Raw genomic sequence first — 144,179 nt, forward strand, 5'->3', positions numbered from 1 at the left:
GTTCACAGGACCCATACACTTAATAGATTCATCAAGACGTGTTCAATTGATTCCGTTCCAGTTTGTAGAAACATAGTTATGACTAAAGACCTCATGATTTAATGAACTACATTGTTAGTGTTTACCACCAAGTTATATTAAAGTTATTACTTCAATTTAAAATTATCAATTTATTAGTATTTTTAATTTTTACATAGGTACCCATCTGACGTGTAGGAATGTCAATTTATAGAAATATAAATTTATAGAAATATCAATTTATATAAAAAATATTTTCAGAATTGCCAGCTTACGTGTAACACAAGAGGTATTCTGTCTGGAGTTGGTGGGTCAATGGAGACTCCTTTTGGGAATGATTAGGAGGTAAAAGGAAATAGTAGGAATAATAAGGCGAAGATAAATAACTGAACACCTGGCTATATCTGACCACATACTTAACATTCAAATATGGGTTATTTCGGTCAATGATTCCATTTGTAATGACGAATTGATCTATATCTATATCCACGTACGCTAGTAATGCTTTATTCCTCACTAGTCAGAAGTACACTGGAATATGCATCGCCTGTCTGGAATCCCAAATACACTTACTATGTCAATAATATAGAGCGCATACAAAATAAATTCATTAAGTACCTAGGTTATAAATACAACAATAATTATATCTGCACTCTCCAATCCCTGAAATCCAGGCGAACGGTAGCTGACATGACATTTCTCCATAAAATAATACACAACGAAATAGACTGCTCAGAACTTCTATCCCAAATAAATTTTAACACCCCATCTAAAAGAACTCGACACACCAACCTTTTTTACACAACTAGTAATAATACAAACGCTGCAGCCAATTCCCCTATTTCTCGCATCCTTCAAACATTCAACTCAATTCAAACAAGCACAAATACCGATATATTTTTTGATTCTCTCCCTCTATTTAAGAAAAACTTTTTTAGCACACTGAATTCGCCCACATAACACATACAACCACACACAGACACACATGCACACGTACACACACACAAACACTCACACACACCTCTCTCCTTCCCCAGCACACTAATTTAACTTAACTTAAAAATGTAACTTAACCGTAAAATGTATAATATACCTCATATGCATATATGTCAGCGACATGTCATTGGTACCAATTATTGTACTAACTTTTACAATTTTGTAACTATTGTCATCTATGTAATTATGTACTGTTTGTTTCTGCAATAAACAAAAATATAATTATAAATATATAAGATTTATAATATGATTGCTACGTGGGTCTTGCAAAGGGGCGATCCCTGCTTTTATTGCAAGTATTTTGATCTTTATGATTTTTTTAAAATGCTATTCAGTCAATTTGGGAGCCGGTTTAGGGTAGGTACCGCCATAGGTCACCCCAAATAATAAGCCACGTTTGTTGGCGTGCCAGATCGGGAGAGTTTGATTTGGTAGCTCCAACTGGTCTCTCGACCCATCGCTTCTTAAAAAAGACCCTCCACACAGTATCCCAAAAGACGACATAGGCCCCGAAAGAAATTATTTTCCTCATGGCCTCCTGTTAAATGTAAAAAAAAGTTCATCTTGTAAAATTGTTCCCACATAATTTGATTTGAGTAAGGTTGATTAAATAATCGTAATGTGTCTATATTGATCGATTATTTATAAATATACGATTTGAATAATCTTAATCGCAAACATTAAATAAGATTCAATCGCCAATGAATTATAATGATAAATAATGATGTGTCAGTTTCGCAGAGTGCAATGTAAATAGTTATTTGCTCAAATCGTCAGTGCGTCTTAGAATTTTGACTTCACAAGAACCAAGATGCATTTGGATACGATGTCGAATTGTAAAATCAAATATTTATCTTTCCCAGTAAGCCTGGTGATTGCGGACGTCAATGATATTCGATACAGTTAGAAATTACTGCAAGTATCATCTCTTTGACCTTGGAATTCCTTAGAAAGGTTATGTGGTATTAGGAACTATTTATTACCTACTGGGTTCGGGTTGGTTCGTTAGAAATCAACCCACTTAGGATGAAAATTTTGAAAACATTGTGTAATTGATCTAGATTCTAGGTTTGACAAATTTGATGGTTACTTAATTTTATTGGTTTTCTATTTTATTAATCTTTTAAGGTTTCGTTTAAGTCCCATTGATTACTAACTTCACGGCTTTTGGCCAATGGTAGGCAGATAAGATGGAATGTGGAAAGTATTTATTGAGACGTACCTACTCCTATGTATATTTTATCCACATTTAAGCACCGTTTTATACCTGGCCCTTTTACCACGGGATACCCAATTGTCACACACTCAACGATTCGAGTATCTCGGTGACTTCTGTCATAAATGTGTCTGTCGGCGACGTCAGTCGCCGGGGACCAGCCGGACGGGGATGTTTCGACGTAGTCAAGACGTTAAATACATTTTGTAGAATACGTGTATTTTAGATCAATATTATGAAAAAACAGTACCTAAGCAAGGATTCACAGGATTTATAAAATGACTGTAACTGTTTGGTTATAAGTCAAGTTGTGAAAGTATTCTAGTTTAAACGATTCAAGATTTCACCGATGGTTGTTGGCGAAACAGTTATCTCGTGATTTCAGTTACGAAATGTAAGGACTGTGCGCGACAAGTTGTTTGCGACGTGAGTACACAACAAGTGTATCCTTGTAGACGAAGTGCCTTATAATAAGGCACAACTCAAGAATTTAATTTACTTAATCCTACCATCTCTTCCTCTGTTCTGTCCATTCATTCATTCTATGTGTCCATAATATCTAAATATCCGTTTTGAAATCTTATTCATTTCTTGCATCGTCCTCCAAATATTATCGTATCTTCTTGCCTCACGCATATTCCTACTCCGTTCTTCAGCCTACTTTTGTCCTTCATCTGCCAGTATCTTGCCTTACTTCCTTAAACACAATCTTTGACCTACTTATCCAGAAACATTTATTTTGTAAATAAGCGCTTGCGAACGGAGCTGATTGAATGACTAACCAAGCAGGAGTTGTAATTATGATCTATGCAACATGTCACACATTGTGAGATAATATAAGAAGCCGGTTAAGCTTCCGGGGATAAGGCACGTTGGCATAAGAAAGGACCCATCTCTCAAATTAACACCACTGGCAAAAGACCAAGAAATAACCTTGACCGATCAGTTCGTGGATAACGTGAAGCCTGTGCAATAAACTTCAAAGTTGCATTTGATTGCACTCATCTCCTTGTCTATGAATGGCACCCGTCAAGCTCCGTTATTCCAACTATTCATCGACGATAGGGATAATATGCGTACGTACTTTACTGTCAGGTGTTTGGTTTAGTCTGTTCAAAGTGTAGAACCAACCGGATTCCGTAGGAGAATGAAGATGAATCGTGTTTAATTAAAGGGTCAAAACATATCCAAATTGGGAATGCCATAGTTCCACTAACCCCGTACAGCTGGAAAGAATTCATGTGCGGTATTCACATGATTTTTATTTTTTTTGCAAGAAGAAAAATAATAAAAAATTTTAGTAAAATTTTCAGATTCTGTCACAAATTCAACCACAAATCATTAACCAATTGGAGCTTCCACTAACAAAAGATTACACTTATCATCTACAAATAGCCAAATTATTCGGCTTATTAATTAATCATTCAAGATAAATCGGAGATTTTCCAAACATTTCTATTGAAGAAGTGAACTAATAATTTTATCAAACTTGAATTATTCGCAGCATTGACCTTTGTTTTGTAATATATCGATGAATCTCAATCATAAAAGCAATAAATCCAATGTTTTTGTACCGTTAATTGAGGGTCATTAAGGACGGGTTGTTTCAGAGAATTTTAACAATTCATCAAATTTCAAACTTATTGTCAAGCTCTGTAAAAGTTCTTTTCAAGTTCCGTTATTATTTCAGTTCTGTCAAGTAACTAGCCTATAGTGATACATTAATAGAACTTGAATCAGACTTTCACAGAACCTGTAAATGAACGTTGAAATTTAATGAATTGTTCAAATTCTATGAACGAACCCATCCTAAGGACGGGTTGTTTCAGAAAATTTGAACAATTCATAAAATTTTTATTTTCTGTGAAAGTCCTATTTAAATAAAGTCCGAAAGCCAGTTGCTTCACAGAACTGAAATAATAATAGAACTTGAATAGAGCTTTCACAGTCCTTGAAAATCAACTGTGAAAATTGATGAATTCTTCAAATTCTGTAATAACCCGTCCTTATTCTCGCACCTGGGGAATTTGCAGTATTAGTAAAACGATTCATTGAGTAACAGAGTGCCTACATAGATTCGTGATTTAAACTGTCTTTCAAAAACTTATCTTTCCCTCCCTAAACATGAGTTATTCTTAATTAGGGAGGTATTAATTAACAGCATGGAACATATATTTTATACTTACCCTTATGCAGATTATTTGCAATAACATACTGTGGTACACCGTTTCTGGACGACTGGTATACATACTTCGATAGTACTTTGTACTTTTCTTAATAGTAACCCTCTGTCTGCTGCACACTTACTTGCTGATGTTCTTACTTACTTCTATCAATAGGTATTATTTGTTTTCGATGATAAAAAAATAATGAATTATAAAACTTGTGTTTCTTTTCTCATATCTGATAACATTACGCAAAATTTACGAACAGTTATTGAGGTTTCGCTTTTCTTTTTGCTGACTATCTTTTAGCTAATCTACATCCTGGTTTTAGAAGAACTAACTAGCTATGAGTATCTTTAAAAGTAGTCCCTGAGATAATCCTCTTCCTTTGTCACACGTCTTGTATGAAAATAAACTATTCAAAAAGTCAGAAGATACTAGAACGATAACACCACTTACGACCTCTCTCTGGGACTACTATACAACCCCTTTGTCCGCAGGGCATGCAGAGAGAGATGACAAATTAAATCAAAAACAATTTTTCATTCAATTATTTGCGTTATATACGTTCATATAAGGAATTTCTACGTCATCGGCCAATAAAAAAAAATAAAATATGGTTAATATTATTAAAATTGTAATTATAACTTTCAATTTTCTAATAAAAGAACTGCATTAAATAAAGGACATGTCGGAATCCTTCATGTTTTGATTTTAATTAAATTATTCGCATGTTTTTCTGATCGAATCCCCGACACCAGCATTTGCGAGCGTCCGGCTAATATGGAATAAGTCGTTAAACCTTGTTGTTCTGGGTGGTAATTTAAAGTTTATTATTTTACGTATTATCGACATAGATATATAAAATCACCATCAATTATTATCCTTCGATGGGCACCTCCATACCCGCTCTTGGTGATTTTACACAAAAACCGCGCAAGTTGGATCTGGAGGACAAGTTAAGAAATATCTTTTTACCTCTGCAGCAGGACTCTCTCGACCCATAGTCTTGAACCACTGTGGGAGAGATGAATTTAAACGTCCGTCACTCCTGTACACACTGATCCCCAGATTGCTACCTACCCCTCATACCTTTTTCCTTCCCAGATCTTCCTCTCCTGCTTTTCATTGAAAAAACACACAGCATATCCAAATATTAGCGTTCAACTCGCTCTTGTGTCCTGTTCAGGGTTGATCAAAGCAAAACGAAATCTAAGCAGAATTCTTGCCTGAACAGACTATGCAATAATTACAATAGCGTATCATCCAAGGTTGATATTTTCAGTTGCGAACTTACCTTAAGAGGTCCATAAAAGAATATTTCTCTGATGATTTGTGAATAATGTTTATGTCTCTATTGTTTATATCTCTAGTATGATTTGATTTACATCTACAACCTCTCTCCATGGCTATACATGTATTGTATTTTTTTTGTTTTATATAATCTTTTGTTTTGTATAAATTTTTTAATTCATATTCCTTTCTCACAAATTTAAATTACTTATTCCATATTATGCTGTCTCAGTTAAAGTCACAAAGAGGAAATCCATAATTGGTTTTATTTTACTATATAATACTTATGTACAAACTGATTAAATGTAAACTGTCGAATTCCCTAAAATGAATAAATTACATATGCCTTGCGGAAATTATTTTTTCCACGGACCTCCTGGAGTTAAACAAAAATAATATATTCCAATTATCATTGGGTTAGTTAAGAATGGTTTGGTCATTATTGGAGCTTACTACAACTAATAATCCGCTATTTATTTCATTTATCCATATAACGCATCATTTCATTAAAGACCTTGAATTTGAAAGAATCAGTTTATTTATTTGGTAAGCCATTAAAACTTATGCGTCTTGTTGTGTTTTGTGTTGGGGAGATGGTCTATTTTAGTACCGAACCCCGACTGCCCTCCACTGCACAGACTTGTCCTAGTCTATTTCCCAAACCATCCACCCGGGACTGCTTGAAATACTAACCTTGAAAATATCCTAATATAATTCACCTCCTGTGATGGGGTATGTTGATAATTAATTTAAATTTAAAAAGATGTCAGGTAATATAACAAAATAGAAAAATGTTTTTAAATTTTAGTTTACCACTCCTGGTCACGTGGTGCTATATATGTCACTAAATGCTTTCTTATAAAACTCGTTCTAGTTATGTTTAAGAAAAAGAAAAAAAGTGAAATTACAAAATCCTTGTCGGTCTAACAATAGTGTTGATTAGTTTCATGTAAAGTGCGAAATAAAGTATACAAGATAAAAAAAACAACTCGTAAAATACAAAGTAAACAAATAAATCTATTTGAAAAAAAAAAGATTTAATTGGGATTTTTAGGATTGAATCTTCCTTCACTTAAGCTAAATCCTTATTGGATGATATCCAGATTTCAGATGTCATCCTAGAGAAATAAAAAAAAATATGTGTGTATGTGCCACCAAAAGTTGACAGAATGCATTGTCATCGACAGTAAGTCTGCTGCTGTGATATCGGGAAATAGGTTAATTTCCACTTCCAAGATTCAACTTCCATTAATTATTTTGTTTAAGAAAACAAAGTCTAAATTCGAATAGATGTTTTTATTTATGCTTCGGTAACCGATTTTTTTAGAACGCGAAAGTTCTAGAGCTCATCTATAAAATTATGCCAGAGCGGCGGTACCACACGCCATTCCAGGCCGCGCAGAAATATCCGGAAGTAAGGTAACCGTTTAAAGCGCAGTCCATTATGCGATTTTTCTGCGCAGTGTACGCGTGGCAGAGTCTAATATAAAATTTTGAAAGAAACCAGTGTGTGCGAAGGCAGTGCTGTGTTCCATCCTATTTTGATAATTTCAGTTTCGGTTACTTCAAGTAAGTATGTTTTTACATAATAATAATAACATGGCATTTATATAGCGCAGTTTAGTGTCATTTCACTTCAAGAGCTTCAAGTTCATAATAAGATAAAGCCTAGTAAGTGAAATTTGTGCAGCCCCATTGAGGTGATTTTCAACAAAAATGGCGGTATAAAATGTGTTATCAAATTATTAAATATCTACTCTCAGGCTAGTTTGTAATGTTAATTAACGGTAATTGTTTGATTTCGGTTGCCTCCTTATTGTACCCCTTTTAAATGTCTGTTCAGAATATTCTCATTTCTGAGTACAAACTGCCTCCTACTTTATATTATGTTTTAGTTTTAATGTTCTTGTTTTGTCCTGTCCTGGTGTTATTTTTATTCTAAGTTTTGTCGTTACTTTGTATAAACACTTTATTTAGTGTAATAATATTAGATCTGTATTGGCTAAGGCAAACTGTAGAAATAACTTTAAGAACATGACCGTTAATACTAAATTACCGTTTTTAAGTTTGTTATAGTAAAGCACACTTGAAAAGGTAAAATGACACAACTTCAAACACTCAATAATTTACCATGCTGAATACGCTGAAGCAAGGAGTGTGTGCCAAGACAGTGCTGTGAGACGTTCGGTCTTCTATTGGTTTTCGATATTTTTTGAAATCTCTCCGAAGTCTCTCTACAACCTCCTCAAGCAGCCTGCAGTTTCGGCCACAATTCGGATGCAACGTTACACATATGCACATCGGGAGATGACTATTTATGGACCCCCTCCACCGCTTCCCTCCCAGCCTCCCATCCACTCCGGTCCGAGTTTTTTCGTCACCACGTCCCAACACACATATTATAGGCCTCCTATCCCAACAGACAGGGGAAATAACAGATTTACAGTCTCGTGTCTCAAAATGCGAAGAATCTCAAGTGGTCTCCTTCGAAAACTTTATTGCATTAAATTTTGCCTTGTTTGGTCTTAGGACCCAAAAACTATTTAGGTACCTAGAAATAATGCATAAATTTTTGTAAAGTGTCGTCTTTGTGAAAAATCACTTCATCATCTCAAGAGCGCTATGCAAATATTACCTTTTTTATGTTAATAATGTACAAGAGTCCCAACTGCTTCCAATTGAGGTAAGTTGTAAGCTGAAGGTAGTAAAGGGGGAGGAGACAGTGTAGAGGAAGGTTAGGAAGCTATCAGATCTAGTCATCAAAGTGATTTAAGGCAACGTTTCAATTTTGAATGATTGTCTTTCGCCAGGGTGATACCTGCTGAGGATATCTTCCACTCTGTGCCGCCAATTCTACATGTGTATTATTTCTAATGAATTCATTGTGAAACAAAACAAATTAATTTTGAATCCTGAAATCCTAGTTGCGACTGTCACCTTTTTATCTTCTTTAGAGTCTTTGTCTGTTGTATGTTTTCATGGAGAGTTATTGATATTTTATTCTTTGATGATTAAATATTAGGCACCAAGTTTCTTTTATAAGCTCCTATGAGTTTCCCCTAATAAAATTCCGCACAAATTTATTTACTTTCGCGCCCCGATATTTTAACCTACGGCCTCCATCATATCTATTGGTTCTATTCGCAAAATTGATGTAGCTCCAAAGTCTTGTCGTTCTGTTATAACCATCATTGTGCAATTTTCTGTACATGAGTTATTAATAGTAATATAATATAAGTAGCTACTTTCTTGGTCCTGTGTAGGAGAGTATAGAATTACCTAATTTATTATTACTCTACATACTTACATCAGGGACACATACATTTACTACACACACCTTAAAAAAGCACCTCCTCTTAGGACCCCTAAAATTCTCTCGTAATAAGATTAAGATCTCCAAAATTTGAACTGTAAAATATTTCTTTATTTAAGCAGACTTCCTATAATTAAATGTCCCTGAGCAGGACCTTCGGCGCTAGGGATAAATAAACATCGTCCCATCTTCTGCCTCTCCCAGGAAGAAATTCACTTCGAGCTAAAAATAAACCACCCTCAAATTCAATCTGTTGTCCGGACACGATTTACCAACAAAGTTGTGGCTATGGATTCTACAGGCCACAGAATATAATAATATTATGTTTGTAACATAAGTTCTATTGACAAGAATCCAAAAATATGAACATAAACCTCCAACAAATGAAAAATAAAATAAGTAACTATTTATACAACTCTATTTAATCAAAATAATCGACATCTTTCAAAACCAATGGTTTCTTCGTCAGGATAATACAAAACTATTAAGTAAAATAAATGAAATTAAGAAAATAGGTCAAATAGTTTTATAATTAAACATATTTATGTAGGTGTATATCAAAAACTTTTATATATAATGAACACAATGAAATCAAGGAGTTACTAAGATGTGTAATATATCAAAATATAAATAAAACTATTTCGATGTTGGTATTAATGTGAAAATAAATATTAACGATGATGGCATTAATTTGAGGCCTCAGCCCGGTAAGCCACCCAGTGAGGCCAACATTACTAAATTGTACTAAAAAATGTAAAATATTGGACCAAAATAAAAATGTTAAAATAACGTGAGAATAATAAATGTGAAAATAAATATTATGTGAAAATTAATTTAAGAGATGGCTTTTTAAAAAATTGTTATTAATAATATTTAATTAAATATTAACACTTTTCGATATCTAAAATTTCAAAGTTATCGAATTATAAATACCTATTGTTTGTAAATTTTGTGACCCTTTATTTATGTCAAATAAATGATTTGTTTCCAAAATGTGGCTAATTTAATATAATTATTATTATTCGGGCACCTCACTTAGGTGCTCCATAACTCTAATACTAAAATTTCTAAAAGTCTCACTTGTACAAAAAAAACATAGTGTTTGCTTCAATTCAATTACGTATTATTTATTTCAAGCTGAAGTCCACAGCATTGCCTGAACTTTATGCCTATTTTTATTTTAATTTTGATGTGTGTGTTATTTATTTTTCTCTTATTTTGAAAGTCAAAATTTTGCGCAACAACATGTGTGCAAAATTTCATCAAGAAGCATCAAAAAAATTTTGAAGGAGAAAAAAACGAAAAAAACCTTTCTCTTGTTTTGAATGTCAAGGGTGCAAAATATCATTAATCTAGGAATAAGACTTTAGATTGGTATAAAACGAAGCCACATCGTGACGCTCTTTATAGATTATATCAATTCATCAAAGTTATATTTTTTAGATAGAGATAAACTATGCGTCCTGGAAAACAATGGTCTGAGGCAGTCAACTCTCAGATCAGAACATCATCAGCTGTAGGCAGACTGATAGAACGCGAAAGCCAAATACTAAGTTCGGTGATCGCGCTTTCGGAGATCTGGGCCGAAGGCTTGGAATAAACTCCCTCTGGAACTAAGATCCATAACAAGTCCAACAGAATTCATGTCTAAACTAAAAACTTACCTTTTTAAGCTGTCGAACCCTTAAATTAAATATACCATTTTTAAGAGAAAGTCCAGTTATATTCAATTTTCCAATTTTGTCCTAAATCCTGTATCTAAATTTCGCTAATAAACAATTAGATAATGTTAATTAAGTGTTAATCTCAAGTGACCTACGAGGTAAGTATTGTACTGTATATTATCTCCATAAATAGTTAGTTATAACATAGATCACTGTAGAATTGTATTATAAGTTTGTACAGCGCCCTTGATGTGATTTTTCACAAAAACGGCGCTATACAAGTCATCCAATTATTATTATTATTATTAGAGGTCAAATATGACTTTGCGTACTTAACTCCAATATAGATTTTTCAACTCATTCCACCCTTTTTTCGCAAAACATCTCTTTTCCTGGATCTCATTTTCCTATTAGGTAACTGTATCTACAAAAACCGTTTTTGAAATAACAGAATCGAATCAACAAATGAAACTACACATGCGTTTCAAATATTTCTTTCGTGTCATAGAAGTGATTTGTCTCATCCTGCAATTTGCTTCAAAACAACCAAGAAACCGCTATCCTCAAAAAATCGCAGCAAATCTCCGATAAATGTGGTTCAGTCACGCCATCCCTTTTCCATCGGCACAGCATCCCTTGCGCCCGGGTTCATTGCCCCGCAACCCCCTGAAATGTAACTGTAAAGCAGGATGCTGCGAAGGAGCAAAAAATGTCGGTCCAGATTTTGAGATGGCGGCGTCACGTGACGCAAACGTCTCTCACACGACAGGATGCGATTATTATTCCCTTGCTGGATCTAGTTTGTCCCGTTAGAAAAAGCAAAAAAAATGGGTACCTACCCATTACTGAAATAAATGGAATATTATGAAAAAAATGTGCACGAGGGATTTGTGGATTGTGACTGAGTTGCAGAAAACTAAGACGAGTGTATATTGGAAATTAGTTTCTTTGGAACGTACAAGAAATAGTGTAAGTTTTGTAGTTACTTACATACCTTTATTTACACCAATTGCTAACTTGTGTCGGTAAAGTGGTGCCTTTGCCAGGGTTGCATTTAATGTCAGCGCTAATGATTGCGTTGAAACTGTATTGGGCATATATTAGAAACCTTTCTTTAATGGGTAACCCATATACATTTTTTTATCAGCTGGCATTGAAGCAACGATGAAAGCATTTTTTACACATTAAATATTTGCGGTACAAAGCTGAAGTCTTTATAAATTTGTCTGTTCAAATTAAATGGTCTAACATGATACGAAATTCAAACCATACTTAGATCTCATGACTTACCACATAAACATTCGAGAAGCGATAACTTATGACGATATATTAATTAAAAATTATTATTTCTAATGATCTTGTTTTACATCACGGCTTTGCACGAAATTTTTCTTTAAATTGAACAGTATTTTGAAAAACGATTTTGTTTATTTTTTATTTTTTAATTTTATAAACAAGATAAATATATTGAAAGCCTACCTACCTACAAAATAGTAACTCTAACCTCTCAATTCATTTAGTTCGTTAATTAAATACCTACCTTGTCGAGTTTTTCTTTCATAAAAGTTTTATAACCTACACTTTTTACCTTGACCCTATTCCATTTTTTTTGTTTTATTCCGCCACTAGCTATCCGCTCCAAGGTCTATTCTCGATTTCCCGGTTTGCGTCTTCGCTAAAGAGGCGTCGCGACGCCCAATCCTTTAAAAGACGTCGAAAATCAACCTACAGCGCATTCTAGCGGCAGGTAGGTAAAACACTGATCATAGCCTTTTTCTTTGGCTTTGAACTAATTTAAGACAAACTTTTTCAACTTTATCATGCGGCTCGAAACTTTTTAGAGAAAGTTATCTGTTATGTGCGATTTATAGTCTACAGTGTTTCTTTATTCTTAGGTGTATTCAAGGCATCAAAATTAACCCAAGTTATAAACTACTATTTCTCTTCATATTCAAAATGCTACAATAATTTGAAAAAATTTTAAAATAACGTCCTAGTATTTTGTGGAATTTTGTATTTCGACACGTAAGTAAAAGGAAGAAATTGAGGATGTTCTAGGAATATAGTGCCCCACCAAGCGTTTTAGAAGAGCATTTCAATCTTCGGAACAATAAACGAGTTTTATAAACTTAGATTTTTACCAACGTCGATGAAGGATATACCTTTCTTTCCACCCTGCATGTAATGCTATTAGTTTTTTAGTGATTCAGATACTTAGGTATTGTTTTTTAGGGATTGGAGAGTTAAATTTTAGTACTTTCCTAAATTTATTTAAAAAATATTGTGTAGTGGCTATACTGTAGGTTTAGTGATCCCAAAAAATAGACCTTTCTTTTATGGAGACGCTTATTATAATTAATCTTGTAGGTACTTTTACAGTGCAGGCAATCTTTTAAATTTACACGCTGATTCAATGATTGCACGTTGAAATAGTAACAATAATTGGATCATTTGTACAAAATGGTTTTTGTGAAAAACCACATCTGCTCTGGGCCCTGTACAATGATGATTTCTAGGCTCTATATGACTTTATTATTTACAAACACACTCACCTGGCAGGTCACTTCAGATAAGCACAAGACCAATAAAGTCAGATTAAAATTTGTACCTTTATACACAATATATACGGTTGTATGTTTGAATAAAATATATATCATTTTAAATTATGACTATTAGCTGCTGTATTAATGACATGCTACGTTTTATTCTAGCGGACTTCAATATTATTTTTTTTCTTAATCTTATAGCTTGGAATGGGCTTTGGCAGATTTATTGTATATTTATTAATATTTACATGCAAAACAAACAGAAAATTAGCACAGAAAGCTATGAGAGAATCCTCTTAAAACATCAGATAAAGAAAGCGTAGTAAGGCATCAACGGGGAGTTTCATTGATGCCTCGCTCGTAGTAAAAGCTCTTCGCTCTTATTCCTTATAACTTAGTATTTCATGGCGTTTACTTTTTCCGTATTTAACAAACGGGGCTGGGTGGTACGTCTCCCTGAAGTGGGTTGGGGAGGGAATGGGGAGGCTGTAACGACGACGTTACCAGTAGCTCTGAAAGAAGAGAAGTGTTTTCCCTTTTAATTAACCTCACTTAGTCGACGAGATGGCGCGGTGAACTTAATAGATTTTTATTCTTTAACGGTCTCTCGGCTTGAATTTTTATAAGATTTGAGCTTTTAATTTTATCGGCGGCGCGATATTTTGGCTGGAAAGTTTTACAGCGAGATGTTTTGACGGCTGGATTTCTCGCTTTTTGTAAACGAAGCAATTTGGGCTTTGAAAAGTTGGCCCGTAATAAATAATTTACAAACTGACATTTAGCGCGATTTGCTGATGTTATTAGGAATTTATTTTTAGCATCGAAACGGGTGATTTATTTATCAAAACATTCAGGCCAATATTAAAGTTAACAACGTGTTGATTTAGCTTTAAAGCTTATTTGGTTACTTTTCGGCATTTGTGATCTCAAATACCGCTTTTAGGGTTAATATAAAAACGTTATTTCGTTTCCCACCATCATATTGGTTTCATTCATTTTCTTTATCTTTTATCCACTTTAATACAATGTTTTTTATAAATATTTAAAAATACCATTGTAGTTGTTATTTATGAAATTTCACCTGCAGTAAATGCGCTACAATATTTCTTTATGTTCTTATGATTCTCGGTTGGTTATAAGATGTTGCCTCCAATAATAAGTTTTTTTTCGTTTTTTATATAATTTATCATTCTTTAGATTAATTTAAGTTGGGGTTAATTTAAATGAATATTTTAAGCTTTGAATTAAAGTTTCATTTTAAAAAATTGGAACAGATTATGTGAAAAATACAGACCCATATATTTTTTTTCAAAAAGTTAACTAATTTGTCAAGAATTCTGAATATCCCGTGATTTCAAGTGTTTGATCTAGTTGAAGACTATTTCTTAAAGATATTATAAGATAGCCGATAAGTTTAAAATTAGTTAAAAAAAGAGGTAACAACTTATCACGTAAAATAAGAATCTAACATTAAAAATTGAACAGTTATAAAAAAAAACTTTTATTCGAATCATTCTATTATCTTGCCACTTAAAAATAGAACTAATTATGTTTTCTTAAATCAATCTTTTCCATTTCATAAAAAAATAAATGATGTTTTGATTTATTTAAACACTGGCTCAAGTGCCCGGGAAGAATCCAGTACAAATTGTGCTGCATGATGTTTAAATTCATCAATGGCATTTCATTGATCATCATCATCACCCTACATCTTTGAACTATGCATCCCAGAAAACACTGGTATGAGGCAGTCAACTCTTAGATCAGCAACATCATCAGCTGTAGGCAGACTGATGGAACCTAAGCGCAAGCCAAATACTAAGTTTGGTGATCGCGCTTTCGGAGCATCTGGGCCGAAGGCTTGGAATAAACTCCCTCCGGAAACAATATCCATAACAAGTCTAACAGAATTCAGGTCTAAACTAAAAACTTACCTTTTTAAACTGTTACCTTTAAATTAAATGTACCATTTCTAAGAGAAAGTCCAATTATATCCAATTTTTGTCATGAATCCTGTATCTAAGTTTCGCCAGTAAACAATTAGTTACTGTTAATTAATTGTTTATCCAAGTGACCTACCATGTAAGTATTGTACTGAATAGTATCTCCATACATGGTTAGTAATAACTTAGACCATTGTAGAAATGTATTATAAATTTGTACAGCGCCCTTAAGGTGATTTTACAAATCATCCAAATATTATTATTATTAACAATCAAATTTTTAAAATCGAAAGTAATACTTTGATTTAATCTTTAACATCAGCAGGAATTCCTTAATACTTTAAGACAAGCTATACAAGTTTCCTAAATACAGTTTCCTCGAAAATCTCAAGTTTCATTCAGGCCATAAATCCTCCCGCGAATTTGCAGCCAAGTTTTTCTTCTTCCTTTTCCGTCCCACATCTTGTCACTCCGCCGTTTAAGTCTCACCACTTTTAATTTAACGCTAAGCGAAGTAAAGAGGGGGTAATTCCATTAGGGTAGGTACTGGAGGCTGTAGGTGGAGGGGTAGGTGTCTCAACGATCATAAATCTCATCTTCAACACCTGCTTGTATTATTTTAGTTTGCACTTTCTTTCGGAGTAACCGGATTTGTGCGATGTTTTATTTGGTTATTTCTCTACCCTGTTGTTAACCATCTGCTTAATAACTAATTTTATAGATATTATATCATTATTTATAGGTATGGTTACTATAAAAGAGTAAGGCAGTTGATGTGATCTATTCAAAACTTTCAAACAGAAGGCTGTGGCATCAATTTGCACAATTTTTTTTCTCGCACTAATTTTTAGACAAATGAAACCATTTTTATTTTGCAACTTTCAATGTCATCATTTGCAATGTAGTAATAAAATATTGAAAAATGTTTCTTTTTTGAATTATACTAATACCTATACGAGATTAGAGCGTCTAGCGATAGCAGAGGTTAACGAAATTGTGGCATATCTATCGTAAAAGTCAATATATTGATTCATCGTTTTTCACCCAAATAAATAGATAAATAATCTTAATTTCTAAACGAATCGTAAATTTGACATACGCACTTCTAGCATTACGCCCCAGATATGATATTACACACAGAAAAATGTGTATTGCGAATTTATTACGACTATCGTCCAATTATTGGTAATCCGGTTAAAAACAGGATAGTAATTTAATTATGTAAGCGAAAAGTTATTTTGTTTTGATCCACATTATTACAATTTATTCATTGTGTTTAGTAGTTTCATGATTTTTAACGGGAAGTTTATGTCATTAGCGGACTCTCGGAAAAAACGGTGGTCAAGAAATGTGCTTTTTTCTTAAATCTGCCTAACTTCTCTTCATAAATCTGACTACTTGTTAAGAAACTGAACTTAACTGTTCACTGTGAATAAGGTTACATTCTGGCTGACTTACATTCCTCTATGCACCCGATCATTTTTAGTAGGCCAACTTTCTGCCGCGTTGTAAAAACTTTTATCAATTTTTGTTCTAGAGGAAACTCACTTCATTCTTGCCAGCGTTTTCTTCAATGAATACTACAGTTCAAAGGCTTCTCCGTCAGGCTTTCATTCTCTCTTTTCCACCCTCCCTCCCCCTGGGGGATGGGTTCGGAATAATTAATGTATAAAAACTTTGAGTTAATAAAGACTCCAAACATCTTTAGAGAGCGCTGTTTCCGCGTTTAACTGGAATCCTTATGGTATATATTATTTTCGCGGATTAATTGCGACCATTTGTTGAATGTCGCGTGGTTTGAAGTTTTGTTTGCTTGTTTTTTTCTAAATTGTTGGTTGAATTATAAAATAGTGAATGATTGTACGTGCAATGTAAAGTTAGTTATCATTATATCCTTGTCGCTTAACTCTGCAGTAAAATGACATCATTTGGTTAGATAGTTAATACTTATTAGTTACTTAATAGTTTTACGACCTTTTTTGTAAAAATGAACATCTAGGGAACTTTATGAATAAGTTAAATTACGATTTTTTATCTATAAAGCCATTGATGAGAGTTGAATCAATTTTGAAATTAGCATTTAAATAACCAGACTAACTTGTTAAAAAAAAAATAGTATGTTTCGCTACCATATTCGTCAAACATAAAATATTTTTCTTGTGATATATTAATAAAATTAATGATCTCTAAGAACAGCTGGGCAACAATATTTTCAAAAGGTTAACAACTATTACCTGCAAAACTTAAATAAAAAAACACAGAACTTTGAAAAATCATATTTCACATAATGTTTGAAATTTTGAGTTTTGGATATGTTTGTATTAAACGCTTATTAATTTTGCAGTAGGTATTCTAATTTATTGATTGGTACTCATAATAATGTACGCCCGAGGAAGCCATGGTACGATCAACAGATACTTGATTCGGGCCATTACAAAAGTTAAAATAATGAAGTATTTATGAGACGATGTATGAATGTGATTGAGGCAAGAAGTGTGTGCCAAGTTGTTTGGCGGTCTGTTCTCTCTGCCTATCCCTGCGGTGAAACGGCTTGATGGTTAGTTAGTTAGTAATGTAAGGAAGTCCTCAAATATGTAAATGCATTTATTATGTTAATTGTTTTGCGTGGCCCAAAAAGGGTAGCATACTAATTTACGGATTAAAATAATATTTTCTTTTAATGTTTGGATGTCCAATCGTAAAAAAACTTTTATCCTGATAAAAGGTTACTAATCTATTCAAGTATTGAACAAACAGTTTGCCAATACTTTTGATAATGATTGTAGGGTGATTTTAATTTGTAGTTTTTTGAATATTTTTATTTTATTCTAAGGGTTGGTACACTATCTCTTCACCACCTACTCACCCACATGTTCTCCTGGTAGAGTGAGACAACACATATGTAGGTGTATAGGTGGTCGTCTCAAGAGGAAAATGCTATCCTCCCCTCCCACTCCCTCTTTCCGTCACCCATTGTGCGGGAGGGAGAAGAGGGATCCCATCCCCCGGTCACACGTGCCACACACACACAAATTACACCTACACATGTGGAAAACCAGAGTTGGCGCTTACGACGTTTTGTGTTACCTTTGTTGTCAGCTTAGCTCGTTGCTCTTGTAGGGTTGGATATGCGCGTCTCTCTCTGTTGGGAAAATCGCCGGTGGATGTGCTGAGTGCGGGAGAGGAGTAACCTTTGGCCAGTGTTCGGACGACGCTTCGCCGACGCTTTGTGAGCGACGCCGACGGTCGGCGGAAGCTGCCGAAGCGCGTTCGGACGCCGGGCGGAGGCAGCGAAGGCAGCCGAGCGGCGGGCGAGCGGGACGGAGGCGGCGGCTGCGCACGTGGCCGCGCGCCCGAGCGGGACGCAGCTAGAGCCCGCTCGCGGCTGGACGGACAGTGCCCGTTGGACAGACGGCGCGGTACAGCGGCCGCGAGAGCACGGACGATCCGAAGTTCACCGGACCGACCCGAACTTTACCGGACTTTGCCGAGCCACCCCGCTATCGCATACAACATAACTCCCGCTACCCCTAGTAACCGACAACGTGTTCTCACAATCCAACAAGAATTTTATGCAAATCGCAATCAACTAATTTGCATTCATTCAAAAACAAACAATTTAAAGATAAAAAGTGAAATAATAAATAAATTGTTTTTTTTTTAAATATTATTTAATTTTTGTTTTGTGATCAACAATTCTAAGTGTTAAGTGCTGCGATTTTGACGCTTTGGTGGTTTTTCCGTTTGACGTTTGTAAAAACATGAGTTGATGGAAATGTCAATAACAAAGCTTATCAGCAACGCTCCTTGTGTATTGTTTGCTTCAAGCTGATAAGATTGTGGGTTATACCTTTCTACCGGCCCCGGTCCTTTCAGGATACGCATTAAAAAGGGACACTAACTAATCAAACAAATAATATTCAGATTAAATATTACCGGTCTTAAAAAACGTATAAAATTGACATTATAAACACAACAAAATGAAAAATTTCACAAAGCGCCGAAAAAGAGAAACGTAAGTGATGTGTTAACAAAACCAAAACATTAAAATAATAACAAACTATTCAAAAATGATACAGTTAAAGTTGAACATCTGTAAACTACAGTGGAAAATGAACTGATGGTAGAGTAATCATTTTGAAACATTTGGAGTAAGTTGGAGGTAGTTTTCAGAAGTGGACTGAAACGGAAGGAAGTGTGAAGGAGTGAGTGCATTTCCGTTTGCTGAAAATTAACCGGAAGTGACCGGAACAACCAATCCAAGATGCGAATCAAAATGCCTGCTGTCAGAATTGCGCAAGGTGAGTCTTTACTTTATATTTTCATGACACAAACCGTTTGAAATATTAATTATGACAACTGTCATTTCAGATCATTTGTAATACAAAAATTTGCTACAAAAATGCAAAAATTCATAATACACACTAGTTATATCAATGTTTTAAAAAACTAAAAAATTTTAGTAACTTATTCTCAAATTGTAATTATAATAAATTTTGTAATCATTTTTCAATTTCATGTTCATAAGTAGGTATTATTTTTACTAACTGTTTGAAAAAAAAATCATTAATATCTATGAATTCATTATGAAAACGCTTACTTTTGATTTATTTTAAATTTGTGGTAATTCTGAGCTCTGTGACATTTGTCAGAATTTAATGCATGTTTTTAATGTTTTCTGATAAAATCAATGAACGTTGCATTTACTTACCAAATAGTTACATTATTATGTATGTAAAGATGGATATATTCGTGTTTACTAAAAATGTCAAACATAAAAATAGTTAACCGTTACAACATATTTATATGTAGGTTATTGCATATTGCTAATTTAAAACATTCCGTCAAAACGAGATACGGCAATAACCGTAAGAGATTTCAACAAAATGTATAAGTATTTATTAAAAATTTCGAATTAAGTATTATGCTTCCTATTAGAAATTATTCAAATCTTTATGTTTTGACGGATTTTATTTGATAAAGAATGCTAATGCCAATAACTCACGCGGATTTGACCAAAATTGCAAGAGAACCGTTATTATTATTGGATTCTGTGTAGTTTCTACACTGGGTGACTAAAATCTGCTATATTCTCGTCGTACTTAAAGTTAATTAAGAGAAAAAGTTTTGCCTTTGAACGTATATGAATGAATGGATTAAAAAAAACTAATTTATTCGTATTTTGTGAGATAAAAATGTCATGTTTTGTTAATATCGCAAAAAAATAGGCAATGATTAATTACTTGATTATTTTTGACAACTTTACATATGACAATAAACATTAATCTATATTACACTTTCGATTAATAATTCCTTTTTGTGATTTACATTAAAACTTTTGAATAAAAGTGTTTAATACCTACATTATTTGATTCTGTAACATTCATGCATACAGAATCCTAAAAATGTCCGTCGGTTCAGTTGTTTGGCTTATATCCCAATGGCAAAATTAATGTTTACATTTTGGGATTTTTTTTTTATTTATTCCAAGAATTTTCTTCTCCGATTGAACTATGCTAATTTATTCACGCTGATATAACTGATTCATTGACCATATTCATGTTTTAACTTGAAAAAATTTTAAAAATATTATAATATTTTATTGTTAGATTTGGTGTAGGTACCTATTCATAGTATAACTGGAAAATATTTTTTTAAACTTAACTAAATTGAGTAAAAATATTTCGATTAGCTGTCGAATTTTATCTACATATTTAAAATTACTGTGTTATTAATTTATTTTTTAATTATCTTAAATATTTAACACAAAATGTTACTGCATTTAACAACATAATCATTAAATTGTTGGTATAAATGCCTACTTGATGTAATAATTATTTTTTTATTTATTTACGTCCGTTAAAAAAGGATTTAATGTATAAGTGTACATAATTTATGTAATGTACTCATAAACAATGCAGTAAATAAGTAGATATGTATGTTATGAACATGTCAAAAATATGGTACAAGAAAAAATAAATAAAATTGAATAGGTATATAAAATTAAGCAATATAAAAGTAGCGATACGATTTGACACCTTCAGTCGTAGATCTAACGATCTTTTGCACATCCAGAGTTTAAACAGTTTCACCAAATAAATTTGTTCTACTTAAAAAAAATAGTATTATTGCCAGCTTACATAGTAATATTGATGAACCAAAAATATCAATACCGTCCGAGTATGTTTCCCAAATTTTTATCTCATTAGAGTATAATAATTATATATGAGTATTATTTGTTAGAGTTATAATTGCAGCATTTTGTATAAGTTACGTTTTTATACTACCTTTATTAAATAACTATCTTTGATACTGTTAACTCCTGATAAAATTACTTTGCAACTTTGTTATAATCATTTACCTTGCAGGGTGAAACCGATCCAGTCGTATTTTGTCATATCTGGAGCAAAGTTATAAAGTTTTTTTACTCGTAACTCTTAACCTTTACATTGTGATAAGAAGCTTAGTAAAATACGAATGCGTGTAATGTTTCCATTGGAAATGACTGGCCTATATTAATTATTCTCAATTAATAACTAATCTGAAATCCAGGCTGATGTATTTCCTCTCGCAAATCACCTCCTTTGTCCGCTGTTAGATGTGTCCACGGCAGACGGGCATTACAAATAGCCATTGTGGAATGGTTGGAGGCTTTTTTATACACCTCGAAAGCCTCATTAATTATCTCACTTGTCACAGTGTTTTAGAACCTCGGAAAACGTGAGAATGTTTTCTGGTGACGAACCGAATTAAAGCGATTTGTTATCCACCCACGCTTTTGGGAAGCGAATTCTTCTCCTTGACGTGAAACTTTGTTTAAAAGTTACCGAAATTAAAACTGTACAATTGTATTAATTCAATTATAAAAACAAACAGAAAATTCAAATTTAAAATAAGCTTGGTAAATAATCGTAAAAACATCCAACTACTACATCATCTTTGTATCTATTAGTTTTAACTTTCCTATACCGCTTCACCCATGTTTAAAAGATTTTTTTATCGAAATTGTATTCCAAATTGAATGTTTGGCAGCGACCTGAAACAATTCCAGGAAAATAAGCTGTGCCAATTGCATGACGCCAGAACTCACCGTCACAAAATAAGAGTCTTTGACAAGAGACACAATTTCATATCTGCTTTTGCCGCGAAATGAAACTAACGTTAAAATTTAATTCATCGCTTATTTTACGTATCTAAGAACATTTGTCATCTGTGTACATACCTTGACTACTTGTGTTCCTATGGTTCTTAAATCAAATAGAATATGTGAAAGACCGTCGCATCATTTCTATTAACCGATAAAGCGAACATTTACATTTACAATATCATTTAATTAATACCATTCCTCAAAACATGAATACAAAAACATATGAAACTGTTTACTGAGTTTTAAAGACAACAAATCTATCTAAATTTCACTGCTTGTCCCATATTTTTAGGTTCTACAAATTTGGCACAAAATGGCAAGCGATCGTTGAAAACGTTTTTGCAAGCATGACATAATATGCAAAAAAAATCGCTCGAATGGTACTACTAAAAAGCTAATTATATAAGCTTTATATTTATTGAGACTCTTAAATAAATATTTTATCTAACAGTTAAAATATTGATTTTTTCAGTAAGTACCTATCTGCTCTAAGTCACAGAGTACATCCAAAAAATAATTATTATCTCCATTGGTTATTATTTGTTTATTCCAACAAGTTGTCGATAATTTAATTGCCGATGAAATTTTGATTGGTGCATGTCGGGTGATTTATGTTTATTTGTGCCTTTTGTGTGATTAAATTTAATATTAAATCTTACAGGTCTGGGTTTTATTGCCAATTTTAAGATGCAGTGTGATCAATCATTTACATGTTCTCACTTTTGATATTAAATTTTCATGGTAATAATCAAATCAGAACATTAATTATATATTATTTATTACTCATTAATAAATAATTACTAAAAAATTGTCTTCAAATTACAAAACAGATATTTTCTATTAGCTAATTCAGTAAAATCTCTGAAATGTTTTGCTCTAGCGTATTTAAATTTGTACAGAGATATATTTTTAACATGCCACATAAATTCAATATTTGTTGTAATTGTAACGCTTTTAAATGTTCATATAACCTGATGTTTTAAAAATTACAAGATGTTATATTTTCGAGCAATATTTTTCTCACTGAGAAAAATGACTATGTGAAGTCAAGTAGGAACTTGGTAAAAGTAATGTTTTAAAAAATTTGGATGATTTTTAAAACGCCATTTTTGTGAAAAATCACCTCAAAGGTCCAAGTATTGTTAATATATTTTTAAAATAAGACTAAACGGCTTACTTCAGGTTTTGTTTGAAGAAATGAGCTCTTTAAGAAGTTGTGAATGAGAAAACATAATCAAACAATTCACTCTCCTTAAAATTTGCAATATTAAGCGAGTAAAATAATACAAATTAAGCAAAGAACTAAAAAGCTGAAGAAAAAATATTACAGTTAACTAGAAAAGCTCTGAACGCAAAATTGAAATGTAAAAGTCCGAAGTTAAAAGTCTGAGCATGTGGAAAGCGGGAGGGTTTATTTGCAAACCCTTTAGAATGTAGGTGTCCGGGGTGTAATGGTCAGTGGCCCAAAGCTTATGCAAGTCCGAAATCATTAACAACCCTTCTTTAGGGGTGACTGGTCCATTGAATTCGCGGCAGTGGCGTGACGCTAATATTTCAAATATGACGTTAACTTTTAATGGACCCATTACTTTAAAAATGTCACAGTGTCACAGTGGAAAACATTTTCTCTCTACAACATCTGAACCGATGAAGATTATGGAAGGTTTTAAGAAATTTATTGTTGAGTTAATTAAATATTTAAACCATTATTTGGTCAATTTAAACCAATCTCAATTAGCAATTTATTTATTTTATGCAATATTTATAGTTTATGTGAACCTACTTCGGAAAAGGTTATTGCCATGATTGACATTTTATGTAGGGACTTTTCGCTATCCTGGCATCCGCTTTAACCACTGAATTTCAGCATCAACCTTCCCAACCGCAAATGTATAATTATAAAAACGAAATGTCTTAATCTCTACATCGCCTTTCGTGGTATTGCTTCCAATTTTGACTGTTATACAAAATTTCGCAATATTTGTCGAAATCTAAAAAGCAAAATGGCCGATTTTTGCATTTGTAATAAATATGCTTAATGATTTTTGTCCTCTTCTAAATTAGGTACAGTACTATGGAAATATACAGGTGGAATCTTAGAATAAAGAAGAACTCAAGAGATGCAATGTGAAAAGTCTGCTCGATCGGGCCTTAAATTTCCAATACAAAGCTTTGTTTCATCATCGTTATGACATTCAAATAGGTTAGCGATATAAAAAAATCAGGCAACGGTAAGAGAGAAAATGCGCTTGCTAAATGGACTAGAACCAAAGTGGCGATATTGGTTTCCATTCAAATCACCATGGAAGGCATTTCTAGTATATGTTATCTATTCAGTGAGTAAAACAAATTATTAACACTCTCAAAAATGGAGATTTGTTTTGAGTTTTGAGAGATCTCGAAATATTCTTGACTGAAATTATGTATTATATAAATAACTAACTGACTTGTACCCGGTGTTGCTAGACTTTTCTCTCATTTCTATAAATACAATATGCACGGAAGGAATTCGTTTAGATGAACTAAGTGAGCAAACAGACAGACGCGTATATATATATACGTATATCGACTTTATTTTAGTATAATAGAGATAACAGTAGGTACGACAAATGAACCTTCTGAATTCCTTTCAGGATTTGAAAAATTATCATTATGATTAAAAAATATGAAAAACCGTAATTATCGGTGAACAGCGTTGCCACGCCACTGAGCACCCCACAAAGGCTTATTCACGAATCCGCCCACCGTCGGAATGGTTTGCTTGGTCAATATTATCTACCCCGTCCCATTTGAGTGGCTCATTCAGCCGGCAACCCTAGCCCGGACAGGGCACGACTTTGTATGGACGTACGCCGCAGACGGGGACACAGCCGAGCTTTTTAAAGCGTAGCTTGCGTGGCGAAACAGGGCTGTACCAAACTAACAATTTTATTAATTTATTTTTTGTAAAAAAAGTACTCTTTTGCCAAAAAATTAATATGAACAACACGTTATTTTTACAGATATGCTAACCGGTTTCGGTACATCCGTGTTTTCATAAATATAAGTCGAACACTATTTTACGATAATATGTTTTAACTATTTTGCCTTTTTAACATAACATGATCGCATAGACAAGTCCACAAATAATACGATTTTATCAAGTAATTTGTGTTTTCTTAATAACTATTAAGTAAATTTGATTGTAAATTAGTTCTTTAGAAGAGATTGTATTTAAGAAATCACTGGTTTGCTGCAAACTGTTGGCATCTTCATATAAATAATGCGATGTACAAAATTGTTGATACTGTGTTTATTTTAAATATATCATATTGTGGAATATTATTGCCAATTTTTTAAATATAATATGCATACCTACTGAGAAAAAATAATGTGGTTGCGTGCGTAAAACAAATAAATATTTTATTTATTAAATGTGTTAGTACATATTTGCAATGAAAGTATTTAGCCAAATAAACTTTGATGAAATTAGATAAGTAGGTGGATTTCGTAGGCGCGTGTCGGTTATCATTACAGCGTTTCCCGCAGAGGTAGGCAGAGAGGATATAGCGTAACATATTACTGTCTTTAAAAATACTATTAGGTAATTTTGTTTATTTTCAGCTGGTGCTGATTTAATATAATGATATGGTTTCTTGCAGGTTCCTTACTAGCCCTTTGCTTTGGCATTCAAATTATTTTTAAAGTTGTAGGAATTCTCGGGTCCTCTAAGACCGAATCCATTAATTTGATAAATTCAGACGGACTCTCTCAAACCATCGCGTTGCACCGTTGTGAAAGGAATGGATTCATACGTCTGACACTCCTGGGTATACTTATCCTTAGATTCAAACATACCCCTCATTCCCTTTTCCTTCTCAAAACGTCCTCTCCTTTCTTTTCTTAAAAATTCTCTCCATGCAGAATCTCTAAACACTGTATGAAGTTAATATTTATTAACGACACTAGTTTTCTGTGCTTTGTGTTAGTTAGTCCAGCGTTAAAAATGGTTCACATTTACCTGGAATCCGTATGTGAATTCATGCGATAGACTACATACTTAAAATAATCTTTTATTGTTTAAAAAATTAGAACAGTTTGTCAAGAATTCAATTCAGTCAAACCATTGATTTTTCACGGGTCTGCGCCAGTACTTATATTCCCTTGTTGACAGCCCTGCATTATTTCAACTGATTTCATTTCATGTTCCTAATAGAGTCACACGAACTAAAATTATCCTTCACTGCAGCAATAATGTCAATAACAATTCATTAGGTTACCAATATGCAGAAGTGGCGGATATTTTTAATAGCACCGAAAATATTTCACAATTTTTTTAAATAGTACGTAGTTTGCATTGGGGTTTCTGTAGCCTGATTGTAATTGTTTGAAACCCTTTTTTGGTAAAGAAAAATATTTATTTTGTATTTAAAAGTACTGTACCGTAATAAAATATTAACAAAAATAACGTAATTTTTGCATTGCTCTCCCTAAAAACACAAAAATAATATCCCAGCCACCGTTATTTAATTTCAACATGGAAATCAATAAAAATGTGGTTATGTGCGGTTGTATTATGTTAATTATTTATTTATATATATTATACGCCCATATGGACTTTTACAAACATGTACATAATAATTCTGTGGAACAGTAATAAAAGTAAAATTTTCTTTTAAAATTATATAGAACCCATGCAGAAGAAAAGTATAATGCTAACGTTAATTGTAATTATGACTAAGATATATTATTATAGCCTTCTTGTAACTATATTTCTTGTTAATTATTACTAACTGCATGTAATCTAGGTACAAGTGAGTATCTAAATGACTCAGTCCCGATTTTTGTTGTAATTAAAAATATTTTTTTATCGACTAGTTCTAGTTGGTGTGTTGAAGGTGATTTGACTCAATAAATCAGGGCTGTCTATAATTATGAAAATCATAATACTTTTAATAGAATTTTTTCGCTAGTGTGAGGGGCAACTTATATTGATAAAAGTGCCGGAACAGCGCGAAAAAAATTATAATCGTTTATAATCAAACTGTTACTGAGTTTGATTATGGCATTGATGGTGTTGGTAAAACAGATATTGACGCACCTTAAGACGTATCACTGATTTGATTATCGGCTTGTTTATTATTTATCTTTACTCCGCCTTTGTCGGCGTGGCTTTATTGCAGAAGTAATAAATGCTATATCCACTGTGCGTTGCAGAATGGATAAGAATGACGTTCGGTTCGTTTCGCAAATAACTGCAACCGATAGTGCCAAAGTTGATTTGAATGAATCAAATTCATGGCTTAGTTTTACCGGTGAAATTGATTAGATTTGTATGGAGATCATAACAAAATGATCGTGGTTATTGGATTACCAGAATTAGATGAATCACTTTGACAGCAATATTCAGCAGATCAAAAAATCGATTAATAAATACAAGGTGTCCGGGGTAAAGTGCACACCCTTCGGGATGTGATTCTGCATGATAGTACGAGTAAAAAAGATATTTTAGAAATTTCAACGATTTAAGGTAGGTTTCATGAGTAAAATAATTTTTTTTTTATGTGGAGAAAATAAGTCAAAATATTTTTGTAGGGAAAAAAAAACAAATTAATCTTTTTTACTTCTACCATATTATAGAATCATCCTCCGAAGATTGTGAACTTTACTCACGGACACCCTGTATAATAATGTTTAAAATAAGCATTATATGAATCACTTTAACCAAGTAACTTATTTAAACACCTTTGTCTCTTATCTACTTACTTAGTTCATTATTTCCTCCGAAATCATAAGATTTGTTAGAGGGTAAGTACTTAAATACCTGTCCACTTCTTTATAAACCTTATTTTTTATGTACCATTTTCTTATTTTTCAAATAAGGAATATACATTTTTTTCAAAGAAACGTATCCATCTTAATGACACTTCCTTTTTTAAACTTTCTTCTGGCAAGTAGGTAGGTAGGTACCATAATATTGAAAAAATGCTAATAAGAAAGTCCAAATTTCACATTTGAAAAATAATCATTTCTGAACCATTAAAACGGCTACCATCTTGGAACCGAAATGGTAATCATAAAAAAATTACAGACAGACGAAATACAAAATGGTCGAGTTAAAACAGGACTTCACAAAACATAGTCAATTATTTGGTGAAAAACGAATAATTGTCGGTAAACAATTATTGGTTTTCTATGTAACAAAATGTTTTAAAACCCTACCACAATCACCTGATGTCAACTTGAAGTCATGGTGAAATACAAGTTTTCTGTAAAAACCTTTAGTGTTAGATAGTTTTGATATATTTTCTTTGCCTTCGACAAGATAGCATACTAAAAACACTGCTTTCCGGCATCACATCTTTCATTTATTTATTTATAAGTATCTGTACCCCCAATGCGTCGCTATGCCTCAGTCTATCTGTGCAAATAGAGAAACAATAGCGCGTGTTGTTTTTATGTCCAACAGATGGCGCTGTTTTTCAAAAAGGCATGTTTTTACCACCGGTGACATCTTTATAATATAGGTATATAACAATTCAACGATGTGTCAAAATTTCAAAGCAATCGGTGATGAACTTTTGGAGATTTAAGATTTTGAACAAACGAAAATTTACATTATTTAATTATGTATACGATGGATAAACATTGAAATCATCTAAAAGGGGCATTATAATAATTGAATTTAATTTACTATATTGTAAGGTTTTAAGGTTCGCCAAAAATAATAACTAATTTCCGACGCAAAACGATAAGTAACTATATAATTTTTATAATTTTTAATATATAATTTTTGTACAAATTGTCGAAAAGATAAACTGTCCTTATCGCGGGCATAATAATTGTGATTCAATTTGGGCACGTACAGGAGATAAACGTATCTATAATATCCGCCATGGTCACTTATCGATAATCGGGGGATCAGAATAACCTAACCTTTGAAGAACTTGCACCGTAATGTACAATACACGATGACAATTATTTTTTTGCCGCGTACTGTTAAAAATAATGAAATAATTTAAGCGTTTTAAGCCCTAAGTAAACGGTAGATAACCGCATAGCAATCTTACCTCCTTGAGTTGTTTCCCAAACAACAGTTAATGATTATGTACTAGTAATAATTAATTATTGAGATACGTAGTATACCGGGAGCATGGCATCCTCAATTGGGTAGTGATTTGCGTGAAGTGGAAGATTAGAAAGGACCTACCTGGTTATTCAGAAGTTGTTACCAAAAACGGCTAAAGTCATATTAAGTAATTTATAAACGGATAGTAAATACCACTCGATATAGTATACTATCTGCGTAACATCTCCAGAGATAATAAAAACACCAAATCTTCAACTTATTATGATGATGATTTGGCTTACGAACTTAAGAAACTGTAAACTATGTTTTTTTTTAATGTTTGTAAGAATTTAATGAATAAAAACTCAAATTTTAATATTTTAATCATTGAAGACAACATTAGCGAGACTCAAACGAAAATTTAATAAAGAAAAATCGGCAGGATTAAGGTCTGGATTCTATTTCTAGATACAACCAAAATATTTTTTGATTTTTCTGTTTCAAATTTTCATTTGGGAATCGCTAATATTGTCTTCATTGTTTGAAAAATATGTATTTGTAAGTAAGCGCATGATGTTAAAAATGTGTGCAAAAACATGAATGCTATTTTGAGGTCAAAAAGCCGTTAAAAGTTACCAGTTGCTTAAGACAATACCTGTTAAAAGTCAAATTCTAGTTTAGTCGAAAAAAAACTTATAATAAAAATGTCAACTACCAGAATGACCACTTGTCGCGTTACAAAGGGTAAAAGGCAATAGATATACAAGCCCTTCTATCCAGTTCCAGTCAAACATTCATTTGTGAAAAGTTAACTTTGACCCTTGTATACAAAGGGGTCAATTGTGACATAACCCGTTAACCTCGGGACAACAAGATACATGACAAGTTTTATAATAACAATAGAATTAATTCATTTTTAATTCAAGGGATGATCCAAAGGTTGCATCTATTTATTAGACCCGTGCCGTAGTTTTTATGGTTTCCTACATCTTTTAACTTAACCCTTTGAGACGTTTTTTGTTTGAATCCGTAACGATTTTTAAAAGCAAGCTTTAGAAGTAGCACGTGCTGTAGATCCAGGTATATCCTGCTCTAGATATAAAAATTAGGGTCGGCTGCAAAGTCATTTTGAAGTTATGTAAAATTACAACTTAATGGTTGTAGGATTTGAAAAGAGTTGTAGTACATATTAGACGAATTTCCGATTTTTTGTTTTATTTTTGTATTTTTACGACGTTCAACTAAATTTATTATTTCTTAATATATAATTATTGCGAAAAACTATTGATAAACAATGTTTTTATACTGCTAAGTACGTACTCAACACCGGCCATGTGCTGGCGCAATTTGACAAGGAGACAAGGCGCTGGTGATGCCAAACACCTATCACAGCATCCTTGAGGTTTTTACTAGCGCTATTTTATCCAGTGCCGGTCCTGTACATACCTACCCGCATTTCAATTGATAATAAATATTTTTATAATTATAAATACTGAGTAGGTACTAACAATTGCTCTTTGGGAGTATTGATCTACCTTGTTTATGTCAGGGCTTTACCTCATCTTAGAAATGCTTATATCATTTGCAATCGCTTGCAACAGTTTCACTTATATTCATAATAATGTTTGGATTTGAATAATTTATAAAGCACCATTTATGACAAATACCACTTATAGAGATATCGGTAAGATGTAGAGAAAAAATATATAAAAAATAAACACGCAAATTCTAAATAAATTTTGGTTCTTAGAAATAAATAAAATCTTTAATAATTCTACGAAAAATAAATGCTAGCTATTTAAAAATAATTTGATGTAAATCGCGTTTTCGGCAATTATTCATTATTGTACTATACCTAATACATAGTGCAGCAATATGAGGGCCGGTACATACCGTATGGTGGGATTAAGATCCTGGGAGGGGTCTCATTGTGTCGGGAGGGTCGTGCCGTTTTCAGTCGTTACAATGGTTTGGTCTGGACAAGATCAGGGCTTCGCCGTAAGCACGTTTCTTGAAAATAGTCGTTCTTTCGTACCCATCCAGCTACGGCAGCATTTTGCGACATCTTCCTGTGAGACTACCTGAAGGACTAAGTTTTTAAAAATCAGCCTCACTTCTTGAAAGAACTCAAGGATCGAATTGTACCCTTCGAGATTTCTTCATTAAAATCTCCTTCATCGATGTATCCTTGCTAGGGGGGCATCATCATTTTGATGTTATCTTCAGGACTTGATGCATAAAACGGCATAATATACCGAATAAAATAAAATAAACTTCTTTTCTGTAAGTAATGTCATTTTATTAATAGACCTTCAAAACTGCACTGAGTATTTTGGCACTCTCTGTTTTGCCGCACTCTGAATTAGTAAAAAATAATAAATTATTTATTAATGTGCTCTTGAAAGTGCTGATTCGGAAAACATAAAGTGAAGGCATTAACAGAGTACAAAGTCGCGGAAATAGTCCAAAGAATACACAGATAGTAGTGTTTATTATAGTGGATGTCCACGAAGATTCAGTCGATAAGGCCAGGTACAAATATTTACCTGCGATAAGATATGAGATACCACAGAAATGTCACGGGGAATATCACCGCGGTCTGCTTTTATTAATTGGCGACCCCGTCGCACGCAGACCATAATATTATAACGTTTATAAAAATATTGCGAATAAAATCTAGCATTATGATAACATAACGTAACTAATATAGCATTTTAACACACCCAACTAATAATAACTTTAGTTGAATAATTTAACATACATAACACTAACTAATTATATAGCATTTTAACAAAACATAACATATAATAATTTTAGTTGAATAATTTAACATACATAACACTAAGGACTTTTGTATTTTTTTATTTTGACTTTTTTTTTGTTTCGGAGAATTTGAACAATTCTTCAAATTTCAAAGTTCATTTACCAGTTCTGTGAAAGAATTTTCCAAGTTCTGTTATTATTTCAGTTCTTTCATGCAACTAGCCTATGATTATATAATAACAGAACTTGAATAAGACTTTCACAGTACCTACCCAGAAATGAACGTTGAAATATGATGAATTGTTCAAATTCTCGGAAACAACCCGTCCCAACTAATTATATAGCATTTTAACAAAACATAACTTTTAATAACTTTAGTGGAATAATTTAACATACATAACACTTACTAATTATATTGAATTTTAACATAACATAACTTACAACAACTTTTTTTGAATAATTTAACATACAATGTAAATAATTAAAATATTTAACATAACGTAACTATCTAATAAAATCTTGGTTAAATCGTTCATACATTTAACCAAGCGTAACTAATAATACAATATTTTAAGAAGCTTTTATACCTTTGATGTAATAAAAAAAGGTATTAAATTATTTTACCTACAGTAAAACTTGGAATTCTGTAAGAATGGTGTTATAGCATTTTAACATAACATAACTAATACAAACTTTGTTAAATAATTGAAAAATTTAACTTAACGTAACTAATAAAAACTCGGTATCGTTCACATATTTAACTAAGCGTAACTAATAATACAACATTTTAAGAAGCTTTTTGCCTGTGATGTAATAAAAAATAGGTATTAAATTATTTTACCTACAGTAAAACATGGAATTTTGTAAGAATGATGTATTTCACTTCAGAGAATGCTTTCATTATCAAATTTTCAGAAATATTTTGTAGGTCAACATTATGTACCTACTGCTAGATGTTTATAAATATCTACGGTATTTGTTCTTTTATATATTCAAAGTAAATGAAATTTAAAGATGTTTAGTATTATTACGTTCTGCAAGTATTTTAGTTTCTATTATTGTGACAGCTGTTTTGGTGTTCGAGGCAATTGTCAAAATGTGGTTATGCCACATTGAGACTACTTATTTATATGATTCTATTTACCCCTGCCCTGTGCTTATTAAAGACAAATCTAATGCTAGATTAAAAAAAAGTTTTTCACCGCCTTGTATTAACTCAAATTGAAAAACTAACACCGCCGTGAAGGATTAACAACTTTGTTCAGTATCTTTTTTATTTTTAAATAAACTTGCATAGACGTAAAACTTGAATCATTTCCACAATAATTGTGATTCAGACTTTTTATGCGTTTTATTAGATATGGAATTTTTACTTCATAGATTAAAACTGAACGTCACAGAGTAAATACGACGATAACTGATATAATTCACTAGAAATGTGAAATTCTTTGTAAAATGAGTTCAACGATTTATTCAGAAGGAAATTCTGTTTAATGTAAATACTGCACAAGACAACTACCCCAACTGTCCGGAGCAAGTGGAATAATGGCAACCCTGGTTAAGTTGATATTCTGAATGGACTAGGGAAGAAAAGGAGATAGAGTAAATTGTGAAACAATAGAAATTAATCAAATAAAAAATTTCTTGCGTACGCCGGGATTTGAACCCACGACATCAATCTTGCTGGTCGGGAGCCTTACCCTCGAACACGGAGGCCGTCTCATAAAAAATTAACGCAAACTGATTTCCATTATGAGTTGTGGGGCTGTGAAATATTTATTTAAATGCTATAATATACCAGCGTGAAAGTTGTGCTTTAACGTTGTAAACCAAACAAAAAATGTACTTCGAAAAGAGTAATTAAGAGTTGATTTTGTGCAAAGAGTTTTTATTTCTTTTTTATATTGGTATACACTTTTTATTTGTTATTTGTTTTTGGGGTGTTATGCCGTGTTGCGCTAACTCCTTCTTTAGCCAACATTTCGGACAACATTACAGTGTCCATCATCAGGGCAGATGCCATGCGCAACACGGCATAACACCCCAAAAACAAATAATAAATATACTTTTGGCCGTGAAAATCTTAAATCATATTTGGTATCTACTTAGTCAAAGCGACGCTCGTCATGTTTTTTTTTTAAAAGCCGTTACAGTGTTGCATTAAATTTATTAAAAATCCCATCCTCGCAGTGGTAAGTACTTACTTATAGAAAGTTTCAAATATTTACAACACTCAGCAACAAAAGTAGGTTGGCACAACCGCCTGGGTATTGTTATATTCCTTCCTCATGCATTTTGAACCAATCATTTTTCGTCGAGAGGTCACATGATGCCTCGTGAATGCTTTGCATAATAAGCGGGTAGGTACTGCCTACCTCTAAACGCTCTACAAAACGAGTACACACAAGCACACACTCGGCTGATTATAGTATAGGTACAGGGTAGCTTGTAGGTGTGAGTGTTTGCCGCGGTACAAAACTCACACTCACGAGAGCACGACATTATCATAAAAGTGGAGCCGATACGTATTCATCGTCCGTTCGCTGGTGATGTATGAATTTAGCCAGGGTATAATAATCAATGGCCCGCGGACGAAACATTTCTAAAAAGACTTAATAAAAATGTATTAGTCTCGTGATTTGACAAGTGATTCATACATTATCATACAACCCAGTATACGAAGCAAGTTAAGCATTTTATCGTGATTTATTTTTGCGCAACTTTCTTCTTTAGCCACCGTTTCGGACAGCATTACAGTGTCCATCGGCAGGGCAGATGTTAAACACAGTATAGTGGGAAAACGTATAGCTGTATTGGCCACATAAATGAACTAGGTTCTATTTTTTTTATGAAGGCATTTCTCTCGAATAAAAGAAGCGTTTAATAAATTAATGTTTAGTTTTTAGAATACAGCACGGAAAAATATGAAGCTGTTGTTTAAAATGTGTTATAGTTATAAATTTTAATAAATAAAACAACATTAAGTTCATGGAAAACAAAGAAAATAATTCAATTGTAGCAAATATTCATGTATATTTTCTAAAATTTGTAGATTTGAAGGAAGATTTTTAAGGTAAGCTATCCTTACATACCTCTAAAATATTTATAAAATAACACATTTCTTAATTAATGGGTACTTACTTGTAGTTAATTTAATTGGAAAGTGGTTTAATTGAAAAAGACACAGAGAATTTTGCAACAAAAGGTGCGTTGAACACAACAAACTATTTAATGTGCTAACAGATATCTACATACCCGTTTTATAAATAGGACACGATTGAATTATACTAAAATATTCACAAGAGTGGGTACCTACATAAAAATTGTTATTCTTCTTACCTTTGGATTACATGTATATATTTTTTTTAAATTTAGAACATCCAACCCAACCAGCATTGCTAAAATTTATATACTCATCAGCACAAATGGTGAAGGTAGGCATGTAATTTTTTTACAAATCATAACATGCCTAACCATTTTCTTTTAGTATCACCGTTTGCTACACTCTACCTAAAATCATGCATATACTATGTATTTAAATAACATATGGTGATTAAAAAAATGGGCATTTGCCGTTTGCAGGCCTAGCATTTTGCTTCGCTGCCTCACACATACAATTCCATATAATCATACTCGCGTAAGAACGTACCTTCTCATTACCGACACGACTTTTTTAACCGTCGTAATACATACAATACATATACACATATAGGTATGTTGTTCTACGTAATGTGTATGTGTGCTCGCGAATTATGCTCGATTATAAAAGTGTGATGTATCAATAAAACTATGAAAAACATCTTACCGTTGAATATTATTTCACCAAGTTGAAATGGTAAAATTCAGTATCTTCTTCGTATAAGAAATCATTCCAGAGTGCATGGCATTGCTTGAAATAGTTTTGACTGTATTAGACTAAAAGATTCATCTTATTTTTGCAGCATTGTTTTTATTTTTTATTTTTTAACGTTACCAGTTTCACCTTATTATGGCCATTTTCGCACTGCCATATTCGGCTGAAACCGGTAACGGTAAATATAAAACACACGCATTTTAACAGACAAATGTATTATTAACATTATTGTAATCACACATTTTTCACGTTTCATATAAAAATATTTTATGAACCTTTGGTTTAATAAAGGTGCATACTTTAAGTCATCTGTGGTTAACTTATATATTTGTACATAAAACGTGGTGTTTTGATTTTCTAACACATTTTAGATCATATTTCCCGCCATGACAGTAAGGAGAGACACAACAATGTCTATGATACCATATGAGTTATTCTCAAAATAGTGGTAAATATAAATTACATTACTTTTAACATATGCCTACCACCAAGTTCTGCATTGAAAATTAAGGAATATATTTTTTTACAATTTATATTCAACACTTACTTGCTAATTTATTGATCGCTTCGTAACCTTGAGGTAAATTTTATAAAATATCCTCGGCATAAAAATGTAAAAATATTTTTTATGCATTTTTTCTCTGAGCCGGCAGCGATGGATATAACATGAAGTAATTTTTATTTTATTATCACTCACTATAACTACTAAAACAAAACACATCCTCCGTATTTTTTTCATCATCGGAATAATCATTCGAATTTTGTATGTGTCGAAGAGGCCCGCTCGTGTCGAACGTAGTTTTGAAACAAGAGACGCGATTGGTCCAAAAATGTCAGCGGGATCCGCAACCGGCCATTATTGGTCGTTAGCCCGACCAGCACTTTGAGTTATGTGTGCCACCGAGTTCTGGACGTACTCTACTCAACTGTACTGATGTACTCAACTAACTTTACTCATTAATAATCAAACATACTCATTTCGGTTGTCTGTGATGTGCGTTAGTCCTGTGTAATATCTGCTTCAATAATCTGAAATTTGCTTTGAATTTAAGTGTCATTTTAAAAATTCGATCTGACTGTGTGAAGAGTTCTGACAAGCAATAAAGTAGGAACCTACCTCTAATACAATATATTTTCACAGAAAATTATTTAACTGTTTTTTCAAGAATTCAGAATATCCCGTGATTTTTCATATTGCGCCAATAAGAAAAAGGCAAAACAAGAAATAACCAATTATTATTCACTTTTTCCATTTCTTTTAATAAATAATAACCTTTGTTAAAATATAGGAGAATATGCGCATAGGAGCTTTAAAACTGATCTGTCAGTAATAAGAATAAGCCTTTATTCTCCAGTTTACATGTTCAGCTTATCAAAAAACTTATCGTTTTAATGTACCTTGTCAATTATACGACGCAACTAAATACAACAGAGTCATAACTTAGCCTCATCTTCCTTTATGTATTTATGAAAGCCTTGTCTAACCTAACCTAATTGCACATCCTTAGGCAAGTCTAGATTATGTATCAATAATAAATGTAAACATTGTTATCAACAAACAATTAAAATTTTAAGATGTCCATAACCTAGTCTAACTTTCCCTTACTTATGAAAATCTTATCTTGTTTAACCTATTTGTGGGTAGACAATTAAGTAAGTACCTACCTACTATAGATTAGGATTCAAGAATGTAGGAAAAGTGGTAATACAATAATATTAAGTGGATGATTTGTATTGCACTGTTTTGGGTCAAATCAGCGGGGTAATTTTCCTACATTAAAAAAATACATATTTTTGAACAAGTCCAGACATTCCTTAAGGCGATGCACCAAGTCGTGTAACATTTGGAATTGAACCGATAACTAGCACTTCTTATGTAAATAGAGATAAGGCTTACATTTCCGCTTTCAAGTCGCCTGTTTTGATTCACGAAAGAATAAAACATCGCCAAAAAGTGTGTTTTTGGTTAATTTTGTGAAGTTCTGGTACAAATATTTAAATGTTTTATGATCATGTTCTGAGCAACTTTATTTGCAACATTATACAATAAAACCAAAACCGAAAACATGTTCGTAAATAGGATATTTTCTGCTTTAAAGCAGTTTTTATAGACCTGACAAAAAGAAAATTGTTATTGATGTGATTTCTTTTCTTGTGACAAAAAGAAAAGAAATCACATCAACAACGATTAATTGCATCGTTTGTGATGTCGTTAAGTTGACAAAATATTATGACAATTTGTTGTGTTTCAAAATAAGTTATTTTTTCAACAGTTATTAGAAATTAACGTTTATCAATGCGAATGAATCAAGGAGTTTTTACCAATCCTCTCTGCCTACTCCTGCGTGCTGGTTTATAAGTTAGTTAAAAAATGTTTATATGCTGCTATCTACCTAGACTATTTCTCCACTATACTCTATACTTTATTTTTTCTTACTAAAAGACTTCAACCAAAAAAGTGATCTATTATTTCGAAGGCCAATCTACTCGAAGGGGTTCTACTCGAAGAATTTAACTAAAGCATTTAAAAAATTTTCAAACGAACAAATTTCTTAATCAAAAACGCATGATTTTGCGGTACTTCGTATTGTCTCGCTTTAAGTAAACAATAAATTTGTACAGATAATAATCGAGTCAGTTAACTCCACATGCCAAATTTTGCTTAGCTTTTTTGTATTGTTTTTTTATTTGTTTTATTCCAATACTGTTTATTTCCTGGCCGCCTAGTAACTTCCCAAGTTATAACGTTCGCTAAACAACTGAACAGTATCTGCAGTTCCACATTGCATATCTCTGCTGAGATTAACTTAAGGAAGTTGTTAGATAAGATAACGGTTTCCAGATATACTGAATTATTACTAGAATCTGCCATGAAACACTTTCACAGAATTCCCAAAGGCGTGGCTTGAATTTACCCAATTAGCAGTTAATAGCGTATTTATAAACCTTATCAAAAAAAAATTACGCTCTCTAATACAAACTGTATCCTACTACTAAAATTATTAACACTAGCAAAAAACCTAGTAATAATGGGCTAAAATTTCGTTAGCACCGCCCATTTTCATTGAAAAGAAAGGTGAAACTAATCACTCAACCGCCTTTGATTATAATCCACGATCAATCAAAGGTTGAGCATCAAAAATGCATACGTTTTATCAGGAGAGCATCGGATTAAGGTGTGAGCTTCGTTTTAAAATTATGAAAGAGATCAAAACTACAATATCAATTTATTTGAACATCTATAATAATTCATGTCCTAAAACTGAAATTTGTTCTCTGTTCGCCGATTTTAGAGGTGAGCGAAGTTTTGTAACTTTAACTTTAGAAAGGAAATAATATTACTATTGAAGATGTTCCAATCTCAAATATCATAGTGGGAACAGTATGACATTCTGAATACAAATATCATTTCTTCTCGGAACATTAGAGCATCATGACTTGAATATTATTTCAAATGTTTCGTGTTTAGGGTAGGGCAGAAAAATGATTAAAGATTGTAATATTATATTTTCGTAAAGCTCAACTTAAAGACATATAAATTCAGAACTTTCTTGATATTTCCTGTTTTTTTGCAAAATCACCTCAAGGGCGCTGTACAAATATATAATCCATTTCAACAATGATCTATGTTATTAGGTACTAACTTTACTTATTATCTACTCTCACATAAAGTCGTAAGTGGATATGTAAAGATGAAGGTTGGGAGAACCTGATTCTTCTGAGTTGATTTTGCACAAAAACGGCGCTATACAAATCAACAAAATATTATTATTTTCTGATACTAAACGAAGCATCGGCCATTTAACTTATAATACGAGTATATCTGAACGGTCATTCTACACTGAAATTATTTTCGACTCTAGAACTCTAGATGCATCAACGAACTACGTTACTAAGCATTAACTAAGTACCGTAATATGGGGCGTCTTTTAAATCGGGGGGCAACTTTGATCATCGCGGATAACTGATATATTCTCGCTGTCTCTCAGAAACTATTCGTTTCATAATATTTTTTTCAGGCAACGTGGATACAATAACGCTTTGAAAATAAGTATCAAATTTTTTGGTTTCTAATTGTATTTAAATATATTGTCGGTTGACTTGTGAAGCTATTGATATTTTCAGTGACAGGGAGAACACCAAGTACATTAAATTTATAAATTATTCGATGATAATAATAGTTTCGTGTCATTTATACCATAAAATATAGCAGTATCTACCGATATAGTCATCGAATAATAAAATATATTAATGTTTATCGATATAGACTAGGTAAATAATTGCACAAGATGTGCCTTTTGGGCGTGTTTCATGATCCAAATATGTGCCTAATTTATGCATAAATTTAAAAAAAAAAGTGTTCGAAATTGCAGATGAAAATCTACATTTTAGACGAGAAATTTTTTCCATTTAAATTTGTATGGAAGCCACTTCTAGTGTTATATTCTGTATTCTATCGATATTTTATAACTACTTGAATTTTTGAAGTAAACTAATATTTATAAACGGTATTTAAAAGACACCCAACTCCGAAAGGTGACTTGAATCATTGTATTCTTTTTCGACTCCATAATAACTTTACAATTAAAAAAAAACATAAATTTCGATAATTTACACATGTGCAATAAATATGACTTAACCCTTTTTAAAATAAATGTTTTTTGTTTGTATAAAAGGTATTTAGTTCCAAAGTTGAAAATTGATCAAGTCACCCCGTTTTACGGCGCTTAAAGTGGAAACTTACTATTTCACCAATACCTCCTAGATTACAAGGCCGGGACACTCATTCAAAGTAGCCTCCTAACTTTATGGTATTTTACAAAAAAGTTTCGTTAAAAAATATTTTTTCAATTTATTATTATTTATTTAAACATCTTAAAATGTTTTAGTTATTTAAAAAAAAAAATTAAAATACATTATTTGGAGGTTCTTATACAAGTTAGGAGGCTGATTTGATTCAGTGTCCCGGCCTTGTGATCTAGGAGGTTTTGTTTTCACACATCTTTTCAATCTTATATACCTAAAATTATTTACCATTAAACTCATAGTTAATGTGCAACATCGACGCTAAAGCCTTTCTGTCAGTCAGTTAATTGCCAATAAATAAAGTCAGAATCCATCCGACAGCGGTGGTCAATTGGGTAAAGTGGCAGCTAGTAAGTGCCTACAACATCAAGGTCAGGAGTTCGGATCCCAGGAAACTGCGTGTTAATGATGTCCGTAAGAAAGGTGGCTTGCTTCTCACTTTATGATTATTGTAATCCTATGGCCTTTGCAGGTCGGATCTAAAAACTGTAAAAGCGGCTCTCTCATGGAAAAATTATGAAAAATTTTCAGTTTTGTAAAACAGTTTAAGAATTCAAATATGATTTTTGATTTTCACGGCCAAAAGTATTTTTGTTATTTGTTTTTGGGGTGTTATACCGTCTTGCGCTAACTCAGGGCAGATGTGTGATGATGGACACTGTAACGTTGTCCGAAACGTTGGCTAAAAAAGGAGTTAGCGCAACACGGCATAACACCCCAAAAACAAATAACAAAAAAAAGTTTAAGAATTGCCTCAGTAACCGGTGGGACTATGGCATTCCCCTATTGGGTATTTAGGCTGATGGGAGTGGTCAAAGAAAGGAGATGAGAAATAGGAAGGTTGGGAAGGCTGGTGGTCTTTCACCATACCAATACTGATAGTATATACTTCTCTTAAATGTATCAAAAATTAAAATAAAAAAATGGATACATTTTCAAAAATGGTTAGGACGGTGTAATAAAATTTATGAAACTATGTTTTTTTATTGATTTTCTAAGTTCCTTTTCAAATTCTCGTTATTTATTTAATCCTTGGCGTAAGTTTATGACCAACTTGTGCTTACATCCTTGAGATTACATATAGTAAAATTATATTTATGATGTAGAAACCTACTTATTCAGTACCAGCTACTAGCTCGCTACTTGTTAGCTAGTGAAAATTATAATGATATTCGACTGTCAGGTAGGTAGGCAGGTACTATTCAAATGTAGCTAAATTGTTTTTCCTTTTAATAATTAAATAAATGTTAGCTTCTCTTGTAACCTTTTTTAATTCGAAATTAAGGCTCACTCGCATAACATTAAATATTCACTTGCTTTAAATCAACTCAAAACGAAACGTTGTTGGGTACGAAAGGGTTCGACCCTTTACATTTTAAAACGCCAAACTTGTACGTACCTTTCCAAATTTTAAGGGCACAAGTGTTTTTCATGTCACCGTACAAATGTATTGTCAAAGGGACAAAAAGGTCCGGTTTACATCGTCCATTGTCACAAATTAAAAAACGCATCAACTAACTTTGACAAAATCAAGGAGCGCGTGCAAATATGAACCTTATAGTTATTAAGCATTAGGGCGAAAATTGCGTGCTAAAATTTATATAAGTTACTAATAATGTCACGGTTTATTCTAGGAATATTACGAAATACAATGAGTTCTTTGAAAAGTTTGAAAATCGCTTGATAAAATAATATTTTGATACATTGTTGCTACTCCATTATGAACCCTATGATACGATGTTATAAGGGTGTAAATCGCTTGACCAAAACCGTTACTAATTATTTTCTGTTAAGCGTGGCGGTGGAAAATTTGTGCAACAACTTTTAATTGCACTGCGGAACAAAGTTTTGTTTTTGTTAAAGTTTCTACGTGTGGTCACCTCATGTCAAGTTTTATGATATAAATGTGAAGGATGAAGTTGAACTATGAAACAATACGTGTTCACAAATATATATTTTTTTTATTTGTTCATTTTTACGTGCGAGTGCATTTCTATATTGTACAATAAAATTTAACATATCCTATAGGTTGAATTTAACATATCCTTTGTGTTGCACTAATATACCGAGCGTTGAATGCTTTTTATTCGGCGTGGTCATGGAAATTGCACCGCAATAAGAAAAGTGAGACACAAATTGAATATGAGGATAATACTAAGAAATCTAAATGTAACATGAAAAAAAAATATATCAATTTATTTTTTTTATTTTTGATTCGTCTTGTTCTGTATCATAATCGTATTCAATGATGGTTATAACCTTCAAAAGTTAAAGAAAATATGTTCCAATAAAAATTAAAAATATTTTAATTCATAAAATTTATCAACTTTAATATCAATCGAAATATGCAATGCACGCCAAAGTTAATACAATTTTTATTTTTGTCTTTAAAAAAAGTTTAGTTATTATTTTATGGTGATTTTAGGGTTATAATGTCAATAATTTAGCCAACGTTTCTAAAACTGTTTTCTTATCTTACTTGATCACGGAAAGAGTTTTTGGGACATCCCAGAAGTCTCTTTTTAAGATTATAGTGTTGGCATTATTTAACATGTTCGTTTTGATTAAATTTCAACATGACACAAGAGCCGAATATTGAGGAATCTCCCGACCGTGAGAGGAAAACATTGTATTTCTATTTTGAATCAATACAATATGCCCCGTTATACGAGAAAATAATAAAATCACTTAATAATGCACGAGGGTAAAATAATTAACCCCTTTCCATCCCTTAAATTATCGCAAATATATTTGTTTGGCCCCGAGCATAATATATTATTTTTCTCTTCGTCTTTCCGTCCTTTGTGGTTTTTCCGCCTCTCGTCTCGACTCAAAAATCACTCTACGTTTAAAAGTTTCACCGCATGGAGACGGAAGAGGGGTCACTCTGGTTTTATTTAGATTGAAAAAGGAAATTTCAATTTCCCACCCTTTTTGAAATTGAAACCGTGATATCCGACACGTGCTGCCAGCTAAATAAGTGAAATGCTATAATTTTGAATATGCTTGCTTGTTTGGGATAAGACTTTTGAAAATCAGAACTCATACTACTGAAAAATATTCAATAATCTTATTTATTAAAGTTTGTTTTAGAGAATTTGAACAATTCATCAAATTTCATATTTAAAATTCATGTTCGGTGAACGTTCTGTTATTATTTTATCGTTGGCCGAGTAATTCAAATTAATAATAATATTTAAATGATTTATACAGCGACGTTTTCGTTCAAAATCACCTCAAGTGCGCTGTACAATATAATACACTTCTACAACGATCTACTAACTATATATGGAGATGAAATACAGTACCATACTTAACTTGTAAGTCACTAGAGATTAACACGTAATTGATGAATCGGATTTTAACATAATTTGAATAGGACTTTCACAGCATTTAAGTATTGACTTTGAAATTTGATGAATTGTTGGAATTTTGTACCTTACTTACGTAAATTTGAAAAACGACAAATAATTTTTTAATCAATTTAATACTCTAGTAAAAGTGAAGAAAAATTGCTTAAAACAAAGTTTGAAAATATTAGTTTTTAGGCAATTCTCTTAGAAATAAGAGAACTTAAAAATTCTTTCAGAAATTTCATAATGCTTTGCTGTTTTTTGCGTTTGCTAAATCCACGATTTCTTTTGAAATCGAAATCTATAGGATAGGATTTTGTATTTCTGGGAGGTATTTAAATCAATTTTTCAAAAATGACCCTAATTCCCACGCCGCTTTCAAATGAGAACATCTCTGGACCAAAGGATAGCCGCTCCGTGCGTATATTCATTCATTTCATTCCTTTTCTCCGCGGCCACTACAAATCATTCCCCTTGAGTCCTGTTTCTCCATTTGTTTTACCCATCATGTAGGACGGACCGTCTTAATTTGCATGCATCATACTGTGGACGAACCACTGAATAAATAAACCGAAAAAAGCATATTTTGGGCGCGGCTATAAGCAAATATTTTCTTTAATTCTATTGATATACCAGTAAGTTTTCTCCGTGTTGGAGTCGATACAAAGGTGATGGGTGAATATATAGGAGGTCATACGTGAATTGGTGACAGGTTACAGGCGACAAGTAAATTTGAGTGCATGGAATTTAGATACCGGAGGACTAATCCTAACTTATATTATCTAAACTGCGAAAGTGTGTTTGTTTGCTTGTTTCTCCTTCTTTCACAACCGATCGACTTTATTTTTTGCATAGATTTAGTTGAATAACTCGGGAGTGACATGAGCTACTTTTCATCCCAGAAAAACCTTTAGTGTACTGTAAACAAAAGGTACTGTAATATATTTAGAAATATGAGATTGTAAAAATAAATTCTTGATACATTTATCACTTTAAAATCAAGAAGATCAAATTAACATATTTCTAAAATTTGGGCTTTTAACGAAATTCTTTGGAAGTAGTTATTTTAAGATCCTTTAACGAATGGACTGCAGAATATTTCCCATTCTCTTTTGACCGATAGTGATTATCTGGATTTGACATCTCATTTATGTATAGGGTGTTTTAAAAATAAAACTTAAATAAATGGTGTTTTTTATGTGAAATATCAACTTAAAAACGCTGTAAAAATCTAGAAAATGTTTTAAATTATATTTTATTATTAACTACCTGAATTCCTCGGCATTGTCTGGGCTTTACGCAAAGTTTTTTGAAATCAGATGTAAACAGTAATTTTCCTGTTATTTTGAACGTCGAGCATAAATTCGTCAGTAAAAAGGGGATGGGGTGGTTTAATGGTGGTTTAGCGAAATCTTGCGTGGACAGTGACGTTCCTCTTGTTTTGATGGCCAAGAAATGTTCTTGTCTGAAGTCGAATAACAAGTTAAAATCATGCTCTATGCAAGCAGTGCACCTGTGAGCGTAGGTACTATGTTCGCTTCAACATTCCCCGCCATACAAATAACTGTTGTAACGGAGAAAAAAAAACAATTTTAAACACGTGTTATTATTATCAATAACGAAATGACCAAATGGTGCGCAAATGAAAACATTAGATAAAAATATTGATTAATTATCTAGATTAATTAAATAATTAATTTGATTAAGAGATTTAGCACTAGTTTGAACTGGACATTATATATTTTTGTAGGATAACATCAGAAAAACCACCGGGAAACACATCGACTCACGTCGATGGTCATGCATATATTATCTTGTAATAAACGCAATGTAAGCATTATTATTATGAATATTGCGTCAATCAGCTATTTCATATCGATATATGAATCAACTTGCTTAATTACAATTTTCGTATTGCCATTTTTAATAGTCGGCTTTGAAAGAGATTTGAATTTAATAAAACTCAACAAACAGCTGATTTTTATTTTTGTTGTATTAAAATTAAAATGAGTTAAAATACCGCACAAGAGTTCCAACTGCTCCCAAAATTCAGGTGCAAGTAACACTATTAGCATCGCCAATTGTGCTATGTTTTGAGGCTGAAGGTAGTGGGGTAAAACAGGGTAAAGTGGGGTAACAAGGCTACAGCCATCTCAATCAATGTTTAAATTCTGAATGATTGTCTTTCACCAGGGCGATACTAAGAGTATCATCTGCCACTTGTAAGCCTCCGCATTCCGAATTTCTACCATTTTATAACATATTTCTCTTGAACTCTTTATGTTTTAAGCAAAAAAAAATGTGGGTTATTTTTTAAGATAATATCTATACATTTGTAAAGCCGAAACGCTTATTTTAAGAAATTCCCTCGATAGTTAAAAATCGCCAAGTAAGTTCCGAAAATTATTATAAACACGTTTTTTTGGTATTTAATTTATTATAGGTATGAAAAAAATCACAGTGTATCTTTAAATGCAACTAAAGCATTTGTCGAGACCTTTTTGCTCTATTTCAAACGAGTCGTGTTTTATTAAATATTTTCATCATTTTCGCTTAATTATTATCGTTTTTTTTTTTTAATATTACCGCGCTGCCTCTATCATTCGTATTTAAGTATCTTTCTTTCAAACCATATTTGAATGCTTACTACTAATGATATTTTGAGTCAATTTTGTGGTAAAACATTTTTTGATTTGATCTTTCGTTTTCGATTAAATTCAGTCTGAAATTGGAATTTTAAGGTCAATGTCTTTTATAACGCGTCGAATTAACCCTTTAGTTGCCGAAATACTGTTTCAAAACTCAGATTCACAAGAGAGAGAGAGAGAGAGAACTATTATTGTAACAGTATCGTATTGACCAAAGAAACTTGAATATAAAACCTGAAATATAATTACAATGAAAAAATATTATTAAAAAAAAACATCCTGCATACTTTCACATGTTTATCTGCATCCTCATCTCCATACCATCATTTAGCAAACGATCGAATTGAGATGTCCTGTGGCGGGTCCATCCAATCAACGTACGCAGCCTCCAGAGCCTCACAATATACGGTAGCAGTGGCCGCTTTGCCTACCTTATATTGGGCAGATCTCTGCATAGACTGAACAAACAAAAGAGAGTAACTCTCGGAGTTGTAAAAAAATTATTTTTTGATGTATCATATTTTTGGAGTCCTGTTTTAAATCGACTATTTAACATTTCATATTTCTGTAAATTAGTTCGTTACCTTCCGGTTCCGATTCTAGGTGGTAGCCCTGTAGGTTACTACCTTTTTATCCCACTAGATTTCGCATTGTTGCTGTTCCCAAATCGTAATAATCAATATTATGGTACCTACATGCCTACCGGATTGAGAAATGTCAAAAAAAATAATTTTCATTTAGATTGTGTCATTTATTTGGAAAAATTGTATAATTCTTGCGCAAACCCGTGAAAATCACGGGATAGTCTGAAATCTTGACAACTCTTTAATTTTTTTTTTCACACGATGAGTTCCAATATTGAAATTGACACTTGAATTGAAAGAACATTTCAGTTTGTCAAACCGTAAGAGTTACGTAGAACGCACAGACAACCGAAATTAGTTTTGTTTATGGTTTTTTTTTAATCTCTTGTAAGATATCGAATCAGTGGGTTATTCTCTTTTGCCTTCACACAGTGTTCCACAAGTTGAATGTTTTACATTATTTGATTCCGGCCTCCATTCATGTGTGGTCGAATCACCATATCATTAGGGCGAATCACATCTCCGACTCATCCACTATTATGTATTATACGTACGCTTAGTATTTTATATCCGAACTGTAATTAAATTGACAGGATGTAAACGTCAATCGAACCGGAAGGACGGTCATTTAAAATGAACTAGTAAACGGAGATGATCACAGCCCTGAAGAATAAATAATACTTGTAGAAAAGTCATATTAGGTTCGTCTGAAATTGTTGGAGACTCTCATAGGGAATATATCCAATACCAAAGCTATACAATAGAGCTTTCACGACTTTAAAACACCTTTTTAATTGTCTATTTATTAAATCCCGAAGAAGAAAAATGCTTACTGATCAGCTAGATCAGGTTAAGTTGGATTAGAATGAATAATACTTACATAAAACTTAGGTTAGTTTAGTTAGAATTGTTTTACCATCGTAGGAAAAATTTGCAATCCCTAAGCTTTTCAATAGAGCTTTCAATATTTTAAAATACGTTTGCGATGATTGTCTGTCGTATTATTTATTTATTAAAAATGCTTTCGAATAAGTGAAAATAGGTTTTAAAACTCTCAGCTTCTGGTAGTTCTCTCTTTCTTTCATAGTCTAAATCATATTTGCAATTATAAGTATTTTTATTTTTATCGTAATTCTCCTATTTCTTCCAACAAAATAATACAAGGATGTTAAACCGTGTTGCAAATTTTAACAGGAAATAGTTTCAGACAACTTTATTAATCGTTGCTTTAAAATAATGGGCTAAAATTCGACGCTAATGAAGGGGTTGTGTGTAATATACATTAATTTATTGTTTAAAGTCAGTCAGTTCAGTCAGTAAAGTGAATAAACTGGGTGAACGAAATGGAGAAATAGTCATCGATCTTTTATACCAGAGAGCTTTATGTTGACGTCTAAACTCCTGGCCAGTGGTGGTGGAGTTAACTAAAAACTTATCTTTTTTAAACATAATTTTCTTGTTGTGGTTCTTAGCTACATTTTCAAAGCTTTACGTTTAAATTAATATTATGCAAAAAATAATAGTTGGGAAGACAAGTTTTATGAAAATGACATTCTATAATTAAAATAAAATAAATAAATAGAATAAACAAAATTTGACTGCGATAGTAAAGGCTCAACAACTTCGTGGTAGAATCGTTATAAATCATTTTTATCTGCTATTTATTGTAAGGTTAGGTTATAGAATTCTTAAGGAGATATACGAACGAGGGTTTGCTCGGCGCTCACATTTTAATTATTTCTGATGAACATATTACTAAAATCTCAAATATTTCTAGAGGGATTCCTACGGATTTAAGTGATTTATAATTAACACTAATAAAAACAAGACCTTACCATTAAAATATTTGATGTAAAACGGTTTGAAAATTTTCAAAACGTTTTTCAACTATAACATCAGCAGTGAGCACTAGATTTTATTTTTCTAGACGATGAATTACTAACTTTCCGAGGGATACCTCTAGAAACATTTGAGTTATTAGTAATACGTTCATAAGAAATAATTAAAAAAAAAACCCAGCGAAAGTTCGATTTTCTAGGACTGCTGGGGTAAAGTCGACCGTAAGTCCATCAATTACGCCGGGCGGCGCGCTGAATATTCTTTTTACACGACTTCTTCACTTATGTCTTTAAGATTCCCACTTTATTTAAGAGATTTTATAGAGCAAATTCAACCGCAGGTCTATCCAATACACAAGGGCCGCGCATCATATAGTTTTGTGCACGACTGCTTTACTTACGTCGTTAAGATTCTGACTTTATTTTAGGATTAGTCTCGTTTTAAAAATATCATTCTCCTAATTGAGATCACTTATTAATAAGCAAAAAAATATATTCCAGTATGTTAAGAATGTGTTTTTCGTGAGGTATTACTACGGATTATGATTGTATCTACGAGTATGACGTATTTACAAAGGCGTTGGATTATAACGTCGCCTTATAAATAATCAAATTATTTTTTATTTGTACATTACTGGTCAAATTAATCAATCATCAGAATTGAGTACAAACGCACCTAATCATGACACTTCAATCCATCTTCTTTGGCAAATTTGACGAATTGCAATAATTTTTCGCAACCGTTCCAAATATTTTAATTTACTTGTTCAATTCAATTACAATGTTATTCAGTGTAAGGTGAAAAAGCTCTTATTTTAAAATGAAAGAAAATAATAATAAAATACACTGTATTTCTGTTATCCGCTCCTCTTTACTGGTATGGTCTTACTGCCGTATGTTAATGTATTCGGATGCGTCCTTTTATGCGTAATGGTAATGCATTCGGATGCGTCCTTTTACGCGTAATGGTCACTATAAACACTGGTTTAGTCAGCCATCTAAATGGTGACAGGTGACCAGGGACTCGATGCCGATCGTATGTGGTTTATATTTCGCCGGAGACGTGCCCAGGTTATTGGTGCAAAAGATTCCCAGGACTATTACTCACAATATTGTGTACTTATTATTTCGCATTAACATCATCATTAACGGCCTACGTGGTCGATGGGTAATGCTCTCGACTAGCGATTCGGAGGTCACGGGATCAAATCCCGGCGTGCGTAACTAAATTTTATTTCATTGATTTACAGCATGCTTCGGAGTGGAAGAGTCGTCCTGGTAAAAGATCACCATTCATAATATAACCGTTGCTTTAAATGGCTTAAGCTGTGTTTAGTGACCAGACACTTCCCCCACCGTTCTCTTCCCCGTCTCCTTATCCTCCCACTACCTTCAGCTTCACAACATACCCCATTTAGCATGGTGTAGTCTCACTGGCTCCAGGCGGTTGGTAGTGGTTTGAACTCTTGTTAAAAAAATCAAATGTTCTGCTTGTCGCTTTCAATTAGCTGAAAGCACAGTTTTTCACATCACACTTTTAAGTGAAAAATTCCCCTATCAGTGTGATTTGCTCTCGTGAAATTTGCACAGATTTTTCTATATAAAATGCTTAAAGAGTCGCAATTTTTTGCACGTTAAAAATAAATTTTCATCACGAGCTATGAGCTTCGAAATATTGAATTTGTCGGCTACAAAATAATTTATTTTTGTCTTGTTGAAACTGCGTGTTCACATAACGAGTACATTATACGAGTATATTATAAAAAATATTGTCACTTACCAAGATGCTAAATCTCAATAATATTGTCCAGATTTTACTGAAATCATTTGTAGTAATTGTGTGTTAGTTGTTTTTCTATTCCAACCAGACAACAATAAAAGATAAAACTTTTGAAAAACTCTACAATGGCCAGATATTCCGGATAGATTTGACATTTTCTCTCAACTCTTTCCAAGTCTTAGTCAATATTCTATTTGCCACTAGCTTCTCTCTCTCCTTCCATACATCTCCCTGTCCGACATAATAAACTCAGTGTTTGAATAGGCACAATACAACCAGTCCCATTTCCCATTGTGAATGTGCCAGTTCAGTTTCGATTCGAATGACGATAAAGAATTCGGAATCCCGATTCGAAGTAACGATAAAGTGTGTATTGAACTCCATTGATGCGATCCTGGCATATCGCTCTTGGAATCTGGGACATTAAGGTTTATATTGTCGCCGTTTTGACATTGTTTATACACAATAAAAACGTGTGTACAAAATTCAAAGTTTTCTAATACACCCTGTACATCCGAGTGCATGTTTTATCGTGTTTAAAATCGGGTGCAGGTGAAAATATTAACAAATCATTATATTTTGACAGCTCGCATCAAAACATATTTCAACTAGGAATTTAAATTTAATATAATACTGTAATGCATTTATATAGAGTGGTCTCCTATCAGCGGTTGGCTTTTCATGATAACAGAAAAATAAGAAAACAGAACGAAACTTTAAAAAACAAAACCTAACCTAACAAATCATTTTATCATGTTCTCTTATATACTGTAAACGGTGTTTACATAGTTTAAATAGTGTAGATAACCTAAAGATATATTATTCAGATTTAATTATTATTTTACAATATATATTATTTAGATGAAAATAAATAAATAAATAATTTTCTCGGTGTTCAAACAGTAAGATTTTAATGTGTACGAAAAGAGAAAGATAAAAATGCAAACATGTTAGATCGAAACCTCCATCTTTTTCTTTTCTTCTTCTTACTATACTTAGAATAACTTCTATAAGAACACCTACATTGTTTTCTCAGAAACAGAAATCATCCAATGCCTAATCTTTTCACGAGTACCAGACTATAATCTATAATCAGTATTATCGTTATAATCAAAACAATTAAACATTAAAAATAAACACTATTAAAAATGTAATCTTTCTAATTTGAGTCCAGCGTTCTTTATCTTATCACACGTAAAATAAGGACAAACGATCTGAAAATTCACGTGAATATTGCAATCACCTGATAAAGCTGGTAGACGGTTTACGTTAATCTAATTACTAAGAGTACTATTTATATATGTTTTGCAAAATAGTTGATTTGATTTTAATCAAATATTGAAACAATATTTATTATGAAGTATAACGCTACGAAAAATGGGAATATTAAAGTCGAGATTTTAACTTGAATTCTGACTTCGAATCATGGTATTATTTGATAATTATTTGCGTATTTCCTTACAAGAACCACTAGAATTGTGGCGTACTCATTTTAGGAAATATTGCGAAACGATGAATAATATGAGATGTTCAAGATTGAGAAATACCTGGCTATTCAGCTCACGTAAAATCAAAGGCTAATATCGAGTTTATCTCTCTTTGATTATTTTTACGTGATAATTTACAAGAGTTCCAACTACTCTAAACTAGCGAAACATTGACGTAATCATTTTGAGGAATATCGTAACGTACATAATGTGGGGAGAGGAAGTAGAAGGGTAAGAGAAATTTATGGAAGTACCTACCCATTCAGTTCCGGTCACTAAACAAAGCTAGAGTCATATTTAGCTAAATTTTGATTCTGAATGGTGATCTCTCACAAGCTCATCGCAGGTTATTTGAGGTTAAGTTTTAAATTTGCGACATATCTGACCAACCCAGCATGAAATTTAATTTATATAATCTTTGAAATATCCGCTTAGCTGTATTAAATAATTATTTGCACAGAGCCTTTGGGATACTAGTATTTTTCCCATTTGATCGAAATAAAATAAGATGTCTATGTTATTCGAACAAGTAAGAATTGCTTTAGTAACACCTACGTGCATGCATCATTTGCTAGCATTTGCTTTTTTATTGTTTTAATTCAATGGCCACCTCGGCAAACCGCGTAGGATGCAGCCATTGTACGGCCCGCAGGATAATTTGGGTCATCCAAGGTGATGTCGCAAAGAACGGTACCCGTTGATATAAAATACCTCAGATGGGTCTTCAAGATGATTACATCTGATATTAATAGGAGACTAGTAAGATCCACTGCCTTGTTAATTTTGTAGTAAAGCAAAATCAGTTTGCAAAAACCATAAAATCGTGAGTTCTGGCGTTCTTAAAATTGCACTGCTGTTTCAATATGCAATTTCAAGGACAACGCAACTATTTTTATCTCCCAATATTATATCCATCTTGAGCTACGCAGCTTTGAAATATCATAATTTTTCGGATCAATGCAGCTTATTCATGAAAAGGCATTTCCATCATGAGCTATGGAGCTTTAAAATATTATTTTAGTGTTCAGTATATAGAATAAAATGTCCATTTCCTCCAGAATGCCACCTTGTTCGTGGGTTGCTGGCAATTATTTCAGATATTTAGGTAACGTATAAAAAAAAATTAAAATTTTAAATGTTTTTTTTGGGTGCTGGAAATTTGTTTTAAATTTTTTTACTCCGCCAATATTTAACACACAAAACACATAATAGTAGTGTAAAGACAGATTAATTATTAATTAATCTTTGGGCTCATCTAATGTGATCTGTATCAATGGTAAGCGTAAATCTTATGTTTGAAACATATCCCGTTACACTGAACACAGGTAATTCACATAGAAACAAATCTTCTCGGAAGTTTACCTGTACATCAGTCTACCTATATGTAAGCCATTTAACCTACACAAAATTTGTCAAATTAAATTTAATGTTGAAATAAATAATCTTATAACAATAATAATCTTGTCAGTACAAATTACAACGTTTCCAATCAATCGTGTCATTTGACAACAGACGGTCATTATTTGATAAACATGTCTCATTTGTACACAAGATAAATCAATATTACGGGCAATAACTTTGAACAAAGCGTGTTTAATGTGATATTTGTATTTTATGAGTAAAAAGTAAGAGTGGTTTGACCATAACACCCACGGAATAGCTACCTGATATTATATTTTAAACAGAATCAGTTTTCTCGTCTTTTGATATCGACAAAGGACAATATGGTCCTTTGACAGGCCTGCAAAAACATTTGACAAAACGTGTGAAAACGTTCAATCCTTTTGACCATTCTTATTTTTCATGGACACAGGTAGGTAACTACCTAATTCAGGTGGCCAATTCATTGTTTGCAAATATTGGTTCGCGAGCCTTAATGCAAAATAAAAACTTACCAAATCAAAACTAAATTCAAACAAGAATTTTTCGTCTACATTGTGCACGGAGAAAAATAACTAATATATAATATTGCTAATTTATTAAGAATCTCTTCAAATTATTCGTAATCCTGTATAAAACTGTATTGCAGGCCCTTAACGAATTAATTGATATTTTTCCTAATAAACTGTTAGTAAAACTCGAATGTATTATCAGAAATCATAATATTTTCGCATTTCATCATGGTATATTGCAAATGCAGGTGAATGAAAACGAGTTATACGATATTTTAGAAATTTACTAAAAGTTTATCAGGAAACAGCTGCAATCCCATTTTTAACCAGATTACCAATAATTTTTAATAAATTAACATTAATTGATATAATTCCACTATTAAATCTCCGCATTTTGTACGTCCATTGTAAAATATTATAGTTATAAACCATAAAAACTCTCTGTTGAACTCTGATGTCATGTATTTTGCACAAATTCTTCTGCTTAACATTTGTTGGTCAGTGAAACTATTTCAGCTCGCTACGTAGACATCATCATGAGCTATGGGGCTTTGAAATATCAAGTTTGCGCTACATCTGGAATTGGACACGAAAACTCCCTTCTCAAAGTCAAATGCGTGGATCATTACGCTACAATGGCCTACTGTTAAAAATACGCAACAATGCAAAAAAATTAGAAGTAAAAAATTAATGCACCCTAAATCAGGACAAAAGTCTCTGTTCTTCAGATAAAATCTTGTAATAATACGTAACATTACAGTTTTTTAAAGTATTTTTAAGAATTGTTTTTATTTCTCTTTTAAAAATGTCAACCTCAATAAAGACTAGTGAAGTCATTGGATTGTAAAACAATACATTTTAAAAGTTAGGATACAATTAATGAATTAATTTTAGTAATTGATTTCTGTTGAACTTCTTTATTACTGAAAGTTCGCAGACCCCTGTCATAGTTGGACCTTCATAGGGTCAGCAGTTTTACGTCCCATGGTCCAAATTACAGCATCCGAAAGGAAGCTGATTATTATCTTTGTGCCCATCGATTGAGGGTGGGTTCTATTCCGAAACGGACAAAGAGACTTATTATTGTGGACCGCTTGAAAGGTGTTGTCCGTTTTGTTTGGCGTAGTTTGCTTTGTTAAAATACCATAGACAAAAAAAAATATTCGTTTTTTTTGGGCTTGAGAAAGTATATTCATTCATAGGTTTAAATACGATTCAATAGACAAGTTATGTTTTTTGACATTTATTCTCAGTGTAAAATTTTGATTGAGTGACATTTTGAAAAGTGATTTTTTATCAATGTAAAAAATAAAACCACTATTTTCTTCAAAAAAACTTAAACATCGAATTTTGAAGCTGCAAAACTTTAATACTTTTTTGTTTTTGATTGTTTTGGATCAAATAATTTTTTTTTAGCTTATTTATCAAAAACTATGGAGTTTTGAAATATCCGTCAATCTGATTTAAGATTTTCACGGCCAAAAGTATTTTTGTTATTTGTTTTTGGGGTGTTATGCCGTGTTGCGCTAACTCCTTCTTTAGCAAACGTTTCGGACAGCATTGCAGTGTCCATCATCAGGGCAGATGTGTTATTTGAGGTTGTGGTGAAATATATAATACATAAGCTCACATTTCATCACAACCTCAAATAACACATCTGCCCTGATGATGGACACTGCAAGCTGTCCGAAACGTTTGCTAAAGAAGGAGTTAGCGCAACACGGCATAACACCCCAGAAACAAATAACAAAAATCCGTCAATCTGTCAAAAAATACAACGACAACTGTTATCTATAGCAGTAGGTAAAGCTAGTTTTAAACTTTAAGTAGTAACGTTACATTTTTCTTCTTCAATAATAACTAAGCCACTTTGTAGCTTTATTTTAATGATATAAAAAAGCAAAGTTTGTTTACACCACTACGTGTTTAATAAAAATTATCAACGCCAATTGTTTCTTGATCAGGATATAAAGAAAGTTATACTTATTAAAGCTTTATTCGTCAATCATCTAAAAATATGAAAATTTTTGGCACGTAGGTTGGTATCTAACCTACCTGTATATTTATTATATTTTTGTGTGGAAAGTTTTTGGCTTTGTCCACAAAGCTCGGACCACTAAGGTGATCTGCAAATATGCTCCAATAACTTATATTTCCTTCTGTGCTCCTGTCCGTCATCATTGAGGACACAATATTAATACCTGACCACAAGGAAGAATAATAAACCATTCAGAGAAAGGGTTGATCATTGATCAATACTCAACACAATCGATGGTGTAGAATAAAAAGCATTGACGTGATTGTAGCAGTTTTCATAACTCACAATGCATTTACTCAGGAGTGCACGGTGCATCGGATGGGTTTGTGCATCGTTTTGGATATTTCTAGAGCGTGGGAACGCCGCACAGGTGTGATATACCTCGTGATTGATGCTGGTGAAGTACCTGTGTGAGATGAACGCAGCCTAAGAATTTACATTTGTGATTTTGAGATTTCTAGTGTCATTGCTGTCACTGTGCTTAAATGCTTGAGTTGGAGTTAAATGCAAATAGGGTCTTTCACACTTAGTAAAACATGTAATTAATAAGTAAAGATATTTTATACTCAAAAGAGTGCTGCTTTACAAATCTTCATAAATAATTATCTCCGAGTTTAAATAGATAAAGGTTTATATTGTGAAAATGATAATGATTCTACTTATTATGTATTATTTTATTATTTATGATTAATAATTTTAATTGCGCAGTGGGTACTTTACTATTTCTCTCAAATTATATAAATACTCCAGAAGAAGACTTTCTTTCACGTTTTCCGCTGAGATTTTGTACATTTAATAAACCTGTCTTTTTGTTTATTATACTTTCCTACACCCTTAGACCAGTTTTGTAAGAGAAAGACAACACAACATCTGGCTAGTAATTCCAGAACCGAGCTATTGAGCAAAGAACAAGTCGTAAAAACGATCTGTTTTATTGCGAAAATTTGAAATGCCTAAAAATTTTCCAAATCAGAAACATATTTTTTACGAAGTACACCTTCTATTGAATTATCTGTAAAACAAACACAGCATTTCTACGTCATAACTTTGTCATAATATCCATCAAACCTATATCTATTTTTCACTAGTTGTGAGTTTTTTTAAACAATATTATTTCTTGGCTATTTTCTTTAAACTCAGTTTGTATTCTTAGCGTGGACCAGCCCTAACTTTTCAACATCAAAATAATTAATGAAGAGAAATGAGGGTTAAGCCGCACTGTGTGTCCAGTGCTGAAATGGTTATGATTAATTGTGCGTTGACGACTGATTCTCACGGCCGTGTCACTTAGTCAATAAGATTTAAGAGTTCATCTATTCCACGTAACGTTTCTTAAAAACTAAAAAAACAACACACACAACGAACTTTGCAAAATTAAAAACATAAACCACTTATCAAAAGTTAACCTTTTGAGTTTTAATTTACTAATTACCGTACAATACCAACCATATACTTGTATTATAATTTTTCAATTCATCAAAGGTCTAACTTTTAAAGCGTAACTCTCAGTTTTTTCCATTGTGCTTTATTGCCTTAACCTAAAGTAGTTTGGTATTTAGTTCTAATAATAAATGTACTTATTAGAATAATTATATTTGTCTGTATGTATGTATGAGACGATGTATGAATGTGAATGAGGCAAGGAGTGTGTGCCAAGACCGAGTTGTTTGGCGGTCCGTCCTCTCTGCCTACCCCTGCGGGGAAACGGCGTGATGGTTAGTTAGTTAGTTAGTTAGTTATTTGTCTGATTTGTGTAGCGCCGTTGTTGTAAAAAATCATGATTAGGGCGTTGTACAAATAAATACATAATAAAATTAATATGATTGGCTTACAACTAAGATTTTTAACTACTGGCTTAAAACTAGTGATTTAAAATGATAAACATATTTACAACTACTGAATTAAAACTAGTGACATAAAATAACATATATATTTACAACTAGTGACATAAAATAACATATATATTTACAACTACTGACTTAAAACTAGTGACTTAAAAAGACATACATATTTACAATTACTGACTTAAAATGATATACATATTTACAAATACTGAATTAACACAAGTGACATAAAATAACTTATATATTTACAACTACTGACTTAAAACTAGTGACTTAAATTGACTTACATACTTACAATTACTGACTTAAAACTAGTGACTTAAAATGATATACATATTTACAAATACTGACTTAAAATTACATACATATTAACAACTGCGGGTCAAAGTTACAGATTTACAACTAACATATATTAACATGCTTTGCGTTATCTTGTTTTATTGAGAAGTATAGAATATAGTCTATCTAAGTGTAGATATTTTAAAGGAAGGAAATGAGAAGATCTAATTATGCGTTGATCGCTCTACAGTAAGAAGATGTATGCATTGTACTCTCACAAAATTATATTAATATTAAACGCGTCATTAGTTTCATATTTAGGTTTATTTCCAACTGTTATCAGATTAACTTGAATAGGTACAGGTACCTATATCTATTTTGCAAATTTAAATTATCTTATCATTTAAACTTTCAAGTAGTTAGTTCCTGCAATAACGCTACAGTAAACCTACAAATCTTATACACATAAAATACAAAAAGTTTTTATTGATAAGCAATCCAGGTGAATTATAAATCTTATTTTGGGATACGAGGAATTTACAAACCATATGTGGCAGGTAATAAATATTTGCATAACATTTTAAGAGATTTGAAAATTTATAATTTCAAATGCACAATGCATTTTATATAAAATAGTTAGAAATTTTGTGGCTTTTTTAAGAGCCTTTGAATTAATATTCGATAAAATTATAAATTACTTTAAAATTTTATATTTTTAAACAGAAAAGTTAACAGTAAGCATTATGTTACCGTCGAACGAAGCTTTAGTTTCTTCACAAATCTTAACGGCTTAATTGAACCTAGCTTTTGTTTCATTATCGTCGAACGAAGCTTTTGTATATTTTCAAAACTTTGCGCATGGTCGAACCAAGCTTCAGTTTCTTTATAAAGATTTACAATATCCTTAAACCAAGCTTTAGTTTATTTATAAAGCTTTACCCTGTAATCGAACCAAGCTTCATTTTCTTCATAAAGCTTTACGGTATCGCGGAACCAAGCTTTAGTTTATATAAAAAGCTTTGCTCTATCGTCCAATTATTATTTTATTATTCCATTTCTATCAATTGTATTATTTCCCCATCTAACATAAGTCATTGTTGTCTTGCACGGCGTTAATGCTATTTTTATGCATAAAAATGCCATTAGTTTCAGGAAGAAATTAATTAAAATATTAATTACGGAATTGTGGGATTAAAATACCTACGGAAGCTTGATGAAGGAATTCCTTGCCAGGGAAATGTTCCTATTATTTTGCTATTGGGTTAGAAATTGTAGCATTTAAATAGAAACGATAATAATTACTATGTGAGACTGCTATAAAATTAGCACGATTGGAGTGCGAACAATTGAATGCATCGCTACCATAAATTTGTTAGAAAACTGCAATTGTAAAATATGCACGTGTTTACACACCTCTAATGAGGCAATTAAACAAATCAACCTTCTTTTTACTATAGATTTCTTAGCAATACCAGGAAATTGAATCAATTTTAACGTGGAATCTTTGTAACAATGGATAAAGACTTGTAAGTCTACTGCTGTGTTCTATAAAAATCAATTCAATTACGTCTTCGTCTCACTATCGAATAAAGAGAATTGAATGCGAGTAGATGGTTTTAAAAATGATGTTGCATCCTTAAAGGAACTAAATTAAGAACAGATTTATGTGAAAAACGTATTTTAAATCATTCGTATACATACATCTATAGATTTCGGGTTTCTTTCTCGTTTTACAGATGTAAAAAATGATGACTTTAAAACAATACTCGTAAATCGCATTCAAGAAGATTAGAAATCGCATAAAAGTATAGAGTTTTTTACAATCAAAAACTTTTTTTTTTTTTTTGTTATTTGTTTTTGGGGTATTATGCCGTGTTGCGCTAACTCCTTCTTTAGCCAACGTTTCGGACAGCATTGCAGTGTCCATCATCAGGGCAGATGTCTTATTGTCAATAATGCTGTCCGAAACGTTGGCTAAAGAAGGAGTTAGCGCAACACGGCATAATACCCCAAAAACAAATAACAAAAATACTTTTGGCCGTGAAAATCTTAAATCATAATCAAAAACTTATTCATTTTAATGTTGAAACGTTAGTATTTAAATGAATGAAATGAAAGCGGTCAGATTATTTTTCGTTAACTCCTCGCAGGAGGAAATTAATTTCCCATAGGGCCTGTATCATCTTTGGAGGTTTTGTGTGTAGGGTCTTTTTTAGGAAAGGAACGAGTGATCCTGAATCTTCAAGAGGTCCTTATTGAGGCTAGCAAATCATTCCACAATCGAGCTGTTTAGTATGAGTTGTAAAAATTATCCATTTTCATGTGACAAATGTCAACTGTGTAGAAATTTAATGTTGGGCGCGCTTTGGCGAGTTATCTTACTGAACGCCAGTGCTGATCATTGACGTTGGTTCTTCGGAGCAAGGTGAAGATCAGCTAAAAATATTTATACAAATATTGAGTCAATGCAATCGTCTTCAAGAATTTTGGATCCGACATCATTAACGTAATATTGCTAAAAAAATTATGTGGTAGGTATAAAAAGATCAAATATTATTATTAGTAGGTACTACATTGAGAAATATTTTTCTCTATGTGCAATTAGAAATGATTTTAAAGGTTTTTTTTTAATTGTGAAGTTTTCTCTCGTTTGCCCTAGCAATGCCGGGAATCCAGCTAGCAAATTAATAAAATAAAAACGAGAAGAAAGGCATCGGTCGTTACGATGAGCCGGGCAGTTTTTACCGAGCAATTAACGGCCCAGAGATCGGAAGCGCAAAGAGCTAAGAGGAGCATGGGAAAAATCCCATAGCTCTGGGCATTGTCTCGGCCCGATTGTGTTCGCATTTCCTACTGTTTTAACTTGTTTTTAGACACATTATGAATAATGCGATGGGTACGCGGTCACAATACGGTCCGACTCTCGGTCCCGAGGTTGTTCAACCCCTGAAGTGGTCTGTGCCATCGGTTATGAGTTACACTAATTAACGGTTAACATTAAGTACCTGTAATCGCCCGATCGAGCGGCTAATTAGACAATGGGAACATTAATACAGATATACGACCATAAAGGCCCAAAAAACTATGTCTACTGTAAGAAAAATTGCATAAAAAAGGCAAATTTCTAAAAACGTTAGTTGACATACATAAATTTGATATTATGATATAGTAGGTAGGTACCTTTTCGAAATGTTCAAAGATGCAGTTAATCACAAATATTTACAAAATCATTAAAAACAGTGTTTTAAAAAATTTCAAAAAAATCAGAAAACGTTAGAATTATTATGTGATTAATACACGGGTTTTCTTGAATATTTAGGTGATTCAAATTATTATACATCTATATAAATAAAAAAATAAATGTTCGTTGGTTCAAAATCTTAAATCTCAGAAAACTTTTCACCGATTTATTTGAAATTTTGACACAAAATTGCATTCGAATACGCGCTTGTTTTTTCTGTATGTATTGTATTATATAGATGTCACATGTTACAGGTAAAAACGTCATTTTTTTAAAAAACAGCGCAATTTTTTCGGGGTACAGCTATTATTACATTATCAGGAACTTGTAAGTCGTGTTTTTTCAGTCGCCAAACAATCACAGGAATATGATAACAGAATGGTAATTTTAAGATATTCAATGATCAATAAAATTCAAAACTAAAGTAGAAAAGCATTGGAAATAACTGATACAAGAGTACCTTCTGTTATTCGAAAGGTACTAGTATATTTCCATATCAGATATGCATTAAAATATGCCTTCATTTCTACAAAATACTAATCCAACGTTGATTACAAGCCTCTAACGTAATCTACATCCTTTGCTAAATAATATACCTACATAACATCATTGTTTCGGTCCTTATACAATAATTATTGTAGTTACAAGTGTTTGTAAAAACCCAAATTCTTCTGAGAATAAACTGGCTAAGTTTTTTTATTCAATTGAGGAACTAGGTAACTTCATTGTCCATGAAGTCCTCTAACAAACATACAAGGTAACCAAGAGATCATGCTGTAATATCTCGGAGAATTTATTATTTTTATTCTAATTAAGATGACGATGTAATAAAAACCATTTTAGCTGAATGAATTACAGAGTAGAACACGCTCTTAATATTGCCCTAATCGTAGTCGTCAAAAATGCTTATGTATGTTCAGTTTAGTTTACAGATCCTGAGTTGTAGATACTCTTAGTACCTATCGCCTGTTGGTATAACGATATTCAGAATCGAAACGTCGCTTGAAATGGCTTAAGCCGTGTTTAGTGACTAGATCTAGATAACCAGGTACTTACCAACCTTCCTCTTCATCATACCCTTCCCTTCCTCACTTCATTCAGCCTTGGGGATATCTTAGTTCTACTGACAGTTAGGAGCAATTCGGACTTTGTGAGGTAATCAAGTTAGACATAAAACATTTCTTAGTAACGGGGTCTTTCCAACTATCTTCTTCCCAAAGATGTAAATCAGCAGTAACAACGAGTATCAACAACAATCGCCCCCATTTGTAAACTGTCGTTACTCGATGGCACTGACTTGATCACGTGAGAGTTCAAAATCTATACACGTGCTAATGCCTGTACTGTTGTCGGTCTTGGACATCATACCTAAACATTTTCAAATGCTACGCTGAAAACCTCTTGTACAGAACGTTAGAATTTTTTTGGTAACAAATTATTGTTTTATTTTGTGCTCCGAATTGGCTGAAACGCGAAACCGCTCCAACCCACAAGGATTCAATGTGCAACAAAGCGTCCCAAAATATCGCGATTGCCAGATAAAAATATGAATGAGCCATTGTATTGATTGGCCGGACCGCATTTATTATTCGTTTTATTGAATTATGGCAATACCGCTCAATACAGACCGGTAAGTACTTAAATATGCAGTACCTACCGAGTCGGATGTGGGGGGTACCACTAACCACCCTGCCGAACTAGTGTTCTAGTATTCAGGGGCGTGCGAATGATAATTTATTTAGCAAAAATTTTATCACTTAAACAAACAAACCAAAAACTATTTGTAATACTTTTAAAGATAGGTAAATGCTAGCGATTTATGTCTGGCGACGGTTAGATTCTAAGTTTTTCTTTTCTTGAAAAGATTACCCATAGATAATGAAAAAAAAAGTAAGATGAGAATAGAACCAGTACTGATTATTCGAGACTATAAAAATTAGTAGAATAATACACGATGAAAACTTACTGATATAAAATATTATTAATTTATTAAAAAATCTCTTCAAATTTTTCGTAATCCTGTCACGTGTTCCGATATATTCGGAAAGTACTAACATGCCGCTGTCCCGCTTTTAACAGGATCTAACAAATCAGAAATGCCAATTTTTTTTCGTGCATACATAAATACTCGACCAACAATATCTTATTATATCGATGTAATGAATAGAATAAGTAAAGAAAATCTGTTTCATTATATTCATTTTTAATTTTCAATATAATTTTTATGGCGTTAATATTATAATTATTTAATGTGTGTATGATGTAGTTCTAATCAGTTTTGCTCTTTAAACTGGCAGCAACTGGCACTAGTTACCGAAACATTGTATATTTCAGCATTCGTTATATGAATTAAATTCAATTTATTTGTTAGTAGACGAAATAAATAAAAACTTCCTCGGTAAGTTTTTAGATTCTCACGGCCAAAAGCATTTTTGTTGTTTGTTTTTGGGGTGTTATGCCGTGTTGCGCTAACTCCTTCTTTAGCCGACGTTTCGGACAGCGTTGCAGTGTCCATCATCAGGGCAGATCCGGTAGATCCGAAGATGTGTAAATAAAAAAAAAAAAACACATTTTTTTTACACATCTTCGGATCTACCGGATCTGCCCTGATGATGGACACTGCAACGCTGTCCGAAACGTCGGCTAAAGAAGGAGTTAGCGCAACACGGCATAACACCCCAAAAACAAACAACAAAAAAAACTTCCTCGATTAAAAAACGAACGCACGCCAGTGTTTGTTAAGTTCCTATTTCCTACCCCGCGACATATAGAAATTATATTATTATTTGTGCAAGCTAAATTATGGATGCGAAAATGTACGTAATATCCGTTGTGTTGTCCCAAAAAAATGACATCTGTATGCCGGATAAAGCATTAAGGAAATTGGAGGAGGAAGGGGGACCTTGTATTATGATGGAGCGTCACTTGAGGAATGGTTTTGTGAGCTAAGCGAAACGTTTAGCGGATTTTTAATAAGTTATTCTGCTGCATCATCATCTTTTTTTTCAAATAGGTATCGGTGAGTTTTTGTTTAGTTTTGAACGGATCGAAATTTGGGTCGGCGATAGTTTAAAAGACCTACGCGTTTAGTTTAGTTGTGTTTTATGTCTAATTTTGGTCAGAATTAACCTATTGGGAATACTATGATAATGTACCTTTAGTAAAAATTATTCCATTATTAAAGCGGATGTACTTATAAGGGACTGCCAGGGGGGTACGCACAAGTTGATGAAATAAGCAGTTGGGGATGTTCAAGGAAGAAATTACACGATTAAGTTACTCAATTATGTACTTTAGTCGGGTCATGTCATGTCGATTGCCTGTCGAGAGTCTTACCTATTGACCACGTATAGTAGGAATTGGACTATTGATAAAATTGCAAATTACGAAAAAATACAAAAAAGGCGATGCGGTTTTTTTATAGAATGCGATCGATCAGAATGGAAAAAAACGAGATCCATCTTACACTCGAACACATTTTGAAAAGCGAACAAAAAACTCTGTGAAAAAAAACGGCCAATTCGAACCATCCCCCCGCGGGTCTCAAAGATATGACGCCCGGAATAAATTACTCGGCCAGATCTGCCCGGCCGGCCTGAATCTGGGGGCGCACCCTTCCGGCATCCAGGGGTCCGGGGCCTTGTGGGCCCGGTCGCCGGGGGTAAGAATTGATACCTGAGTTCCCTTTTTTATAATCGCGAAACGGGAAGCATATTCATATTGTTTGATTTAGTCCGAGAGATCGTAGCATCCCTCAGTCGTGGACCGTCCCTGGGGTAGTCAAGATCTCCTCTGGACTTATCACATTAAAATCTAATTTTATTCATTGATAAATACAAACTTGGAAACAAGCGAAACTTAACTTCCTGAACCTGAAGTATTTCTTGAGTTTAACAATCTATTCGAATAAAGTGCTATTTTGAGTGTTTGTAATTGTATTTATTTAAATATAAACATTTAGTGCTATGACATTTATAAATGCGTAAATAGTGCTAATACTTATGTGACTTTCCCTTTTTTTTTGTGAAATCATGTACACTTTTCGTTAATGATGTCGAGTGAATTGATGACATTTCTGAGTCTGCTTGACTTATCGAATATTTATAAAAACAATGTGACTGTGAATCAAAACAGGTCAAATCTGCTAAAGATGCTGCACGACTCGGGAATTTACGAGAAACGTAAAGGTAAGTTTTCAGTTATTAAAAAATACGTCGGTACCATATTAACTTTGAAATTATGCCCACTTGATGTGAAAATAACACAAAACAGCGCAAAAAATTTGAAATTATATTTAAAATATTTATTCATAATTTTTTTATTACATTAATGCGCTTTCGGACTATATTCGTACAAGTAATTACTACCCGGTTTCGCCTATGTTTCTCCTACCTTGCGTTGGAAAATAAATTTGGTTTTTTTACGATAAAATGTATATTTCAAAGCACCATATATCATATACTAAGCGAGCTAAATATTGTCAATTTTAATTATTTCTAAAATTTTGTAACTTATAATTCACGGATGAGCACTATTTTATTAATCACCCAGTCGGCCAGTCTGAAGATGCCCGTCATAAGGTGATACCGGTCCGATCATTAATAAAAACTTCGAAGAAGATTATATTGGTGTTTTATTACATAAAAAGTCAAATAGTAAATTTTACTTATAGATTCTATTTTATGCAAGCAATGTAAATTTCACAACCCCAGAGCTCACCCTTCTCAAGTTTTTGCTGCTTCATAAAATGATTGCTTTGTAGTAAAGATATTTTCTCTAAGACAAGAAATAATATCAAAACAAAATATCGGAATTCTCCAGTATCGATTTGAAATTAACGCAGTACAATATATGTGGGTAATTCAGAATCAAACTACTACATTTATTCCATTATATTCCCTATGAAATTTGCATTATTCGTTCGCCACAGTCGGGAATACGGACTATCCGAAGCCACTGGTTTTCTGGCTTTCTGGTTTTTACGATTCCCCATTAATATGAGATGTGTATCGAATATTGGCGGAGTAGCCAATTGGCCACAAATTACCATATAAATGGCTGTTTAGTTGGGGGAACTCTGATAAGTCACCAATTTGTATTGCATCAGCTGATTGATGCCGGGTTGTTACTTGTTCCCAGTGATACTGTTACCTTCTGTCTACGAATCAATGGCTCGTTCCCTATTCCTTACTCTGTTGATTGGAATATTGTACAATAAACCACTTAGTTTGCGCGAGATTGATATCGATTTCAGAATAATTACTTTCCTACAGTAAAAGCCTTTCTTCTGTCGTATCATAAACGAGTGATTTTGAGACTATTTATTTCATTTATTCTGACTTGGCTGTTAGCTTATGACCTTTTCAACTATCTTTTTTGTAGATCTCAAAAAGAATAACATTATTTAAACAGTTAACTAAAATATTATTGAAAAATCACAATAATTTTTTGGACAGTTTTTCAAACGCATTTATTTATGATCTTAAAAAGGATTTGTAATTTGACTTGCTCATTTAGTACATCTTCTTTTAGTTATTTCAGTAGGTGCGTAGGCACAAATGAACATGAATTATTAATGTAATAATGTTTTTAGGTACTTACACTTAAAAAAATAAATATTGTTAATTTATTGAGAATATCTTCAAATTGTTGATAATTCAGGTTAAAAACAGGATTGCGAGCCTTAAGAATAAATTAATGGTTTTCTGATAAATCTTTAGTAAATTACGAATTATTGTGATTTCGGACCACGTTGTCATGACAATCTGAATATTTTTGCAATACAAAGAAAATTATTTGTACCATGATGAAATATTCTTAAATTTCTAACTACAGACGTCTTCAGAGAATTATGGTTGCTAAATTGAATGACTTTAAAACCTGTGTCAATGAAGATAGGTACATAGAATCAAATAAAGTTTTTATAATTTTTTTTTTTTTAATAGATCATACGCATTACTTCAAATATCTTTATTAAATTGATTCACATGCCCAAATGGCGAGTATCAAATCCTTTTTTTTGAAACCCCGACAAACCAGCGGCATTTTCATGGGCAATAAATCTGAATAATGACCACAGGCTGTTAGGAGTGCGACCCAAATAGGGGGTGCGCTATCCGCCGTACAACCTCCACAGACTCTATAGCCTCCAATGGCCTCCTCGTTTCCGGTCACATGATCTCACTCAAGCCAAACACATCGCACATAACAGTGCATCCGAAAATTTTAAAACAGCAAGGGTATATAAAAATACCTACAAAATAATAATCAAAGTAATAACTCGTACTTTAAATATATTTTTTTATTCGATTGTCTATTTTTATCTGAAACTGTAAGAAGTATATTAAATAGTAACTCTTCGATTTATTCAAAATTTTATATCTGTATGAACGTCAATCAGAGAAGCGTGCTAAATATTTAGCTTTTTGATAATTATACTAGATCTAGCTGAAGTCCCGGTGTTGCCCGTGCTTTAAACACAGTTTTTAGAAATTAGATGTACACAGTAAAGTTTATTTTACTTTGAACGACAAGTTTGCAAATCTTCATAGAGAAGAATCGAAATTCTGATTTAAGTCGGAAAAGAGGATCGGGGTGTTTTTTCAAAGTTTCAGGTAAACATTATCCTTCATCTTACTTTGTTGATCAAGTGTGCCAAATTTCATCAATCCTCCCTCTCCTTTATAATAGGTATTTAATATACTCGTGTATGTGTATATATTATAGCCAAAATATACCTTTTGTGTTCTATCCGTTTGTAGAAAGTAACTTTAGATTGACATGTAAATTTTATAAGACCGAAAATGAACATCGTTTTTGTCTCTTATTTCATAAAGTTATTTTATTTTAAATTTAAATAATATATAAATGTTGAGAACATTCGTTTGGCTATTTATCACAAAGAATCGTAAGGGTAGAAGAGGCATCGCGACGCCCGGAAGTAGTTGTGTGCATTCTAACAACGTCTCCTATATCCGGTAGACGCTGTAACGAATCCAGAAACAAGGAGATGTAAAACTATCATAAGGTCGATATGAAAAAGCCATATGGTTTCTGATCTCATGTTAATAATGTTACTCTTTTTATTTGTGCTAAATGACCAATTTATCAACCTACATATTTTCGTTCTACAGGTTAGGGATGACCAGGATAAAATATGAAAAAAATTATGTGTAATTTATTGTAATTTTTGAGACTTCTTGTAAGTGTGAAATAATATTTTAAGGCGTATCATATTATTTGATGCCAAAAATTTATTTTATAGTGCTTTACACGCATATCCTTTAAAATTATAAGCCTCGAATTTTGCTCATTGTGAGTGTGAATGACATAATATCTAAAATTCTCAATCTCAATTTCAACTGTTTGTCTTCTGAAAACAGGAATATTTTATTTTTTCATTGGGATGGATTTTTTCGTAGAATTTGAACGATTCATCGAATTTCAACGTTCATTTGCGAGTTCTGTGAATGTCTTATCCAAGTTCTGTTATCGTGTTATTATAGGTCAGTTACTTGATATTACTGCGATAATAACAGAACTTGAAAAAAACTTTGAAATTAACTTTGATATTTGAAGAATTGTTCGAATTCTCTGAAACAACCCGTCCTTAGAGTTCTGGAAACCAGTATTCATTCATAACATGGATTATTATTTCTATTTCTAAAGATAATCTAATCATTGTAAATAAGCATGATTGTGAAAGTAAAAGACGCAGCTATAAAAAGTAGGTGTAATGTGAGGTTTTTATCAGTAAGATAAAATTTTCTTTATATTCAATCAGCCTTACTTTTGTCAGATGTAACTTTTTCGCTAGTATTTCATCTTCAGACATCGTGACCATCCTCTCCTTAAGTTCTCAATTCTCATCGTCCCTCTCAGCCTCCCTGGTGCTATGACTTTATGGACCATGAGGGTGACAAACAAGCCTGGAGGTCATGACATTAACTACCCTTCAGCCAGGGAAGGGGTGCTTTTCACCCCCGTCTCACAAATCTCGGCCAAAATAGATGGACACTTGAATTATTTCGCATTCTTAGAGGCGATTTCGTATAATTCAGACATATTAAATGATTGAATTTTTATAACATTGTATTTACATTAGATATAGATCAAATATCTTATACATTATACAATATTCAAGATAGATATTTATAATTTTTACTTGGTCGCAATCATTATTTATAATTATCGCTCGTTCTCGTATCGCGAACGTTCAAAAATGTATTTAAGATAATTTCGAATGATTTGCTTTTTTTCCACCGTCTAATCTACTTAATAAGGCTTAATTGATAATTTATTGGACGTGACAAGAAAAATATGAAACGATAAGATCGATAAGACGATTTCTTCGTTATTAAAATGAACCAATTGCTTTCGTAGATATTTACCAATCAGATATAAAAACACACAATATTATTAATCAACCAAAAGTGTGCACATTTTTAAGCGAAAAAAATGTTTTTTTGATAATCATTACTTACTGATCAGAAAACTTGTCTGAATGACCAACTTATGACTCGCATGGTGAGTGCTGTCGTGATGAAATTGCACAAATTTTTCGCAACTACTTGCGACTGCTTGTATCTTGCAATTTAACTTCTATCAGGAGCTAAGAAGAAACAGAGGTAGGCAGATGGGAATGACCACCAAACACAACTTGCCACTCACCCTGTGCTTCAATCATATTCATTCATTGTTTCATGCATACCTTTCTGTTATACAGACTTTTGACATGGCCCGACTCAAGTATTTGGTTTACTTGATCGTATCACGTTTCATCGTAAATTCTTCAACTATTCACATTTGCACCATATATTCTACTTAAAATCTTTTCTTCGTTCATTCGTTTTTATTAGTCATACATGGTTTTACCACAAATATGCCTCAGGATCTCATTTCTACAGCATTCAGTCTACTCTCACCCTCCGCCTGCCAGTTTCATTCCTCACTGCCGTACATCAGTATAGGTACCAGCACTCTATTGTGGATTGATAGTTTCGCTTCTTTGAACAATTATGAAACGTGCTATTAAATATTTTTCTTAATTCAACGGAGCATTGAAATCTGTGCAAAGTCGGGTACCTACGTACTACTGTAAATATATAAAAAATAAAACAGACATAAAATGTTACCCCTACGGTAACTGTAGTTCATGTCTCGCTACCAGGAGCACATAAACCCAAACAGTTTACAGAAGTGTGACAACATTGACTACTCGATCTCAGCGGTAGTTCTTTGTACATAAAACATTCTGAGTTAGTCACACTGGTGGGAGGGTGGTCGCCCGGGGGCTGTTCGGATAGGGGGAGGGGGTGGTTGGCCGAAATAGAGATCAAATGTATTTTTCAGGATTCAAGCGAAGAAAGACATTATTTGAATAAGTGTTGATGTCTGTGTTCAACAAAAGCCGTTCCTTACACTAGTAAATTATTTTTACACATGGAAAGACAATAATATTACAATGTTGTCATTTCACGTTATTGGTTTTATTTATGCCTATATTTACATAAGAAGAGTACTTTCATTAGGCTTGTCCATTTAAAAGTTATAGGTACATATAAAGCTATACATTTATTAATCGTCAAGAACCTCTCAAGCATATCTTCTCGCGTTTGGGCGTTTCTCGTTTTTTGTGTGAATACAACACAACAGTCCCAAGTCCTGTCTGGAGCCCGTTGGATAGGATTAGCCTTCCCAATCGGGTATGTTGTGGGCTTGACTGGTGGAGAAGGGAAAGAGATGGTGAAGATAAGTTTTGGGATGTACCTACCTGGCTATTAAAATATAAAATATCATATATACATTCATAAATAATATTAAAACAACACACATAAATTACATCAACATAATCACAACCACGTGTATATCTAAGTACAGGTTCCCCTAGAGAGATGTTCACGTAACATGTAATTCTCTCAGTACATAACACCTTCTTAAACCTACCTTACACTCTAAATTATAAAACACCATGCAAAGCACGGTTATTAAAAATATATTAAATTATTGAAGAAAATATTAGTGATTTCTAAACGAAAATCTGAAACAGAAAAATCAGAAAAGGATACGGTCACATCTAGGACTCGAACCCAGAACCCTTGTCTTTCCGGGACACGGGTCACGGACACGGACAAGGGTCCTGGGTTCGAGTCCTAGATGTGACCGTATCCTTTTCTGATTTTTCTGTTTCAGATTTTCGTTTAGAAATCGCTAATATTGTCTTCAATAATTAAATATTACAATTTGAGGTTTTACTCAATAAAGGTATTCCGAAAAATAAATAAAAATATATTATGTAACTGTGTTAAATGATTAGACACTTTATAATTTTGAAAAATAAATACATTAAAATCTTATCTATCAAAAAACAGACCTTAAACTAATTTAAGTAACATTTCAAATCTGATTGATTGTTTTTCGTCGGGGCAATACTGAGAATTTTAAGTGACAATATTTTCAGCAGATGTCATTTCTATGAGTGGGATGGAAATTAATCAATGATAAAAATCAGCATGCTTTCAAAATTCAATACTTTTATTTGTTCAAAGTTGAAGTCTTCATAAAAAGATCTCTTGCCTAGTATTTTTAAAGATATCATATTCACCCACCAATTCTCTCACTCCTGCCCCGCGGTGGTTTGTTTACGCCACTGATATTTTTCATATGTTTATAGGTGCGGAAAATATGTTTACAAATGGTAAAACTTTTTTCTACCAGTGATAAAGATTATTTTCTCCCCTTTTGTGTTCCAATACTCCATCGAACACTTTCATTTAAAATCATGATTATGATCATTCTTAGAAATGTTTTAATATATTGATAAAACCTTTTATTAATTTTTAAATAATTAGCAACAACTTTACTTAAAGTTAAACAGAAAACTTGAACTAATCAATCTATAATAATGTTTTCCTGCTTTATGTATTTACTGTTGGTATTTATTATTGAATTCTAGATTTCAATGATCTACAAATATGACGTTTAGTTAATATGTAAATGGTCAAGTTAAGAGATCATGGGTTCGATTCCTAGTTGTGATCGTTATCTTCTATTTTTCTATGTATTGTACTGTTTCATGTTTAGTTTAAATTTATCAGTATTTGTTTATTTTTTCTGTAGGCTTAATTACTCGTAATTAGTAACAAAATTTCAACATCAAAAATGTTAGTTTCTACTTCTTGTCGTTAGACACCAATCAACACAGCCTTTTTGCACGTTAAGAATGTTTTCATTATAACCTTCAATAAGGAAATGGATTCTGTATTATTAGAAAATAAACTCATAGATACGTTTAGAAAATTAATCGCTCATTTAGAAAAGAATTATTTTAATATTTTTATTTTACTTTAAAGTATGGATCCGTCTAGCGTAGAGTTTATAGGGGATGTTTCTTTTTGCTTGGCATTCGGCATTACAGACTACAGTAGTGGGTGTGGGTGGGTGGTTAGGTACAGCGTACAGCCCGAGTCTTGGGACCTCGGGGATGGCGGGAAGCGGAATTTATTGGATCTAATGCAATTACTGACCGCGCCGCCTCTCCTAATGCAATAAACGGCGCTTTTTCGGATCCGGCTTTCTCTTTATCTTCGCAGTCCATTCCATTTGGACCTGGAAATACGATAAATAAAATAAATCCGCCCCGGGACAAATAAGGTTCTATTCCCGGAAATAAGGAATTCTTGGTGGATTCCCACACTTCTTGTTAATTTGTCTCTGAAGCTATAAAACTGTAACTAGAGGCCTTATAAATGTCGCTAAAGATCAATTGCCATCCTTTTTTTAATTGGTCAACCCGTTAAACTTGCCTTACGTGTATCGGTTGAAATAAAAACATATTATCTCCTCTGAACTATTTTAAAAATGACCATAAAAACTTCATCTACTACATGAAATTATTCTACATTCTAGAATCATATTCTGTGGCAGTGTTAAATAGTGGAAAATACAAGATTTAGCGATATATTTATGCTTTTTTCAGTATTTTAGAATTCGTCTTGGAATTCGTTCGATTTTGGAATTCGTCAGGAGCGCAGAATAACAAGAAGTAATAAGTAATAATTGTAATTGACGAGGGTTCTCTTGATCCTGTTAGGTTAATACCCAAGTATTGGTTTTCCCAGCGGATGAAGGTATTCCCCAAGAGGGGCAGGACAACTAGAATAAAGAACCAATCCCGCAATATTTGGTTGTTTCTAGCATTTGGTATTCTCAGCCCTTATTTAATTAGTACCTACCTACATAAAACAATTGGATCAGGAATCAAGGTCCAGTACAATAAAATATATTGTCAAGATTTGAAAATGAATGTTATTTCCACAAAATTATTTATTTGTTCTGCTGACGTTGGGTTATTTTACACTTTGATTAATTTAACATAACCTATCCGAAATTTCCTATCCGAAACTCAGATAGCCGAGCCGCCAGACTCCTCCTATCTGGACTGCCCGGGCTTTACCCTCGCAAGCAAATTCCGACTGAAAGGAGGAGTCTGCCTCTATAGTCGAGCTGACGTCAACTGTGTGCGACTATTGAGTCTGGAAAACTCCAGATTCGACGTAATGTGGGTGCGCGTCAATCTTGCCAGTACGGCAAGATTCTACGCATGTCTATACCGCTCACCGAACCATAGCGAATCAGACACTTCCGAGCTCTTCAAACATTTGAGCGATACTATTGATGATCTCTTGCCCCGCTACCCTTCGGCCGAGTTTGTTGTTCTGGGGGACTTCAACGTTCATAACGAACCATGGTTGAAGTTCTCAGGCCCAACGGACTCGGCTGGCCGACAGGCGGAATCCTTTGCCATTTGCTACGGATTAGAGCAATTGGTTCAGGAGCCCACAAGGGTTCCTGATGTCCAGACTCACCGCTCCAATCTGTTAGACCTATTCTTAACTACTGTGCCACACGGTTATAAGATTGACGTCACAGCGCCTCTGGGATCATCTGACCACTGCCTAGTGACGACATCAATCCCCGTTAGCCTCAGACCAACCAATGAGAGGCTGAGGAGAAAAGTGTGGCACTATAGGTCAGCAGATTGGTTCGGTATGCGGGCCCATTTCAATGCTTTTCCGTGGTCAGCTGTTTGTTTTCGGACTTCGGACCCTTCAAGATGTGCCCAGGAGATTGGTGAAGTCATCAATTCGGCGATGGATGGCTTCATACAATCGACTACTAAAGAAACTGGTGTGGGCTCAAAGCCGTGGTTCAGTCGACAATGCTCCGAAGCAGTTCGACGAAAAAACGCGGCTTACCGAGCCTACAACACATCTCGAACGCCCGAAAGCAGATCAGCATACAACAAATCGGCAAAGGAATGCAAGAGAATCATCAATAGGTCAAAATTCGAACACGACCTGCAGATCAGCAAAAAGCTGGCTGCCTGCCCGCATGGCAGCAGAGCATTCTGGTCGCTTGCGGGCTCAATAGGTCGAAATTTTCGCAAACCCAGTTTGCCACCTTTTACCAGACCTGACGGCTCACTAGCAAACACCGCCACCGAAAAGGCTAACTTATTAGGGAAAATGTTTGCGGAAAACTCGACCCTCGACGACGGGGGTGCTGTTCCGCCGTCGGTTCCTCACTGCGGCTTCTATATGAAAAAGCTGAGGATCCGGCATCGGGATGTACTCCACGTCATACGGGGGCTCGATGTTAACAAAGCTAGTGGACCTGATGGAATACCTGCCCTGGTATTGCAGAGGTGTGCTACGGAAATAGTTCCAGTTTTGACAAAGCTCTTCAAAATGTCCCTGAAGTGTGGCACTGTGCCCTCTGGTTGGAAAAAAGCGGTAATTCACCCTATTCCCAAGAAAGGTGACCGCTCCAACCCGGCCAACTACCGCCCCATAGCGATCACATCAGTTCTGTCCAAAGTGATGGAACGAGTGATCAACGACAAACTGCTCACATACCTCGAGAAGAACAAAATTATCAACGACCGTCAATACGGATTCCGGCGGAACCGCTCGTGCGGTGATCTTCTCGCGTATGTGACGCATGTTTGGGGGCGGTGCCTGGAACGTCACGGTGAGACCCAAACGGTCGCACTAGACATATCCAAGGCCTTTGACCGGGTCTGGCACCGAGGACTTGTCAACAAATTGCATTCTTACGGACTTCCCGCATCCCTGTGTACGTGGATTGCTGACTTTTTAAGGGATAGGTCGATTCAGGCGGTTGCTGACGGTTTCACCTCTTCCTCGCACTCCATAAATGCTGGCGTCCCACAGGGATCGGTTCTGTCTCCGACTTTGTTTTTGTTGCACATCAATGACCTTTTGACATGTGCACCGATTCATTGTTACGCGGATGACAGTACAGTTCATGATAGCTTTTTGTTTGACAAGCCCCCAAAGGGCACACAAACTCCAACGGCTCGGAGGGCTTTGAAGCAGAGAATGGACGGTTATCTGGAGAGTATTTCCTCCCGGGGTAAAAATAATCTCATCGAATTTAATGTTTCAAAGACCCAATCCTGTCTGATTACGTCTAAAAGGGATCCAAATGATAATCTAGTCTCCTTCAACGGAAGCAATCTTCCGAACAGGCCTTCCATTGATATGCTTGGTGTAACTATAAGTGACCAGCTCAGGTACGGGGGCTCCATCGAAGCCAGAGTAAAGTTGGCCTCTCAGAAGCTGGGCGTACTGTACAGGGCCCGCAGATACTTTAATAGTACACAACTGCTCACCCTGTACAAATCGCAAGTGCGCCCTACTGTCGAATTTGGCAGCCATCTCTGGTCTGGAGCCCCAAAATACCTGAAAAAAACCCTTGACTCTGTGCAGAAACGGGCGGTCCGTTTGATAGATTCCCCAATCTTAACAAACGGACTGCAATCTTTAGAGCACAGGCGTCAGGTAGGTATGCTGTCCTTGTTCTATCGGTATTACAATGGAAGATGCTCTGAGGAACTAGCGTCATTGATCCCTTCGGCACCGGTGCGTAGTCGGGATACACGCCAAACGCGCGCCCAACATTTGTACACAGTTGACACTTGTCACATGAGAACGGGTCGCTTCTACGATTCGTTCTTAAGTTCAACAGCTCGGCTGTGGAACGAACTGCCGGCCTCTGTGTTTCCTCCCTCCTACAACATGGGACTCTTCAAGACCCATGTTCACTCCTTCCTCTCCTCAAAAAGACCCTCCACACAGCATCCCCAAAGATGACATAGGCCCTGAGGGAAATTATTTTCTTCAGGGCCTCCTGTGTGGAGTAAATATAAAAAAAAAAAAAAAAAAAAAAATAACCATACTAAAACTCAATCAATTTTTGAAGAATCATTTCTAAATAATCAAAGAATTAGAATTTCGTGTTCAAATTTTTTTTTTAAGTTTTTTTTTTCAATGGCGTTCAAACGCAGCCATGTTTTTTTTCTTTTCATCCCCCGCATGTGCGCTTTGTTTTACAATGTTTAATCTCTGCTTTTCATAACACTCTGGCAGCCTCCGCCCCAGCTCCCCATTGGTCCATCAGACTTTATGATTTTCTGTGCATTTTCTCAGCCATCTTGAATAGTAAATTAACTAACCCTTCCTCGTATCTGAACGCGGAACTCTTCCTTTTATGTGCAGGACGCCATGTAGAAATAATTAACCTTTTGCAAATGGAAAACTACTGCTTTATGCTGCGACATTTCAAAAATTCTTCATTGAAAGCTTAAACCTATTCAATATAAACATTTTATAAAACATGTTTAGAAGATTTTCAGGTAAGTGAAATAAAAAGAGGTTGTTAACGAATAGCGGATAAATTTTTTTTGGTAGGTACATCAAATGTTTCAAACAACATCTCACAACATATGTTGGAAGGTACCTACATCAAATATTTCGTATAATAGGCGATACTTATTCATCACGAATAGGTGGGCAAAGAAGGAGGAAAAATTTTTATCACCGTCTTTGTATGAACTTCAAGTTGTACGTACACATATTCGTAAATACATAATCATCTGTTATTCTGACTCCTAAGAGTTATTTAATTGTCATTTACTTCATCGTAGTATACTTATTTCTCATTTGCTGCTTTGTCATTCACTTACTTAATAGTAATTTATTCAATTATCATTTACTTAATTTTGATTTGCTTAATTCTCATTTACTTAAGTGTCATTAACTTAACTGTCATTTACTTAATTTTAAATTAATTTACTTCGTTTTTATAGAGAGTCCTGACTTATATATTCATTCAGTTGCTCGTTGCTTTTCTCCTTTACTTTGGTCAATTTTTTTCTTCGTCCATCAACTCTTCATCATCAAACGATCTAAATGTCCCTCTATTTATAACGCTTTCACCGATCTGGCAAATTGCAAATTCACAAGCATTATTTAAGTGTATTTAAACAAAAAAATAACACTAATTCTTTATATGAGAGCATACTACATCATACATTAGATACTTTCAGAGAATCTCAATTGAACCTTAAAAAGATTCTCATTTTTTCGTTAAATGTATTCGACCATTTTCTTTTAAAGAAAATGCCACCCTCCCTTTTTTCTTTTATCTAGAAAGAGTCAGAGAATTTTCCTTTCACTCGCATCACTCACACATCCGAGACATTTGACAAATGGCAGACGAGGTTCCCACCCCCGACTGACCAGTGGGCAGTTTGCGCGTGCGCTGTCCATCTTCTGTACAACCCCGTCCAATGTCTGGTCAGTGAGAATCATGCATCCCTTTCTGTAAAAGCTTCTCAGTCACACCCCACCCGCTATAATAATACGCGTATGGTCAGCCTAATCTGTTCAGCTCTGCAGCCCTTTCGTTCGTTTTCAGCCCTTATTCGTGGAATTCGGGTAAACGAGGGATCGGTAACTTTTTCTAAAAATCTGCAGAAATTTATAAAATATACTCGACTTCTACAAGTCATATTAACTTCTATAATCAGTATAATTTCGCTTTTGCAGTGTTTTTAAATAGATTTTATAAATAAAATTGGTTTAATGATGCTTTTTTACTAATATGTGTTTCTTACCGACAGTTAAATCACAATTTAAAAGGTCCATAATAACTCATTACAAAAATTATGAAAGCTGAAAATAGCTATTATTTTACAGAAACTTTACACGTAATAAGCTGTCCAAACTTCATTTCACGCCAGAGTTATTACTATTCAGATATGACAGTACCCATTATTCATATTTAGAACAATTTTAGATGATTCAATATTTTTTTCAAGAGTTCACCTTTGTCTTACTCCTTCACTGTCTTATTTTTGTTTCAATCCTTTTCCTACCCCTGAAAACAAGAATCCGGTAAACTACCCCTTTCGGGGGTGTGTTGTCGCTCACATCTGCTGGCCAGTAGCGTTCAACACCGGTGTTTGTTATTGAAAAGGCTTCATGTCACACACCCTTCAGCTAATCACTATTGTTGTTTGTTATCCTTCCCTTTGTGCAAAGGGTTATTCGTAAATAGGTAAAATGAAGGTACCACCCTCCCAACTAGGTAGGACAAACATCTCAATTCTAAGGCGGTGCTGTTCATAACTGTTAAATATACTAAGAATAATCGGACAATATTTGAAAATCTCTTACTACCTATACAAATGTTGCTTGTGGTTTGATGAAGGACTTTGCCAGCCAAGGAATTGAATTCACGATGCCAATTCTCTCTACCCGGTTAAACTGTGATGCGTGCAATGGGTTTAGCTGTCACAGCTAAATCTATACGCATGCATCTTTAATGTTATTTTTATTTTTTATTAAAATGTGATCAGTCGTGTAATATCAATTGGTGTAGTTCAGTTGTTTTCAAAACTGACAAAACAAAAATCGTTACATCAGTTTTCAAGTTTTATTTTCTCCATTGCACCTATGTCGCATAACGAATTCCACACAGTAATGGCCGGGCACTGTAATCAAACCTGGCTGCTGATAACCCCCTCAGTCCGGGCATTTAGTATTTAGCCACCCCCGAGTCATGACGCCGCATTGCACCGGGGGCTAGCGGGTCAAAGGGATGATTAAATACCTCAAATGTTCTGCAACCCTCGAATTATTGCCAATATTGGAAGTGGGCTCACAGGGCTTTAGTTAATATGGCGTTTATATTAAATATCAATGACTTCATGCACTCAAATTTAGCCACGTAAAATAATAAAAAAATATATTGAATAATTTACAATTTAAGTAGTTTTTTTATTCCAGTGAGTCACACTGCCTGCATAGTATATCCGATTTGAATATTTCAATAATACCGCAAAAGAGCCAGTGAGACTATGGCATCTCCAAGTTGGGAATGATGTGAGACTGGAGATAGCGGGAAGGAGTAGGAGATGGGAAAGAGGAAGCTGGGTAAGATCCAGGCAATTCAAATCTGGTCACCAAACATGGCAAATGATTCAATTCAAAATAGTGCAATCACACCAGAGCGATAGTAAGGATGGGTTGTTTCCAAGGATTCATCAAATTCCAATTTTGATTTACAAGTTCTGTAAAGGTTCTAATCAAGTTTTGTAATCCGGTTGAAAAGGGAATTGCAGGCCCTCAACGAATGAATTGATTGTTTTTCTTTTAAACCTTCAGTAAGATACGTATGTACTTTCACGATGTCGGAACACGTGTTCATAAAAATCCTAATATTTTCGTTAATATATATTATCAAGGCAAATCCTGGTGCATGAAAATATTAGGTATTTACTAAGAACTTATCAGGAAATGGCCATTCAATCCTGTTTTTAACCGGACTACCATTTTTTTAAAATAAATTGGCACTACTCATTGTTCTCCGTATGTCTTCCACTGTTGTGAAAGTATCTTTCACTCTACATATATGTTGTAAGGATTAATTTAAAAATTAAATGAATCCTTATTATGTAATTTTTACGGTGTCATCGAATAAATATTAATAATATAATTCTTATCAGAGGTTCATTTTCTATTTCTGTCGCGTGGATGATTGATGTAACCTTTGTCCTAGAGACAAAAGTTATGAATATAAATGTTGGTAGTTATTCAATACATCACCCCCATAAGGCAGAACTATTCCATTCTACCCCTCGATACTATGGTCATTGTACAATTTGTTCTGGTTTTTTTTTCATTGTAACTTCTATTCATAACGTTTTCATATTGCGCAAAAATGCTCACCTCAAATATGAACGAAGTAAAATGTCCATTCATTTTCAATACTGCAAAATACCTACCGATAACTTGCATGAAATGTTATTCATATTTTTATGATATCTTCCAAGAGTCGCAACTGCCAGGAATCAATGAGAATCTGGCATTCCTTATGTGAGAATTATTGTGAAAGAGAAATCTTGGGAAGTACCTATTCATATCTACTATGTTGCTAAACATATTATCTAAATCCATACATTTATAAACAAAGTTTAATTCTGTGTGAAGCTAGGTTGTTAAGATACGTAAGTTTAGCTTCGGTTAAGTTAAGGCGAAGCTTAATGCCAAATCACTATTTTGATTAATCTTTATAACGAATTGGTGTACATTACGAACACAAAAAATATGCTTCAGATAAATTGAAGGTTTTACTATTGCTTCGCTTGAGTAGAATACAAATCAATAACTTGACTGTCCTAAAACGGGAAACTTCCTAGTTGGACAGTCAAAGCTTCCTTTTATATTTGTATATCTTGTATGTAATAAATGTAATAATAATAAATAAATAAATAAATAAAAAATATAAATGCAAACTGCTTAAAAAATATTTTTTCAATAGAAATGTATGAACGCATACAGGAAAAAACTTTTAAAAAATACAGTATTATAACTAAAATTATCTGTGAAAGTTTCATTTGATTAACTTTTTTGCTCTCTTATAAAATTATTTACAAAATAAATAAAAAACAGTTTTGGTTTGAAATTGAACGTTTCTGGACTCCGTTTGTCAAGCGATTTTAATGCCTATTACCTACGATATAAGGTATTTAAATAATACACACATTTTTGGCTTATAACTTCCTCTTAAGCAGTGTTTTCATTTCGAATACGTGATGTTAGGTTAGCTCAAGTTTGGTTTGGTTAGGTGTAAAAGCACAATGATGTATATAAAAAAATGACGATTTTAAAACAAAAATCTATTTTAATTTAAAACGCACTAATTGATCTGCCTGCATGAAAAAATGCACTCGCAGAATGCATCGGAGCGCGGCTTTCCACAAAGCGCACCCAGCATAGCTTTCCCGCGACACTCGAGCTAATCTACACCTCGTATGCAGCGACAAAAGGGCCAACTACCAGGGTACACTAGTACGTACAGGCAATATAATGTTTGGGTCCTGTTCATACCCCATCGCATGGTTTAGGCGCAATGTGCAGTAATATAGTATAGTGCATGTGAGTGCACCAGTGTGCGTAGCTCGCTCTTTATTGCGGCACAGGACCCAAATCTGCAGCTGACACAGCTTTTTGTTTGTCATTTCATTAATATCTGGAATGCGATTGTGGACGTTGATCTAATTATGAGTGATTTTATTAGTATTGCTTGACGTTTATTTGATATGTCATGGAATCAATATTGAGTCATAAATGAAATAGCAGTATAGATGAAGTACCTTTCTACCAAACTGATCCAGAACCACGCGTACGAAGGTTTTTAACCAAAATTAACCAAACTGTGTACTTAAATATAATAGTTTTTCTATATTCTAAGGTTCACCACTCTACAAGAGAAGAAAATATGAAATAAGACCACTTTACTAAGAGTAGTTTTGAATATTTGCAATTTTTACACAACGTGGTATTAATATTATGTATCAAAAATTATTATGTAACAGTTGTTCACACGTTTTGTGCTCTATTTTGAGATAATTTTTTTATTTAAACAGTTTTAGCATATTAAAGTCACTAGCATTTTACGTATTAATGAGAATAACAAATTCCAAATAATCTGAAAGCACTCGAATTTGGGAAATCCCTCGATAATTACGATAAAATCATTACTGATAGTCAAATTAACTCGATATATTGTAGATAAACTTTCATGTTTTTTTATAACAAGGTTATAAGTCATAAAATAGTATACTTCAAACTCAAATAAAGAGGTGTATATTAAAGTAATGAATGTATTTATTATTTGTTCTTGTGAAACATAACATCAAGGATGTCTTACAATAGAAATGTTTTAAAGCATTCAAATAATATATTTATATTCACGAATTTCATACTTCATATTAAAAATCAACCGGCTTCGGTTGAAAAATAACATTTTGATTATTATAATAGGTACTCAAATAAAACATCAAGAATTTGAAATATTGTAACCCGGCTTCTCTATTTTTAACCCTTTAAACTCTATCTACCCTCCACAAGAACTAGTTGTCAAGGGGTCAAGCTGTATTTGGATTTAATCAAGTTTATTTGAATTTATGTATTCAATGTTTAAGCCAAGCGCCTTCTGAGCCAGTTCTCCATCAAGATGTGGCACAAAAGGTGCATAATTGCCACGTGATTGCATACTGATTGTGAAATAAATTTCAAGTGCGTACGCGTTCCGTAGATCGCTTTATCAGATCGAAAAATAGAATAAAAAAAATATTTTAAACCAAATAATTACTATCGTGATTGCAAATCAAAAAAACTAAAAAAAAACCTCTGTAACGATGAGCATTTTCATATGCACAGCATTTTCTGTAAAGGCAACTATTTTTAATTCAATTTGTTATGTAGATCATAAGATATAAAGCTTTAAAAAATTCTAATTTAATTTTAAAAAAAGTGTATTGATTTTCGTTCGACTCCAGATAGTAAGTTCTAATAACTCCACATAATTTAAATCAGTAATTACCTATTGATATTTTCTTTGTTTTTAAACTCAAAAAAGTTCACTTTTATATGTTCTACCTCACTTTTAAAATGAATTTTACCTTCAGTGCAATCCGTATTCCCCAAATGCATCGGCGAATTTCAATTCCGATATCAAATCGTTCTAAGAAACGAGCCTTAGTTTGCCATTCTGATAAAAACTGATAAGCCACATGCGCCCATGACTAAGTAGGCATACTATTTGTACTAACATCACCATGCGCAATAATAATAATACGAAGTACCTACTTACAAGTGTTTGATATAAAAATCTTCTAAAATAATCGCACAATCCTCCCTAGAAAAATCTCAATCACATCCCATACAAACACTGCCCAAATATTTCACCTAGACTATGTAGTATTTACTTCGCTAGGGTGTTGTGTTTAACCTTGCTGGCGTTTGCGACGTTCTGGGTGCGGCATATGCCGATGACGTCATACACGCAGTAATAATAATGTCTGGATTGATCTTGAGATTAGTGGGTATTAGTCAAGTACCGCCCCGGCTTCCGGTCAACGAGTAGTTAACGGGTTGGTCGACAGATGGCGGCTGGTGTTTTCGACACCAAGTGGTGCCAGATTTGACGGAATTCAAATTTTTGAACCAGCGTTTTGTTGAGACGATAAACATCAAATAGTTTGGGAGTTAGGTAGGTACCTACTTTACCAACGAATATTTAGGTACGTTTTTTTGAAAAACTACAAAAAAAAATCCGATTACCTAACTAATATTATACACAGTAATAATAATATTGCGTCTTTAGGTAATATGTAGGTACCTACCGAAGCACAAACGGGAATCATTATCATTGCCTCACTCAATCAAAACCTAACCTCTAAGATATGTTTCCTAACTTTTCCTAACCTAACCTAACATATTAAAACAAAATATTCCCATACTTATATCGTTTGAATTTCCTTGAGAAATAATTTTTAATAAAGCATTGATCCAATAATACTGATTTAATGCCTCAATAAATGTAAATTCTGTAATTTTGAAACAAGTCTCCAAGCTATAAAATTATAATAATTGCACTGAGACTGATTGCTGGAATAAGTACAATTTAAAAAAAAAATTATTCGTGAATCATGTACACTCGTGGCACAGATACCCGAAGGAGGTCGGCAAGCTTTATCAAAAAGGCCGCCCGTTGCAAATATTTATTCAAAGAACTCAAAGCAATAATACTCTACAGAACTCCCTGCGTATGGACGCGATAACATCTCAGTACGAGTCTTTAATCACAGTCATAACGGCGGTATTACCTACCCTACAAATCTTGATTGTGTAATCACTATTGCTTTGTCCAGTAAAATGATTGTCGGCAAATGAGCCAATAAATATTGGAGTTTTTGGTCATATTGTATCGCTTTAAGTAATGTAACGCTACTAATACAAATATATCGCCATTTTGAGATCGATATGACGGTACATATATTTATGTGAGTACCGTTCAAAGTCTCAACTGCACCTTGTTGGTGAGACTATAATATCTCCATGGGGAAAGGAAATCTATGGAGAAGAAGAAGGTTGAGAAGTAACTTGCTTTTCAGATCTGTCCACCGAGGCGATTCTGAGAGTAACAATTTACAATTCTGGCCATCCACTGACATGTTTATTTTGCACTTTCCCTATGTTTCGCCTCATTCGAAGATTTTTTTTCTGGAAATTTAGTCCATTGAACCTTTCAACGTCGATTAAAGCCATGAAACTAACAAAAATAAAAGCCAAAAATTAAAAAATACGAGCTGGATATGTAAAATCAAATGTTGATAAATTCGCACCAACACAACGTTCAGTAATTTCTTTTTAGAGTTTGAAAGGATGTCAAAGTTGAAGCATTAAAAATCTGTTACGTTATTTCTATATTATGAGAGAGAGAAACTGTCACTTAACATAAATTTAAGCGCATCGATGATAGGCTAGTTGATATCGTAAAAAAGAACATATTCCGCAAGATAGGCGGAGTTGTTTAATCTGTTTAATATCCATTGGTCCCCGGTGGAATTAGCAATTGTGATGACAAAGTGTTTTTCCATCGGTGACACATGTAGCCAGTTGTATCTACGAACAATAATTACAGTGTCCGCATACAAGTGACGAAACGTTCAGAGATTTGAATTGTAAATGTCCCGGATAATGTAATCCTCTGTACCGTGTAATTACGCGACATTTCTTGCGGCTCTGACGTGCGGGCATTAGATAAATAACATATATCGTGGAAAGCCAGGCGAGTGCAGCGCTATCAACTGTGTGCCATTATTCCATTTTCACGTAAAAAGATATGATATCATTTAAACAGAAAGAAAATCTTCTTTTGTCGTACGAGGGAATGGCTGTAGTGGTAATGAACGTTCTGATTTTGATAACCATCACGGCAATGCATTTCATTTTAGACGCTTGATCTGATCTACTTAAAAATGGAGTTCTCCAATGGCTCCAGTTCTTAGATCATCCTTACCTGCTTCAACCTTCTTTGACGTTATCAGTCCAACTTCTTCCTATATATGACTCTGATTTGCTTATAGTTTCAAACCCAATCGGTTATGATTTTCAATGTATTCTCATCTGAAATTATCTCCACATGAGCAGCCTATCGCAATGTAGGGACTTGGATAATCTTAGTTGTTTCATACCTAAAAATATTCTTGAGATCATACTTTATTATATTTCGCAGTGTTTCGTTTATTTTTCAACCAAAGGATAACTTGTTTTTTGGCACTTGAATTGACAACCGTAGTTAAAGCTCCGTAGTAAGCATTAAAAAATAAGAAAGTTAGGCTTATAAATTTGAATGTCAGATGGAGTCAGATGGAATAATGTCTCAAGTAGTATTATAAGATACACAAAGATTTTTTGCGGTGTCTTAACCAGTGTTTTATTCTTTGCAAATAAACAGTTGCGTAGCTTCTTTCGGTATGTACTCTCGGTTCTCACTAACAGCTAAAGAAGCAACATCTACTTTTAGCTAGTAGACGTGTTTTGGTTCCGCTTGCGCTACACAACACAGCGCTCAATAACACCGTTGATAAAGAAAGTGTTTCCACCTGCGCGGACAATACACAATGAAAGACTCATTCAGTAAATCAACATAAAATATTGTCAAAAATGTATCCATATTTTTACCAGACACCATGATTCCGTTGTTCTATCTTCGGGTTTAGTCAGTTCTCACCTCCTCCGGTGAAAATCCGAGACATTTCCCATCGATCGGTTGCCAATGGTTTTCCCGCCGTGGGCAATTTTCCTTATATTACTTTTTTATTACACCCCCCATCCCTCTCCCGCTTCAACCCCTTCGACCAAACCGTGCGGGTTGGAGCGAGACGGATAATCCACCATCCACCACGTACTTTGGTCCTGTGTCTAAGATGAAACCAATGATGGAAAAGGTATTGAATGTGTCACATTTTGCCACAAATGAAATGGGATATAAATATTGGACACAAATTGAAATAGGACACAGATGATATGGGACTGTAACATTGGACACAAATGGAAGTAGGACACAAACGATATGGGACAAAGACATTGGCCACCAATTTAACTAGGACACAAATGATGGCATTAAAACATTGGACACAAATGATGGCATTAAAACATTGGACACAAATGGAAGTAAAATTTGGACACAAAGGACATTGGCCACCAATTGAAGTAGGACACAAATGATGGCAAACATTGGACAGAAATGGAAGTAGGACACAAACGATATGAGACAAAGGACATTGGCCACCAATTGAAGTAGGACACAAATGATATGGCATTAAAACATTGGATACAAATTATATGGGACAAAAACATTGGCCACCAATTGAAGTAGGACACATATGATATGGGACAAATCGAAGTAGGAAACAAATTATACCAACAAAAGCATTGTACATAAACGACGCAACCTACATAATACAATGTCATGGTAACCAATTTTGAGTTATTTTTAGACGAAATACCGACAAATAATCCCATTTTTGCGTTCATTAGTGATATCGTTCTGACTCATTATGTAGTACATAGCTACATACTTTCAATTGAGGCAGTATTAAGTACTCTTGGCTGGGGTGGCACAATCGAATCGTATCGTATCGCTAATCTTCGTCCTACAGTTATAATATCTACGGGTGAAACAGCAAAGAAATACCGTAGATACACGTTGAAGTAATAAGTAATCTATATTGTAATGTGACCATGGGATAAGATATCGCCTTTCCAATAACCGCTCGCGGCTATGAACCCGATTTCAAAAACGAAACCTCACTCTTTTCAGAGCGGAAAAGGCCGGTTGTTTACTGAGAAAATTATCGGGTTATGTTTCTAGATGACAATTAATTAATCTTTTTTTTCAAAGTTCAAAGATTTTTATAAATTTATTGTTCAAGGTAGAAATTGAGAATACTTTTGTTTTTTTCAAAATTTTCATGTTTTATAGGCTTAATTTTTTTTTAGCTTGAATTTAATTAACTTATATACCTAGATCTTTGTATTATACAAGCCATAGAATAAAGAAAAAAGCTGGAGGAGCCTTCTATATAAATTTGCATGGAAACAAATGTGCCACTGACTTAGTACCTTTTAATTCTAGACCATCTTTCACGTGGTCTATCTCTCGTATGTTGCATTTACGCGTGAAGAAAAAGTGCGAGCCGAGCTACGAATCATGGGAAAGGAACGAAGCAGCCGCTAACATATGTATACACAGCAAACCACTAGTCTGAAATTGTATATCGTTATTCCATTCGTAATCATAGTGAAACACAGTTTTGGCCCACAACGTATTTATTCTGTTATTCTTCATTCTTTGATATTTCTTACAAATAAATGTAAATAAATAAGCCACACTTGGTCCCTCCGAGCCGGATAACAAAAATAATACATAAATATGTGATTGAAGCTAGAAGCAAGAGTTATGCGACTTTTCGTTCACCCATATAGTTTTTCTACCCGAATGTCACCAGTACTTATTACTTACAGGTATGCCACAATTTTTTCTTTGCGTACCACAACGTCCAAAGTATCTGAAAATAGTTTTCAAAAAAACTTATAAATTCAAATTTCGTAATTTGTTTTTTTGTAAGGCCCAATTCATAATCGCCTTAGAGTAAACACCGGCTTACGTGACGGCCATTGTACGACCGGCCGCGTCCCTCCACTTGCCCCTCTCCACCCACGCCGGCAATACCACTCCTCGGAACATTTGGACATGTGTTATTGTAATGATAAATATTGTAATTACCTCCGAGGCGAGTGTTACCTGTATCACCTCTCCACTTCCAGCAATAGCTTTATTCTACGCGCCAGGGCTGCCACAATAAAAAATCTCAAATAAATAGTTAAAATTAATCGTTATTACACTTAGACAGCCTTTATTACGCGGTAATGTTCAGCACTTAACCAAACAGCTTTTTAATATTCACATAGCAGTAAAAAAAAATCCACATTGTGTATTGCTAGTTTTTCAAATGTTATGTAAGAAAGAATGTTTGGAAGCTGAGAAATAATGATTTTAATAATTACTTTTGGCTTTTTATTTTTGAGAAATATCTTAATCTTAATAAGTTATTTATTTTATTATTCTACGATGTAGATTTAAAATACCTAAACTTATGTTCGACAAATCCAAATTCTTTAATTAATTTAAAATGCACATCTAATTATTAGGATATACGTTCGAAAAATCATATCATTTTGACCATTGATTATTTAATTTTCAGCAAAACAACATTGAAACAATAGAATAGATTTAATATCTCGGAAATCTTTAACCTTTTTCAATCCCATTGATAGTAGACTCACTCTGGAAAATTAAATTAGCTTTTAAAATATCGTAAATCTTTTTTTTTTAATAACTTTTTTAGTTCTTGACAACAATAATCTCCCATCCCTATTTGTTGTTATTCGCTTTGTCTCGTGCCATACCAGATACCAGCATTATTCAAATTTAGAATACCGCTCATAATGATTGATAATTTATTAATATATTCAATTTTTTTTTGGACAACGGTAAGAAATAAATCAGTTTTGGCGACCCTATCGGCCATTATTATTCGTGTAGGTTTTTATGGGGTTATTGTTGCAAAATGTCGACAGGCAGGCATATCATTATCTGTACGTAGACCGGGGACAATTGTTTGCCTCGCCCGTGGTCTTATCTTCAGACGTATGGCTTTTTTGCCACTCAATTTCTTAATGTCAAATACGTTATTATATGTTTTCCTTTTATTCAAATGTGTATTTACGACACCACAGGGGTCATTTTTTCACAATAGCGATAATATTTTTAATAATATTTTAAAAATATGGTAAACCGGCGATTGCAATGTGTACCTTGTCCAAATAAAAAAATCTTCAAAGATCAATTCCAATTTTTCATTATTAATATTTGGATTCTATTCATTCATTAGGATAATGTGAAATTTTCTAAATGGATTCTACAAACGTAATAAAACTGTTCTAAGAAATTTCCACAATATTTAAAAACCGAGTATTCACGACGTATAATATAACATTAAGGCGATGCCATACGTAGTAAAGCAAAATCATGTGCTGTTGGTTTGAAAATTTGGTCGCCTAGAAATGTTTCAGATGCTTTAATTAAATACTGCGAGTAGAATACATCTTGGACTTTGAAATTAACGAGTATTTTTTAGATAAGTCTTTTTATAAGCCCAGAAAAAATAATGTACAAGGCCTATGAAAACTTTTTTTTTTTTTTTTTTTCTTTATTCATGAAATATTAATGTGTACAGTTTTTACATGCTTTTCGACTACCACACTAGACACACGCCCGTATTATGGTAGTCGAAATTTATATACATAGGTTTATATAATTATATAAATGTAATATTTGATAACTTGTTAATCTAAGTATTTTTTTTCTTACATGCAATGTATGTGTATAATAGGTGACACTTTTACTGGTTCCCAGTTCAGTAGATTGCTCAAGTGTACATCAACCGTATTTTAAACTGTTGATATTAATGAGATAAAATGAACACAATCAGCAAATAAATAGGTTACTTTACTTGTTAAAATAATGAAAATAAAGTAGAAATTATGAAAATGAACTTGTTGAAATAATGAAAATAAAGATTAATTAATTAATTATTAAACTTTTTTCTTTACAGAATTGAATGAAAAACAAAAATGACTAATAAAGAAAATGAGCTTAATTTAATGATGGCAGGCATTCCTTGAAAAAGTTCCTTCCCTTTATAAATAACCAATTTTGAACACTTATGACATACAACTGGTTTAAGGTTCAAAATCTCCTCCTTACGGACCCATTTTCGGTTATGATTTTATTGTATTATGTGGAAAATTAAGTTATTTATAAAATGATCAAAAAAAAAAATTTATACCTGAACATCCACAAAATAAAATAAAATGCACTTTTTGGCCATGTTTTTTTCTTGCATAAATCAAAACAGGCGGATTGTGTTAAATTGGAATTTAAACCTTATCGCCATTTACGTAAGGGTTGTTATTGATAGTGGCTAAATTTAATATATTACACGACGTAGTGCATCGCCTTAACTTTAAAACTCTACGCTTCTTTTAATTACCGTGTTATATTTGTTATCTGATATTCGTTAATTAAAATTGCACGACTATTTCATAATTATTTAAGTTCTTCCACACGTATTTTTTACGACTTAACTATTGTCCTAACGTCGAATTCTCCCATAATGTCCACGTTTTCGTTGATTAGATATTTCATTTTTCATGTTAACTACAATACATGGCTATTGTTTACGCTGTATGTTTGAGAAATGTTGCGTTAAAGACGCTGCTGACAGCTAGAAAAACATTTAAGCCTTTAACGTATCGCTTTTCAAAAACCATAAATCCATTGTTTCATAGAATTGTAACAATTAATAAGATTTCAAAGTTAAAATTCAAGTTCTGTGGGTCTTATTTAAGTTCGTTTACTACTCAAGTATTGTGAAATAACCCACAAATGGTGAAATAATCACAGAACTTTCATATAACTTGAATTTTAACTTTGAAACTTAATGAATTATTCAAGTTCTATAAAACAACCCGTCGTAAGAGTTACGTGCGACTTACACTCGTTATAATACATAAATGTAACCACAGACTACAAAAGTATTGGATGTAAATTAATCACAGTAAAAAAAGAAGATATTATTCGAGAATTTTAGATTGTGGGCGTTTAAGTAATTCGGTAGCATAGCCTGGTAAATAAACCGTTTCCTGTAAATAGTCCAGTCGTACTCAACAATGCCACCTGTATAAGCCACTGTTTGCACGCTATTAATAATGGACTAACAAGCAAAGCACCACCAGCGAATAAAAGATTGTGGAAAAGACAAGTCAACAGAATAAGACTAGCATTTGCTTAGCAAGCTCCGAACAAACATGTCCGTCTTGGCGACTGGGCAAACAATATCGTCGAGGGTAAATATAAATATGTGGATCTTTTCTTCACACAATACGGCTGACAATACAAGCAGCGCCTGATGATGTACTAGATCCGTCTATTCCGGCTGTCTCTCTAAATTATATGGAGAAACATACAATGCACTCGGACCGCGCTACGCACCTGTAGATATAATATTGTGTTTGTTGAACGCCACACAAAGGACACTGTAATTTTCTACGCGTTTTTAAGATAATAACTAACTTGATGTGGTTTGGAAAACAAAAAAAAAGATTTTTACTTGGTTTTTACCACGCAGGGGCAAAGAGCCTGAATCGTTGCTGACAAGAGATCAGTTTAAAATCAGAGTAGCCCTAATGATAACCAGATTATTTCAGGGCTCCAATCTTCAATTAAGATTCAAACATGCAAAATTATTATGTCGTTTGGTTTTTAACGATTTTTTGCATACACTTCATAAAACTTCCCTGGTTTTGGACACTGAATGCAGTTCGCATCGTTGGTACATGACACATATAGGTTATCTCTGTATTTAACCTGTTATTTCGTACCCTTTTCATCTGTGGCAGTTATTTTGTTAGCTCAGTTTTTTTTTCCTTTATTAACGTTTTGCCATCTTTTGTTGTTTTAGCGGACGCAGACAGCGCAGAAGGAGACGCTACGCAGGACCTGTTAACATGCGGTGGCTGCCAGAAGGCTTTTGCCCTGGCCGACATCGTGAGATTCATCCAACACAAGGTGCTGGCGTGCAACAAGGAGAACTTCTCGCAATGCTTTCCCCAAGGTAAGAGAAATATACTAAGACATTGGCCAAAATTTCCATAATATAGTTTGAAATGTTGTGATTATTATTAAAACAAAAATACAAAGTTAGGCAAATTAAAAGAAAAGCACTAGCATACTTGTTAAAATCTAATGCATAATCTGATACACAAGATGAAAAGGCTAATACCAATAAGAATGACAAAACTAAAGAGGATAACAATAAACAGATGCCATGATAAATTTTAGGATCATAATTCCAACATAGTCAATATCAGCAAAAGTTTTTCAAAGAGTTAATGAACATTTATCACATTCACAGTGTTTTTGCAGAAGCTAACTATGCCAATATTACAATTGAAATTAAAAATTAAAGCCCTTTTTCTTACCACCACTTCACTATAGGCTTAGAATCTTGTACTTATAAGTATGTAAGTTGATGTAATGATACGTATACATTTGCAACCTTAAACGCGAACGGAGCCACGAATTACGGGAAAGGACCGAAGCAACTACAAGCGGCGTTTCGCGCAATTTGCGGTTGCTTCGTTCTTTTGCCATAAGTTGAGGTTCAGTCCGGCAGTTCGGCTCGCGTATGTATACGTACCATAAGCGAGCTAATATGAAAATGATCATTAATACGTCTCCTTAAAGCTTTGACTCGTTTTCCATTCGAACATTCGAATACACTATCTTAATTATTTGTATTCATATACTCGTATTTGTCCATTTAGACTACCTAGCTTAGCAATTCTTCAGTCCTTACAATATTCCGCAACATTTGAAGCAGTGTTGCACTTTCTCTCTTACATGGTCATAGGATCTATCACTTTTGGTCCAACAGTTTTTCCATTTAGTATACCTTGTTAACTTTTTTGAAACCTTGAAATGTTCTGCAGATTTTGATGCTGTGAAGAACTTAATATAAATTATTAAATATTATTTATATCCAGGTACCAATGCTGACCGCGATAGCGACGATGGCGGCCGCCCACTGGGCGTGGCCAACGCTCGCCGGCAGTCCATCTCGGCGCCCATGGGCGGCGGAGCCCGCTCCAGCAAGAACCAGACGCGCGTGCACACGCCCCCGCCCGCTTCCCCCTCACTTCCCGCGCCGCATCACCTGCAGCAGGATGGAGCCGCGTCCAGCACGCCCAAGAGGCTGCATGATGGTAAGGATTCATTCAAACTAATTTTGAGGATATGGTCTTCCCACTGAGAGCCCCGTCGTAACCTCTTTCGATAATATTACAAATTATTCATGATATATAACTACTCGAGTGATTTTTGGCATATTATGCCAGGTTTGCAAAACGTTTTGAGCAATCGCTTGCCATAATGTGCCAAATTTATACAACCAAAAATTATGGATTAAGCGATGAAATCTTGGTGGATTCATTTGCTTTAAACCACAGTAAGCAGTTTCATAATGTTTCTATATTAATATTTCAAGGAATGGCATTAATCAAGTAATATAATAAATATATGTATATGACAACAATCGCTCGAGTAGATAAGGCCTGTGTGCTTAGATCTACTCATCAATCTCTCTAAATCTGATCAAATAGTCCTCTATTACATTATTTTCGCAATAGTGTACATTTTTCGATCTTCTGGTTACATCAATTTGATTGAATGATTACCAATCTTAAAAAATGTTAATATCTATATGCATAGTTAGGTATTAATTACAGTTTTTTTCATAAAGCCTCGTTCACTCATAAAATGTTCTTAAGATTTTTTTATTTCACAAAAATGGCACCACACAGTTATGAAGATAACTGTATGTATCATAATATTTGTGGATTTTGAGCTTTGGTTGTTCAGAACATTGAACCCTTCCCGTAAAGGCTTGTTATATTACGTGTGCTATTTTGTCAAGAAGATTTCCGTTATTGTGTTGTCTTCGACAAGTGACAACATAACTCCAAGGCTAAATTATTACATCGTTAATGTATTCAAGCACACACTCGTTTAGTTTACTGTTAATCACTAATTATTGACGCGCGGCTATTTATTTTGCAACAGAATGATCGCCCAAATAACAAAAGGACAGACAGGAAATTAAACACGAAATGCAAATGTTGAGTAAAACGGTCACAACCTCTATTTCACAAAACACCTGAGTCAATAAATGTACACATGTTGACCAGTGTCATTCCTAAACTGATACACTCAACGTTTTATCACTCAGATAATGAGATGTTAATTCAACAAACTAGGAGCTGGTAATACCAATCATTCGAGAGAATTTTACAAAACTACTACGAACACGAAATCTCTATGCTGAAGTGGCAAAATTTAAGATCGGTAAACACTGGCCTAAAATTCTTCATTCACTGAATGCAGCTATTTTCATCACTCTACGTCATGTCTATCAAAAACTATGCGAATAAATTCGAAAAATAAGTACAAGTTTTTCGATGCTACAATATTTTAGCTTCTGTTTTGTGCTAGAACCCTGGTAGGTCGTGAATGACATTTATTAACACTTCCTTAATTGTTGTATTAACTACCAATACTTTTTTAGTTCTGTTTTAACCATACCTAACCACATTTTAAGTCAAATTATTAACATCTCTTATTTAGTTTTTCTAATCGGGTATTTTTGTTTGCCCCCAGATGGTGACTCTAACACCCCCAAGAGGAGAGCCTCCAGCTCACCCATAGCCTCCAGTTCCCTTGAGGAAGACATAAAGCCACAGATCAAACAGGAGCATCCCATGGATACCAGCTCTTCTCCTGAAGACGGCCAAAGAAAGGGAAGGGCGGAAGTGGCTGATGCGGAATCCAACACCATGCATAGTGGTCAGTAATTTCTCATATTTAATTTTTTCAAATTGCTGCTCTTGGTATTCGTTTTTTCAAGAAATAAGAGTTTTGAACATAACCTACACATTGGCTAGACGATATTGTATTTACAGCGTCCATCTTTTCTGTTTCTAATAATTTATATTTAGGTCACCTTTTTTTGAGCTTTCAGTATAATTACACCTATTTTTACTAATTTGACCAAAATGACCAAAAAATGATCACTTTTATCAGTTTTATCGTAAATTTCCAGGATAATTAAAACTTTTTAGGTCAATTTAATTTGTCATATTTATGACATATAAGATTATTTATACGATTGTTTTTCTAATTTTTAAAAATGTTAGGTTAATTTAGTGATTTTTATACGCTTTTTTACTGTTATTTTTTTTTAAACTTCTCGAAAATTTTATAATTCAATAAAAGAATAAATTTAAAATAGTCTTTTAGTATGACAAAGACTAGACGGTGTATGAACAATTGGTCTCTTTACTTACCACAAGATTAAACACTGATGCAATTACAGATAGAATTTCTCATTGAAATTATTTAGTATCGTCTTATCTTAGAGTGATTGTTTTACTTAAAAGGAAAATGAGTGGCCTGTGTCAATTTCTTTACTATGTAAACCCACTATTCCGGAAAATTGTATTTATGTTACAGTAATCAGAAAAAGATTAAACATAACGAATTTGCAGAAAAACACTCATAATACCATAAAAGTACCTGCCGAAAAATATTATACGGAAATGTTTCTATTTTAAGAATTGAAGCACGTTAGTACAAATATATATATATATATATATACCCTTTTTGTGAAATTAATATTAATATAGCTTTGTAGGAATCCCGTAGTCTTATTTTTTTTTGAAAAAAATTTTTTTCAACAAAAGTGCTTTTGTTTTATAAGAGGCTTTATTTCTACCCCAGAACACCTCGCGGTCCCCACCCTTTGCCGTGTTGATACGCGAGTGACAGTGATATCTAATTTTGAACCCTTTCGGTCGCCCGTTTGGCCCCGTACATTATCTTATTGTGACGTCACTCACAGCTTTCGTTTGTTTCACTGACGGTATTGGGTGAGAAAAAAAAACTGCCCCAAAATCAAAAAAAAATTATCTTAGGTTGGGAGGTACCTAAAAATAGAACAATTTTAAATTATGACTATGCTATTGCCATTCAAGTACTGCGATATACCAATAATTTCTGGTAATTCTTGATATGATCGATATAAACGCAAATTTTAAATTTTACTTCATCCTGTGCACATACGTTTTTCACTATTAATTCTCTTAATAACATCATTTATCGTTAAAACCATGCATTCTAAATTTCTTCTGACAAAAACATCCTTCCCTTGAATACTTTACTTTTTTAAGGTATAAAAAAAATATTTTTTCGAAAAGCTCCGAAAATTATAAAAAAAACTTCTGGTAATCTTCTTCTTCTTTTTGAATGCTTATAACGGAGCCTTAACAAAAAAGACATAAAGCTTCAATATCAATTAGCCAAAAGTCCGCAAGAAACATTTTTTTTAAATATTACTTTGATAGTGACACAACCTGAATAAGTTCAATTAATAACAAATCAATTATTTTTTAATTAATTATATTTTATCAATAATACTGCATTTTTTATTAGACACCCTTTGTTAAAGGCCTTGCGTCTATTGGTGGTCCGGACGGGCCACGTCATGAAAGGCAAAAATAATAATTCATCCTTTTTCTTTGGCCCGTATGTCATATTCTCTTTCACAATATTATTTCCAGCGCTTTTCTGTGGAGATAAGGAGCCCATACATTCCTCTTCGCGTTTCTGCGATCCTGGTATATTCCTTTTTATATCCATGTGGCTTAGCAGAAAAATCAAGCGTGTTTGGACACCAATAGATTGGTCTATCATAAAACATATTTTATTAATCGGCATCGTCTTGAAAGATGTAAAATAACGAACAATCAACCACGTAAATTATAATCATTAAATATGTATACATGGATTATATAAAACAATTTAGAATATCTGATGATATCAACGAATTCTTAAAAATAACCGATTGGACACGGTATTATATCAGGTTAAGTTTGTTATACTTTCCATTTTCGTTTTTTTTAATGGATGATTTTTTTTTGGCTGTAATAAAACTTGTGACCTGGTTATTTTAAATCTTCAATGAGTACGGATAAATATATTTGGTTTAAATACGTTTTATGGTAATTTATCATCTCTGCCTTCATAGACAAATTAAATAATCCTTAAATAAAACACCACATGTTTAAAAATTACACGGTTTTCGGAAACTAGTGGTACAAGCGGGAAATTGATGAATCTACGTCACATACAGAACCTTTTTTTTTATCTGAGCAAAGCATAGCTCAAGTTACTCCACAAAATCAACTCCAAATGTGATTTAGATTCACAATTTCCCCGCTCGTACCACTAGCTGCCAAACGCCATGTAAGTACATGACTGTAATCACAATAATATGATGTTTTTTTATTCCATACAAATCCAAAACATGAACAATGGTTTTGAAAATACAGAAACATGAAACGAGGGAATGTGTTGTTTTTGTACCCCCGTCAGACTATATGGTGGCGCATTGTCAAAATGTCAAAAGAGACGAAGCAACGGTCGCTGCGGCGGGGGAAGAATGAACTTATAATTAACCGGTATCCAAAGGGAAAAAACGAATTGTTCCTGATTCGGGTCACGCAGGGATGATTTTGAATTGAACGATACGATAAGTGGACTGCGCGGTGGTTTTTTTTAACAGGGTATCGTTATGGACACTAAAATTTTGTCAATGTGACTTTGATAGGGGGCAGTTAAATTAATTGAATCCTGGGATATGAAGATATTGTTTAATATATATAAAGATTCCGTTTTAAGCCTAGTTAGTATGCGATCAATTTATTTATTTGTAAGAAACAAAAAGCTTTTACAAAACAATATTAAAATAAATTAAAACAGGGTAAAGCCAAAAATGTCGGTTAGAGATAGGAGTTGTATTTTGTAACTTATTATTTTTATTTTTTTATTTTTTTTATGGTAAATAAGTACATTTTTGTTTATTTGTTACAATATAAGATAAAATATTTCAGGACCCCTCTTCCATAGAAGCATTAGCTTGTGGCTGGAAGAGGAGTGTACATTGTTTTATTACAATAAGTAAGTAATTAAAAATAAAATGATTTTAAACTTATTTAAATGAAGTGAGTTATTTTTCATGAAGTGAGTTATTCTTAAGATCAATTCAATTGGAAACATTTTTATTTTTTGTTATAAAACTGGTGAGAACATAACTAACTAACTAACCATTACGCCGTTTAGCCGCAGGGGTAGACAGAGAGGACGGACCGCCAAACAACTCGGTCTTGGCACACACTTCTTGCCTCATTCACATTCATACATCGTCGCATACATACTTTTGACATGGCCTGACTCAAGTATCTGATTCACTTGATAGTGCCATGTCTTTCTTGGGCGTCCCCGACTTCTGCTACTATTCGATCTGCGTCATATATTCTCGGAAAAATAATGTTTTATAATATACGATGCTCTCGTATGTTTGTGATTTCGTCTAAGTTGGGATAACCAAGACCTTTGGTGTTCCAATAGGTCATCCCAAGTGGTGCGCTACGTTTGGTAACTTAGCAGGGGTGCCCGCGTTCATTGGGTGAGGTTTGTCTGGTTTTGGCGGCGGGTGTGTCTGCCACCTGCTGTGTGGCAAGCCGGATCTAGAGAGACTGGTTGAGAGAGACCTTTTGACCTCTCCAGCAGGGCCTTGCACCGCAGTAGGAGGGATGGATTCATACGTCCATCAGTCCTTACTAACCCCAAATTATTACCTATTACTTGTCTCTTTCCTTAACATAACCTCCACATAGTATTCCTTAAGAAGACATATCCTCCATCTTCCTGTGTGGGCTTTTGAGTATATTATTATTACCTATAATTTGTTCATGTCGATTAATTATCAACGTCTTTCGATTAATCGCTGTCACCTAGTTTTCAAGCTTAGGTTAGGTTATAAAATATAATTTAATTTTAATTTTTATACATTGCGGATTCAAAAATAAAATGTGGTGACCATTGTTTATGGAGTGAATATATTATTTATTGATCTCAACGGAACAGGGTAAAGTGACACCGCATCGTATCTGTGAAAGGATTGAAAATAAGAAAGCTGAAAAAATCATAAAGGAGGGTTTACACACGACCGTCTGTGTAAAGGTGGGGTCAGCCGTATGAATGGGCTTATGCAAAACAGACAACCCAGCCACGTGTACATGGGGCATGGTTCATTTTAGGGCTGCCAAAAATATTATATTTTTTAAATTAATATAATTAATTTATTTGGTCTTTGTTCCGTGACAACGTAGGACAGTGGCAATTATATATAGTATTAAAAGTGATGACAAAAAAACTGGCTCATAAACCTTATAATAATATTAATATGTGGATGATTTGTAGAGCGCAGTTTTTGTACTAAATCACCTCAAGGGCGCTGTAAAAATATATAATACATTTCTACAATAATCTATGTTATTACTAACTATATATGGAGATAATATACAGTACAATACTTACCTGGTAGGTCACTTGAGATTAACACTTAATTAACATTAACTAATTGTTTGTCAGCGTATATTTAGATACAAGATTTCGGACATAATTGGATATAGCTGGACTTTCCTAACGTAGCGTATTTTTTCATCACTTTTTATGACTTTATATCACTTTATCCCTAAAGATTTCAAAAGTGTATTGAATTGATTCTGTTATGAGTTGTACGGTTACACAATTTACTAACAAATTACATCCGATCTCGACGCTGCGTATTTCAAAATTATAATATTTTATTACCTTATTAATTTATAAATTAATCAACAGTACTCAAATAAAAACATTAAAATGATATCCTTATCGTGGAAAAAGCGTCCAGTGAGATCCGTTTGGCGCTATACGTTATCTATTGTAATTTAAAAATAAAATTTATTTTTTAATTATTATCCAAAAACTCACTTACAGATAAGAATTCTTTTGACTTTTGATCTCCCTGCAAGTCGCCCACCGCTTTCTATTGTACTTTGAATTTTTCACGGGTGGAAAAAAATTCAGATAAACCCCCGTCCAGTGACCGAACATCCCCATTCCCACCGCCATCCCCTCTGGGAGGCCCTTGAGTATGTCGATTGGAATGGGTGAACCGCGAAATATATCATGATAATCTGGACTGACCATGAATAACAAGTGACAATGTGAATGTGATAAAAGACTACGGTTTTGATAGCCATAAAGCCGTATAACGCATTCAAAGATTATGATATTATAAAGCTTAAACATAAGTTGCTTTAAGACTATTTTAGCATTCATTAAGCAAACATTTTTTTCTGTTAATTGGAAAGGGATAGATAATGTTGAATCCTACATACGTACTAACTACAAGTGTGATTAATTTCTCTTAGGTCAATTGAAATTATTTTAATGACTGTTTTTGCAGATCATCAATGGTAAAACGATGATTTATGAATTGTTTTTATACCAATTTTTCATACTATTCTACATTCTTGTAGAGTCAAAAACATACACATCAATTGCTTTTTAATTAGAATTATCTGAAATATCTCTTAAAACACAACGCGTTGAACTTTTTTTGAGGTACTTTAAAATAAACGAAAGCTGGTTTTTTCTTGAGAAAGTTAAGATTTCACAGAATTTGATATATTTTTCAATGTCAAACCCGTCCTAAATAAAAATTGAGTTAACAGTTTTCTAAGACGTTAAAATGAATCTCTTCAAATCTAAATAAAAATGAATCTTATTACTCTAAAAGTCTAAAGGGTGACATTTCAATTCGAATCGTTAACAACCTAAGATCATTTCAAACACGTCATCATGACGCAGCCAATGCAATTATAAAACATTTTTTTAACCTATTGAGCGCCATACAATATGCAGACTCGTGCCAGGCAGCTGACAAATATCAAAATACAAAAATCCTTTCAACTTTGTCGACAAAATAATGCTCATTTAATATTCAATCCGTTTGCATGTAGGTAATACTTTTAGGTCCGACTAACAAAAAATCTCTTCTGCCTAATTCTGCATATGAACAATGAAGATCAACCCTTTTGTTCGGGGTTAAATCTGTCTTACCGCCGTACCTATGCCTTAGAGCACGCGTCTAAGTAATACATAAGTTTTTTAAAGATGAATTTTGGTATTCTTACGATGTAAAGGGTAGTTTTTTTAAACTAAACAAAGACAATCAACCCCTTTATTCAGAGTTAAAATTGTCTTAGAGACATTACCCTGCTACAAAGCACGCGTCTCCGCGATATCTACGTACTAGTAGATCATGATATTTAAATTAAGGAAAGTTTTTTTAGTGGTCTTGTGATGCTGAAATCATCGCAAGGGTAGTTTTGAGGCTTTATCTGATTGTAGTATAACAGATGGACCGAGTTAGGCGTACTTATGTCATAATTCAACGGTAATGCGAAGGGTTGAGTGGATTTTTACCATTTTTCGAAAGGGGTGTTTTTTCGGCATTAAATAACAATATCTTCTCTTCTGGCACGGGTCAGGGGTTTAATCTTTGGGCTGTGAATGAATTGGAAGACACGGTTTTCAACTTAGGGCAGTCGTGAACACTTAGCTTGGTTTAACAATGACCTTTTTATTACTGGATGGTGGACCTTTGCCTTAAAAATGCATGCAAATGCCACACATTTTTTCTTTACTAATAAATAAGACATATCAACATAGTTTAATGGTTATTCTTATTCAGTGATTTACTTGTCAGATTACCTTACGATAGCCTTTACGTCAGATTTAATCAAAATCTCAACACCCAAAATTCGTTGTACAAATACATTTATATATTTTTTTCTTTGCTAGTTTTTAGTTAAAATCACCGGGAATAATATATTAAAAACATTATTGTTATTATTTTGTAATATACTATCATTAAATAAATTAAAAACAAAATACTTTAAAATCTATTAAGGTAATTTATGATACAAAGTATTATGTTAGGTTATTGGGATCTATTCATTTTACCTGTTTACTCTATTATTCAAGCATGCCTTACTTTGATTGTGGTTCAAATGTGAAATGTCATGTTTATTTGGATTTTCTTATTCGCGATTATTCGATACTATGGTACCTACCTTAAAATTAAAATATGTGAAATGGTGACGTTTCTTTGAATAATTTATTCAATTCCATATTTGAAATAAAAAGGTCACACAAAATATATGATTTTTAACTAAGTAGTGGAGTATTTAAGTACCTACTTATAAATCTTATTATTTCAGAGAAATTTTGGTTTTGATTTATTGAATAAGATAAAATTAGAAACATATTTAAAGCTGTAAAAACCAATCTAACCTAACCTTCCCAATCGAAAACAGTGAATTAAAACTTTTATAATGTTATAAATCACTCAATTGACAAAATGTAATCCATTGTTAAACAAGTTGGACAGATGTCATTTTGCATAGCATCTGAATTGCTCTCTCGATGCGCCAGACCATAGGCAAATTGCAAACAGTTTAACCCTAACAGCTCTTTCATCCCTTATTTGGACCGAACAACTTCTTCTCCCTTATCCTTCTCATCCCCTAGTCGGTCTGAATAACTCTTTTCATCCCTAGCTCGGACCGGCGACCCATCAATTTTCCACCATCACGGACCGGTGACGTCATGAGTGGTCTTGAACCACTAGTGATTTTGAGTGGACCTTGTTGAATCGCCAAGTCAGTGCCCTTCAACCCCTAACCTTCAATTGGAGGTCCCGTGGTCACATTTGGCGGATCTAATAATCTGGATCTCAATTGAATCGAAAACTGAATTGATATTAAAAATATAATAATATAATACTGAAGAAGATTTTACTTCTAATTAAATGGTTAATACTACGTAGTTAGTTACGTTTAGATCTTTAAAATGTAAAAAAACTCTCAAAAATAAAAACAAACAACATACCTAAGTGTTGCATTTTTCAATAAAAAAACTGATAATTCAATAAAATCTCGAATGAACCGCTTAGTAATTTTAAATAAATTGTTTAATGGAGCTTGCATTGATGTTATCTAGTATAAGACATACAAAAAAACAAGTATTTAAATAAATTTCTTATGGATATTTTACACGATGCTTTTTTAAGTCCAGTTTCAATACAGTCATCTTTCATATGGACTCAGGGTGAAAAAATTACGTTTTCTGTTTTGGTACCGATTTTTGAACAGTTTAAGATATCGATCATTATTTGACATTCGTTACTGTGTAACGCAGCTGCATTAGGGGGAAATGTTACAGGTTTATTTCGTTTAATAATTTTTTTTTTGATAATTAGAATACAACATGTAATGATGACATGTATTATTATTCACTGTTATGAATTTCGTGTGTATTTTTGACGATTTTTTCACAGCGACGGTAGCGGCAAATGACAGATGTTTTCTTCTGATCTACGGTTATGTTCAAGGTGTAACCATTTCTTCTCTAATGGCAACTATCGGTACGAAAATAATTATCGTGTACGATCGTGTGATCGTTCAATACGGTGATCGGTATAAAAAAAGCTTCGTGTAAAACGCTCATTACTGCTTTCGCAGTTTATCCGCATAGAGAAACTACCGAGGCCATACACAGTACGGGCGTATTTTTTAAAGAAAGGGGTTTCTTCTCGGACAATAGCTTTTGTCCGTCCCGCAGACGGGTCGTTTACCAGGGGAGGCTCGCGCTTGGATGCCACCAATTACTCAATCTTCATCATCATTGTGGTAGACCTCTGGACTGAACTGAGGTCTGAAGGTTAACTACCTTGTAATGATACGATTCTTAATCGCCTTTTGTGGGGGTTTTTTACCCTTTTGCGTCTAATTCTGGAAGGCTGTATCTTCTTGTATTTGGTCTAAATCTAGAAGGCTTATTACGGCGTCTATTGCAAATGCGCTTTAACTGGAATTAATCATATACTACAATACAGTGTCAATTTGCTATCACTTTTTGGATGAAAAATTGGTCAAATTAGTACCGTCTTATATGTAGAGAGGTTTTCAACGTTCAAAATTATAGATATTCTCAGAATTGCCCTGACGCAAGATCAAGGTTCAGATTGGAAACGTTGCTTGAAATGGCTTTTACGCTATTTGGTAACCAGATCTGAATAGCAAGGAACTTTAAACCTTACTTCTTTCTTTACAACATGGATCATTCCCTTCCCCACTCCCTTAAGCCTAATAGCACAACTCCAGATAGTCGTGAGTACCTGGGACTGTTTACGGTAATCACAATTTAAAAAGTCACATTAATACTGTTATGTATATTCCTACTTCATAGATTGAGGGAAGTTAAAATTTTACCAGGTTTTACCATTTACTAGTGGAATTACTGGATTTATAATTTAGGTTTTTAAAAATACGAAATTCACAATCTTGTAGTTTATTTCTGAAAATGGCTTAATTTTTTAAGTTGTATTCCTTACTACCAGCTAATAATATGATTCATATATCCTGCAATATAATATTCCCCGCACGACGTTCCGTTTGACCCGTTCTCGGACCATTAATGCTGTTTTATAGCCCGCTAGAATCAGATGCTACAAGCATAAAAGAAATTCAAATTTCAGATATTCCGACTGGCCCAACCCCCACTCCAACCCTCCAACCCCTAACTTACCCCTCCTCCTCCGCAGGGGATGTCTGCGATTATTTATTGTGTGTATGATAACCGCCAGATTATTCCTTTAAAGAAATCTCGAGGCATATTCTCTCAGTGTTGCCATAACAAATAAAATATAAATATGTTTAAGTAATTCGATTTGATAATTTATAATGCTAATTATTAATTCTTGTTAGTCAAATTAATAAAAACAGCTATTTTAGGTAGATATATCTTCGTAGGCTTTGCATAATGCACACAATGTGAATTCTGTCCCTTTTGAGTTCGTTTGAAATCACCCTCAAACGCATTCCTGATATATAATTATCATATTTGCAAGTAGTTGGTAATTATATTAATAAAGGATTTTCAAGTACAAAACTACCTGCATGTTCACCTCGAATCAATATTTGTTAGTACGCTTTTGAAATAATGTATTTTTAATTTTGAAACAATCATCAATATTTGTCTTTCACTCCCTTAAAAATATTCTGTTGCGTGCTTATGGTAAATGGAAACATTTATTGAATATACGATATTCTTGAATATTTTAACTTGCTTCCCTTATCTCAGTGATATTAAATAATAAAAAAAATTGCAAAATTTATTATAAAAAACAATCTAATACGGTTCACGTATCTGAAATATCCGTGTCCGCAAAGTAGTCAGTTTTTATTTCGTTTCGCTTTTATGTTTTTGGGGCGATAATGGATTTTAACAACACATGTTGACAAGTGTCGCGATATTAGTTTAAAACTACCCCAACCCTCCCCCTTTCCGCACAGTCTCCCCCCGCCAACTCCCACCTCGCCCCCCACTTGGGGGTAGCCTGGGGTTCACCGGCTGAAATTTTGAGTATAATGTAGAATTTCGTGATACAATTCCGGGTTATTGAAACCACAAAAAGAAAACGACAAAACAGGGTGTACCAAAATAGCATAAAACTATTTTTATTTTATGGCTTACAATCAGCTCTCTTTAGAGATTCAGCCATGCCATTTATATAATAACTCATAAAATGAACCTTAAACATTAATAAAATCCGATGTTATAAATATAAGCGAGAACAAACCTGCGTTGAATTTCAATGGAGTATTTAAATCGCAATGAATAGTGTCGTAAACGGTAGCGTAGCAAAAATTTAGTTAAGGCAAATAACTTTTATACAAGGCTTATTAATATCATAATAAAGCTTTAAATATCATAGTATTCAACGTTTACTCAGCAAATTACATAAGATTGTGCTTCAAAGAAGACTCAATAAAGTCAAGAAAAATAAAAATTTTGAAAATAAAAAAGTTAATCCAAGTCGTTAATAATTGTGTTTCCTGATTGACCGATACGAGTAAAGCAAGTACCTACTTATATTCAATAACTTTCATGTCGAATTATAAATCATATCCACCCTGTGTTACATTTTGCACCCACATTATGGTTTTTCTCACCCTGACCGCGGGGTAGGTTTTTTTAAACGACGGGGTGTGACCGGAGAGAGAAACCCATAAAAACTGACGCCGGCACCACAGGGAACCAATATTTGCTACGGATATTTACATAATTAGATGGAGTCACCTCATGACGAAAAAAGAAACTGATACCTACTAAGAATAGTCAATTTGGTGCATTTAGAAAACGTTCTCAATTATATGAAACTACCGAAGTTGACGTCAAGGCGTGGCAAATTATGGGGAGATTATGTCCAACGCTGGACATAATATAGATTATTATTATAATAATTTTCCTGCCGTTAGGTACTATTAAAAATGGATTGATCTTATATTTCAAATTGTTTTTCGTGCAAGAATTTGAAAAACAGTTATATTTTTATTATTCTACAAAGCAATCACTTTGTGGTTTGACATATTTAATAAAATAAAATGAAATACTTTTTTTTAAAAACCACGAGTTTTTAATAATTTTTAGAACCGACCGGTTTCGCTTTACTCAAGCATCTTCAGGGTACAAATTATTACTGTAATAATAATAATGTAGTAACAATTTGTACTCTGAAGATGCTTGAGTAAAGCGAATCCGGTCGGTTCTTAAAATTATTAAAAACTCGTGGTTTTAAAACAAAAAGTATTTTATTTTATTTTATTAGTTATATTTTTGATTCGAACAATTCTATATAGGTACTACTAAAAATTGAATTTTTTTGTTTGGATTTATTCTACTCAACACTGTATCTTTGTATATTTAATTTTTATATATTTTCCATAAAACGGATATGGACTTGAGGTGATTTTGCAGGAAAACGGCGCTATACAAATCATCCAAATACTATTATTATTATGGATCAATATGTTACATAGAAGATCACAAATAAATTAAAAACATAAGGTGCACATAAGTACAAAAAGTTATCGGGGCTCTTTTACTATTTTATGATATGCCTCAAAATATGGTTGCTAAACTGTATGTAAGTAAGGTTGAAAATTTCAATGTTCAATGCAGCTTCGTATGCAGTTGAGTCGATTTTTTCATTGGCGCGTTCTTATAGGTAGAATTCCTTGCTTTCGGTGCTTTAAAAATGCATGGTATCTCCCACGAGTATACTTCTTAGGCACGTATAAGTTAACCTCTTTCAAAATAGATCGATTATATAAAATATGAAATGCCAGCCGGTTTCGGAACTGATCAGGGCTGATATGAAGTTTGTATAATTTTTTTTTCGAAACAACGTAAAATTCAAAATGTTTCATCAAAAAAACTCACTATCATTATTCATCTTATTTTGTAACTATAGAAAATACATAAGATAATAATAGTATAAAATTCTTTTTAATAATAAAAATCTCTTTACATAACCTTCACTCGATATTCCTGAAAAAAATCAAGATGCAGCTTTGAGTTGGAACAAGTGCTGCAATGTGGAAGCTGGCGACTGGAGAGGACGGATACAGAGCCTCCTGGAGGGTGTGGGGGTGGGAGGGGTGGTGGGTGGTGGGGTGGGGAGGCCGGGTGTAGATCTCGCGCCGGAGCGATGAGATTGTTATGCGGCGGACGTCCGAGCTTCGCCCAGCGCGCGAAGTGACGCCAACAGGGTGGCGCAGGGGGTGGTTGGTCGGGGGTCGCGAACCACCCTACGCCATGTGTCAAGACGATGGACAATTTGCATAAAGTAATGTTGTTTTATTTTGGTATAGATAGTTTCGTAGTCTCAATGTGTAGGTGCGGTACCTACATACCTAACGCATTTACTTACACTTTTTGTCTGACTTATTTGTCACTAAACATACTAATTTCGATTGTAGGTATCAGTCCTGAGTAACTCTAGAACTTGGATATGCTTTTAATTTAAGTGTCATTTCCGAAATTGGAACTGATTGTGTGAAAAATTCGGACAAGCGATAAGAGGGGTTATAATATAACACATTTTAACACAAAAAATGTCTTTTTCAAAATTGGAATCAAAATATATTCTGATTTTTCCCGGGTCTGCGCTAGTTTTAGTGATAAAAATGTATACAAATACGTAAGACTGTGCACATAACATACTTAGGCAAGTAAGAGATCGATGATATGTTAGGGAAGCTGAATTTCATGATAGATTAACTAAAAAGCATCCAAATTTATGAGAAAAATTAATACGCGTCGTGATAATTCTTTATGAGAGATTAAAATACCCAAAACATGTGGTGAAACATAGAAACGTCATGGTGTTATTTCCATTTTTTCAATTTTACCACGACAATCCTAAGTTATCATATAAAAGATCCCTCGAAGGCTGCATGCGTAAATAATATATATATAAGCTGGCGTGAAAGCCTTGCGCCATTGCTTGATGGCGTTGCCGCTAGATGCCGCTACTACCTGTCGCTGTATTGTCCCGCCATTTCTGTCCAGCGCCGGAAGTCTGCGCCGTTTCCGCTTGGAAAATCGCGCCAAGAATTCGGAACGGTTTTCCAATTTTTTCTTCCTTCTCTTTACGTGAGAACACTCGGTGAGAGCGCAGTTATTAAAAATGTATATAACCCTACCCGTGTGTTATTCGCGGGGTGTTTGGTGTTTTCGCATTTAAAGGTAGCGCGGTCAAATGTACTTACGTTTTAAAGTTTTGACAAGTAATTTAACAACCGTTTTGATGTGTTCACAGAATGGTTAAAAATACTACATAAAATTTTCCAACAAGTTCTTGTTATTTTAATAATTATTTAAATTTTAAATCATGAGAACGAACTTATCCCTTTTCCTAAATGAATTTGTTCTTACGTATAATTTCTTGTCACTATTTTCAAGTCGTTAAATTGATATTAAACTATTGTATTAGTTTTTACCGTGCAAGTCACTTTGTTAAAATAAAATCGTATTGTTGTAAAAATGACCTTTTTTACTTACTCGTAAAATACTAATACTCGTAATATTTTGGATTAAAATTTATTCAAGAGTGCGTTTTGGTATAGTGACCCTTTTCATAGCTCTAAATACCGTGAAGTATCCCATATATCATAGAAAACCTGAAAAAAGCCTTTCAGCGGCGCCTCATTGAAGATTGCAAAGGATTCTCACCCCTTTTCTCGGCCACCGTCCGGAGTTCAACTTCCGTGCCGCTATTAGCCTTATGGCTCTCCGCCCCGTGAATTCTAAACAACCTCCTTACGGGAAGGCTCGCAGCAGCCTGTGAGTAATGGTCTCTTCATGTGGACAGTCGGTGGTGGCTCGTTCCCGGGGGGGGGGGGTGCACCGCAAAGGGTCGGGTTAAGATGACCCTTTCTTTGAATGATAAATCTGTGAATTTATAAGAATACCTACGGAAGAAGTAAAAAGTTTTTACTTTAAATATTATTTTTTTTGTTACAGAACCGAGCAACTACGTTTGTTCAACGTGCAAGACCAGAGTTCATTCCGCTTGGCGGCTCCTGCAACACGTCCAGCATTCTCACGGAGTGAAGATCTACGTCGAGTCTCCGGGACCTCATAAGAGTAATCATAGCTCTAGTTCATCGTGCTCCACTAGCTCGTGTTCGTCTGGTGGAGGAGCTCCTCTTCCCCAATCTCTTCGGCACCATCCTCTCCTGCCTCCACCACCACCGGATTTACATAGTCCCTTTGGTGTTGGCAATTTACTACGAATGCCTTTGGGAGGAAACCTGCCACCTCTAGCCCATCCTCCAGGACCACCTGCACCGATGTTTGCAAGACCATCTCACCACGATCACCGCTTTAGAATGGAACAACTTGTCTCGGAGCAGTTTAGACATCACGGCTTGAATCTCGCCGCGGCAGCAGCTGCTGTGGCAGCCGGTGCACTTCCTCCACATGCCCCTTTTCCTCCACCCTCGGACAGACCGCCAGCACCCCCGGTACCCTCCAGGGACCGTTCTCTCCAACCTCCGTCTCAACAACTATCTCTAGAACCACAACTGGATTTTTACTCGCAGCGCTTGCGGCAACTGGCCGGTACAACCAGCCCGGGGGCGGCCACAGGCAATTCAAGCTCACCTAGCCCCAGGAAGCAATCTCCACCTTTTGCTTCCCCCTCTCCTTCTCACCTACCACCTACTCCGGTAACGAACAATAACAACAGCAACAGTAACTCGAGCAGAGCACAGAGTACCACCCCACCAGAGAAGCGATCTGAACTCTCGGCCGCCCCATCATCGGCTCCCGCCATAACCACTACGCCACGTTCGGCTTCTACTCCTCCTTCAAAACAGACTCTTCTCAGTACATCAGATGATTCGGTTCATTCTTGCGAATTTTGTGGAAAGAAATTCAGATTCCAAAGTAATCTTATAGTTCATAAGCGTGCTCATACAGGAGAAAAACCCTATAAATGCACTGTTTGTGATCATGCCTGCGCACAGAGCTCAAAACTAAAGCGTCATATGAAAATCCACCAAACGCCGGAAGATCGGACAAGCAATGCTGGTTCAGTAGAAACTCTCGATGAGGAAGATTCAATTGATGAAATGGAAGAAGAAGATATTGAAGAAGAAGAGGAAGATGATGAATATCAGGAAGACGAAGCTGAAGATCTCAGCGTTCCGTCTACTGGTCTCGCTCCTAAACCTCTGAAACCTTTGAACCATCTCATCCAACCTCCAGTCAGTGCTGCATCTCTGGTGGGAGAGCTGATGGATAAGTTTGGTTTATCGAATATTGCCCAGTACAGTGAAGCTTACAAACAGGCTCTCCAAGAATCGGGTAATGCACTCAAGTGGCAACTAGCCAACAAGGACCATGATAATAATAATGGTCATGGAGCCATTCCTCCCGGCTCAGATAAGATGAACGGTTTACCTCCAACAGCGCTCAGACTTAAAGAAGAGTTTGCCAAAAACATGCTAGGACAGCCAGGTCCAGGAGGTCCACCGCATCCGCTTTTCAACCCCTTCGAGAACCCTTTTGAAGCCAGCAAGAGGATGAAAATGGAAATGGAGAGAGGCGAGGGCTGGTGGTTGCCTAATCTCCACGGTCAGCGGCCACCGGAGAATATATTCGATGGCCTCAAGCCGAATCCCAACAGTATGTTACAAAACCCTTTGTTAAAATCTAAGGACAATCGACGGAACGATACGTGCGAGTACTGTGGGAAGGTGTTCAAGAACTGTTCCAACTTGACAGTGCACCGGCGCTCTCATACAGGCGAGAAGCCCTACAAGTGCGAGCTGTGTTCCTACGCTTGTGCCCAGAGCTCCAAGCTGACGAGGCACATGAAGACCCACGGCCGGCTGGGAAAGGACGTGTACCGCTGCCGGTTCTGCGAGATGCCGTTCTCCGTGCCCTCGACGCTGGAGAAGCACATGCGCAAGTGCGTGGTGAACCAAAGCAAGGGCGGCGCTCCGCTGGGGATTATATCGGATGACTCTAACGCCTGCAAGGAGGAGGCCACGTGACTCTTTCCTTGGGGTGGGTTCCGCTTGCCGCCTCCCGCCCCGCCGAGCCAGATCTTCTGATAGATACTTATCGCGCCAAGCATTCCCCAAGGTGAACGATTAACCAAATAAGGGCCAGTTGTATTTAGGAAAAAACTAACAATTTTCGCATCGAGCGAATCATTCTCATCTAGTCTAATTTCAGCAGACAGACTTATGTGTCTATATTATTATATTATACTTTACCCCAACAAGTTTGTGATTGTTTGTTTACAAAGAAGTGGGCATTATTTAAGTGCATTAATATCGGTGGTTTGTGTTACTAATGTTATCCTTTCGTGCATTTACTCTCTTCAGACGAAGGAGGGATAGTTTTGTTTAGTTTACAATTCTTGAAAGTCTACTTAAAGTTATCATTATGAAGCTATTGTTTTTTACTCGATTGATCGAACATTTGACATTATTTGGTTCTCAAAAAGCGCACAAGAAAACTGCGTAGATTGTTTACAAGGCAGACTAGTGTCTGGTTAAAATGTATACATTTAGTGGAGAAAGGAGTATTAAAACCTATGCCAAAGTACTACCGTTGAGTTAAATATACAAGTGTTGTATATTTAACAAATTGTAAATGAATAATTTTTTATTGTTGTGTACGTATTTCCTATTAATATTAATTTTAATTTTAAAATAGAAATTCTTGTAAATATTTTCTCAAATGCAATTATATTTAATATAAATAAATAATATAGCGTCAAGATTTAAGTTATTATAAAATTCGGGAAATTTTCCAACGTTCATTCTTACTGTTTACTTCTGTTAGATAATTCATGTACATACTATAATATAAATATTACAAAATGTATCTAACAAAAATCGAAAATTATGAAAATAAATAAATTATAATTAAAACAAACATGTTAATTTGTAAGACTGATACAAAATTCCAGCTATTTATAGTTTTTATTTTAAAAGCTTGTCCATAATATGTCCTTGTCAGTTCAATTGAAAACACCGTAATAGCTACTAACAACTACAATAACCTAAAAACAATAAAATTAGTTGTTTGTAATACTTTGTTGCTTTAAAGAATATCGTACTTAAATCCCAATATTCATTAAAAGTATTTTTGACTGCTTATTGAACTGACTATATTCCAGTGGTTCAAGTGAAACTGTAGGACTTTTGCCTGTATACGTACTTATTATTTAATTTAAAGACATAGTTCCCCACTAATTATCTATTGTATTCATATTATTAACAACGCTCGAAATAACCACTGACACTTTAAATTACATCAAAATGTTCTTACAGGCCCATGAATAAAAAAAATCTAAATTTTCAATAAAACATATTTTTTAACATCTAATGTTATTTTCATGTTGACTATGTATCAACATTTTGCTTTTATTTAAAATATTCTGGTTATTTTCGACCGTTTTTAATTCATTTAATGAGAGCTTTTTACGTATTCAATTATTTATTTATCGTCATTTCATTCTATTTTACCAAAACATGCTTAGAATAATCTCATCTGCCAGTATTACCAGAGAATGTTTATAGGTTTATTATATTGTGTTCTTCATTGATTTTTTATATTTTTTTGTTTATATTCAAACTGTCCAAATGTGCAAAAAAATGTATTGCTGTGGAATTCTCGTTTAATAATGTGAAGTTAAACCGATGTTTTCATTAAAAATAAAAAATTTATTTGTTAAAAATATTTTTTGGTTTTTATTTTATTTTTTCCTTTAAAAACAGTTGTATTACTGTATTTAAAAGACATCTATTAGAGTTACAGGGTTGATAAACATACAAATAATATTTTAATGTAGTAATGCAACATTTGTATTTGTAGGTACTTACATGTCCATAAAATTACTATTTCCGAACAATTTATTAAAAAACGATAAATAATTTATATTTGTATCCTGTATTAAAAACAGGGTTGTCAAATTTTCTCACAAATATATTAAAAGGTAATGCAATAAAAAAACAACAACACATTAGAGTTTTTATCAAAAGGTTCGAAATGAGCCTTACAAACATTTTTAAAATTTAAGTTAAAACCATTAAAATCTTCTGATTTTTCAAGGGTCTCATCTTATTTTAATAAAGTATGATGTTTGTAAAGTCCTTTCCAGACCGGTTTAGATAAATTTAAACCGTTCATAATACTAATTTATTAGCATATCTTAGCGTGTTAGATGGTAATGTAAAATATATCGGTCGAATTTGAAATATCCAAAATGTGATTATATAAAATATTTATAAAAATCTACATGCATTGTGATTTCGAAATTCCTACAGTTGTTGTAAAAAGAATCGACGAAGAAAATTCTAGTAAAACTAATTTTGGCATTATCAACAATTTTAATTGTGTCACAAAATGATTCTACTGTGAAAACTCTGTGTATTTTATCTCGAAGACGAATCTAAAAAAAAAAACAAATTGAATAAAATTTTTGTAATTATATTATTACAACATTTATAGAAAATGATATAATATGTAAATATATAACTGAATCCTTAAACAAATAATTGTAAGACGAGTCGATTCTACATGAGTTCCTTTAAAATAATAATAAATGTTGCATATTTATAAGAAATCTTCATGGATAAGGTGTACCTACTTATAATAATTTAAACGTTTTATCTTCCATTGATACGCAATAAAATGAAGACAAAAAATTACGTTATTAAAAAATGAACAAAACTGGTGCTCATTCAAAACAATTAAATAAATTTTGAACCACCAAGAAAATACATTTGAAAATTTCACAAAAAATACCCTACAAATATCAACAAATATTTTTTCTTGCGTTTCTCAGTAACATCTACCTTTTTTAAAGCATTTTACACGTAAGTGTAAAGAAAGAACTCGGTTTTATTTACATATACATATTAATAATGAACACAATTTTAGGCCAGTGCTATTTGATTTACTTTCCTAAGTAAAAATGCAGTTAATTAATTCAATGGTTTAAAAAATGAAATCAGAAAATCGGTGTAATAAAATTGAATGCCAACGCATCTATTGTTCGTATAAATATATAATTCTGATTGAATACTTGATCATTTACCATTTATGTAATCAATTACATGTGAATTATTCCCATTTTTCAAACCCCATGTAAATTCGCTGTTGTTTAAATTAACAATACATAGTTAGAAACGTAAATTTAATGTGTTTGTAGACGTAACGATATAATTATTATGGATACCTAATAAACTTATTACTTTCATTATAAATTGTTGTATTATCCATTAACAATGATGAAAGATAAATTAATAATTAATACATTTGATGTGTTTATGGAAGCATTGCAGATCTAAGAAGATGTCATTCATTATTGTAACAAAATAAAATTAATTGAATGAAGTTGTTTGTTTTACTGAAACCATCCCTAAACATCAGGCATTGTGGTGAACCACGAACGACTATATAACGAACAAGGAGATTATAAAATAACGGTGAGCGTAAGGAATCATCAGATGAGTATTGCTGATTTATTAAATCATGTTAAAAATGTGATAACAAGCCATTTCCTAATAAACTATTGAAAATGTGATAGCAATCCATTTCCTAATAAACTATTGAAAATATGATAGCAAGATTTCCTAATAAACTATTGAAAATGTGATAGCAAGCCATTTCATAATAAACTATTGAAAATGTGATAGCAAGCCATTTCCTAATAAACTATTGAAAGTGTGATAGCAAGCCATTTCCTAATAAACTATTAAAATATGATAGCAAGCCATTTCCTAATAAACTATTTGTGAACACGTGCTCCGACATCGCCAAAACACATTCGTGTTTTACTGATAGTTTATTAGGAAATAAGCCAATATATTCGTTAAAGGCCTGCAGTTCCATTTTTAACAGGAATACGAGTAATTTGTTTGATAAATTAGCAATATTTAATAGCAGTAATTTGTCTTCGTGCATCCTTTGTTAAGAAAAAAATAGAGATCTCCCATGAATCGACGGTTGAAAGTTGAAAGCTGTCATTATTCGATAAAAAAAGTTTTATTTGACGGAGGTCTATATCCAAAACTGATTTCCAGAAAGCTTACGATGAAGAAAGATTTGTACGAGTATTACCCAAAAGTCCAAACTGCTTTCGACCGTCTGGAGTCATCGGGAATATAGTTTTCCCAATTAGGATACGTTGTGAGGCTGAAGGTGGAAGGGACGGAAAGGAGGTGGGAAGAGGAAGGTGGGTAACTACCTTACTTTTGCAACTACCAGATCTGTTCACCAACACGACTAAAGCTATTTAAAGCAAAGTTTAGATTCTGAATAGTGGCCTTTCACCACAGCGCAACTGAAAGCATCTACGAATCTGAAATGTGTCTCAAATAAATCCAAAAATGTGTATATTCTTGGTATACCTTATATCGTAGGTAATAGGAATTAAAATCGCTTGACAAACGGAGACTAGAAACGTTCGATGTCAAGCAAAAAACTGGTTTTATTTATTTTGTAAATAATTTTATAAGAAAGCAAAAAAAGTTAACGAAGTGAAACTGTCACAGATAATCTTAGCTATAATACTGTATTTTTTAAAGTTGTTTCCTTTATGCGGTTTATGTTTCCTTTATGTTTCCTTTATATTAGCATTTATATTTTTAACTGAGTATTTTTTTATTTATTTGTATTCTACTCGAGCGAAACGATAGGAAAACCTTCAATTTATCTAAAGCATATTTTTTGGTATTCATAATGTACACCAATTCGTTATAAAAATTAATCAAAATAGTGTTTTGGCACCAATTAACCAAATAAAATTTACTTGCGCACGACGGGAACCCGTGACCTCCGGATTCTTAGCCAATGATTGTAACAACTCAACTGGAGAAAAAACGTGTATTTGGAGAATAGGTAGCGCAAGGTGCAACCCTTAACAGGCGGCTAATATTTTGTAAATATCTCAAAGCCAAATATAATATTGAAAATAATATTTGAAATAATTAACAGGCATCTACAATGTCGACGTTTTACTTTGGAATTTTCATGGACAATGTTGAAATGCGTTAAAACTTCTAAAACCTAGCTATATACACTGCACATTGCAGTGCACCTGAAGGTAGTCATGACTTCACTGTACTGCAATTGTAGTTGGTCATATCCTAAATCATCTCAACTAAATTAAATACTTGATTCCGGTCATTTGAACACTCGTACAGTGTGTTGCAAGACGGAGATGTATGACGTTCCAACCTTTCTGCCTACCCTTGCGAAGAAATAGTGCGATGTTTCATTCGCAAATCTTCTTACTAAGACTTTCTTCTAACTTAGTTTATTCTGCCCTTGCATACTATAAGCAATGCGAGTTTAAGAATGTGCATTAAAGTTTAGGCGTTCAAATTTTTTCCATCATCTTTAAATTCATTTTATTAGGTAGGTAGATACCTAAATATGACAGAAAGCATAACATAATTTTATATACATGTGTTGATATATCTTCTACATTATTTTGATAATTTTGCCAGTTGGAAATTAAGTAGTGATTGGTTATTTACATCGTAATGAGTAAATAACTCAATATGGTGATGAACAAATCAATTTTCAAGGATTCAATCGAAAGGATTTTGCTAGAAAATTTGGTTTGACAGATTAAAGAAATAAAACAATATTATTTTTTATGAAAATGAAATACTTTGTGTATACAAATTCTATTTATTTATTTATTGGACAATTTGTATAGCGCCGCTTTTGTGAGATATCACCTCAGGGGCGCTTTACAGTTGATGCAGGTATTACAAAAAAATATAAATATAACAAAAATAAATTGAAATTAACTTAAATAAAATGAAGTACAGGAACAGGTGATGAAGTACAGAAACAGGTGACACGAAGATAGAAGATGGAGACTCTGCAGCAAGAATCCTAGGTGGTGAGGAAACTGAACCAGCTGCTGCAGCGAGAGAGTCCACCGCGTCCACCAACAGTGCCAGTATGAGGTTCGTCATCCGTCCAGGTATGTGTCTGCTATATTAATTTACATATTTCAAAGCCAATGGCTTCTTCGACGTGATAATGAAAATTTATAATAAAATTAATTAAAATGAATACTTATTTTTTTTATAACCACAATTTTATTAAATATATTACGACATACCGGTTTTGCTTAACACAAACTTTATTAGGGTACAAGTTAAACTAATTGATTAATTAACAGTTTATTTTGTACCCTGATGATACGAAACCGATCGGTCGTCATAAATAAAATAAATTTATGTATAAAAATTTTATTATAAATTTACTATTTTATTAAAGAAAACGATAATATTAATAATTTTAAACTAAACATGAAACATAGAAAAATAAAAAGGTAACGGTGTAACTTGGAATCGAACCCAGGATCACTGAGCTCATATTTGAGAATCAGAACTTACAATAATAGGTTCAACTAATTTTTTCCATGTTTTTGGCTGCAATTCAAAAATATTTCAATGATTACAAAGTTTTAAGGATTTTATTTTGTAACCTAGATAAACAGATTAGATAAACATATTCGTTTTTTATTTATATGGGATACTAAAATTCTTATTGAATATCGAATGTTTATTAGTAATAATTTTTATTGGTCATACTTATATTGTTAATTCAGAATTTGAAATATGAGGTTAGTTTCCCAGTAGAAATCGTTGCCTTTTTATTTGTCTTGTTCTTTTGCATGTTTCGTTTAAATTTATTAGTATCATCTTCAATGATATATTACATTGATGTGTATAGCCTTCAAAAGTTATAAAAATAAGTTAATCCAATAAAAATTGAAAGTTATCATTCGATAATGTATATAATGATTTTGCACAAACGGCGCTATACAAGTCATGCAATTATTATATAATAATTTAGGAAATGAAATAAAAAGAATTTGGCATTCTCAGACTATAACAATATTACCATTTGTTATTTCGGCTACTGGCATTATACCTAGCTCTCTAATTAAAAATTTAGGCGTATTAGATCTATCAAAAAAATTATATATAAAGATGCAAAAGTCAGTCATTTTAAATACATGTAGGATAACAAAAGATTTTTTAAATATTTATGTTGAGGGATCAGTAGGATTTATAGGCCCTGTTAGAAGTTCTACCGAGCCGAACCCTCTGATATGAAAATATCTGGAGTCGGTGAATTATTTTCCCATTTGATCTCTGGTGAGTTGACGTGTTGTTTTTGTATTGTTTTGTATTTATTTTGCCTATATAATGCACTTACATAATGTTGATTGACTAGATGATCATTTGTGGAAAAGTGAGTGGAAGGGTTAAGTTTTTCCTTTGGGGAAGATTTAACCCGGACAACTAAATCGGAAGTTAAAAAAAAAAAAAATTGCCCTTGAAAGCCCTTGAGGTGATTTCTCATGAAAACGGCGCTTTATAAATTAGCCAAATATTATAATAAAAATAATAATAATTGGATAACTTTTTCTAGTAAAAATTCACCCCAAGGATTCTATACAATTTATTACAAGTTTCTAGGTTCTATCTAATTTTACTATTTACAAACAGATACAGAAAACACACTTGCTTAAAAAGTAAAAGGTGTAGCTTTCGTTTAGAAATAACGTTATGTGGCTAATTGATCTCTGCTTTGCCCGTTTATTAACTTGGAGCCACGGGGTAAACATATTTCAATACGATTACATTTAATTCTCAAAATTATAAAAATTAATTATCTGAATGCTGCGCAAGAGTCTCAACTGCTCCTAACCGTCTGGAGCCAGTGAGACTATGGCATCCCCAATTGGGGATTGGGGTATGTTATGCGGCTCAAGGTAGTGGGGGGCGGAAGGAGATTAGAAAGATGAAGGTGGGAGTGTTCCTTGCTATTCAGATCTGGTCACCAAATACGGCCAGAGCCATTTCAATCAACGTTTTAATTCTGAATGGTGGTCTTACACCAGGGCGATACTGAGAGTATCTTCCATTCTGGAACGTGTACAAGCATGCTATATATTATGTAAAATGAAAAAATCGTGATACAACACAAATTCATCAAATAAAATTAACATGATGATTTACAGATTTGAACCCGCGACCTACGGATTGCTTGTAGAGAGCCTTGCCCCTTGACCACGCAGGCCATATTAATTACACCACGAAAACCCATTTACCAATAAATTGGGCAAGTTTCGAAAAGATGTGTTTGTAACGAGAAATAAATTACTTAGGAAATTTATATCGTGTCTAAGAAATCAATAATAATAATATTTTTAATCAATCAATGTAGTCATTTTGTAACAATATAGGATAAGGAACATTAAAAAAGTCACTATGATAAAATTATTATTATTATACTTTTCCCAGAACTATCTACCTGTACTATGTATTGACTTAAAAGCAATCGTTTTCATAGAAAACGAAGAAAAGACATTGGTAAATAATATTTATTATACTTTTCCTAGAACCATCTGTCTGTACTCACGTAAAAGGAATCGTTTTCATAGAAAACGAAAAAGTATAACCATGGTAAAATAATATTTATTATACTTTTCCTAGAACCATATGTCTGTACTCACGTAAAAGGAATCGTTTTCATAGAAAACTAAAAAGTATACCATGGTAAAATAATATTTATTATACTTTTCCCTGAATCTGTACTCACGTAGAAGGAATCGTTTTCATAGAAAACGAATAAATTGTTTCATAAATTGTTCTAGCAAATGTTGGTATATTATGCCAACATTTTATTTTATTTATCCTTATCGCGAAACATAATTCTAGTTATTTTGTTATTAATTATTATTTACGTTGTTGCACTGTGACATTAACTTTAGAGAATTATTTATTATTACATTATTATTAACCCTCTTCTTGGCAATGTATCCTATAGTATACATAGTTTTCATAATTTTTTTCCACTTAAACTGGTACATGGGTAAAACAGATTTTAATGAAATCTGCTTTAACATGTTCTCAACTTGATAATTAGTGCCACTAGAGCCATATACTGTTTAATTAAGAAAAACAGTGACAGTTCAAACTCATACCGCTGCAAGATGGCTGCCAACAGAAGACGCACAACTAATTTGTCTGTAAGTTATCTTTATTTGTTACTTGCATTATTAGATATTTAGTTATTTTAGGAATGAATTCGTGTTTATAAGGGTTCAGTGAATAATAAAAAATATATACTGAGTAACATATGTGACAAATCTTGTTTATATTGCATTCCAAAATGGTGTGTATCCTATGATATACACCGCCAAGTCTGCAGTGAATTACATTTGATTGAATGTGTATCCCCTGAGATACAATGCCAAGTTATTAAGAGTTTATATTATCTTATGTACAATTTCAAGTATTTATTATTTATTATATTATGTAGTAAACCCCTATGAAATCTATATATTATGATTTTTTCATTTTTCCATAGCCTCGCGAAATTGAAGAAATGCTGACTATAATACCAATATCGGGAGCAGATTCTGATATTGAAAGTGACGAAGATGATGAACTACAAGATGATTCATCTGCGGTGCGCTCATCAAACTTTGGAATTGTTCGTGATGCATTGGAGGAAGATAATGAACCAATGGCTCATGTTGCTGATCTTTCCGCAAACACCTCAAGCGCTGAACTACGGACACGTCGACATGTTAATCGTTAGAAAAAAATGATCTTTGATTGGAAAGAGAAAGATTTTATGTCAAAAGTAGACATATGTGACAATCATTTTACAACTCCAGAGAAGATAAAATCGCCCTAGTTTGTAACACCAATTTGTATTCCACACAATCATCAAGCAAATGCATTGATACTTCCTACAGTGAGATATGTGACTTTCTGGCCATTGAAATTTTGATGGGCCTAATAAAACTACCAGCATACACTGATTATTGTTCTGAAAAAATGCGAATTGAGCAAGTGGCAAGTATCATGCCACTCAAAAGATACCAGTCCATCAGAAGATATCTTCATTTTGTTAACAATGAGGATGTTGATGGGGATGTATATTTTAAAATAAGGCCTCTTTTTGAACTGGTAAAGCAGAATTGTTTAAAAATTGAAAAAGAGATAAAAAATTCTGTCGACGAAATGATGATACCATACAAAGGAACAAGAGCAGGTTCCCGGCGACAATATATAAAGAGCAAACCTAAAAAATGGGGCTTTAAAATGTTTGTCCGATCGGGGGTTTCGGGCATAGTATATGACTTCTTGATATACGGTGGAGAGGCAACATTTCGTGGTTGTGAATTTTCAAACTACGAAGAAAATCTTGGAATGGGGGCAAAAGTCGTTCTGACTCTCAGTAAGTCTATTCTAAATGCGGCATGCTCTGTTATATATTTTGACAATTTTTTTACCTCTTTTGAACTTCTACATCATCTTCGTCATGAGTACGGAATTTTAGGTCTGTCTGTCTGAAATCGATTACGAGGATGTAAACTTAAACCTGATAAACAACTCAAGAGACTTGGAAGAGGAGCTTTTCATCAAATGACGGATGAGAAGAAAAAATTGGCTGCAGTCACTTGGTTTGACAATCGTGCTGTCATTATTGGAAGTTCATTTGTAGACTCACACCCATTATCTACAATACAAAGATATAGCAAACAGGACAAAAAAAAATTGACGTCACCTGCCCCGAAATAATAAAGCAGTACAATGCCCATATGGGTGGTGTCGACTTAGCCGATATGCTGATAGCTTTGTACCGATGCAATTTTCGAACACATCGTTGGTATATGGCGATATTTTCTCAATTACTCGATATATCTATCAACAACGCATGGCTACTTTACCGGCGTGAAGTGGCCCTACAAAAAGAAGGAAGCAAAAAAACAATATATTTGAAGGATTTTCGTCTAAAAATTGCAAATGGTCTGCTTTACAAAAACAAAATACGTGGCCGTCCTATCGGAAACATCACAACGCCACCAAACAAAATAAAGAATCCAGTAAAAGCCAGGCCGGATGATGAAGTCCGGTTTGATAACTTAGGACATTTTCCGGAACATAAAGAAAAAGGAAGATGCCGACTATGCAATTTTGGACAAACGTCTGTATTTTGCATAAAATGTGGCCTAAGGCTTTGTTTTACTGATAAGAGAAATTGCTTCTTATCATATCACACAAAATAATAGTTTTAATTAGCTTTTAAGACATAATTTTTCATTTTCCATAGTAATTTTTTTTAAATTTTGATTTGTAACAACCTGGCAATGTATCCTATAGGATACAACTCCAAATAAACCATATAAAAAACAATAAAAATATTTTTCATTTGTTTTTGTGAATCTGAAGCCTAACAGACTTCAAATATGTAAAAAAATATTTTTTGTGATGCTTAATTCTATCGGTGCCAAGAAGAGGGTTAACCATCCTCACACCTCTTTGAAAGTTGCCATGTATTGACTAGGAAGTTATCTTAAAATGGTTAGTTATTAATTAATTCAATGCGATGCTAATAGCTAAAGGTGAATACAGACTAATGTATAATTAATTTAATTGACTACAACATATCATAAGGGCATTACCAATATACGTGAATTAATTTCTGCTTAAGGCTTTTCGTTTTTCAAAACAATAAACCGACTTCGTTTGTTTCATATAGGTATAGCATATAAACTACAAAGCAGTTCTGTAAAAATTAGACCTATCGTCCAAAAATAACAATAATTTAAACACCAAAAATTCCTCTGAAATACTAAAATTACTAGGTTCTTAAATACCACCTACATATTTAATAAATACGATGATTTCACGTTTGAATTTTACTGAACGGGCACCATCTTGAACCGGAACCGGAACGTAACAAACAAAATTTTCAGATAGTAAAAATGCCAAATGGTTTAAACACAAATTGCTGTTTTCAGAGATGATATTATTTGGTAGATTTCATTTAGGTGGATACATTATTAGTATACAGCAAAAGATATAGTGATTTTTTTTTATAAAATTGGAATCAAAAGAGTGGAATATACTCTCAGTATCGCCCTGATCTAAGACCACCATTCAGAACTGAAAGTTGCTTGAAACAGCTTTGGCTGTGTTTGGCGACCAGATCTAAATAGCCCGGTACTTCTCCACCTTCCTCTTCCCCATCTCCTTCCCCTCCCCGCTACTTCCAGCCTCACATCATACCCCAATTGGGCATGCTATAGTCTCACTCCAGACGGTTAGAAGCAGTTGAGACTCTTGTGATATTTCACAAAAAACAAAAAAAAACAGGGACAGATAAAAAAAGTTTAAAAACTTTGAAAATATACAAACTATTTTTTTTCAAAAATTGAACAAATTTGATTTATTTCTAATCAAAAATTATTTTGGTTCATTTCAGTTCTACAACAGTAAGTAGTTTGTATTTCTAATAACGTGGGTTAGCCCTTTTCTGGACATTCACGCCAAAATATTCCAATTTGTTTATTTATCCTAAATCCATTTCGACGGATAGAATCGAAACAGAATACAGGAATAACTTCAAACTAGAAAATAATCACAGTTTGGTAGTCCTACTACACGATAGATGGCGCTTTTCACAATAATGTTATTCGAACGCTTTGGAATGGTTTGGTTCTTAGCTAAATCCCGCAGCCATCTCATAATGGAATCTGTATAGGATTTAGTACGTAATACAGGATTTTGAAATTATGAGGTGTAATAATAATATGAGAATATAAATTATTTATTTTTAGAGGTTTTTACAAATGAATAGTATGCAGAAATATTTATAATCTTTTTTTTAAGTGTGTATCTTTTTAATCTTAGGCTTTCTAATTCTAAGTACGTTTTTAAATGAAAATTTAAAAATACTAATTTTGTTTTGTATTCATTTTGACGGCCTCCGTGGTCGAGGAGTAAGACTCTCGACTAGCAAGCTGGAGGTCGCGGGTTCAAAATATTTCACAAATTACTAAATTAAAAAAAATACATTGTATATTTGCGGCTCGTTCCAGATTGGAAGATACTTTCAGTATCGCCCTGGTGGACCACCATTCTGCATTGAAAATTGAAACGTTGATTGAAATGGCTTTAGCCGTAGTTGGTGACCAGATCTGAATAGAAAGGTGCTCCTTCCCTTCCCCACTACCTTCAGCCACATAACATACCCCAATTGGTGATGCCATAGTCTAACTGGCTCCAGATGGTTGAGAACAGTTGGAACTCTTGTATAGTTACGCATAAAAAAATCAATTAATAATTCACTTTCGTCGTTTGTATATTATAGATGACTTTCATTGTGGTGTAAAAGATACGAAATCGTGTTTAATTATAAAATTTAATATCATCGTGTTTTATTTTTGTAATTTTTATTTTGTAATTTATTTTTATTTCAGTTTTCGATCCAGCAGGACTGAGTAGATGGTTGCTAACATAAATTTTGTACAATTCCAAGAAATCAGTTATCGTAGTATTCAAACAAGAAATGAGTCATTAAATATACTAACAATCTGGCTAGAAGGAAGTAATCTGCATTTGACAACTTCTACAACTACCAAGGTTCTGCAGAGCCTCTACGATATTCCTTGAAGCGAGGGTACATTCCTTCAAAGTCTTGCTTCGAAACCGACTATCACTTAGTGAGGGATTGGTGCAGATGGTGCGGCAACCTCCTTGAAGGATGATATTTTAAATTTATTTATTTATTTATTTATTCAGCATCAAAACACGTTCAACCACTGAAGGTAACTCAGAATTGCATCGTAAAGACCATAATAAAAGTTCCCAGAAGGACGTCAACAACAGAAATTCTTATACAATTTGACGTTCCAAATATGCAGAAAATCTATGCCAAAAACATTCTGGTACATCACCTCAAAAATGATTTACATACTCATAAAACCAGAGATACTAAATATATCAATGTGTAACTCTACTTTTGGACAAAGAAGCTCTGAATTTTTAGCAGCAAAGGTATATAACAAACTCCCACTTAGTATCAAACAATTCAAAACATAAAATAAGTACATTAAGGACATTAAATCTTGGCTTAAGGAACTACCGGATAAAGAACTTACTAGCTTACTTAAAACATCGTCGTAGAAGTTTATGGAAAACCTTACCCAAAACATGAAGTCGAATCATAGAAGTCGCTGAAAACTTCCAAAACCTAGTCCCCCTCAACACAGGATCTCAGAACTACGAATATAATTAAAATCTATTATACATGTATATAAATCTATTATACATGTATATAAATTTACATATTCTTGTAAAAATGTAAAAAAATAAATACAGCTATTTATTTATGTTATACCATATAACGATTTATATATATTTATGGTTAACCTATAACGATTTTATTTGTTTTTCTTATTTTTCCAGCGTTTACTTTTCAAGGGTCTGTCCATCGTTTCAACAGGTAGGCTCATGAAATATGGCAGATTAACAGACATTAGAAATATTTTGGCTCCCGATAGGTAACGACAGCAAGAAGATTTTTTTTGTGGGATGCTGTGTGCAGGTTCTTTTTTGAGAAAGTTAGGAGAGGAGGTTCTGGGAAGGAAAATAAAGTATGAAGGATGGGTAAGGAATCTTAGGGTCAATGTATCCAGGTCAATATCCCATGAACCCGGCACCCCTGCTTAATCACCAAACGTAGCAAACCACTTTTGGCGAAGTATGACAGGGGTGTTGGTTATCCAATAAATGGTTCCAGGGGCGGCGATACCCATAATCGCCTCACAAATTGCCAACAAATAACTTTTTAGCGTTTCAATTATTGACGACTGATTCAAATCATTTAATTCTTTTGTTTTAACGGATATCCCAATTATACACATCACTACCAACACACGCCACTGAAATCGAATAAAAAGATTATAAATATTATTGAGGATTACAAATCTGGGCACCGGGCATATGTATATGTGTACTATTATTTGTGACTTCCAAGCTAATACTTAGCCTTACTTCTTGTTCTACAAACATTGCTTAACTAACACTAATCATCTTTAATCTGTCCCTTTCCATTTCATCTCAATTCATCCCCTAATCTCATTACCTCCGCGCCCACAGCCCACAGCATCCTCTGTAACTGTAACTGTACCTAACTGGAACCGTTATCTCCCGTTTTGTGTGACTGAGCTTTAGCTGCGGATCCGTTAGACTAGACTCGACTAGTAACGAATTGTCGTTACTCGCCGGGTAACGGGCTAACGGCTAACGAACATGGTGTAAACGGCGGTGATAAGGGAATTCGGCGGCCCGAGCTTTCTGATTGGACTATTCCAAGTGCCAACTGGTAAATAGTTTTCTATGTAAACTGAATCCAATAGGAATGTCAGATTCTGGTATTCCAATTACAAGCTTTTACATGTAACAATTTTATTATGCTAACACTTTTATAATATACTAGCTGTACCAAAGCCACGCATTGCTGTAGCTCTGTCTGTCTTTGCAGATACAGAGAAAATTACGCATTTTGCTTTTGCGTACAAAAGCATCTTTTTACCTGTCACAGGTGACATCTATATAATGTAGGTATATAAAAACACACGCGTATTTGGATGCAATGTTGTATGAAAATTTCAACGCAATTGGTAACAATTTTTAACATTTTTATTTATATAGATTTAACATAGATAATAAATAATTAATATTTTTTATCTTCCTTTTTGTAACAAATACAGATAATCCTATCCTCACTAAGATCTCCCGTATGGAAAATATTTTTAATTTTTTTTTATTACATTACAAAATGATAACAAAGTGATAATTTATTATTCCCAGTGAGTTTATAAAACTCATTTCGGGAAAGACAACATTATTAGATTAAGGACAAGACAAATAAATAAAATACATTAAAATAAATAAACGCAGATGTTATTATAGAGTTCCAGAGAAAGATTGTGTTAGTCATTAATGAAACTGCTAAGGAAACAGCTTTTAAGAGCTTTTGCCAATGTTTTTTGTTAGTTGCCGGAAGTTTTAAATTACTAGGTAATGCGTTATATTGTTTATGTGCAATGAAGGAGTTAATTCCATATTTGGTCGTGTAAGTAGATGACGATAAATGTATTTGATTTTGTGATCGTGTTTTGTGCTGGTGTAGATATGTCAGAATTAAAGACTGGTATAGTGTTGGTGTGTGAGGAGTGTTGAATTATTTGTAGAATGGCAGTTGTGATGTTATACAGTTATGATGTTATAAACATATTTTTTACGTATTAATCAAATTTAGTAGTATGGATAATATGAAGTAATTTATTTATTACATTACAATTTACGATACATATATATGGCAAAAATGACAAGTTAATAATATTGCAATAACTGTATAAGTATATAAAAAATTATAAATATATTATGTAGTGTTTTTTTTCTTTTAATTTATCACATGGTGCTATTAAGTGCAGTTGAGTGGTTTCAGTATCAGTCTGTATTTGGTGTCTATTTATAGTATATTTTCAATTTCTTATCTCCCTAGGTTATGTATACAGCTTTCATTTGAGATTTAAACTTTTTAATATTGTTGTAAGTTTTGAATGAGAGTGGGAGTTTTTTTTAGTTTGTAGTACCAAAGTACATGAAGCGTTTTTTCCCTAAATATTGTATTTTTAGTTTGTTGGATACGTTTTTGACTCTGACATCTAGCGTTTCTTATATACATGTTAGTTGTTATTTCTTGTGTTTTATATTTACGAAAAAAACCTTTTCTATGGTTTTGGTTTTTTAGCTGTGTAAATGACATTGTGTTAAGATTTTTTTATGTTTCGTAGAAACGTAAAAATTAACGGGATTGTGTGAATAATTAATAATTTAGATATATTTTTAAAAAGGCATTTACATTATTTTCTGTTGATAATATTATTATATGGGTAGGTACCTACATTATTTTCTGTTGATAATATTATTATATGGGTAGGTACCTACATTATTTTCTGTTGATAATATTATTAAATGGGTAGTTACCTACATTATTTTCTGTTGATAATATTATTATATAGGTTAGGTACATACATTATTTTCTGCTGATAATATTATTATATAGGGTAGGTAGCTACATTATGGCTTGTATGAATTTTTCACTCATTCATTTTTAATTTTGAAGATTACACTTATTTTCAAATCTTATTTAAGTTAATTGAACCAGAGTTGTGCAGGACGTGCAGACAAACAAAATTAGTATTTTGATGATTTTTGTAGTGAACTTTGTTGTGTAATAGTTTTCAAATTTACATTTGCTATCATCATGGAGGCTTTCTTGGTGTATAAACGTACAGCTCGCAGGTGTCCTAAGAAGGAACTAACGAAAGAGAGAACTATATTTTATGAATTCAAAAAATCAAATCTAGTGAAGACAGAAACGCAATGTTAAGTGTCCTTTGGAAAGAATAAAAATCTTAAAAATCTGAACAAAATTTGATATTTAATCTATTCAGCATGATGAGGAAGAATAAAATGGTTCGAAAATTTTCAAAAAACCTTCATGCCCCAGGGGACACTGTCAATTACTTTATTTTATTTTTCATTTAATATGTTACTTTATTTCAACAGTTTTTTTTTTCTGTTATCTATTTCTAGTATTTGTAATTAGAAATATTTTTAAAAGAGTTCGTTTTTTAATCTGATTTTTAAATCTACATAAATAAATACACTTGTAATAAATTGATTATATGTGATTATTGCAATGACTCAACATTTATTATATATGATTATTGCAATGACTCCAAATTTAATATATGTGATTATTGCAATGACTCCAAATTTATTATATATGATTGCAATGACTCAACATTTATTATATATGATTATTGCAATGACTCCAAATTTAATATATGTGATTATTGCAATGACTCCAAATTTATTATATGTGATTATTGCAATGACTCAACATTTATTATATTTGATTATTGCAATGACTCCAAATTTAATATATGTGATTATTGCAATGACTCCAAATTTATTATATGTGATTATTGCAATGACTCAACATTTATTATATATGATTATTGCAATGACTCCAAATTTAATATATGTGATTATTGTAATGACTCTAAATTTATTGTATGTGATTAATGCGATGACTCCAAATTTATTATAGGTGATTATTGCAATCATCATGACTTCACTAGTCCACACAAGCTACGCAGAGGTATCTCATAAATACATGAAGAAACTAACTAATATAAAATATTGAAAATTTAATTAAGTATCTCATCAAATTATTTGTATTCCGATTAAAAACGGGACTGCAGGCCTTTAACTAATGAATTGACAGGTTTCTTAATAAACTTTCAGTAAAGCACAAATGTGTTAGGGCGATGTCGGAACACGTGTTCATGAAAATTCTAAAAATTTTTCATTTCGTCATTGTGCATAATCAGGATAAACGCAGGTATACCAATACGTGATCCGATATATTATAAATGTTAAAAGCTTATTAGGAAAAGGCATTCTATCCCGTTTTTAACGGGATTTTATTTTTAGAGATACAAACATTCCTGAGTTACGAATAACCTGATAATTTGAAAATCTTCTACTACCATCACAGTAAGCAGAAAAATGTGGCTCGTTGACTTAGACTTAGAAAGCCGAGGAATTGAAATCACAATGCACGGGAGGGAGGAATTTTTAACATTGTCAATTTTTGGCAAAATCGTATTCAGCTCCTCTGTTCCCGATTAACTTGAATATATATATATATTTTTTAAAACTGTTAAATTTTTTTATATGTAATTCTTAATTTAAAATGAAATATTATGTATCTTTAAACTCTTCCATTCGTACTAAGGTTATCAACCCAGCAGTCCTGGGAATAGTAGACATTGCTTCCAAAAAAGTATATTCCTAATTTTCTCTCATTTAAATCAAAACCCAAATTTTATACTTAATTATAAACCATAAATTTGATGTAACATTTATATTTCAAATGAGGAAATATGCAATTTGTCGCAAGAAACCTCACTATCTCAATGACAATTCTTTTCTCAAACTTTTTTCAGACACATTGGTATTATTATATTGAAAAAAATTCTAATTAGAAAGTCCAAATAAACACGACGATTTCACATTTATAAAATAATCTGTACTGAACCATTAACACAGCTACCATCTTGAAAATGATACCTTCAAAATAAATTTACAGACAGACAAAATGCAAAATAGTCCAGTTAAAACAGGACCTCGCTATGCTCAGCCAATTATTGTAATTAGCTGCCTATCGACTTGAAAGTGAGGAAAAATAATATGATGAACCTTTTCGTTGTATTTCTCTTGTAAACAATTCTCGTGCAAAACAATAGAAAACAAAGTACAGTGCATTTCACGAGAACATCTGGGATGAGAATAGAGAATAGAAAACAAGCTTAATTTTGATCAGATATTCAGACCTATTCATACCCGTAACAAATTATCTCGTTTAATGTGCACGTAACATGGGCAAAGCTCCTTGCGAGCGCATTTACAAACCATCTCGCGACGGGGGCGATACTCGAAAGTAATCATTCTTCTAGCTCGGTTCATGTGGTAGTTCATATAATATTGTATGCCTTTTCATGGGGTTTGTAAGTCCTCACCAAGAAGCAGTAGGTACCTACCTACGTATTAACAGTAATGTAGTAGCGGGCTGATAGCGCGTGATAGAAGTTTTAGGAAGATTTTAGGAAATAACCGATTTAACGAGACGAGTGGTTTGCTGATCAACGGCCGTTACTAATGACTTTCGTTAGGGGTAGGGGCGGCGGGAGGAAGGTACCATGTAAGGGTAGATGTAGGAGTAGGTACCTACTCCGATGTCTTGACTTTAGCCTGAGTTTCAACAACTTTATTTAAGGGGTTCAGAAGCAGCGGTACCTTCCCTTCCGAAGAGAGGGAAATTATTTTTATTTATTTTGCTATAATTTTCTGCATTAAAGAACCAATCTCTTACATGGTTTTCTGAATGATTACTATTATACTCTTCTAAAAAAATGGTTTATCTCGAAAATCTCGATTTTTTTCTGAACCAGAAACAACTCTCAAAAGGTGTGTGTTGTGAAAATTCCATTCTCTTATTTCAATTCTATTTTTCGGATGTAGATGCTTAGCTTTTAGGTGCCATTCTCTTATGTCATTTTTATTTTTTTCAGTTTTTTCATTATGCAATCTGGTATGAAAACAAATAAATGAAATGAAATATTATGGCTTTGTACAAACTCACATTTCAAATTTCAAATTTAAAAAGAAAGACAACTATTCCAGGGGTTACGAATAACCTGATAATATTTGAAAATCTCCTACTATTACCACAGTAAGCGGAAAAAGTTGCTTGTGTTGTGATGGAGGACTTAGCCAGTCGAGGAATTGAGCACACTACGCCTGGGTGGGACCCAAGCGCGATGTCAACTCGGCCACCGACCGGTCATATATATTCAACTCTCAATTTATTTGAATACCCCACAAGATTCCCAACTGCTCCCAACCGTCTGGAGCCAGTGAGAATGAAGAGTAGTGGGGAGGTGAAGGAGATGAAGTAGAGCAAGGTGGTAGAGTACCTGGCAATTCAGATCTGGTCATCAAACACGACTAAAGCCATTTTAAGCTACGTTTGATTTCTGAATAGTGTTCTTACACCAGGGCGAGACTGAGAGTATCTTCCACTCCGGAACGCGCCGAAAGAATGCTATATATTATTTTAAACGAATAAATTATGATAAAACACAAAATAATCAAATAAGATTTGAACCCGCGACCTTTGGCTTGCTAGTCGAGAGCCTTACCCCTCGATCACGGAGGCCTTCAACCAACATGTACCAACATGATAATTATTTGTCTCTAAAAATTTAACAAATTTGTCACAGTGTGTGTTTTTCTTCGAATCGTTAAATTGATAGTATTTTCATAGGTTAAGAATTATAAATTTAAAACGTTACAATTTGAGAAACTCAATATTGAAGTAGGTACATAGGTTAGTCTATGGATTCGGGTGTGCAATCGGCCCTATGGTATTCAGGAAAGTCATTTTCAGGCGACGGAGCCAGATTTCATTTTCAAAATGCCGAATTTCGGCCAATTTGGTTCTGCGGCAATGTCGTTACCTTTATTGCTTCGATCATTGGGCTACCTACCACCTTTATTTATATTGGAGGTTACCTAAATTACTTTGATTGCTTCGGTGAAAACATTTAGATTTTTTTGAGCAATGCACTGCGAAATATCATCATGCGTTTTTTGTTTGAAAATTTCAAATCACTTTTGATATAATATTCAATTTCCGATTTTATGTCCGGGTTAAATCTTCCCCATAGGAAAAACTAAACCCTTCCACACACTTTTCCACAAATGATCATCTATTCAATCTACATTATGCAAGTGCATTATATAAGCAAAATAAATACAAAACAATACATGAACAACACGTCAACTCACCAGTGATCAAATGGGAAAATAATTCACCGACTCCAGATATTTTCATATCAGAGGGTTCGGCTCGGTAGAACTCCTAACAGGGCCTATAAATCCTACTGATCCCTCAATAAAAATATTTAAAAAATCTTTCTTTATCCTACATGTATTCAAAATGACCGACTTTTACATCTTTAAATATAAATTTTTTGATACATCTAATACGCCTAAATTTTTAATGAGAGAGCTAGGTAGAATAACGAATGGTAATATTTTTATAGTCTGAGAATGCCAAATTCTTTTTATCTCATTTACTAAATCTGTGTAAATAAATACTTATTAATAAATAATTACATACTGCGCCATAATTATACACATTATAAACCTATAAAAAATCAGGCCTATAAAAAGTGCTTTTAAGTGCGAAATTGCTTTCTTACGAACATCTTTTAGTATATAGTTTTTTGCGTGATGTGGCAAATTAAGTTCTTTAGATTACGGTAAAAAAAAATAATGTATTTTTTGTGTCTGAACTTTACAAAATTGTGAAATTAAACAAAACACGCATTTCGTTTACTTTTGTTTTGCATGAATCGAATTAAACAGCAGGTGTTAGGCGCGATTTTTAACCTTATCGTCATCATCTACGTGAGAAATGTGTAATTTCACCTAATTCCAAATGTTACGATTAATTTTTTTTTTACTTTCAGTTGTTCATATTTTATTGTCGCTACTTGATAAACCAACAATTTATTATCATTTGTTATTTTTGATGTGCAAACCGCACAGACGTCTGGAGCCAGTTGGACAATGGCTTTTATAATACTAATAATTGAAGTGTATTGTGAGGTAGAAGAGAGTAGGGAGGAGAAAGAGATATGGAAGGGATAGTTGGGTAGTACTAGTACTGCTATAAGGGCTATTCAGATATGGTCAAAAAACATGGCAGGAGTCATTTCAAGCAACGTTTTGATTCTGAATGGGGTCTTATATATTACTGAATAAGCCAAAACTGCGTGATAATAGCCTATTACATTAGGAATTGGAGTTTTTGTCATTTATTTATTTCTCGGATAATTTGTATAGCGCTTGTGATACATAACTTCAGGGACGCTTGACAGTTGATGCAAGTATTACAAAAAATATAAATATTACAAAATGAAAGTGAAGATAAGTTAAGTAAAATGAACTACAGGATCAAGTGACACGAAGATAGGAGATGGAGACTCTGCAGAAAGAATCCTAGATGGTGAAGAAACTGGACCAACTGCTGCAGCGAGAGAGTCCACCGCGTCTACCAACAGTGCAAGCACGAGGTTCGCCATCCGTCCAGGTATGTGTCTGCTGCTAATAAAGCGCCGACACAATATCTCACATAGATACTAGTCATGCATTTTGCAACGAAGAGCGTATTGTAAAAAATACATTAAAAAAAATTGAAAAAATAAGGAATTACCTTCTTAAAAATGGATTTACTAAGTTATTTGTGTTTATTTAATTTATTATTTTCATTTATTTATGGATACAATAAATGTTAATTTTTTAACACAAAGTAAGTATATTAACTCTTTCTCACTATAAATATAAGGTTCTTGTGTTAGGCGAGGGAACTTACCTTTAAATAAATTAAAATTTAAATGTGATGAAATAATTGAAAATATTCAAGGAATATGAAATAAAATTGTACAAAAAATCAGTTTTATGTGTATATATTATTTTAAATAATATATATTAGCTTTCGTGGCTGGATTTTAATATGTTTGGTCTAGGCATAGGTATACTGTATCGTCACGATCGTAAAAGCATTTCAAATCTGTGTATTATTATTTGCGAAATCTCTTGTCGAAATAGCATTAAATAATGTAAAATGTTAAATCAAGTCAGCATTAAATGCAATGAAAACAAACCCACAAATTCACAACCTATTCCGGCGCTTGTAACGCCCATGGCATTGTGAACCCTGTTAAGGATCCAAGTCCAAAAACAGTCGAAATTCAGCGCCAAAACAATGGCCGCCCGTTGCACAATAGCGTCACAATAGAGGAAAATACTTACACGCTAAGACCTCACCTAAGTGCCCCCCTTCTCCCCTTTTTGCACATAGCCCTGGCTCTCTTATTCGTTATTCGCTACGCCACTGAATTCCAGAGCTGGGGCAACTATTTTGGTGCACGGGTCATTCAATCATACTTTCCACACAATTTTTTTTTGTAAATGGTAATAAATCTTTTTAAAAGCTTATTGTTTTATTTTATTTATTTAGACGCCCATCCGGCTTTTACATACATAGATACAACGAAATTATAAAGATCATAAGTATCAACATTACAGGTAATTAATAATCATACGATCGCAATAACGAGAAAATATTAACAAACTGATACAACACAAGGATTATAATTATATGCATGCATGTGTATTTTATTTTAAAGGAAGCAATGTTATTAAAAAAAGCATATTATGTCAACAAAAGCATGCCTTATTTCTTACATTATTCAAATCTATGTGAACAAGAATAATACACAAAAAATTAGTGCGAAAAGCAACTACATGAAATGGAGCGTCAAGTGTTGTATTTATTAGTTAATCTGTAAGGAATCATATCACCAAGTCAGTGCTGTCTAAATATCAGTTAATGGTTTTTGTAAGGGCCGTCTGTTTCAACAGAATGCTAAATCGTGAGCTAAGTTAAAAATTTAACTGTCAGTTAAAGTAACAAGGATGTTAAATCGGACCGCGCGCTGTTTCAAGTGCCTTTATGCAAAAGTAACAGTTACTAGTGTGGCCAGTCTAAAAAGCAGAATATTCCTCGAAATTACGTGGAAAAACGCACGGCCTTATTTTTTGGTACGGCCACACCGAAGATTAAATATGATCTCTGGTTAAGTGACTGTCAAATAGTGTCAAAGTGGTTTATTTATGGTCAAAATACAGAAGTTTGTTGTGCGTCATTATAACCTCTTCCGACTTCTTGTTTGTTATTGTGTTCGAATTTTTTATTTCAGAATTTAATTTTTACTTACATGATGAAGATCGATTTATAGTTTTAGGAATAATTTCTTGAGAGTATTGGAGGGGCTAGTTTCCTTTGATTAATAATTCCAACCAAACTTTGTAAAAAAAGTTATATATTTATTACATAGTTTCTTTTCAATTATAATATGTATATTGAAACATTATATACAGGGTTTAATATAATAATAAGTTTTATACCAAAGTTTATGAAAAAAGATATACTTTTATTACATTGTTTTGTTCCTAGAAAAATATTTCTGTGGGTATTTAAAAATAAATGACGACCTGTTATAATATATACGATATTACACGGAAAAAATATAATTTACTTTCCAGTAGTCGTAATATCTCCCTCAATTTGATCCGTCACAAGCTTTTGCAAGCTCTTTCGACATGCGATACCGTGCCGAAAATTCGGAATCATCCCAAATGACCATATTATTAACACGGGGTCGAAATGTTTTTGGCTTTCACTGTAAAACATTTTGCATGACGAATTCATCTTCACTACTGTCATCTTCGATAATATTAATCATGATTAATAATCGTTTCGTAACAACACTCAACAGAAGAACCTTACGTATAGAACTGTCAAATATGTCAAAATGGCGGAGTAACTCGAGAATCGCCAATAACTCGCGAGTAACTCTCGGATTTCGGGAAGTTAAAACAAAAGTTAAAAGTGACGTAAAACCAGGAGTTAAATTGATTGAAAAACGCATTTTGGTGAAATTTAACTTTAGCATTTACTTTTACTCTTACTTTTACTATAGCTAGCGTTGAAACAGACGGCCCTAATAAAAATAAAATATCGTATTGTTTTCTTCATTTTAACAATTCGGGTAGTTTAGGTAATTTGTTGTTAACGATCTTTTTACGAGCGTTTACATGGGAATACACAATAGAGAATATACAGTATTATACACGACTGAATTGCCTCAGTAAGTCTTTTGGATTTATTAGTGATAAATTGAAGATATCCACTAACTCGGCATAATTATTTCTGTCCATTAGAATTCTGGGCAGTGAGAAATATATATAATGTTTGCTAGGGTGACCGGATAAATCATCACAATGATAATTCATCACATCTTTAAGAAGTTATATAAATTCATGGAAAGTGATGAAACAAAAACTTTATTAACTGGGTAAAGAAGGTTAGGTTAGGTTTAAATTTATTTATTTTCATCGTTTCTAATGACTTTATATCATTTCTTAAAAGTGTGTTCAATAGTCACTGTGTTGAGTTATCATGGAACCGTTTGTTAGTACCAAAATTTCTGGACTGAAATAAATCACGACTTGTAGTAAGTATTACGTAGTGAAATTCAAAAGTTTATAATATGCATCATTTAGAATTTTATATACCTACAAATACCAAGTCAGTAATAATGTTCCACAATTTAAGCATAATCGTATCGTTTTTCAAAAAAATTGATGGGATACCTATTTTAAAACTTGGACAGCGTTAGAATTTAGTTTGTGTTATCTCAATAGCTTGTACGTGAGTATTAAATTTGAATGTCAGCCCCCAATACATTGCGCCCAGAACCTGTCGCCTAATCGCCCCACACCTGTTCCGGCCCTGCTAAGCACAGAGCCACTGAACAACGGGGCTTGTTGTGTTTATGTTCAGCTAAGTGTGTTGCAAGGAAGGCTCAATATGCAAGAAAGCTTCTTTCGTATGGCGGAAGGTTAAACACACATAAAATCATTAGGTAAATCTGATTCGACATTGAACTAAAAAAGCATTTGATTCTACTTGAGAATTTTAAAAATTTGCATATTTTTCTTTATTTATTTATTTATTTATTGGATGATTTTTATAGCGCCGCTGTTGTGAGATATCACCTCAGGGGCGCTTTACAGTTAATGCAGATATTACAAAAAAATATAAATATTACAAATTGAAATTAAGATTAAGTTAAATAAAATGAAGTACAGAAACAGGTGACACGGAGATGGAGAATCTGCTGCAAGAATCCTAGGTGGTGAGGAAACTGGACCAGCTGCTGCAGCGAGAGAGTCCACCGCGTCCACCAACAGTGCCAGCACGAGGTTCGTCATCCGTCCAGGTATGTGTCTGCTGCTAATAGAGCGCTGACACAATGTCCTCTCATGGGTTCCAGACCTTGGCAGCACCGCTGTGACATTCGACGAAGTAGAGGATGGAGACTCTGCAGCAAGAATCCCAGGTGGTGAGGAAACTAACTTCTTTGTTAAAAAATAATAATAACTGGAAAAACAACATTAAATGTCGCATATTTAAAACAGAAGGTATTCGTGAATTCTATAGATACCCAAATTAAACAATTAATGGATTCTCGTAGTTGCATGTTGTCAGTTCAGTCACAAAATTAAAATTTTATTGGGGTCTGTTTCATTTTTCATTTATTTATTTCATTTCATTTTCATTTAATTATTTTATTTAATTTATTTATTTATTTCATCTTCCTTTAAGTTTTTGGTGAGTGTCAATATTTTTTTTAATTTCAGATAAAACCTTAAAGTACCTTACTTGGTTGTTGAATAGTGCAATTATTTCTTTAATTTAAAAAAAAAATTTTGGCCATTTAATTATTTGAGAAAAATTTCACGAAAACAGCGCTATAAAATAATTTTAATATTATTATTAAATAAAAAAAATCATTAAGTAACAGGTACCATATAACATAAGACCGGTCAGTGGCTGAATTGGCATCGCGTTTGGGTCCCATCCAGTCGTTGCGAGTTCGATTCCTCGGTTGGCTAAATACTCCATCATGACACATGCAACATTTTCCGCTCACCATGGGGGTATTGGGAGATTTTCAAAATTAGTTAAATTGAATAATGATTTATTCTACCCTTAATATACGGTTATTACTATCTACCATTTAGAAAACTTTTGCTAATGTTATATTTTTTTGTAAAATTGTTTATATTGAATTCCGTTTGAAGATAATTGTAAATGAAATAGAAAGTCTTTGAATATTCTTTACACATCGCCTTTTAAGCATTATTTTCTTCTTGTATGTAAATACTTCTCCCATAAACACGAGCTTCTGGAGCTTACCTTGTGAAGTTGGAGGGAAAAAAAATATTTTTAATGAATACTGTCGTTTGAAATATAATATTATTTTGTAATAAATAATACCTTCAAAAGGGGTTTTTGTTCCATCGTCTGCAATCCAAGCAAAGATTAAACTCAAGCTACTCGGTCAAAAAATATTCCCCACACCATGTTGGTAGCACGCAGTACCTAGGATCCCTCACAATCCCTTAGACAAAAGACTTCGGTAAACAACCGCGTCCGCCATGTTGGTCTCGCAGGAGCTCTATTCTCTATTGACCAATGGTTTTCCACCTACTCTATGGTCCTGTGTTAAGTACTATGTTACTCCTATGGGACCACCCCCGCACGAAGGGTAAACATGGGGCCGGGACCCCATTGGTCGGAAAACTTTGTCATACGTCGAGGGAAAAGTGTGGATATTTAACGGTGTGGTTTATGGTTTATATTGGGTTATATTTTACGTGGGTTTTAACTCGTTTAAAAATAGTTTTGTTACAGGCCAGTCATTTTTCTTGTAAGGATGAATCTAGAAGCAATCAAGTTCACTTTACTTCATGAAAATTTAATTTTTCTTGCTGAATATTCTTGCTATAGTACCATAAAATTGTGTGGCTTTAAAAAAACTAACTAAAGAACTGTTACGCCAATACTAACAATGTAAGTACTTGCATACTGCTTGCTAACCCCGTATGCAGAGACGGTTGATTGGATGGTCTTATAGTCGTTAACTACTCCGCCGCCAAGTGGGGGTAGGTAGTACCCAAAATTAATATCCTATATCCTCCTTATATTAGCTTAAATACTTGACATATCATTTTAGTATTTTACATATTTCTGCGCAAATACATAAGTTACCATTAATGATTGACTGAAAAATTGTGATTTCTATAGTTTAAAAGACCATAAACAGAAAAATGCATGAGGTCGTCAGAATACCACCTTGATTACAGAGGTTTTGTTTAGCATCTTGGCCTCTCAAGAATCAAAAAATTTAACTTCGTTAAATTAAAAATATTAGAGTCTTGATGTGTGTGGCAAAGGAGGAAACAATATGTTCCCTTATAATGCCGTTGGGAAATTGGTGAGGTCCCCTCCAATGTTACGCCAATATCACGCTGAGGTGCACTGAGAAGGTGGCCCATCATACACTCCACGGAGAAAAATTAGTATTGCTAATTTATTTATTTTTTTTTTTATTTTTTTTTTTATATTTACTCCACACAGGAGGCCCTGAAGAAAATAATTTCCCTCAGGGCCTATGTCATCTTTGGGGATGCTGTGTGGAGGGTCTTTTTGTGGAGAGGAAGGAGTGAACATGGGTCTTGAAGAGTCCCATGTTGTAGGAGGGAGGAAACACAGAGGCCGGCAGTTCGTTCCACAGCCGAGCTGTTGAACTTAAGAACGAATCGTAGAAGCGACCCGTTCTCATGTGACAAGTGTCAACTGTGTACAAATGTTGGGCGCGCGTTTGGCGTGTATCCCGACTACGCACCGGTGCCGAAGGGATCAATGACGCTAGTTCCTCAGAGCATCTTCCATTGTAATACCGATAGAACAAGGACAGCATACCTACCTGACGCCTGTGCTCTAAAAATCTCTTGAATTTATTAGTAATTCCTTCAAAAACCGAATTCGAGGCCCTTACGAACAAATGTAGACACGAATGTATTATCACGATGTCGGAACACGTGTTCATAAAAATCCTAATATTTCGCATTTCCTCATTGTACATCATCAGGGAAGGTAAGCGCAGGTGCATGAACAAGTGTTCTGATTTATTAGGAATTTACTAAAAATTTATCAGGAAACGGTCTGCAATCCCGTTTTTAACCAGATTACCATTAATTTGAAGAGATTGATTTGATTTTTATCCGTGTATTTATTTATTTGATATGGCTACGTCCTCGTTTCCCCGACGTTGCCTGGGCGTAGATTTTTTTTATTTATTAGACGTATAATGTAATTTTTTATTTATTAGACGTATAATGTAATTTTTATTTATTAGACGTATAGTGTAATTTTTTTATTTATTTGACGTATAATGTAATTTTTTTATTTATTAGACGTATTATGTAATTTTTTTATTTATTAGACGTATAATGTAATTTTTTCTTATTTTGAACGTCAAGTATGCAAAATTTCATCAAAAGTATCAAAATTCCTATTGAAGCGCTTGAAAAGGGTGGTTTTTCGAAATCTCAACGTAATGTGGACTGTCAATCATTAATCTCGGAATAAAACTCTAGATTAGAATAAAAAATAAAGCCACACACATAAACTATTCGTTTAATATTATATACAAGGTGACCGGGGGTAAAGTGCACTAACTTTGGGTGGTGATTCTGCTTGATAGTAGAAGTAAGCAGGAAAATAAACTTTTTCGAAATTATAATGTTCAGTACTTTAAACATTTTCGTTCAGTTTGCAATATTCTCTGTGTATTTTAAATGCGCCATATAGATACCTACATCTAACTTTTTGATTTTCCGTAAAAACAAATACTGTTTTAGAAACAAAATAAAATTATCTTTCCGATGTTTGCACTAAAAATAAACATAAATATTTTTGAATAATAAAATTTTAATATCAAACGTGAAAATTTTTGTCAAAAACGCTAACCACATTTTTACTCCAATAACTTTTTACTTCAATCGTAGAAAAATGGAAAGTACTCGTTATTTCGAAAACAAATTTGTTTTTTTGGAAAATTTATAGGAAACCTGTAACTTCACTTTTATCTCTTTTATATAATAAAAACTAACATTAATATTTTTGAAAGTTAAACCGATTGTTAAGATGGCGATACAAAATATGAATTATTCGTTTTGGGCATTTTTAGGTGTTTATTAATGGCATCCAGTATAAATATTTGAGGCAAACTGGAAAGAATTATTGTTTCTCTTTCTAACGTCAAAAAATTAAATATTTCCTCATGCAGGAAAAAAAGATAAAAAATAATCATATATGACCCTAAAACGGTTTTCGGTTTAAAATGTTGAGTGGTTTCTACTTAAAAATAAATATTTTACTACCATGGAAATGTATTTTTGTATGGAAAAAAGAAGTTATTATATAAAATTAAATTTTTTTTTTTACTTCTACCATCATATAAAATCACCTCCTTTACGCTCTGTATAGATAGAAAGAATCACTTTTCATTCAACCTCCACGAAACACGCCCACTTTGCATTTCTACTGTTATTTTTGAAGTGAAAATTCTTTACGCGCGTTATGCATTTTCGAGGACCGGAGTAAAACCGACTCATGACCGTCACGAAAAACCGTGATCATTTCGCTATAGGAGCCTAGCTTATATTATATACCTAGTTTAGGTCACTCTCCAAACTCAGCTTCGCGGTCTAGAGGCAGAGCGCCCGACTATCGTCGTGAAGAACCGAGGTTCGATCCCCGCTTTAACTATTTTTTTTTTTCTTTATGTGATTTTTTTAATACGAGGAAAAGTGATAAAATGCTCTCGTGCTGCGACTTTTAGATATTTTGACTCTATGATATTTTGGTCAAAATATAGCTTACAAATCGAGCCGGTAGAGTCGCTCGGTATTTTGATTAATTATTTTTATTTTGAATCATTAAAATAACTAATCAAGGCCAATAACGCGACTAATTACCCTCGCAGACGTGCGTGACAAGTTTTTTTAGTAAAAAACACAGCCGCAAGTGAGTTTTTCAAAATTTAGAAATGTTTTTCAAATTCAGACTCCATACGGGTATGAGACTGTTAAAACACGCTAGATCTTTTCCAAAACGGACAAATATAATACAATATTTTGAAAAACGACAGATATGATTTCACACTGCCGATATATCTTCGATTCGACCCTATATAAAGCGTTAACGAGACGTTATGTGATATTATTCATTTGCCGTGTTTGAAAACGAAAATTTGTCAAGTCAATTGAGGAGTACACTTTGTATACGCGGTTCTCGTCGCGCGAGATACCTCTCCTCGCGGTCTAGAGGCAGAGCGTTCGACACTCGTTATGTAGGACCCGGGTTCGAATCCCATATTTTTATAACTTTTAATTTTTTTTTATCACATGCTACTTATAAATATGTCAATAGACAGAAAAAAAAGAGAGAATGAAATGAAAAGAGAGAGAGAAGAATACTAAAAGTTTCACTTCCGTCGTGCTTAGGCTGGCCACACACTGTATTTTTTTATTCTATGTCTACAAAGTTCGACTACTTCAAAAAACCTAAAATAATATCTTATCTACATGAACAATTTACATCAATTTCTAAATACGAAATATTATTTGATGACATTAACCCTGGGGCTATTTAACCATTCATACCTGAGGTCCCAAAAATTGTTTGACCCCAAATGACCGGTTACGGAACACGGGATCTATTGTACCGTCATTACAACACACAATACAATGCAGTATGTCCGGACAGTGGGGTGTCCGAACTCTGCCACATGCCCATCCTTTTTGAAAAATGACCGTCCTTTCAATTGGAGGGGTTGAAAGGGTTTTATTAATTTTTAAATCGAAATATCTCGTTCTAACATCGTGTTAGGGTAGGTACTAGGTACCTATCTAGTATTAACGCAGCAATATTGTTTACCTGCGTTGTAAGCATGGTTCATCTAGAATTTTTTTGTCAGTTTTTATTTGAGTTGTCAACAAGTTCAGACCTTTATTTGTGAATACCGCACAAGAGTCCCAACTACTCTCAACCACCTGGAACCAGTGAGACTATAGCATCTTCAATTCGGGTATCTTGTGAGGCTGAAGATGGTGGGGAGAGGATGAAGTGGGGGAAGAGGAAACTACCTGGATATTTATATGATTTTTAAAGGT

At 33.5% G+C, this 144,179-nt stretch overlaps 1 protein-coding gene across 1 annotated transcript; it reads left to right on the plus strand.

Annotated features, from left to right (window-relative positions):
• Positions 1 to 18,583: 18,583 nt before the first annotated feature.
• Positions 18,584 to 113,644, plus strand: Cph (BCL11 transcription factor chronophage). The gene is made up of 5 exons (XM_089642446.1): positions 18,584 to 19,455; positions 92,564 to 92,716; positions 93,648 to 93,866; positions 95,317 to 95,502; positions 109,978 to 113,644. Exons 1-5 carry the CDS (start codon positions 19,419 to 19,421, stop codon positions 112,014 to 112,016), a joined length of 2,634 nt encoding a protein of 877 aa, XP_089498572.1. The 5' UTR covers positions 18,584 to 19,418; the 3' UTR covers positions 112,017 to 113,644.
• The last annotated feature ends 30,535 nt before the right edge of the window (positions 113,645 to 144,179 follow it).

Source organism: Hesperophylax consimilis, chromosome 18, assembly GCF_061612785.1.
Source record: "Hesperophylax consimilis isolate HC1 chromosome 18, BYU_Hcon_1.0, whole genome shotgun sequence".
Lineage (NCBI taxonomy): Eukaryota > Metazoa > Arthropoda > Insecta > Trichoptera > Limnephilidae > Hesperophylax > Hesperophylax consimilis.

Coding starts and splice junctions, on each gene's coding strand:
- Cph (XM_089642446.1), top strand. CDS start 19,419: ATGCGAATCAAAATGCCTGCTGTCAGAATTGCGCAAG. Junction 92,717..93,647: donor CTCGCAATGCTTTCCCCAAG/GTAAGAGAAATA, acceptor ATTTATATCCAG/GTACCAATGCTGACCGCGAT. Junction 95,503..109,977: donor ATCCAACACCATGCATAGTG/GTCAGTAATTTC, acceptor TTTTTGTTACAG/AACCGAGCAACTACGTTTGT.